Below are 112,866 nucleotides of genomic sequence, written 5' to 3'. Positions count from 1 at the left end.
CCTAGAAGAGTGGTAAAAATCCTCATCTTTTTGTGATTTTCGGAAAGTATTTCTTCAACATTGTAATTGATCCGCTAAAAATCCGTTAGCTCGAAACCATAAGTTAAACAAAAGTCTTTTATTAATCTATTATGTAGAGTTGCTAAAGCTTACCCAAAATCTTTAATGTTTTTTCAGCTAAAAGACAGAAATTGATTTTCATTTCATTGTGGTTTAGGTGGGTGTACAAATCTATGATCTTTATGAAAAACTCATGATCCGGAACACCGACGGATTTTCTATGACAACGCTAACGCCAAGGTGCAGCTGCTTACGCCGTTTGTTCGTTTCAACAGCGAGAAGCGCCTGCAATGACAAACGAACCTGGCGTGACCTACGATACTATTTTGAAAATGGAATCAAACTCTCAACACACCAATACCGTTGGTGTTGACGAACAAACTGATTCGGAAACGGAAGAAATTAAAACCGAAAGTCATGCGGCCGAAGTTTCTGAAAACTTGGTCGATGACACGATTGACACCCAATCGCAAGAATCAGAGGCTGAAATACCTAGAGAGTAAATATATCCTACAGAGTGTTTACTGTAAAACCATTGTTTAAAAAGTCAATTTGTTGTGGGTCTTTAGGACCTATATGGGTATTACATTGGAGGAATCCTGTTTTTAAGGCCCTCTGCTCTAATGCATCTAGTGACTGTTCCGCTTGTTTCCCAATGACTATTGATGGGTCTTGTGACTTACATAGGGACCTAAAATTCTTCAAAGTTTGAAAAAAAAATTGGACAGAGCAAGGAATTATTGAGCCTCCTGGAAGATCATTTGACCAACAGGGGGGTATAAACAGCCCTCGGGGGAGGGCTTTGCCAGCACCAAAACTTATTTTCATAGAAATACCAATATGCATCCTTTATAAGGTTTGCCAATATTGTGCATCACAAAACTTGTAATGCATGCTTTATATTTTGTGCGTTAAAATTGAATAGCAACATTTGTTATCAGACAAATAAATTATCGTGCAGACACAAGACTCGTGTTCCATCAGCATTAACAGTGGAAAATGTCAAAAAGTATGAGGAAGAGACAGATCCAGTTGATGTCACAGAATTAATGGCTAAAGCGCCACCCGGTAAATGTTTTGCAGACATTTCAACATTTTAAGTCTTAACTGGCCATTGTTTCTTTTGAAATGCACTCAAATTTTACATGTTGTTTTTTTGCAGGAAGCAGCACAGCTAATTCAGAAATTCATCCAGACAGCTTGAACAAAAACATATTGGGAACCAAACCCTTACCACCAATCCCTGTTGGTATGTTGCTAAAATTAATCTTCAAGAACAATTAATGGGAATTGCTCTTATGGCACTTAAGTTTCGAATTACTATGTCTGGCAGCAAAATTAGCAGTATATTCAAGAACAATACTTAACTTTTTGTTTTTTGACAGGTTCTAATCCTGACCAGAAACCAGATATAAGTAAAATGTGAGTATATATACACCCTTGTACATGTAAGCAAGTATTTCAAATTTTGCATTGCTGTTTTGTTCAAATAAATGTACAAGTATATATTTATATATATTGTTTCAGTTATGAGTCTCCTGCTGTAAAAGAAATTACCAAAGGTCTAAAGTTTACAGGAGAAGAGTATACTGCTATATCCATTGATGTACAGACAGAGGAAAGTTGGATATACCAATATGGATCCTGGCAAAAGGAAGGTAAAGATTGCATACTTTGAGGCATTATATCATTCATTTTACACAGTGAATGTACTTTCTTTGGATTTACATGCATACTTACATTAAATATAGGTGACCACCCTTTACACCTATTTCCAAGTCGTCCATCTGTGGCCCTTGCCGCATCTCAATCCTCGGCCACAAACAGTACTCCAATGCACAGAAGAAAGAAACTACATGTTACATCAGATCTTTCGACATCGGAAATTTTGGACTCAGAAGGCTGTCCGTCAAGTGTTTTACACCTTCACAGGTAATCCATGTGTTATAGGAACACATAAACAAAGGTTTCATAGGCAGACTATTTGAAGCACATATTGGTTTCAGTTCGTTCAAATGTGTCCTGCTAATAGACCGTTACACATGTTTTTGACAGTGAAATGGGGGAAATGCAAGAATCAATAACTACCAAACAGACGATTGAATCAAACCTTGATGATGAAGAAGAAAACCCAGTAACTGAGGTACACCAGATACATCAGATGTAATGTTTAATCGATGTAGTTATTTTTTATTGTTATTTTAAGATGGTGGTTGAATTAAAAGATAAAGAAACAGATTCTGAAAGTCGCACAACAGTAACTTCCATAACAAGTGTTGGTCCACCGAGAATCTTGCAATACAAAGCAGAATCTAAGTCCGCTCCAATTGACTACAGCGATATTGAGGTGATGATGTGGATGCTTTTGGCAGTAAAAAAAAATTCTGTTGCAAATTTTTTTTCAGAAAACACTTCCCATAGATCGCAGTTGGGAGGATTTAAGTCCAGAAGAGCAAGAACGCTACAGTAAACTTCTTGAAGAGCTTGCCTTGCAAAGAAAGCAAAAAGAAGAGTTGAACAATGTTGCAGAAGCAATTGACATAGAACCACATGCTGCATATGGCACACAACAGGTGTGAGCATCTGTCTGTTTTGTTCCCTTTGGTTTTGTGTTTATATCTAGCAAGTGTTTTAATAACCCACAGGAAAAGAAAATTGCAAAGGAGGAAGCAGCGGAAAGGATGAGAGCACATGAGGCAGAAAGACAAAAGCAAACTGTTGCAACTAATCAAACAAACTTCTATGCTTGTATGAAATAATAATCTTGTTTTTGGGTCAGGTCCTAAACCAAAATTTTTCTGCTTTTAGTTGCACGTCAACTGAAAACAGTTAACTACTCATTGTCATCGGACAAGTGTATGGAGGAAGGTTGGACAATTCGTCCCATTACTCCACCAACACCCCCTGAACCTGCCAAAGATTTTTTCATTCAAGATGTTGGCAGTGACATCATTAGTGGAAAGGTCTCACCATAAATTTGTAACTTTAGCTTGTGTAAAATTACATTTTTAAACGATTGTATTGTAACAATGAATGGCATATACGGCAACAAAGTTTTAATACTTGCATTTAGCGTTACCATCGAACGTTTGTCTACAAGCAATACGATAATGGACATAATTTCCTGTCTGTTTTTGCTGATGGGACAGGCACAGTGTGGTACATGTCAGGAAATGTTGCCATAACCATTCTTTCAAGCAACAAGCCAGGAAAACTCATCTATATCTTGCATGAGGTTGGTATAAAGATATTTCACTTTTTTACAACAAACTAATCTGTCTTGTGTCAGGATAAAGACTCTGATGAGTTGCCTAGTATTCAAGCTGTGTTTCAACCCAATGGTAACTGCACATGTTATTATCCCTCTGGAAGGATTCATTTAATTTTATCTCCTTTTGGTGGTGAATACTTCAGGTAAGGCATTGACGTTTGCAAATCTTCCATTTTTATTTAAATTTTGATTATTGTTAAAAGTGAGTATGGTGAAAGAACAAAAAAATGGAAATGGAAAGATACAGAAACCCATGTTCATGCTCCACCATTCCAACCAATTACGATAGGACTGAGTCGACATGCTGGGCTAAGAGTTTTATCTCAGGAAAATATTTTTTTAACATTCACTGATGGTCGAAGAAGTGTTAGATTCAATGTTGGAACAAAATTACGGGTACGTCCAGAGTGGTGTGTTACAGCAGTGTTCTGGTAGTAATCTGTTGCCATTTGTTTCCGAAACAAATTATTTTCATTGTATTGCTATATAGTTATTTGTAGTTACTCAGTTATATGATGTACAGTATGTTTATATTTTTAACTTAAAATTGATGCAAAGTGATAATTGGGTTAGACTATACACACTTCCTATGATTACTGTTTACTACTCTAACTTGAATGGTTTTACAGCTTAAACAAGCTCTTCCAAAACTGGACCCTATTGATATAGACACCGTTATTCTCCATGAGAAAGTTGCTTATATACAGTGAGTATATACAATAAACTTAATCTGTATATTCTATCTAATAGCAATAAATATTATTAGTAAATTTGCTTGCAATTGTGTGATGTAGGTCCATCATAGAAAGAATTCAATACACATTTAAGTTTCCAAATTCTCCTCGTCTGGCTAAAATGAAATTGCCAAACTATCTTAATTCAAAACTTGAAAGAGCAGCAATTATGAGGGCTGCTTATGAAGAGCAGCTTCCTGGTGAAAAGAAGCGTAAGAATAAAAACAAGTCAAAAAGCATTGATCATGTTTCTGGCAATTCTGCCATGGTTGTTCAGGTTAGTATTTTTAATTTTTAGTTTAAAATGTAACTTTTACTAAACTCCATAACCCAGTTAGCACATCTTGCAAAAGAAATAGTATTACACATCAATGGTTGGTTCAACATGGCTTCACAAAATGTGAAATTGCATAATGGATGTAGCTATTAAACACAATCAATAACGAATCCAATAACCCAACACACTTTTTGGATTTTTTTTAGGCCAAAGTAAAGCAACGGAGACCACTACCTACAGCAAATAAGGAAGCTGATTTAAATATTGCAGTAACTGTCAATTAGTTTTATTTATCTCAGGTTACACAGAAAAGCATCTTGTAAACATTTCCTAAAAATTTACTGTTCCTGCTGCAATTTTTCTTGTGCTTACAATGTGCCTATTGTAATAACTGCCAATGCATTGCATATGACCTAATTACCCTACCTAAGCACTTCAATATAAGAAGCACTTCATCCTGTAAGCATTTTCAGTGTCAGTGTATATACCCAAGTGTTGAGAAGATTTTTTTAATTTATTCTGGTATATGTTTGTTAAATACACAAGCTGTTGGGAAATAGTTTTGCATTGGGACTGATTGTATCTCCAGGGCTGCAGACAGGGCCACTGTTTTAACATTATAGGTCTTATCAGTGCAGCTTTTGTGTGACTTACAATAATGTTATTGGCTCCATTGCTTATTTACCCAATTCATTTCCTTTTAAAGTTACCAAGAAGCATTCTCCCAAAGCAACAGTTGTACACAAAATATAAACTAGTTTGGCTCAGTTCGAACTAAGGTCTCTATAATATATTTTCTAAATATCAACCAACTGACTTTTACTTCTAATCAATACCACCATCAATTTGCTGTGTAAAGCTTTACTATTCGGCAACATTAGCACCATTATAGGGATACAAATAAACAAAAACAAAGCAATAAAATTATTGCACTTAATAAACATCTCCAAATATCCGCTTCACATTTTCATCACTGTAGACATCATCAAACCAACCTGAAATTCAAACACGTATGTAAATTTTTTTTATGTAAACACCAAAGATTGATTATGTAAACACCAAAGACCACAAGATTGTTCAATAAAGTTTTTTCGCCTTTTATTCAACCAAGACACACAAAAATCAAAATCACTCAGAACAAGCATTAGGAAGATGGCAGTTTTTCACAACTTGGTTGAAATTTAGGAATTCTGCTAAAGTTTGTTGTTGTTTTGTATTTGGAGGAACAGGGTCATTGTGTATGGATGAATGTGAAACCCGATTCATGTGGGGGGTGGATAAGTTTTGACTGGACGCCCCATATCTGCTGTCTGAAATATCCGCAGTACTTCTTATTCCATCAGTGCTGGATTTTGCCAAAACTTTGCGATGTCTACGCTTATTGCAGGGTTTGCATAACTGCCTTTTTAGTTCTCTGTTGGTGTAGGAATACACTATTGGATTTATTGCTGAATTGCAATAACCCAACAGTAAGAGATAGGTTCCAACAGTCTCATGAAGGTGGCATGAGTTTCCACAAATCAACTGCGATGTTGTAAATAATGTTGTTACAAAATGGCCTATAGACTTTCTTGAAGTTAGCAAAAGTTACAATACTATACCTGCACACAAGATGTGATAAGAAACGGGCTCCACATTATCAAGAAAAACCCAATGACCATTACAATTGTGCGAAGAGCTTTTAAACTGCTTTTTGTGCTTTTGCTTGGATGAGTTGCATTATGAATGCGAGTTCTAATCTAAATACAAAAATAATTTGATGTTTTGCTTCACAAGAAACAACACAAGCATCTGGTTAATACCTGAGAAGCCAAAGAATGCATAGATATGCCACTGCTGTATGACATACTTCTTTTTAAAGTGGGAGTTTTTTCAAGTGGCAACTTTGTAGAAATGTGCGGTTTGGGTGAAGTGTTATGTACAGAAAGAACTTGAAGGTGATATCTTGTCCTGTCATCAACTTGCAAATTCCTTGTTTTGCTTTTACAAGTGAGCTTGTTGGCATTACTGAACAAAGATATGGCAGGCATGCTTTGTTTTCTCGTACGGTTTAAAGTTTCATCTGTGTCCAGCCCTAAGCTAAACCGCACAGTTCTTGGAGGGAAAAATACAGAGGGAACATCTTGGTATTCAGTGTGAATTCTTGGCATCACTGGTGACACAGGGCATGATTGTGTGGTCAAAATCTCCCGACTGTCAAATTTTCGGTGAACATTCACATCGAAGGAGAGGTTTTTAGGAATTTCATGCAACCTTTTGACTTTTGTTCTTGCCATTTGTTTGCTGTGCTTCCGCGACACTACAAGTTACAAATCGTAAAAGTACATTAGGGTATGTGTTAATTTACATAATGTCAAACTTTGCTTAATGTGCGTGGCCTTACCCTTCAAATATTTGAATATTTCAAGATGGCCTACCACATGTTTACATTTGGTTTAATGCTAAATTTAAGATTATACTCAATTAAAAGGAAGTGTTATATTCATAGGACTTAAAATAAAGACACACATTTCAACTTTATGTTTACCTTTAAAAATTTTGCTGTATATATATATCATCAACACTACTTGTGGGAGAAAAATTCCAGTAAACAAGAAGATGGCATAAGATGCTGGCAGGATTAACAAGAAGGAGCAAGTATGTGGATGATGATACGAATGAAAGTCATAATTTCTCCATCCCATAAGAGGAGCGAATCCAAGTAAGATGGATAATGTCCAAATCAGACAAACAACAAGCAAGACCTGTGACATGGCAAAATAAGTTATAACAGTTATTTGTATTTTTTTATTGTGTTACCTTCCACTTTTTAACTGTGTAATCATATCTCAGTGGATGCATGATTGAAAAATAACGATCAATACTGATTGTTGTTATGGAAAATACAGAAGCTGAGCATGATGTAACAGTACAACAGATACCAAACAAACAACTTTGATACGTTTGAACTAAATTCACATTCACTGCATACACTGCAAAGATGGTCAGAGAAGACAATCCTACCTGTAATTATAATTTTTATGCAAATATATATTTTGTCATGAATTTCTGTGCTTACCAGTAAGTCAGCACATGCCAAGTTAAGAATCAGATAGAAGCTGTTGACCTGATGATTTGTGAGACAAGCATTTTTCTTCATCACAAAGAACAACACACTGAAGATAACCATAAGGTTGGTGATTATAATTATTGTGGATACAATTACAATGAAAATGTCAAAGACAGGGTCGTTTTCTTCACTTTCCCATCCTTCATCTGTTGCTGTTTCATTCGTCAATATGTAAGATTGTGCTGTCCACAATACAATGTCGCCTGTCATCAAGTTTACGGAACAAATACTCTGGCTCAAACCAACTGTTTTCTGAATAGCCCGCAATGGGAATATGTAATGCTTCTAGTTTTGGTCCTCACCAAATTTCCAATACCGCGTTCAGCAAACAAGCTCAAGCAAATAAACTGAAGATATCAATATTTCCTCACATCATACAACTGGCTCATCGCTATAGCAACACGATTGATACAGGTGCGATTAATCAGTACGCCATTAAAAAAGATCCCAAAAAGCTTTAAGAACCACTGCAACAATCTACGAACATTTTTACCGGACACAGCCAAAGTGTCTTTTCATATGTTGTGCAATAAAAACGGCTACGAAAGATTACACACAAGGAAACCGGAATGATTTCTCCCACAATGTTTGCCTGTTACAGTAAATGTTTACCCTCATATTTACGGAAAATAAAATACCATATGGCAACTGCTGTGGACGAATTGTTTTACTGTACGTTTCGTAGTAAAGGTAGCTCTGTGCATACAACATATTTACATAGTCTACAATAACCAGTATGAAGAAGAACAAAGATTTACGCAATCGAATGTTTTACCATAAAAAAACTTTTTTATGGGACCAGGCTTAATACTCAATCAATACATATGATAAAAAATTGGCAAATTTATTCCAACAAGTTTTTAAAAAGAATAGAAACGAGTTTAAAAATATTTCTATCTTGATTAACAATTAAAAAACAAAAAAGGCATACTTGGTCAGATGATGGTGCGGCCACTATTGCCCGGTCTTCTTCTGTGTAGTTTTCTAGCAGAGTCATGTGAAGTTCTTGGAAGGCATGTTGAACATTAAGCTGCAAAAAAGAATATGTGAATGTGGGATAATCGGAGTTTAAAGAACTTAACTAAAGTTTCACTTAATCAATGTAAAAATTACTTAACCCAGCAAAATTTTGAAACCCGAGTATTTAGTGACCAAAGAAGACATGACAAAAATACCTTTACAGGTTTAAACAAAATGTTTTCTGTTTCTTTGTTTGCCAAATACAGAGCCATACTGGAGACAGTCTTCTTTACTCTTAATTTTAGATCTCTGTACACCTGAGCCACCAGCTCATTAAGAACTTCTGAAAATGGAAAATGTTGTTACTTTTTTCTGAAAAAAACTTTTTTTGGAAACATGAAACGTAGACCTGGAGTGGCAAATGCTTGCTGCCTTAGTGAGCTTCTGCTTGGCCCTTCTTCTCTGCTTATATTAAGAAATTTGTTTGCCTAAAAAAATTTATTTAAATTCAAGTTGTTTAACAGGGAAGAAAATAAATAAACGCGTACTTTGTATAAAAAATCAGAAAGTGGTTCACAGAAGAGAGAAGTCTGGTGTTGAATGAACTCTTCACAAACTTGTTTTAGTTGCCTATTTAACGACACAAACCATATATTTTAAACCAGGTTCATACATTTTACTGTAAAAATTCCAAAACTTCATCTCATTTTATTTACCTGTCTACATCCTTTTTGCTATCAATATAAAATTCTTTCACTTCTGGTGCTCCATCCAACATGAATTGCAGTAATGAATTGCTGGAATTAACTTTTAAGATGTTTGACAGAAAACTTGGTTCCCACACAAATTTGAAAGCTGCATCTAAATACAGCAAAAACAAAAAAAATGAAACGGTTTAGGGGTATAGTTTAAGGCAAAAAAAAAATAACTTGCAAGAATGCACTTTTTTGAAGAGAAAACACAACAAAACTAGGAATATGAATTCTTATTGCAAAACTTACAAAACATAAATAGCAGTGTTTTACTACAAAAAATTACAACCAGTGTAACATGAACGACAGTTAACTTATTTAAACACTGTCATTATATTGGAATGTAGGCATTTACCAACAAACTGCAAACAGTGCCGTAATGTCAGCAACCAAACCTTTTGTTCTGCTGAAATCAAGTTGTGTTTCTTTGATTGCAAACTCAGCATGGAATGGAGCAATTTGTTCTCTCAATATAAGTAAGTGCTTTATAAGGAATAACTGCCCATCAATATGCTATAAAACATAAAATCATACAAAATTTAAACACTGTGTCAGTGCAATCAAATTATGAATAATTTTTAGTGCCTGTAAAATTGTTAGCTAAACATGTATGAAATTTCAAACAGCACAATGTTATCACCTTGTTTTCAACAACTTTTGATGATGTAGTTTTGTTTTTTGAGGCAGTGCCAGATTTAATAGCATTGCAGGCACTAACAAGGGACTGTACACAAGCTTCTAAAGCTTCCTGTGAAAGACCCTGAAATATGGTTTTCTACCAACAAAACAATAGTTATAATACAAGTAACATTACATTCCATATGGACAAAAAATTGACAAGACACAACTTGAATAATTTTCCAGTTATTCCAGTGTTGGAAATAATTTTGATATTCTGTTATTTGTTTAGTTAAAAATTAAACCTAAACAAGATTTAAATAAAATAAATCATAAGATATCAAAATATCTTCATCAACTTGATGTTAGCTCACAATAAAAATAACCCATATACTTACATCCACACATCTGTAGAGTTTTGACAAACAAACCAAAACACGACGTACAGTTGGAAACCACATACCATGCATGTCGGCAGGTGAGGTTTGAAATTTTTGAACCAATGGCTTTTTAGCCATGCCATCACCTGGGAAACACAGTTTTCAAAAACTCGCTACATAACATGCCAAGAAAATAACTTGCCATCATGAGAATCACTCATTGCTTTTGCTTCACCAGGTTCTGTGTCATCTTTTAATTTTATTTCAGTAAATGAGCCATCTGGCTGCTTTTTGGGTTGTTTAAGGCTTTTGGCTATTTCCTGAAAAAATTAAACCGAATAAATAAAGTACTAAGAGCAAGTTTGCTATACAATCTTTAACTTTTTAGTTATATTGACAAATTTCCATTGGGAATTTGGATAAGATACACTAACTAGTTGTTAGTTGTGTACCATAGAGTGAAACAACTTAACTCCTAATAAAAACAAATTAAAGATATGAACCTCCATCATTTGCAATTTTTGAGGGTAGGCAAGATCCCCAGGAGAGGGCTTGTAGCCAAGAATTTCATCACGGATGTAAATATTTGCCCGATACACCAACCTTTCCTGCACATCCTCCAGCATTTGAAGAGTAATAGAATGAAAGGCTTGAAGTTGTTCAGCTACAAATATTAGAGTAGCAAAAGTCAGTAACGTTGCTTTGAAAGTTTAGGTAGATCCAATACCTGCATGGCTATATTATACCAGTATTTAGGCCACTAGACAGTATTTAGGCCACATAATACAAAGTAAAGGCCACTAGATAAAAATTTTTTTTCCTATCCTATATCTTTCAGTAAAATGACTTGCAGAACACTAACATAAATGATATTATCTTATACAACCATTTGTACCCAAAAGATACTAAACAATTATTACTTCAGTTTTGGTTCTTACGGTTATTTTGTACATGATCATCAATCATTTCTGTCTTTAATATGGTGCACAGTTCAGCAAGTGTTTCCAAATGATAAACATGGATGATTAAGGGACGTAAAAGGTCATACAAGTTTCCACACAGTCGAAGCAACATCTCACTTAAAGTAAAAATCATTAGATATATTTGTGATGAATTCTAAAAATTATAAATCTAAATCATTTGAATTTTTGGTAACACTGCTGAATGCATGTTAAATGGTTTTCCATTTTATTCAAACGTTTGCTTACTGAAGCTTGAGCGACTGAGCTGAGAAAAAATGTCCATAAAGTTGATACTCATCCTCACACACATGGACCATAAATGCACAACCACTCCTTACCAAAGCACAATGATCCTACAAAGACACAAAACAAAGTTAAGCAAAACCACTAACAGAAATTACTATTGCAAATAGTTGACATAAAACATGGCATTAAATACACCAAAGTACATTAAAATAAAAATTTATGAGTGAAGTATGTAAAAATGTAAAAAAACATCTGAAACAATTACAATTCTCAGTCATAATGACATTAAATTGCAAATAAATAACCTGTTTATTTAGATTTACTAATTCTGTCATAGCTGATGTGACGGAAGGACCAAGTAATGTTTCACGCTGGGTAAAGTAACAACTGTGTACCTCTGACAGCATATATTGATATCTGCAGAACAACATAATTGAATTAGCATGCAAATTTGGTGACATATTTAATTTGGTCAAATAAACTTTCTAATTTTTTTACTGTGTTATGATTTGTTGGTGTTAAAGGGATCTATTTTTGAAACAATTCAAGCACCAAATACAAATAAAAAAGACAAGGCAATCGATATTGTATGTGAAAATGTCGGGTAAAATGTTTAAATCTGTTAATACAAAAAGTCTAGGTGTGTAGGCTTGGCAGCCCATTGCATGAAATATTACAAAAAGTCTATTCATGATTTGAGATTAGCATGATTAAATTTATAAAGTTGACAGTTACTGTTCATCCTTCGCAGCACGCTGTTCAACTTGCTCCATTAGTCCTTTAATTCTAGGGGCGTTAGTTCTAAACTTCCCATAATACAAAGTGAAGGCATCATCAGAAGTTGAAGTTGAAGAAACAGCTTCATTCTAATGTTGTGGATAAATTGATTATTGACAAAACATTGTCTTTTTTATTTGGTAAAATCAAATTGTTTTCTACAGCAATGAAAACTATACTACTAAATGTACCTTTCTATTTAATATGGACCGAGTTGTGCCTTCCAGTGACTTCACAACATAAGTTTTAATCATTCCCAAAGCAGAGAGCAACGAAGCTTTGTATTTTTCCATATATGAAGTGCTTTCTTTGTACATAGGCTGAACAATTGTTTTAAAAAAAAGATACATTATAATGACCAAGTTGGTTGGCAGAAACAATGCATGCTCTTGCATGAAAAGACAGGATTGTCCCATTCTGTAGGCCTTTAGTTCAGTAAAGGCCACATTGAATATATATATATATGAGTTATATACTCAGCAATCTCAAAGAAGAGTAAAAGAAGATTACTGTAAATAATCTTAAATGAAAACAGAAATAGCAATTTCGCCTATTGACATTATGATATTCAAATAGAATATACACTAATGCTAATCCCCTGTTACTCTTTTTTGAGTTTATTGAAGTTGCTGATACTTAAAAGACAGATCCATCATTCAACATGGACCAGCACAGGCTGATTCCTATAGGCAATTCATGACATCTTGTCTGGCTTATAAAAGCATTTATTGTAATAGACCAAAATTTAAACGTACATGTGCTTTCATAAATTCTATGCACTCATCCATTCTGGAAAGCATGGCTTGAAAAGATTCTCCAGTCACTTGCAAGTTTGGCGAGTCTAGTTTCTGCAGAAAATTTTGATCTATCAGTAGTTATATAGAAGACAACGTACAGTGCACAAAAGTACTTACAGTTTTAAATCGTTTCAGCTCACTAAAATACTCAAGGTTCTCATGTATCGACTCTGCTGTGTTAATAAGAGCAGTTTGGTCTGCAAGTAGATGCTCACAGGCCTCATGCAGTGCATTGGTTTTGGTTGAAACAAACACATACTGCAAATTCAAAGGTATAGTTTAATCACACATTACAACTTAACAACGAAACTTAGTAGTATTTAAATATACAAGAGTTTTTTTTTAAATTACCTCTTTCTCAAGTTTGTCTAAAAAATCTAAGGCCTTGTCCACATCTTCAGTAATATGATTACAAAATTCCTTGTGTTCCTTTAGCTCTTTCAAATGTTTTACATAACCCTCTGCCTCCATTTTAGCCATCTCTTCTTCCACTTTTGAAAACCAGTTGTAAAACTAAAACAGACACAAACGAACAGAGTCAGACCCATGATGAGGACCACATGTGTGGCATTTTAATTTGTTTCATATTTAATTATAGTTATTGTCATATACAGTAGTTCTTTTCTTCAGTGGTTTAATTCATTTACTCACTTTTTAAACCCAGAAAAATGTACATCACAGGCCACTTACTTGTTGAGCATTTTCTATTCTGTCTCCAGCCATTCCAAGCATTCCAAAACCTTGTGCAAGAACATCTTCTGTAGACCCTGGAACAATCACTCCTTTTACAGACACCTTGTGTGCAATATTAACAGGTTCTTCAAGTGGTACCTGACACCAAAATACATAAAACACACTATCAATTCCTATTTCAAGTTAGCATTAACATTGGCAAACCTCAATTGGAAGTGGTCTGTGTGATGCTATTGTAGCCAATTCCAAAAAACTGTCCTGCTGCTTGGTCCCAAGTGGAGCCAGACATTCACCTTCTGGCTGACGATCCCACTTATTTAACTTATTCATTGACAAAATTTCAGGCGGCGCAAACACATCAGGTTCCATAGCTTCGGTTCCTATAACTCAACATAAAATACAAGTAGTTGTTTTAAGCATTGATACCCCAGTTGTTAACAGTGTATATCTTATAGTCGTATAACACATATAGCTAAAGCGGTTCATGATAACAAATCACGCAAGTGTCTCCATTGATTGTTTATTGCCGGCATTAATTTCAACGCCAGTCGACACTCGTAGCATATCACAGGTTGCATGCATGATTGATTTTACGGACATGCTTCCAAACAATTTTACATACGACGCGGCAATCGTGGCAACATAGATAATTATTTCCTGTTTCCAGTTGTAAAGTTGCAGAAAATGAGCTTAACCAATCATTTTTACTTTCAAAATGGTCGGTTAACTGTCGAACAGATTTATTTCAAATTCCGATTACTTTTACCCCAACATGAATTTTAGAATGTGAAAGTTTATTTGACGATATTTCGCGCTAAACATTCATATTTTCGGGAAATATGATGTTTGAAATTTATCTTAGACCTAAAAATCTTGACAGCACATATCGTTTTCTGATATGCAGGACACTTTACAAATCTTGTTCTCTAATATGCTTGCTCAGAATTCGGCTTATAGCTTCATGTCCGGTGCACAGACTTTCTGACGCCTTCCCTGGTAACTTTCCTTGCATCGCGTCTTCTAACTTGCGTTACCTTCTTGTCACAGCACCTTGATGTCACTCAACAATTTGAGACTCTTTCCACAAATCCTACTGTTGGTCTCAAAACAGATGAGACCAGAAGGCCAAGGTCTTCGAAACTTGCCCGTCTTGACGTTGGGTTCGCAGAGATGCAAGACGTCAAACTCTCCGCACCCCTTTATGCTTTTCTGCGTACCTCATTGGAGAATCTTCAGCAACGACTTGTTCGAGACTTACTAAACAGGTAGTGGTTTCCAAATGTAGCGTGAGACGCATAGGAGCGTCGTTTTAATATTGTTATGGTGTCCCAGGCTTATTTCCATACAACTTTTAAAGACAATAATTCCTCGTTTTTCAATGAAGCTTATTTGTGGATTTACTTTCGGTTTGACTCTGGCATATTATACCACGAGGCTTGTAGTTTTGCTGTTTGCAGTGACGCGAGCAAATTATACGATATATAAAAAAACACGTATAGAAATACGTCATAAAATTTTGTGAAGAATGATTGCGTCATGGGTTTATCACATGTAAGCACTGCTTGAAGACAAGCACGGATTTTTCACTCATCGGTTCTTTTGCAAAACACAGACGTAGAGTTAATAGCAGATCTGCTTCTAGATGAAGAGTTCACCTAGACTTTTTAAGCTTGTCGAACAAATCAGCCGTTGCTATACTAGTGCAGCCCTGTAGCTACTGGAGTCAAATAATTTGAACCAGTTATGATAGGAGCATCGTTTGATTTCTGAACAGTGTGGCTCCGGCCAATTCGATTTGCTCCATATGTATATGGCGTAGCCATCGGTATTTGATTAATTCTCAGCCTATAGAGACACTTTTCGTACAGTCGTTGCGTCAGCTCCCATTTACATGTGGCCATAACACCCTATAATGTACATTAATGGATCTCTGATTGCTTCATTACATGTTCTTTACAAACATAAAGAAACACAAGAAGTTCTTTAAGTGACAGATAATGAATACAATGTGTTTTAGAACAGCTACCAGTTATTTGAGCAACTTCAAAATTGAAACGGAATCAACTTTAAAAAAAGCAAAGCAATTTATACCTTATTAAAAACAAAAATACCAGTATTAGACAAACATGTAGTTTTATTAGTTTAGTGATGCAAATGTGGAGACAGACGCATTACACAACCATACCACTAATCACATCATACTTTGCACTGCTGAAAATCATATGCAAAGACTATTGGTTTCTTTATACAAAATGAATTAGCACAATTAAAACTGTTTGTCAATGGGCTAATGCAATCTTGTTTTAAACTATGTTGTGGATTGGAAATCCAAACGTATCAAGTTGTATGGGCACATTTTTCACAATTAAAGCATGCAGCAATTTAAACGTGGTTTAGCTGGCTGCTGCTTTTCTGTTCTTAACATCCCAATTATATAATCGAGCCATTGTAACTTCTGTTGTGGTTATTTGGTCACGCAAGTAATCCAAATCATTATTGATGGAAGTGAGATTTTTGGCTGCAGACTTATTATTTTGCGACAGCAATTCAAGAGCTTCACCTGTGCTGTATGAAAGCATAACATTTGCCCCAAGCCACAAAAATACTTCTTCTGTTGGTGGTATTTCTGCTTTGGCATGAAGAGATGCAGAAAGCAGGAAAGTGGATTTTTCTGGTGAAGATTTTTTGTTGTTAAGATGCTTAACTATATCTAGTGTTGATTTTAACTCGGGAATCTGGTGCTGTAATCTTTGCTTTTTGCGCAACAAGTTAATTTCCATCATCTTGTACTTTTGATAGCTTTCCTCCAACTTGCGAAGTAAAGATTCTGTGCTTGTTGCACCCATTTCTTTCATAAATGCATCCACATCTGTTACAAAAGTTGCCTCTGGAATGCCCAAATGCTTTTTCGTAGCTTCCTCTGTCATTGTTATTATTGGTATATATAGACTGCAACAAAACAAATCATTGTTATATGTCAGATTAAGTTTCACATATGTACTTCACGGCATTTTTTTCAATCAATGTTGGTTGTAACTATTGTTCAAGTAGCAAAATATGTTGTTGTTGTAAAGCATTTGACCTGTGGGTACAAATTGTAACTAAAATTTTCAGAAATAAGATTAATTTGAATTTACATTTCTTCAATGTAGAATATCAAATAAGTATTTTAACAACAAAAGTCATACAGTTTCGGAGCACAACTCACACTTTTACTACCAAACTTTCTGAATGAAACATCTTGTATCATGCAAAACCAGCAAAACCAGCACAACAGCAACAATTAACGCTGTTTCGTAAAGCCCCAACCATGTTGCTTGCAACTTAACATGCGAGTTAGGGCAAGAGACTATTGTCATTCTGGCGAAAAAAATAGAAAAATCGTTCCGCATGATTTTCCACAAATTTCACATTATATTTTGAGTCGTTAATTTTGGTTTAGAGTAATTTGGTCCTTTTTGGCAAGCAAATTGGCAAAACGTCTATCTGGCAGAAGTGAAAGTCATTTTAAATGCTATGTAAAACCAAACGCTTCTTTATGTAACATGAATATATACTTCACAGCGTGTCCGAGAGTTCACACAAAATCATGGTAGTTGTAAGTACGTAATAAACACTTTCCGGGACTGATATTTTTCTAAAAATCGCTCTATAGTTAGAGTACAGCATAAGCCAAGCGCTCATATCGAAATAAAATGGTAGACAAGCGCCGTTTTCCATCGAAATGACTTTTATTGTCAACAATTGCAACCAGAATGAGGTATGCGACGAAATTCAATTGGCGTTTTAAAGACTTCCCGGGACTAATATTATTCTAAAAATCGCTCTATAAGTGGAGTACAGCATTAGCTAAACGCTCATATCGAAATATAATCGTGGACAAGCGCCGTTTTCCATCGAAATGACCTTTATCGTCAACAATTGCAACCAGAATGAGGTATGCGACGAAATTCTATTGGCGTTGTAAACACTTTCCGGGACTAATATTTTTCTGCAAATCGCTATTTAGTTACAATACAGCATAAGCCAAGCGCTCCTATCGAAATAAAATGGTAGACAAGCGGCGTTTTCCAACGAAATGAATTTTAACGTAACAAAACAAATTTTGGCTTGCAAGGATAACACAGAGACTGCGGCAATTAGAAAATTCAGCGGCAACTAGCCAACAATCAGCCGACCTTCATTGAGACTCATTGCGCTAGCATCATCGAGACAATTTGTCAGGGAAGCCAAGTGTTCTGCACAAACCAGATTTTTACTAAAATAAGGTTGATGTGAGTTAATGAACAAAAACACGTCCATCCCACCAAGGTGTAACCAGTAAACGAATAAAAGAAAAAACTAATTTCAAACAAAACCGAAGCCTGATCTCCTGTCACGTAATAATGATAACTATACAAATAGACTGAAGCAGCCAACACATAAAACAGACATTGGGATATATTGCAGGCTACTAATATATATTTGGCACCAGCTTCTTTCAATGCGTGCCAGTGAAGAAAATTGCTTGATATATTTATGACGTAACAGTCAACAGAGCAGCTGTGCTGGACTTTATTTTGATGAAAGGTTTCTGTAAGCTTATAATTGCTTTCCACCGCTTCACTAAAAGACAGCGCTAATCTACTATTTTAATTTGAAATGTGCGTTTGTAAAGCTTGCACTTATGACATAACAGTCTCTGTATCAGCTATATGTGGCAGAAAAGTCATTTCGATGGAAAACGGCGCTTGTCTACCATTTTATTTTGATATGAGCGTTTAGCTTATGTTGTATTCTAACTAAATAGCGATTTTTGGAAAAATATTAGTTCCGGAAAGGGTATAAAACGCCAATAGAATTTCGTCGCATACCTCATTCTGGTTGCAATTGTTGACGACAAAAGTCATTTCGATGGAAAACGGCGCTTGTTTACCATTTTATTTCGCTTGTGTTGTATTCTACCAATACAGCGATTTTTAGAAAAATATTAGTCCCGGAAAATGTTTGAAACGCCAATAGAATTTCGTCGCATACCTCATTCTGGTCGCAATTGTTGACGATAAAAGTCATTTCAAAGAAAAACGACGCTTGTCTACCATTTTATTTTGATATGAGCGTTTAGCTAATGCAAAACTCTACTTATAGAGCGATTTTTAGAAAAATATCAGTCCCGGAAAGTGTTTATTTCGTACTTACAACTACCATCACTTTGTGTGAACTCTCGGACACGCTGTGAAGTATATATTCATGTTATTTCAAGAAACGTTTGGTTTTACATAGCATTTAAAATGATTTCCACTTCTGCCAGATAGATGTTTTGCCAATTTGCTTGCCGAAAAGGACCAAATTACTCTAAACCAAAATTAACGACTCAAAACATAATTTGAAATTTGTGGCAAATCATGCGAAACGATTTTTCTAAAAAAATTTTTATTTCGCCAGAATGACAATAGTGGCAAGAGGCAAGCAGGCAACCAAAAAAAACCGTTACTTAACCAGAAACTGCAAGTGAGTACAGGGTTGAAGAATTTACCCTCACAAAACTACAAGCAGAGAAACTGTTTCTGACCCGTTTCAAAGTATAGTAAAGCGTCCAAACTAAACCCAACCCAAATCTATCCTACCGTTTTTACACAAAATGATAGAATTGTTAGAATAGAGAACGTTAACCGACTAGCGTAGACTACATTTTTTTTTGAATGATATGTAGTTGTATTGCAATCATGCGTTGGAGACTGGTAAGCGATTCCAAGGTAAATTTGAACTATTAGTTGACAATTAAAAAATTAAATTGAAAAGATCAATAATTTTGTAAGAATTAAAAAGGTGTACTCCGCAAAAGTCTACTCGTTCCACACGAGTAATTACAAGTTTACAGTGGTATGTTATCGTGTTGAACGAAAATCGAAAGAAAAAAAAGAAATGTTTTATTTGTCCAATTTTGATTTTGAGTAGCTGATGCTAAAGTGCGACTTCGTACAAAAAAAACATGGAAAATGGAAAATTTGATTTTAGTACCAGATTAAATTACTGTATATATGTAGTTTGATTGAAGTCGCGTATAGGTATGCTTTTCTGGGGTTTCTGCATTCCACCCTTAGGCACTTTCTTTCTATGAGATTTTAACAACAAAATCTCGGACCTGTCAGGAAAATTGTTGAACAAAGATGTCAATTAAGGACTTTTCTGTTGTGATTGAATTTACAAAAAGAAATGTTTTGAAGCGCAAAAGAATGAGTTAAAAAAAAATATAATTACAAAACATGTTTTGAAATTATAAAAATCAAATGCTATTGCTAGGTGGCGCCTTATAGAATAAAAATGCGTGTTGTCGCGAGCTGCGGTCAGTGCCGATTTATTTCGGAGGAGTAGGTAGGGTAATATTTTGCAGCTATGACAAGCTTTTGTTCGTATAATTGTATTTGTTATAATGTATGAAACTGTTTCTTTGTAATTTTTTCCAAAACAAAAGATGAAATAATTTGCTTCAATAACGTGTCTTTACATTTTACCATTAAATCGTTTTTCAGAAAATGGCCAAGTCATCCAATTCAAATCAAGTTGCAAAGCTTTACCAAACTGTAATAGAGGATGTGATTACTAACATTAGAGAAGCATTTTTAGATGATGGTGTTGATGAGCAGGTTTTGCAAGAACTTAAGCAGACATGGGAAACAAAAGTTGTTCAGTCCAAAGCGGTTCAAACACAAGCAGATGACCCTCGACATGGACAAGGGGCTGCAATGCCAATGTACGTTTATGCAAACACATCTGGTGGAGGTGATGCCTTACCACGTCAAGTTATGTATCGAACAATACCCAGTGGCCAAACTATTCAAATGACTGGGGCGGGACAGCAAGCTGCAATGGCCCTACCTGGAAACATAGTCTACCAACAACAACCACTTGCTTCCACCTCTGCAGGTCAGGGTCAGCTGTATGCATCATACCAACCCACATCTCTTCAGAATTCAAGCCAGTCTAAAGTAGTTCTTACCACCCACAATCCTGTATCATCATCTAAGGCCAATAAACCTGCTCAGCAGCCTGTGACACAACTGGATGGAGCTTTTGACAGTCAGTCATGCTCAAGTTCACTTTCTACAAAAAAAGGCACATTGTCACTGATTTTAAGAAAAAAGAAGGGCAAGAAAACAAAGTTTATTGCTCAGGTTGACGGCAATGTAGGATCATCATCAGAAGATGATGATGAGGATGATGATGAGGATGATGAAGATGATGCTGAAGAGGATGATGAGGATGAAAAAGCAGAGAAAGAAGCAGCTGTTGATGTGGAACCCTTATGCTCTGATGATGATGGATCTGATGACGACCCTGTGGAATTATTTGACACTGACAATGTCATTGTGTGTCAGTATGATAAAATCCACCGCACTAAGACCAGATGGAAGTTTCATCTAAAAGTAGGAATTATGAATCTTGATGGGAAAGACTTTGTTTTTCAAAGAGCAACGGGTGAAGCTGAGTGGTGATTGCAGTATATTGTTAAGTGTGTGATTCACTTGAAACAAACAATTTACAGACAGTGCCACAATCATGTTTGGTTCCTCTGTTACCATATACTTGTTAATAATTGTGTGTAAGTAATATTGTGCTTACAAGTGAAAATGTTGAGTTGCAACACACACAGTTTATAACCTCATGCATGTTATCAATACTTTTCAACTTATATTTCTATTGGACATATGCTGTTAGTTTTGAAGAAAAATAACAACTTTTAGGCAAAAATTGCCTGAAATTGTGATTAGTGAAATTTTGATAGTTCATCTGGATCAATGCCACTGATAATACTTTTCATTTTTTATTACTAGTTATAGTTTTCTACAAAAATAGATTCAGTATGGCTGCCATGAATACATCTGCTAACAAATCGGAAGCGATGTCTGGCAGTTTAGCACAATCACCGATGCCAAAAGATGCAAATACTATTGTAGCTATGCTGAAGGACATGGGTGTTACAGATTACGAGCCTAAAGTAATTCATCAACTCCTGGAATTAACTTACAGTATGTTCACCAAAATTTAATTTTTGATTTATTATAATTCCCTATCCATGTTTAGGATATGTATCAGATGTGTTGGATGATGCAAAAATGTTAGCAAACCATGCTGGACGATCAACTGTATCTTTGGAAGACACTAAGCTGGCTATTAAGTCCCAACTAGATCATTCTTTTACTAACCCACCACCTCGTGAAGTAAGTGTGACACATATAGGAGTGTTTTATTTTGACCATTGACTTAAAAAAAAAATGGGTTAGTTTTTAGTTGATGTTGCTCGTCAAAAAAACACATCTGCTCTCCCATCTCTGAAGAACTTCTCTGGTGCAAGATTGCCTCCTGACCGATACTGTCTTTCCTCTGTAAACTATCAACTCAAATCGATTTCAGACAAAAAGGTAGTTTTTTAAATTGGGCATGTGACATACTGGCCATATGATTAAGTAAAACTTCTATACAGAAAAAGTTGGCTACTCCCAGCAGTCGTAACCTCACCTCACAAGCCAACATGCCAGTGAAACCTCAATTCGTGAATCCACAGGTAGGCCAAGTTAGTCAACATGTAACTAACTGTAATTTTTGCATGTGCAGCAAAGGTACTCAATAGCCTTTCATGAACATTTTGAAGCAACAAAAACAAGTTTTGCATGTAAATCGCGAAACATGTGATATTATATCCACAACAAACTTTTAGATTATCATGCCAACGGGAAATGCAGCCAAGCGAAAATGGCATGATGATGATAACTATGATGATTGAGGGAACAATATTATTGCATTGTGTTATAATCTCATCGAATTGCACTAGTTCATGTGAAAAGTTTGACAGTGCTTTTGTTTTTGTATTCTTCAGTAGACAAACTTGAAGATATTGTATATTATTGAATCTATTATCTTATTGCCTTTTTGTATGAAATAAAGAAATTAGTTCTGCACAACTTTTGTTTTCCTGAAGTTATGGAGCGAAAAAAGATTGGATCTTGAAGCGTAAATTTTATTAGTCTGTTGACTAATGTTCGTTCCGGCGCTGGATGGTGCTAATGAGAAGACGAGTTCTCACCGATTGCTACATTCTAGGCCAAAAACGTTATCTTTTAAGTAGCAAGTTGTTAATAACGGTAATGAATGTATTCCATCTTGTTCTACAACTGGTTATTTTATTGACCCTGCAATACATACCAAGGACATTGTAAAAATGTAAGCCTAGTTAGAAAACTATATTCCAGCCTGTGTTAGTTTTATAACACAGTTTTGTATACGAGGACCTCGGCTGCTTCGGATTTAGTTGCTGCAGAAATTGGGCGATTTCGGACGAAATGGGATATATTCAAATGACTTTTTTTCTTGAGAAAACGCTTTAGATAATCCGGGATTTACGCCAATTCCAGATAAATGTTGCTCTTTTTACATCTCACAATACGGATTTGTTATTTCCTGCTTCAACCGTGCATTCGAACGCAAAACCACGATTCGAACGCAAAACCACGTGTTGATCTCGAAAACATTATAAATATCGTCAATTCTCGACGAACCACATCACGCCGTACTGCTGCACGTATAGGACTTTCTATTTGTTACCCAATGCTTACAAGGTAATCAGATAGGATGAAGATTAGAATAGAAACATGTTCTGTAATGCTTTGATTCGAGAGTTTACTAAATGTCTTTAACCATAGCTATTTTTGCCCATATCTTAAAAATTTTTTATAATATTTTTGTTTTACGTAATCACAGTACATGAATACGAGAAAGGAAGCAAAGCAAAAAAGACATGACAAAATTACATGCTGGGATACGCCGGACAGTACACGACCATTTAGTTTTATAGAGTACAATGTTTCTTTTTTTTGCTATGTAGGCCTTATATAACTCACAATTACGTACATTCTTAAAAAAATCAACAGATTTTGAATAAGTCGAATTCTTTTCCGCGTATGCTCATGTAAATAACAAATTTGACACATAACAACGCATAATTAAAGAAAGAAACGTTTACCATGTAGGGGGAGACCGGAGATAGCTCGGACGGTTTTTGGAAAATTGCTCATATTTTTTTTTAATTATGAACTACATTCTTAAATTTTATTTAGTTGTAACCAGTTAAGCATTACTGAAAAAACAAAAAGTTTTTCGTTCGTTTTAGCTCACTAAAAATGCTCATTCAGCCCATTTTTAAACAGCCCCCGGTGCCGGGGTAACATACCAGACGTGACTGGGGATATCTCGGACAGCAACTTTTAACAGACGTTTTTTTTGGTTTATTTAACAAATAACTGAAACTAAACTTGGCGCAATATTAGCATTGGGACATTAGCGCATAAAATATCACTCAAGCTTTCCATAATCGGGGCGTGGCCACTTACCGTTTCGACCCTTCCGCACGTTCATGCTTTGTGTAACTCGTGTACTACATTTTACGGAGCACGCATAGATTTTCGGGTTAACAAACCATTTTTTATCTTTGGGGCTTTTTCTTACTGCCGAAATTGGATCATTTTATCCAGCCTCTGTTTATTCTCTTCTATGACTTGATAATTTTTCATAAAACTCAAAAAGTGTTGTCTTCTCGCGATTTCTTGCCATGATGTCCAAAGTACACCTATATTTTAATGAATTCCAAATAATTTATCAGAATGTAACAAATTTATGAGAGCTGCAGACAGGGTGTATACACGCACGTGCTGTTTCGACCTGTAAGGTCTCATCAGTGCAGCTGTTGATGTGGCACTGTGCTAGCTGGTAGACTAGCAGGCACACAGATTGCCACTTTGTGGTGAGACCTTACAGGTAGAAACAGTGCGTGTATACACCCTGTCTGCAGCTCTCATTGATTATTATGGCTCCTTTGCGCATGTAACAAATTTAGACTTCGTATTTTTGCCCCTAACAATGAAATCTTCCCAGTGTAACAATGAGACAAGAACAAGAAAATGATAAACACTCTAATCCTTCTTTTGAAAAAAAACACACATGTTAGCCTACTATTTAATTTCTGGAAGGAATGTAATTGCTCGTTGGTTGTCACGGCATTAAGATTTAGTTTGATTTGGGAGCTTCTTAGTTTGTTTTTTCGGTTGCTGTGTGCACAATAAACAAAGAGCCATGACATTTCTTCTGTTAATCTTTATTTTATTTTAATATTGACACTGGAATTGTGCCGTAGAACGCACTCCATTTCCCACTCGAGGGAAAATTTCGAGACAAGGTTTATTAATGTTTCAGGACGCTTAGTTTGTAAAATAGTACAGTTAAATGTTGCATTTTGTGGGACTTCTTGCAATCCAAAAAATAAAGTCGTGCGGCCTCCAGTTTGAAAAGCCTGAATTTAAAAACTGTCTTCGGTTGTTCCGGAGCTCACGCAAAGCAGGGTGCATTTGTCGGACAAAGTCCGGATTAATCGAGGTTCGCATGTACCTACCAACAAAAAACATTTTTGCTGGTTCCGAAATGCACTTTATTGCTTGCATAATGAATATTATGTCGGTATATCTTACCGACGAATAAAAAGTACTTCGATAGAACCTTCACCACACAGCGTACAAAACGCAATCTTCTATTTTCCTGCATGACGGCATCACACAACAGGCAGCAAAAATTTTGGAGTAAAATCAATGCATCAGACTTTATGACCTAGATTATTTGTATAAAATCACGCTATAACTTAACGTTACACAAGAAACAGTTACGTTTAAAAAATATAGCAGCGAAAAATAATGCGCGAGTTGAGAGATGTCGGATACTGACATCACGTCACTGAAGCCAGAAAAACAGCTTGGCTTACCACAAAAAAACTTAAGTTGAAACAAAAGTTACATTTTTTGGAGTAAAACTGCAGTCTGCAGTGGTATATAGTGAAGAAGTACAAAAATATCTTTAGTAGATGAGTAGAAGTTGCACTATGAAGCTACTGCAACATGTCAAAGGTCAACAAAGAACCCCATGTATCATGCTACAATAGCTTAACAAACTACGAAGAAATAGAAGAAAATCAAACCAACCTTGCTTTTAAAAAGTGTGACAACATATTCAACTTGAGCCAAATTGAATCAATCAAGCTAAACATATGTACATCCCTGAGCGAACAGTACACCATAACAACATCACTTACAAACACAAAATTTTACAATTGAAAATTTCTCCCAGCCTTTTATATCAACCATAGGCCTAGAATATTATTTTGAAACAACATCATAACTGTTTAATCCCCAAAACAAGCAAACAATATTCTCTGTCACATTAATCTGGTTTAGCTTGAAGAAGAACTTGTTCAATGTTTCACGTCAAAGAAGCAAGCTTGCCAAAAAAGCTTTGTCAACAACATGCCAAATGCAATGGTTGGCATCCTAATGAAATCAACATTTTACAAATGTTTGTTGAATCAAAAACAACATAGACAAAAACGTTTGGAACTGACTTCTTCCACTCCTTCAAAATAACTATTAAAGAGAATGGCATTACACACTGTCACCAATCATGTAGAAGGGCAAGTGGTAACTCTCTTCGATTGCTCATGAAAGTGTTCAACTACCTTTCTATCAAACTTGTTAAGTATCATAAACAACATCTAACTGTGTTGAGTCACAAGACTCATTGTCTGACTCAATGCCAGTGTTGCTACTTCCCGGCGTAACCGACAACATTCCACTGTGAACATCGGATGAAGACCTTGATAATGAATTAAATCCCCCAGCCAAACCACTTGATCCACTGCTAGCTTGACTTCCATCTGTCACCATGGCAACCTCTTGATCATTTGGATCAGAGTTGGGAAGCAAAAAGCTTGTATTTGAGGAATCTTCTTCAACTTTAATGTACGTTTCACCAAAATTGTCTTGTGTTGTTGTGGCCTCACACTCTTCGGCGATATTAAGCAACTCGCTTCTGAAATATTGAACAACATTTATCATTTAATTCTAAATGAAAACACAGGTATTTTTTTCAATAAAACGTTACATTTCATCATTAAACATAAAAACAAATACATTCTATACTATGGATAATTGTATCAAATAAATCTCTTACGATGGCAAAATCCTTGGTGCATCTTGAAGAGTGTAGCGCATATTTGGTGATCCAATGGTAACTGCATCTTTATGAAAACCTGCCATTTCTGCAACATTGGAAGTCAAAACTGTAGTTTTTATTAGTATGCAAATCACTTAAATCATTTTCCTGATGTTTGCACAAATAAAATGAAAGATTGTGGTAAATACCTTGAAGATATGGTTTCAATGCAGGTGGAAGCAGTGTTTGTGCTGTTTTTAAGTTTTCTTCAGAGCAATTGCCAGACTCCAAGCCATAAGCCATCCCCATGCGCTTGAGAACTTCAATATCATCATGAATTTCAAATGTGTTATCAAAGTTAAACATGTACTCATATCTGAAATTGAAGGCATAAAAAATTAACATTATTGGCATGAAATTAATGTATCTAGAATTTACTGGAAGTTCTACATACAAAAAAAACAAACAAAAGCACACTGTTTAAAAAGTTCTTCTCTATTATTTGACAATCCACATATATCTGTCAATAAGTAGGGTGACCCAGCTTTGTGGTGCAAGAGCATGTATTGTTTCTGTATCACAAAAATCTACCAACATTTTTTAGTACTGATGTATTACAGTTTTACTGATTGCATCAATGATTATACATGTTCTGGTTCACAAAAAAAAACATCAAAAGAAAACAATACCCAGTAAGTTTCAAGTTATGCCATGCTTACAGTACACTTACTTATCATTAGATATGCTGCAATCTATGACAGTTTTTTTGCTCGTGTTTACAATAATAAACGGCAACTGAATGGACGAATTGTCCTGTGGTGGTCCTTGTGTTTGCTGGAGTCGTTTGTTGCGCTGGAGGAGGTTTTTGAACGCAATTTGCTGCAAAAAAATGTGAGGTATGCAAATATTGGATTTTACACATACGAAAACACAACCAAACACTTCAGTGAAATTTTGATCAACCCACTCTAAAGTACCTGTAAGATGAGTTCGTGCAGCTGCAGCGTTTTTTGTTGTATTCTCTGTTCCCGCTTTCTCTTTTCGTTCTGCAACGCCAAGAGAAAAAAACTGACAAAGCACGCCAAAAATGTAAAACGCCCAGCGCGTGGGCCGCTTTGCCATCACACATTGCTTCGTGCGTTCGTCGCGGTTAACGTAATCTGAAGTTCAAGCCCCGTACCATTACGTCAGCGTGGTTGCGTGGGAGGTAATGTGACAGCATTTACCTGCAAGGCGAGAACTTCTTGTGCGGAGTTAGTGGGAAGACCGACCCAGTGAATGTCCTTTTTGTCCTTGTATATTATATCCATGGCCATGAGCACGTTGAGGGCGTCGTACACCCTCCGGCGAATGTTCTTCTGGTCATACTGAAACAACAAGGGCGATATGATAAAAACGCGTGAAAAAAACATGCGTACATAATTCCAACAGTTTCAATATTAAAAGCACATTTCCAATGAAAAACTAAAAAGGACTCCTGTCCTGACAACAGCAAACATGTATCGAAACCCCACCCTGGTTAATATTTTGCAGTAAAGCATACCGAAACTCAAGCAACCCGTGTCAGGAAGCATTGGGATCGTAAAACTACATTTGAGATTTCTGGACTGGCACACAGTTACTACGGTAATAAAAATTGGAGGAATTTACGGCAAGTTTTTCGTTGTGGTTTAATCAGTCTAGCATTGCCGTCTGTTGGTTGACGCATTGTCTTTAGGATATTCCGCAACTGAAAACTACATAAGCCGGAAGGACGCCTACTTAGATAAATGGCGCATCCTTAGAGAGGACCGACATGAATCGCTTCCACGGGGGGATAGGTGATGTTTTCGGACACCTAACTAAAAGACACTTTGAATAGTCAATAACCGAGGGAAGAGGTAAAAGCCAGCAAAGCCGATTGGCAGTAACGCGACGGGCGAAGCACAAAGCAACGGGAAACAAAGCAGTCGGCGAGTGGAAAGGTGGAGCGCGCATACTTGAGCCAGTGCCGCGCCTCTCACCGCCTTTCATTCCCCTGGCGATCAAATGTTTGTGAACGTTTGAGTTTAGGGGCCGACGAGGCGCGTTTGGTTTGACGCTACGACTGGAAGAGGCGGCTATCGAAAACCAAAATACTCGAAAACACCCTGACGATGCTCACATCCTTTGCGCAGTGTCACGCACGTGTCGCCGCTAATAGGCACGTCCTTCCCATTCCTCTCGTTGTTACATACTCGTTCTGAGAACGTTAATCAATAGTTCCCAAGGAGGCCGAGGCGGTAGCCGCTTCTCAGCAGTAATATACGGAAGTTGGTGATGTGATTGCAAACCCCCTTTGCTTCAATGTATATGTTCCTCTATAGCATTGCTTTATTAAGTGGCAACACGTAATTGATAGGGGATGTGGTTGACAGTAGCACCTACAGTAGAAAGACTGATGGCAATTAGCCCACAGAAAACCCAGCAATATTCACAGGCCTTTTCTGGTAGTGGTATTTAGAGAAAAGCATTTTATACATTGCTAGGAATTATCACCATGATAGACGCTTGTTATTTTCCAAATGTCAACCAGCTTCTTGTGACGTGAACGCCCTATCGCATTAAAGCCAACAAACATGCTCTCTGAATTGTTGCGAAATCAACCGAGGCAAAATACATTAACTCCAAACGAAAAACATACATGAAAAGTGGAGTTGTTTCCTGACGAAACCTCGAACATACACCAACCTTGTATGTGTACAGCTAATGTTTCTATGCATAGTTTCAAAGTTACGCCTTTGCAATTTACAACCACGCCACATTTGGTTTATCATTACAATACTCTCCCTGTAGACCAAGACAACAGATGGCTGTAAGTTTTCCTCTTCTACCCACGGGACAATGGCTGGTTTTGGTTTCAGGTGTGAAGAACAAAACAATATCATGGGACAAAACCAGTTCGTAATCATAAATCTGCACACTTCAATAAAGAGTGCTCTACACACTTGTTCTTTACAGCGCAAGATGTTTTCTACTCACTTGGTCAGTGACAAGCTTCTGGGCATCGGCGTATTCAGCCACCAGTTCGTCCGCCACCTCGTTGTATGTGGTCGTTACCTTTTTCTTTACCTTCTCACACACAAGCATGGCAAAATGTCGTAGGCCTTTGCTTCCTTTCTCGCTTGAGGTGAGGTGCCTTCTGCGTTTCGAGCTGTGAGAAAAATACATATAGTTTGAATTACTAATTGGCACAACTTCACCATTCACAAACTTGAAAATTATTCAGATAAACATGGCCAAGAGCTCAAATCTTGGCATCAAATTTTCAATTTATAATTTTAAACATTTGAAAAGAATATTGTAATTTTTTGTACATACAAATGATAACAAATCATGGTAAAAACAAAGTTCAAAAAATACCTACCTGTCAGTCGAAGGTAATGCATCAGAAAAAACAGCCGATCGTTTGTAATGTGGACTGCCAAAAAAACAATGGTATAATTGTCTGCACTTAAATTGAATAGCTAATTGCAAAAATTCAAACCTTTGTGACCACGATGGGGAAATAGTTGTGAGTTTGGCAGGAGATATTTGTGGTACAAAGGAATTTGGCTGAACAACTGCAGTCATGCCAGTAAGAGGTGGACTAATAAATGGCGATGCTGGAGCTGATGAAACTACTGTGACCAGTTTTGTGGGGGTTGAAGGAATCTGTCAACAATATGGTAATGTGCAAACTTTTGTGCAAACAACAATTGCTTGTAGAAATTTGCTTTCTCTTAAAATATGTACCAAGGTTTATATAAAACATTATCTTGCACATACCACAGAACCAGCTGTTGTTCGTGCAGCGGAATTATTAGTGTTAACTGTAGGCTTCTGAATAGTAATTGTGTCACCCACTTTAAGTTTGGGACCAGGGCGGGCAACAACTCGAGAGCCTGATGGAATGTTGATGACACCTAAATAACATAGTTAGAAAGAGTTAAATTTCAATTTGTGTGTATAAGTTACACACACACTTAGCCGCAAAAAGTAACTTAACATAGTGACTTTATCATTTTGTATGCATAATAGGTTTTACCTGGGTTTTTGTTAATTTATGTTACAAGAAAACCTGATTAACTTAAAAAAAATTCTAGCTGTCAAACTTGTTATGCAGTAATTGGATAAAGCGCCATAAAGCAACAATTAAAAACCTCAAGAGACCTTATTAAAGAATTGATGACATGTTTAAAGCACAGGTTTTCAAAATGTGAAAACCCTTCATGATTATAATAATAAACACACTGCATTATAACTTTATCTTTAACAAAGAACACAATGAAGTTTTCAACAAATATTAACAATTACGCCAGTTTATAAACCTATTTAGTTCATGTTTTAATTGTTTATTAATGTGTTAAATATGCACATGTAAGTAGTTGTCTTGTATGTACTAGAGGCCTGATAAATATTTGTGCATATATTCTATGAAGCATGTTACAAACTATTTGCTTGCTCTAATGGCACAAAATGAGCTGAGAAAACACAAATTTTGGAACAGCTGGAGCAACAACCATGTGTTTTTCTTTTTGTATTCGTTCCACACAAAGACACTGTATACATCAGGAAATTCTTGTCAAGTGTGTCACTAACATCAAACTCAGCACACCCATTATTAATGCCCTACTTGCAGGCCATATCTAGTAACAATACTGAGCAAGTAATAAAACTCATGCTAAACTTGCCAAAAGAAAGTAAATACAAGTCCCATTTGCTAAAAACCTCTCAAGACTCTACAATTCTTAACATTTTAAATGAGTGATTATAGAATAAAAAAAAAAATGGATCAATTTATAAACCTAAGGCCCCTGGCAGGCTGTCGATCACACACCTTATCGACATGATTATATGTTAAATTCCACAAAGCGATATGTGGACAGCTCAGATGGTGGATGTTTATTGAGAAAAATATATTTCGCCTAAAATATCAGTTTCTCCAACTGATTCAAATATAATCTTTCTAAATGAGTTGATTTTTAGTGAGTTTATTGTTTAAGGGGATTTTAAAAATACTTCAGATCCTGGTTTGCAAAAAATTATATATAAAAATGCAGTATTGTTTAAGTAAATAATGTCACCCACCTTTAGTGGGGCTGTGAAAAGTTTTTATGACGTTCACTCCATGTAATGTTCCCTAAAAAGAAAGGTTTTAGGCAAGACAGATTAAATGCTCAAATGTTATTACTGCATCTCCAGGAGTCTTTATGATGCGAAAAATTGGTGCTTGCAGGCTGTTGGACACACTGCTCATAGGGAGGGCCTGTATGATCTTTGCTTGTGACATATGTTGGAAAACAGGCTTTGCTTTCTGTTCACCGCTTCCAACTAGATCAACTGATGACAAGTTGGCAACAACTGCGGGATTCGAATTTAGAGTAGATATGCTCACAATACTCGAGTGTGGTACCACAGTGGACAAACTAGAAATCTCTACATTCTCTTGAACAGCCATGCCCAGAAGTGTCTAACCTGGAAAAAGCAACACAATGTTGAAAAGTTAGTGCCAGAATGCTTCACTATGTTATACAAAAACCATTTAAAAATATTACAAAATTCTAACTGTATTTACTGTTTATAGCATTTAAAAAAGAAATGATTTGTAAGTTAACACATAAAAACAAAGCTATATTACAAAAAAAGTGTAAAGGTTAAACAAAAAGACATTTTACATTTTTATAAATGCATTATTGACATCTATTATAATACAATGGATTTTTTTGGTTAATGTTGATTGCACAGACAAATTGTGTTTTTTGTATGTTAATGCATTAAGTAATTTTTTTTGCGCAGATTGCCCATTAAGTTGTGAAAATGTGCATGGATAATAATTACTATGTGCACATCACTCCCACCAATCCAGGTTGAAAATTGCTAAAGGATTTTTTTTCAGCGAGTGTTAATTGTGCGGACTAACCAACATTTTTCTTATATTAATGTACGTATTACTTTTTTTTTGCACATAACATTGTTTCCACACTGGCACCGATAAACCAAACAATGACTGTTTAAAAAGCTTACCTACAACAAAGTAGTTAAGCAGTATTACCTTTAATGTAATACAACATTTTGCATACAAAGTATATTTTTAACCACGTGCACAAATACAGATTTGTATGGTAGAAAAGGGTTTGCATGCAGCAAAAACTTATTTTAGTTTATTGCATGACTTTCTGAAAGGAAAAACACACTGCAACTAAAATTTCCGCATTTTATTCTTTAGATAATTCGAGTGTGACTAAGTATGTTATTCGTTGTCTTTTTTCAAAGAAAAAAACAAAACAATACGCTCACAAAATATTTTTACCACGCCAGCGGGGCAGGTGCTGTCCGACAAAGATTTTTCAGATTCGCGGATTTTCGTCACGCTTTGTGAAAATGATCACGTGGTTTGTATTGTTTCCATGGGTCGCTTCCGACTTTCTGACTGGCATCATATTTATGTTAGGTTTTCAAAACAAACAAACAAAAAGCCTCCAATGAATTAAAATTATTTTATTATTAAGAATTGTATACAACAGTAAAACTATACAAAAATCCAACAGTGTTACCAAAACTTGTATTCCCTCTCAAAAATCCGAGAATGGAATGCAAAAGACCCTATGAAGACGCAGTTGATGAATGATTATCCCCAGAAAGACCATGTATAGTGAATAAAATAAAGCACAATAAAAGTAGCCATAAATTATAACAACATTTAAAACAACGCTTTATTGATAATTTTGGGTGCTATAATGTGTAGAAGTTTTTGATGTTAAGGAAGGTTTCGTGTTTTAAGTTATAACTTGAGACACAAAGATTTAAGTTGATGCAAATCCTCAATAATTAGTCAAACTCAATTAACTGGGCAGAAACAAGTACAAAATAATAAAACTTTATTTATAATGTTCATACACACAGTAAAACAGAATATGTAAAAGTGCTTTATAGTGTCTTTGCAAATCATTGTGTGGACGAAGTTTCTAGGCTACACTGGCAATCAATCTAAATTTACCGGTTTACATTGCTCAGTAGGCTATATAATAGATTTTCCGTTCTCAAAATTACATTTCTGTGCACAGTTAATGCAAAACATAATTAAGAGAACAAAAATGTGCCGGTGCGAAGACTTGTATGTAATAGAGATCACATGAAGTTATAAAAGGAACGCAGTCCTTATGATAGAAATTCCTTAGTTTTAAAACAGAACACGGTGTTCGGAGAACCCCATTTGCTAATCACGGGCCTTTTAGGCGGACAGGGGCCCTGATGCACCGCACCGACTGGTCGGGATCGACTGTAGTTATTATTTCCACGTTTTGAGGTAAATCACTGCAACATAACAGTGTGAACTATTTTGGGACAACCAAAGTTGACGTAAATTTAAATCAATTTTACCCTTTTCTTGACGATTATATAGGCCTAACACAAAAAGGAAAAGCTATTGGTTTGTTACATATGTTCTTGGCGAACAGTCGATGTATTTAGTGACAAGCGATCGCGAAACGAGGAATATATAGACTTATGTATTTTATTGTAATTCCTTGCAAATCACAATAATGTCCAAAGAACTGTAGTCTTTTATCTCAATAAAGGGGTTCCGCTTATATTCTTTCAAGGTTAAAGCTTTTCTCGAAAAAAAAACATCCAGAAACCTACAAGCAGTGGTGGGATTCAGTCGGTTCGCACCGGTTCTATGGAACCGTTTCATCAAATTTTATGAGATCAGCGAACCGGTTAGCATCATTGGTTACTGTCAATATGACTTTTTGTAACAGAACCCGTCGATTCATATGACTTTTGTGATAGAACCGGCTGACAAAACATTTGAATCCCACCACTGCCCACAAGGCATGGGCGCCACCCCAATGCCTGCGGGTGAAGAGGAGCTTTCCTATTATCAGCAAAACATTATTTGTCTGTGGTCTAAATGCATGAACTTTCCTTCGGTAACTTATAACCCTACTCCTTTTCCATGAAAATCGTGGAGGTATCTGCAAATCTGTTGATGTTTGATGTGCAGAAAATTATAACAACTAAAAGATCATATGGCGTTTTCAGAATGGACGTTTTCATGGCTTCATTATGTGGCAGCATTTTTCAAATGAAATCATTAATTTTGGACAGTCTTTCATAAAATTCGATTTGCCCACAAAATCATACGTACCGGATATTGAAGAGCTTGACATATTCACTTTGACATGATCAAACTTTAACATGTAATTGTAGACGAAGCATTTGGATAATGTTGTATTCAAAATACTGATACGAATTAGGTAAATAGTTTGAGCAAGCTTAGCAACCGCCTACAAAACTTGACTGCTTTTTGTAGAAAGCGCCCGACCCATATACCAAAATTTACACAACGCGATAACCTTCAACCTTTAAACACGTCGCGCTAAACTTCATGCAGTAAAATCATTTACAATTCTCCAATGGCCTAGCCGTAAAACATGCTGCACTTAACACGAAAATATATGGCTTAGGAATCGCTTCAGTTTACAGAATATCCCATGCTAGATTTATTCGTTTTTTTGTATGCGACTTCAAGTACAACACTTCACACCTAACTGGGATAATCAATTAGCGCAGTCCCCAAAACACGTTGATACAGATGTCGTCCCATTTGGGATTTCTAATATAGTATAATCAATGTTTGTGCTATTTTTTTACAATTTAAGTTACGTAATACAATATACCAAACATACTGACTACAGAGAAAACTTTCCATGATGTTACGGGAATGTCACAGCTGCTACAAAATAACATGGAACTCGAGACCTTTAGCACAAGCATACTGGTACGGTTTATTTGCGTCACTGTCGGCGTAAGAGAGCAGTCGTAATTGTTGATATTTTATTTAGTGATAGACAGATTCACATTGAAATACAAATACCTAACTCACCACGTTCGCGTTTTACTACGTCGAGTTTTCAACACACGCGACGCATCACGCCAGGGTTCGCTCACACAAGCAGGCCATGACCAGTAACAAAACGGTATGTACAATATTGAGAAGATTCTTTGCGATGGCCTCGTGTCGCGAGATAATCGATGTAATAGCGATGACAACAGTTAAAAAGACTGACACCAAAGTACTCAACAAAAAAAAGACGAAACACGTTCTTTGGGGGAGGGGAAGTGATTTGCATGGTGGGTCAGATAGTTAGCAAACAACACCAAGGTAAGTGTCAAAACAGGGGCTTAGGGATGAGAGTTCACTACATGGTTTGACCGCAAGCTTTTCAAGGAGAGCAAAAGCCGATGTGCCACAGTGTGAGTGTTCTTCTCGGCCGCGAAGCAGGCGGCAACCGGGCGGAAAAGCAATTTTATTCCGTAGTGAATTTTCCATACCGCACCAAATCAAATCGTCCCAAACGATGATATTACTTTCGTGTCCGCAGAGGGATCGCACTGAATGAGACCGGTGTCTGGCTTAGAGGCGGTTTGTTAGTAGTTATTAGGTCACACTGCCGACATGCCGCGCGGCTTTGCGGAACACTTGGGAAAGATTAGCACACTTACAAAAAACAAACAAAGGAAAAGCGGTAAGCAACATAATAGGAGGGCAAAAAAAGTAAGAACTGTTTCCGGATGCGGCTCAAACATGATTCGCAAAATTGATTAACGGTGTGACGCCCGGTAACCGACGGCTGCAGGCGCCAACTGTCGGTATAGTATACAAGGATAAAACAACAGATAAATAATAGCTAATTTACTTCTCAAAACGGCACATACGGAATTACCACACGTATAACAACTGCTGATTCTCGTCACAACGGGCCAATCTCAATGCAGCAAAGATAACAAGAAGAGACTTATGAATGCTTCATGTCGCCGAGTGTGCGGGTGGAACGGCTGTTATGCGATGCAGTAGTTGTTTGACCGAACCACATACGTGCCGTATGCACTTCCCCTTACAAGTGATTATCGAAAGCGCAAGGTAATATGTGGACGAAGCGGATCATCGTGGTTTTAAGAGCGCCCTGTTTCTGCCAACGATTTGAATGTAAGCTACCGGCAAAATCCGTAATCTTTAATTGAGAGCACGTAACGGTACAGCGATAGTCGTGAAAAAAAGACGAACAGAAGGTCGATTCATCACCGCGAGCGATTGCAAATCGATTTGCCATCATTCCGTTGGTCTTTTATTAAAACGTCTTTAAGGGCGAGTGGGTTTCAACGTAATCCGGGGCGTCTCGGTTCGAGTGGAGAAATAAAACGTAGCAAACGTAAACTTTGCAACCACCGCCTGTTAGAATGGTGAAAAATTTTCCTTCTTTAAGAAACGCAAAACTGGTTGGTTACAGGTTACTAAATTACCCGTGGTTTACCGGCGCGCGCACAAGCGATCTCTGTGTAACATGCGGTTAGATACGAGCATATAAACATAGATATTCACAAACTCCATGCGATACAATAGCAGAAGACGAAGCATTCAGGAAGTAGGAGGGTCGGAGGGATAGAGATTGAAGGATGTCGGGTTTTTGGGTGCGCATGATTTGCTCTTGAGGGCAAACATAATCGCCCATTGACCAGTGGGCGCGCAAAACACAATTTGCCGGCAAGAGCCTGCGTGCGTCCTCTGCTATCAGCAAATGAACATTGCAATTTCACTTACGCATGCATACAGATAACACACGGCATACAGAAGGAGATTGGGAGAGCTCTGCGCGCGATTTCGATTTAAGAATTTGGTGCAGTTTATCTGTGCTTTGGTATACAGGAGAGATATTCATTGACCAAAGGAAAATTATTGCACATCGTGGACGTAACGTTGGGACAAGATACGTGTTGCGGTGTGGGTTTGACATTACGTGTGTCTTCGTGCCCCCTGCGTCCCCGGTTATTACGAAGCAGCTTTAATTGTTGTACAATATCAGAGCGTATTACAGGCCGCCATTTCTTGGTAACCTTAAGCGTGAGGGGGAAGCGTTGTGCCAACACACACAGCAAACAAGGTCGTATGTTTATGTATGGCGCGAATTAAACGTGGTTGAAAATAAGCGTTGTGGTGAGCCATTATGACAATGGTTCGGTGAGTGCCACCTTCGAATGGACATTTTGGGAGCGCGACCGGTTGAACACTTTGTCACAACATCTGGAGTTCTCAGTGAGTCAATAACAACAACGAACATATAAATACCTAGGGAACGAAAACATTGTCTAGATGTTCGGGGATTTCTGAAGTTGCGAGCTTCAGGCACGCGACGCACAAAAAGCAAATTAAAAACTTATTCAATTCCATGATTTTGTTAAGCTACCGACACGGAGCTGGGTAACAACTTATAAGTCATATCTCCGGGGTGGTGCATAAAAATTGATTGACGGATACAAGCCATGGGTGAATTATTGTCAGACAAAAAGACACACACACAAATCAGACACGTTTCAGGTTTTGACTCCGTCTGCATGATCCACTGCAAGAGAAAACAAGAGCAAGTTAGCTTACAAAACAGGTTCTTGCGTCGTTCTGTTTCCAGAGCACAGCTGGCAACTCAGTTCATGGTTTGTCACTCTGAGAGTTTTTGTTTTAATGATGTTGTCCAGTTGCGTCACCGGCGGCCGTGCAATGGAGTGTCAGACAGTGAACAGCCACTGTCATTGCGTTAATTCCACACTTTCAGGAAGGAATCCCAAGATCCGGTGGCGACCGCCATTCCGTCCACGGTAATTCCAAGGCAGCTTACGCGGTTGTCATGGCCAGCCAGTACTCCTGCGAACAAAAATAGGTCAGTTACCGTATCACCCAAATAGGTATTTATCAACACATAATTTTTAAGATAAACCTTCTGCCATTTGTAATGTTGCGATTAACTACGAAAAAGCATCATTAGCCTGGGCTGGGGTCACACAGCACCAAGCAAGTCATTCAGGTCAAAAGAAGTGCTTACAGCCATCCTGTAAAGCTGCTGCTACTGCCACCATTGTGGCAACCACACACGCTTAACAGGAAGCGTGCAGTCCACTTAGTCATATGCCTAATATTATGATCAATCAACTTAACACAGTCAGTTCCAGCTATAAACTATGCTGCATTTGTGACAGCAGCAATAAATACGCAAAATTAATGCATGAACTGAGTTGAAACATTTTCTCGGCACAGTTGTCTGCCCCTGTTTAATTACTGAAGCAACTAACCTGCTCTGTCACCCTTCATTGCATCCCAGATATTGCAGTTAAAATCGTCATATCCGGCAAAGTAGAGACGTCCACTCTTGCTAAAAGCAACGCTTGTGATGCCACATGCAATGTTGTCATTGCTATACACCATTAGTTCTTGGTCAGAACGAATGTCAAACAGTCGGCAAGTAGCATCATCAGATCCTGTTCCAAATGCCATGTTGTTGGGGAACATCTAAAAAGGGCACACCAGAATTTTTCTCAGCACATTTCATACAGTGAAAAAAGTTTTAAAGGTGATTGACAAATTATATCACAAATTGGTGTACTGAAACTAGATCAAACAGACTTACAGAAACAGCGTTGATATCAGACTCATGGCCGCTAAAAGTCTGACGACACATTCCATCTCTAAGATCCCATAATTTGGCTGTGGCATCACATGCACCACTGATGAATGTGTTTTTGTCATCGGTTAATGAAAGCGACATTACATCTCCAGTATGTCCAGTAAAGGCTGTAGTCTGCATGCCGGTTTCTATGTCCCAAAGTGCACTAAAAAGCAAGAGCAAAATCAAACAATGAAATGCAGCCAGCAAACCATGCTTCTAATTTAAGAGCAAAAACAGACAGTCAAGGTCAATTAGTAGTCTTCAAAAGAAACATACAGCTGCAGAACGACCTTTGGTGTTACATGATTAGACAATTACTTAATTGGTACTTTGTCATGAGTAAATTTAAGTGTAACAAATTTGAATAATTTGTTTTATTTTACTTGAACAGTTCAGAAATAAACCAACAGCTACTGCACTAACAGTACTGTGTGATCAATATGCTACAAGCACAGAACTCATAAATTATTAACATATTAGACAGCAGTCACAGAGGGGTGCACAGCAGTTGTGCTATTAAGTGAATGTATGTTCAGGTGGTACAAGCAGTTCTGTGAAACAACCACCAAATTAAACTAATTGAATGTGACCTATGGGTGGTGGGCTGCAGAACATTACTCGGGATAACATAAACCATAACACAATTTTTTTCTTTTCTTATTTTAGGCAAAGAAAATAAAAAATAATACACACTAACCAGGTCATATCACCAGAGCTTGTTACTATCCTGGCATCATCCAAGAAACGGCAACATGATAAATAGCCTAAAAATACAAAGAATATGAAGGTTTGCCAACAAACAAGCTGCATTCTGTTAAATTTCACTTACCAGTGTGGCCATTTAGTTCCCTGGAAACTCTTACATTGCCTTCTCGTGTTTTAAGGCTGTAGATAGAGCAAATGTTGTCTAGACCTCCACATGCAACAAAACTTGCTGTAGGGGCATAAGCACACGTCATCACCCAACTTGACCGTAAAGGTATGGCATGTACCTATCACAAACAGAAAACTTGGTGAACGCTGCTTAAAACATTAACCATCCAACACAAAATGCATAACTGAATGTTTGGTACCTTGTTTGTTGTGTATGAGTCCCATAGAATAAGTTTTCCATCTTGTGAAGCACTGACTATGTGCCTAAATAGTAAGCAACAATGTTACAAGCCAAAATATTGACTATATGACATGATGAATTTTATAGCTTAGAAAAGTAATGTGTAATTTTTCTGTACATTTTTACACAGGGCACATTCTACAACCTTGAGTCTACTCCCCAATGCATTGCATAAATTTTTGCCAAATGTCCTCTCAAAGTTCTCCTGTTTCTCATTTGAACTCTTCCGATGGAATCAACATTTGAAGCAACCTATTTTGTTAAGTACACATATTTAATTTTGCTGTATGAACTTAAAATGAACAGCATTGTTAGCAACTTACATCTAAAAGTGTGGTGTCTCGTAGAGCATTTCGCTTATCCTAGAAACAATTTAAATAGAAAAAATTATTTTTTTTTATGACAGACAAAACATATCAATGGCAAAAAAACATATGAAGTTACAAATCATTTTTACATATTAAAGTTTGCAACCTCAAGTATATGTTGTCGCAGTGGTGAGAAAATAAGGAAAACTTGGCAACAAAGTAGCAATATTATTTTCTCATCACTTGCAGGCCACAAATTTTGTGATTAAATGTTGTTATTAAAATGTTATTACCATATTGTTTCATAACAAATAGCTTTTAAACATGTTTGTAACAATCTTTCGATCTATCTATCATCTATGTCATTGTACCATAATTTTAGTTGTTTTTTTACTGGTAAACTTTTTAAAAATTTTGCAAGTTGCAGTTGAATTCAACTATTTTTGGTGGCAAACAACATTTTTTCAAGAGTCCGCTTGGCTGGCAATATACCAGGAGCCGATGATATATTGCTGCCATGTCATATTAAAAAGATTCGAGATGTTAGCATTAAGCAAGAACAGATGAAGATAAAAAATGGACCTGACATAAAACAAACCTATCCCCTTAGTTGTACCCAGGACCACACAACAAACTCCTAGTTACGTTAATTTCAGATTATCTCATGAACAATATGTGTTCAAGGACAAAGTAGAAACAAAGATTGGTTGTACACCATGGAAATCTTCACCAGTAAGTTATAACATGTGCCCAAGCATATTTGACAACAAAGCTACCAAAATTAAGTGGCTAAACCTTGTTCAAACAAACCAACACTTAGTTGGCATGAAATATTGTTTTGAAAACTCACATATTATCAATGAAGATTGGACATACCAAAATCAATTATAGATTTATTTGTACCAAAATGGAAAACAAAAAATAGCACTGATAAATATATTTATAATACTTCAATAAACCGGTTACAACTATTCTAATAATAAGCTGCAGTGAAAGGAACTATGGATTGTTAGATTGTTTAGCCAATTCATTTTACAATAGCAAGTTATTTAAAAAAAAAAAAAAAACATGTACCCTAATTTCCCGCTTGATGTTTTCAGCTTCAGTTTTTAAATCTTCCACACATGACTGTTGATTTGGATATGCCATCCTGTGGCCAGGTAAAATGCTCAGTTCGGTGCCTCCAAACAGACGCACAAGAGCTCAGAGCAGCAAATACAGTGTCTGTTACTGAGCTTTGATATACTCAACAACAAGCTCTTTCAACAAGCCTTAATTTAGTTAAGCGACCAATTAAATTCCATAGAAACTCTTTAAATCTGTGCAAAACAACAGCAAATTGTGAGTGAGTATAGGAAGTTAAATAATGGTACCATAAAATAGTTTATGGTCAATTGGATAATTGCAATCCAGTGCCATTAATTATTTTCTGTCCACAACAATGGTAATTGTCACTTCATTCCCGTATTTTCGTACTACACAATTTTCTAAGTTGAATTTACCAATCAACACAAGTTTGTTTAAAATCCTTCTATTTCAGAGTGGGTGTACTCATTACAATCCATATTTGGTAGCATATGACCATCTCTAATAGCACACACAGCTTGCCAGACGTGGATTAGGTTACAAAAAACAAAATATGTATATGATATAAATGTTATATACATAATTTTATGTAAAATCATATATTTGACGATTTAGCTTGTTGTGGCATCATCAAGTTATGCTACAAACGATGTGTATGTTCATGTGTAAGTAAACAGCAACATGAAATACTTGCTGAACAAGAATTGATGACACTTCCAAAACTATATTTAAAGCACACAGTTAAAGTCTATGACAAGAGAATGGTTGATGGTGTACCACAATGGCATGCTATAAACAAGTACAAAACAAAATTTTGCAACTATCATACCTGATTTTATGTTTGTGTCACATGCAATATCAACTTTATTTTAATATATGTTCCAACTGGTAAGGTTGACCATTTACAAAAATTTGAATTCAATGACTAGTATGTATATATAAAGAGACAAAGAACCAACACTTGCATGGAATAGTAACTTCCCTAGAACACTCATATAATAATTGGGTTTCCACTTTTTTATTCCATTTTGAGAATAAAAAGACTGGCCCATACTGTTGTTAACATTGTCATTCATTGTCATGTTAATAGTGTTCCTTATTCCATTCTTTTTTTACATTTTTTTTGCAAAATATTAAATTAAGCCACTTTTAAATGTATTTGCATCAAACTGTTTGTCAGGACATTTTTGTGAGGATCAAAAAAGAACTGACCAACTACTATTAGTTTGTATTGTAATATTGTGTCTGATTCATTCCCACTAGAACAGATAAACAAAAAATATTGGTGCAGCATCTCATTCTAAAATTTCATTTATGTAATTGTCATGCCCAAATTGTACAAGAACTAAACAGTAAATGATCAAATCAGTGGCATGCAGTTGGATGTCAAATAAAAACATATGCTATTATAACATATGTTTAAAGCATACCCCACATAATATTGTATGACAGACAATCTTTACACATTTAGTGAACAAAGATCACAGGTAAAATAACAATTATTATTAATAATGACTCTGGTACATGTAAAATAGCCGTTAAACTAACTTACAGTGTAGCTTTATTCCATACAATCGTCAAAACAAAGCGAAACGGTTCTATATATCGCACTGTGGTCTCTTCATTTTCAAGCGCGTATTGTCGTTTAATTGATACCGAAATACCTCAACCTGTATGCATTGGGCTGTCACTTGGCTGCAGTTGCTTGTACACTTCATTTACAAATCCCTGATTTGTCACAAGTCGTTATTTTTTGCTGCACGCTTTTGCAATATCTCATTATATTTCTATCTGTCGGTATTTTGCTTAGCCAAAGGAAACGCCCCGAAGCTCCAAGACACCCGGATGTGCAACATAGTATTGAGTCGATATCGACTAAAGCGGGTTACGCTTCAATGCACACAGTCTGATCACGTCATTTGATGTGTAAAAAAGCATTTTCAATTGATTGAAAACATTTTTTTTGTTGCAACTGGCTTTTCAATTTTTCACAAAACTCATTTGCTTGAGATTTTAAATATTTCTATTGCATTTTTTTCATCTGTTTTTGCGTAAAGAAGAGTTGTGTCTGCATAAACGATTTGTTTTGTTGAGGCTCCAGAAAATTTTCGTGTAGTTTTCGTGAATATTTTTTATAGAACAAGCATTACAGTAGTGGTTTTTATATTGTTTATTTCAAGCAGATGCCTATAAATACTTGTGTTATTTGTGGTTTGGTTGGTACCCAAAACACCTTTTGTCCCATAATTTTCCTATTGTTAGCAACAGAAATAGACAAAATTTTTATGACCCTAATCTTCAAGTGACATACAGACAATGGCATAACCAGGTTTGGTAATTTCCTACTCTGTTCCAGTTATAGGCTGGGTTTGGTCAAACCTAAAACTTTAAATCCCAGAAATATTTGCCCCACATCAAAAGTTTTGGCTGGTTTGCTCCGATAATGGGTAGCTAAGTCCCAAGTTTGAATAATGGTATGGGAATGGACAGAGTAACACAAGTTTGAAAAAAAAGCATCATAGTACTACATATGTGAAGTTATTGGGAGTTTATATAATGTAATTTTTCTTAACTTTACTAATATGTCCAAAAGACTCTACACAACACTCCTAGCTTTTGTTGTAACACCAGTTTGTTGTACGATGATAATCACACACAGAGAGGCCCAAAAAACAAATTATAACTATGGAAGGAACATATTTTTGCAACATATGCCAGCGGCAGATGCACTCCAGGCAAATTGTTAATTTTAATGCACATTTTCCAAAGCTTTGTTATTTAGAAAAAAACTTTATACAACTCCTTTTATCCCCAATGGGTTTAATTGAACCAAATTAGGAGCCACAGACATGATTTGCCAAATAAGCACAACCATAAATAAGCTGAACAACAATAGATGGGAACCAGTCCCTATTCCATTGTGCAATATTTTGTTTTGCAAAGTAACAAAAAACAAACATACTTGTTTACTAAATGTCATAATATCAAGCTAAACAAAATTCACATTTTTATACAGCCTAAATAACTTTTGTTAGCATTAGAAACTAAATTTAACATAGAAGCCTTGGATATTTTTCATTATGCTTGGCAGTACTATACTTAAACAGCTTCAACTTGCTACTGTGAAAAGTTCCTGACAACTGTTTTGTACAACATACAGGGCATCCATACAAAAAAACACATGCTCTACATATAACTTGCTTTACCATACCCACAAGATGACATAAACAACATTCGAATTAATTCAACTAAAGGTTTTGGTTTGGTTAATTTTTGCATTGAAAAAAAAAAAATGGATAAAAGCTAGCTAGGATACAAAGCTCCAGTTATGTTCTTCCCAATTTATCACATGCATAACATCAGGTACCAACACATGTTTTCAAGGTACTTTCTGAATCATTTACTTCAAAAAAATATTGTTTTATCAAACTTAAATGCTAAAAGTTTAATTTTATGCGAATGTTACAAAATTGTTTATTTGATGTTGTTAATACTATAAATTCCTTTTATGCAACTCTTTTTATAGTATTAACAAAGATACTATACAAAAGATAAAAGATACAATAGGAATTTATAGTATTAACAAAGATACTAAATGCTTGCTTGATGGTGAATATATTAAACATTTACTTGTATGCAGTATGTTTTTTTTAAGCTGTGCAGATTGTTGCATTGTACCACTTGACCGTTACGCACACCATACTATTAGTATTCTATCTATCACATGTTATATCATTTGTGTAATATTTTCTATGGGTGATGTCTTAAATTAAAACATATTTGCAAAGAAGCTTGATTTTAAATTGTAGGATCTAAACAACATACAATTATGGACAAAACATATAAAAGTGAACATAAGTATCAGACAAAGAAACCTTTTTTCTGTATTGTTTTCGCCAGTGTAAGTGTAGTGTATATTAAACATGCCAAAGCAAGAGTCATATCATTAATTCTAAATGACTAATTATGTATTATATAGATATTGCATATTTCACCAACAATTACTTTTGCAAAGTTATCTTGGTGTATCTATGCATAAAAATACTTGTTTACTCGCACAGTAAAAGTCTTACTTCAACATCGTTAGCGCCAAAACTAAACTTTTAAATTGGAAAGTGTTTCAGTGCCACAAAGATACAAAAAAAAGTGTTCAGGTGTCACTAAGTAAAAGAAAAGTGGCAAAACATGTCAAAATAAAAATAACTGAAGTGATCCTTTTTTATTTTTAAAACTATGTTGCTGGTATAATTAGGTTTTCAGTCTTCGCAGCCCAGGCATTGCAGCCTAGCTGGATAAGCCACTTTTTCCTGACAAGTTGGACCAAGATTTAAAAAATTAAGCTCCCGGTAAGGTTTAAACTCATGACCCTTGGCTAACCAGGCCCAATGCTCTACCAACTGAGCTACAAGAGCTCAGTAGTTTCCAGGGGGGTCGAACAACTTGACAGGCAACCTTCACAAATAAGTAGGGGATCTCGCCCTTAATTGCATAAAATATTACTGCGTTGCTGGTATTAATAATAAAAATTTTACACAAACTAGTAATTATGAAATTTTACACCTTGATAAAATGTGTTATATTAAAAGTAAAATTAGTTATACATTATTTTCTGTTAAATAACAGGTCATTAATGTATACCTTATAGTACATGCAATTAAACGAGATATGTAACATTTGATGCACATGGTGGTTGACTCCAAAACGAAGTCATAAATGGTGATCTAATAGCCGTAAGTTACATATATGTCAAACATAACCGATATTTTGCAACAAAAATGTGTTGCAAAAAAATGCGCGCAGTACGTACTCTCCATCTGACAGAAGACTATACAAATATGTTTCACTTCACACCAAAATATGGACGTTAATCGTTTTTAACATATTAGTATAGTATTCATGATATGAAAACTTTATCACACGCCGCTGACGCCTAAGCAATCATACGAAATTTGCTGAAATTACACGAACGCAGTACACAGTGTCTTACAAACTCCGACAAAAACTCTTGCGCTAAGCCCAACAACAATCAGGCCATAAACACTAAAGCAGACAGAAACAAAAAAATTCCGAGATCAGCAACATACTGCACGGTTTGCCTTTAGCAAATAAAAGATGAGCTCAATGCACTGAAAAGGCGATCTTCGTTATTGCAGTGTTTCCCCACCGCCATAGACACTTACACGTTTTACCTAATTGCTGCCAACAGGAGTTTATTTTTTTACAGCTCAGGTTCCAATACCAAAAATTTACTTAGTCGATTTAATTTGTTTCAAAAATAGTTATAAAAGAAATTGTTTTTGGGAAACTGTTGATTTTTCTCAGCGTTTTAAAACATTTTCGGAAACACTGAAAGGCTCGAGAACCAATTGTTTCTTTTTTCTCCACAAGCGAAATGACGTCATAGCCCCACCTAAAAACAATTTCCTGGCTGCAGGTTAGCGCCAGAGAGTTCGGGTCTTTATTTTTTGCAAAGTCATTTTTTGTCTGCTTGCTCCCCAGTTGGTTCAAAATATGATAATGGTATTGTGACAGGTGGTCGGAAAAGTGCACACTCATTTGATGGCAAACGCTTTCAAATTTCAAGATGCAAGGATATTGTCCCAAGCAAAAACTTAACACAATGCTTCATTTTTAAGTTCTTTAATAAGTTTTTATTTAAACACACTGGTTTATGTTGTGTTTGTCTTTGTGCCTAAATCAACAAAAAAGAGTCAAAATTCCCCACACTATTGCCGATCGCAGCATAACTTCGAATGGTAAATAAAGTTTTCGCAACTGTCGTTATATCCTTATAATGAAAAATTTAAATTTAAGGAGTCAAACCAATATAAGCTAGCTATGCTAAATGTAACTTTCCCCGGTTGAATTAGGAAAACCAATTTTTATACTTTATTTTTTACTTTTCGTAGGTGCGCCAACCTTGTTTCAGACGTAAAAATTACGTTTGAAAGCATTAGCTAGCTTTTTAGTGTGGCTATAGTCTCTGTAACAAGAACACGCAGAGTATTGTATCACCGCAAAAATTAGCGTACAAAAACTTCAAAGAGGCCAGAAAAGCTCTTGAACCTTTCAGGACAAAAAGTTAATGACTCGTCGCGAAGTTGTATTGTTTTTTGTTGCTTTGTCCTTCCTTTCGTTACAGTTTGGAAAAGTACGCCAAGAAAGAGAGTAGCCTACTTAACGCATTTCGTGTACCAAAGTCCGCGGTGTAATACTTATTACCATGCAGTGTGGCAAAATGTCACTGAAAAGTATCAATGTTACGATTTTCAAGTGGGTTGTGCGTCTGCGGTGATGGATTTACAGTCTCAATACAAACAAAATATGAGCAAACTTTAAAGGCCAATAATCAGAAACGAAAGGGTTTAAATGATCAAACAACGCTACCTTGTTGTTTTGTGCGAGAGATTATTTTACTCGCAATCAAAAGAAATGCGATACCGGTGTTCGTGTATACGAAGTGTGACCTACCATCGTTTCTGACCTTTTACAGCTATTTTCGGTGAACCAGCAACGCTTGAGAATTGTGAAGTTAGTTCTAGCTTACGTAAAAGTTTTTAAAAATGACGCTACTGAATCAATTTTTTTAGGATTCAGGACATATACTTGTAGGCAAACATAAATCTGTCAGATATTAGTTACGGCGAGGCAAAATCATTCATGCGCCGTCAGCCTCTTGGGCCCCATCACTGTACAAACAACTTGACGTATTGTAAAAATAGAGACTCTGCTGGCGTTCGACAGGGCAAGTAGGCGAACCTATTGTATGTTGGCTGAACAAGCAACATTGCGCTTTATTACTTGTTGCCACGGTGAAAGTATCAAACTTTTACTACTCTCGTTTGGTGATGCAGTGAGAAGTAACAGTCAGGTTTTGACCATTTTTTAGCAGTTTTTAAGCTATTGAACATTTGGAGTAAATTTTGTGTGAAAAAAAGGTATCCGCAGGGGACAGCTTGCACAACAAAATGGAAGCAGACAACTTTAGTATAATCGACACAGCACCTGATAAGACAACGCTATCTCCAGCGGAACAAAAGAAACTCGAAAAGGCAGAAAAGTCCCTTCAAAAAAAGAAAGACAAATGGAAGGTTTTTGTTGATTTTTTGTTGCGACACATGAGTATCGTAACCACAAAGTATGTTGCTTGGGAAAAGGATGAATTCGAGCAGTTTAAGGTATGATATAGCCTGGGCATGCTTGCTTTATTTTTCCACATTTTTCAATGACTTTTTATGACGAATATAGACTATGTTTCCTTGCCAACACATATTCCAGGGGTTGTTTTTATAGCTGAAGTAGCTTCCTAAGTTACGAGATTTGTCAGTGAACAAGTCTTTTGTTCGATTCTCGCTAGGAAACTCACAAGCACGCACAGGATACTTGTTAAACATCAACTACACTCAAGTTAACGACCACAGACGTTATTTGTGGCGTTTGTTCGATAAAATCTATACCGAACTATATATGTAGAAAAACAGTTGCATTGCAACATCAGAAACTTTTTGATATTTTGTTGTGTGTGAAATTGGAAGGTTTATTTCCACTTATATTACACGAACCATAAATTACAAATGTTTTTTGTCTGTTAGAATCATTTATTTTAATTGTTAATGTATATACATAGTAGAATCAAGTCATTTGTGCCCTTTGGAGCCAAGGCAATTGTTATGTGGGTAACGGTCTTATACCACCTATACCACCCATACCACCTATATACACAACTTGTATTTTATTTTTCAGCAAGCTTTAGAGAAAGCTCAGCGCCTTGACGACAAAGAATCTACAACCGCAGCCAAAACGTACAAAAAGTTAAAAGAAAGGTCGGAAATTCTTGCCACTCGGCGCTACTTCGGCGAATGTAACAAAATTCGCAAATACATCGATTTGGTTGCGCGACTGAGGGGCCTCAGTTTGATAGCAAGGGACTTTTACAAGTCAATTAAGAAAGGGAAAGTCGAAAATGTGGAAACTATATTCAATTATCTTCAGTACTGGAAAGGGTTCACGGGGTCATCGTTTGACATTGGAGAATTAAATCCAAAAGGAGTAGACCCGAACCACCCTGGTAGGTTTACAAATGCAGTAAAATTATCCTATTTTGCTTAACTGAGTTTGTATTGCTTTGTAGGCTGTATATTTTCATGCATATTTAATTTATACGTCACACGATTCATTAATATACTTAGGTGTGATATTCTTTTTAAATTTCTGATGTTGATCTCAGTGCAATTATTAATGTAATCTGCTACACTTTGTAGGAATGAAGTACGTCATGTGGCTCTGTTTGGTTCGCACGCTGCTAAATCTGGGCCAGAAGTTTTTGAAGGATGCATCTGAATTGACAGAAATACCACTGGTAGCCTCTTCAATATACGTGCGTTTTAATCTAACTGAAGAGCAGGCTGCTGTGTGCAACAGACTGGAAGATATACTAGCCACCCACGTCACTAAAGGTATATGCACGTTACATATACTGGACATGCTACTGTAACTTAAACAAAATTTCCACAGCCACAGGAATCCAAACCACTGGGTATGGAAGTGAAAAGAGTTTAAACTATAGTGGACTTGCCTCAGGACTTGAAGTAAAAAAGCGAAACGGAGTGACGAGTAATGCTCAACTGCCGGGCGAAAACGACCACCTGACTTTTGAGCTTCCGCCAGAGCCACCAAAAGATAAGAAAAAAAAGAAAGGCAAAAAGGGCAAGAAAGGTAGCGGGAAGAAAAAGAAACGGAAGTAATTTTTACGAACGTATACAGAAAATGTTGTGCAATAGTACCACCGCCACGAGATACTCAAATTTGTGCCGTATATAAAAAAAATGCACGCATGTGTATGTGAGTATGAACTCGATTCCGTAATTGCGAGTATACTATGACATATTTTTCGTGACTTACGCTTCTGTGCGACTCTTTGCAACGTTTGCTTCAAACCTTGTTTGTTTACCACTTGTGACTGTGTTTAGGTAATACCCGTGCACTTACTAAAATTTCTTGTTAACGTTGACAAAAAAAAACAGGAAATCGTCGGTATAGAATAAAAAAATTGAAAAGACGCATATGCTGTCCGACTTCTCCAGAGAATGTTTATTGATCACACTTTTTTTTGGTATCTTCATTCATTTCTATTGCAAAATGCTTTAACTTTGTTTAAACACGAATTGTTTTGTTGTATCGATTGTAATCACCAGCTTTTACAGGCGATTAGTGTACTTTTGTTCATGGGTACCTTACCTTGATAGAAATAACTACACATAATTGGTTGTTATAAAGCCTTACAAATATAAAAAAACTTTTTATTTTAATTGTTTCATGCAATTAATTGTCTTTTCTTGCAATCCTAATTCCTTGCTGAAAGAATTATCTATATTTTCTATCCAATGTTTTTAAAATTTGTGTCAAAATCGTATTTAAAAAAAGGAAACACTATACGTTGGCTCGTACATGGAATAAATGCGACAGACGTTCATTTCAAACTTTATTTTAAATAATACGATGTATAAGTTTTTTGAGCGTGCAGCACAGACGCTAAAGAAACATGAAGATCTAACAAAATCGCACCTGTTCGAAATGAAACTGACGGCACGAAATTGTGGTGTGCGCAGTAACCAAGCAAGGCAATATTGCAAAAATAACAGTTGCTAAAACAGAAAAATGTTGTTTGCAAACTAGCTGTTGAATTACAAAATTACAGCAAAAATGAAGCTATCATAGCCGAGTGACGGCTAAGACTATGCTAATGCGGCTTCTAATGCTTTGCATCAACAGTGAAACCATGTCCAGGGAGCAATCAACTTCAGTAAATGCGTCCATTCGCAGATATTTTACAGTTTACAGGTTCAGTTTAATGTTAAACAGCAAACAATTATTTATAATTATTTATCTTCAAAAAATGAACTAATTGCAAAGGGAGAATGGGCAAGTTGATTAGATTAAGAGTTACGAGCAGCAGATCTATTTCACATTTGTCGTTGGTGTCCGACAGAAATATCTACCATACCAACGTCAAACGTTTTTAACATTTTGCGGCCAAAATAATGTTTTCGCGTTGTGTGTTACAGGAGTAAAATATCGAGACCCTTTGCATTATTCCTACTTAGTTTAGATTGGCGATTCGATCACCATAAAACATAAAATAACGTAAAACCACATATACTGCACATGATATGTCGCATGGTGAAACGTAACGCACAACATTCACCAGCTTGTCCACGAGAAAGTGCCAGTGGGAAATCCCCAAATATTGCGAAATATCAGAGTTTGGTATAACGTGTAACTTACGTTTTATACATTTTATAGCAGAAAAATTTTTCTGACCCAACAAGGCCACAGATATAATGCAATGGTTTGGTCGTTTGGTTAAAATATCACGGAAAGAATTAGGACATAAAAGTGATGCCATGGATAAATCTGACGAGATAAGAAAAATTACAGAAACGTCAGTGACAGCGTTTTGCACAAGGTTTTACTGAACACAATATTTGTTTCCGGCACATTTAGGATCGGCTGAACTGTGGTTGACCTTCTAGGATAAAACAACCGAAACTGGCAAATCGCTGATAGGTAACACCGTTTAACATTTCTGCTGTGTTTGGGGAAAAGTGAAGCGCAATTGCAATTTCCACATGTGAAAAATGATCACACGGCAGCACCTGTAGTCAGCGACCGAACAAGTTTGTTGTGCAAAGGCTAGCGATTGGTTCAGCGTGTCCACCAATACTTCATCACAACTAAGGCAACTATATTCTATCGGCAACAGGGTCAGTCTTTAACAATGGAAAAAACGTAGTGCATACGTTGTGTTTGGGGTTACAGTGTTCAGTTTGCTTTTTGTGGCTACATTTCTCGCCTTCGAGCTTCCTTCTTGTCAGGTTGCGCCAGGGCTTGCTGATGTCGACTATCAGGGTCGCTTTCGAAGTCATCTTCCTTGCTGTCACCGTATCCATTGTTATCGTCGTTTTCTTCAGCGTATTCGTCATCCTCTTCTTCGCCGTTGTCATTTTCTCCGTTGTAACCTTGCTGTTGAATGACGAAGAGCAAAAGCAACATATTATTTTCTATAGCAGTGACACAAGCACAAAAATATCGAAATCTTAAACGGGCATAACAATATATATATATATTTCTATATATATATATAGTATGCGGTGATATTTAAAAAAAACACCTACATCCATTTTTTAGAATTATTTCACTCCACAGCCTTGCTTTGTCAGTGAGATACCTTAACGACAACTATGGTCAAAACAGCTGACAAGTGTTTTTTCTGTTACAAGAAAACACGATGAAGTTATCTTACTTCATCTTCTTCACCACGATTGTGGTCATTCTCGTTGCCAACAGGAGCATGACCAACAAATTGAGGATCTTCCTTGTGTGGTCGTTCTGCAGGTGGTACATCCACTTGTGCGTTGTCTTCATCTGTGTGTGTATTAATCAGTGGGGATATTGTAGAGGCTTATGTGGAAGAAATTTACTAGCTACATATATATTTTGTGATAAAATATGCATTCCCAGCAAACATCAATAACTTGCTCCCTAAAACTTACAGTCCTATGTACATTGCATTGTTACAAAATTTTACTAAAAATGTTATTTATGCTTTGTTTCTTAGCAAAAGCGTTTACATTTAATTAAAATTTACAGGACAAAAATATGCACAAGTAACCACACAAGCTTTCAAAATTGTTCCTTGTCTGAGATTAGTTGTCTGCAATATAAAGAACATACCATATTGTTCGGCATCTTCATCATTATCAGATTGTTGTTGTTTGTTGTTAACCATCCCAAGATTTTTGGCTTCTTCTTCAAAAATTTGCCCATGAACTTGGCCTGATAGGAAGTTGAATTTATCATCTATGAAGCTTAAAAATATCTGCCAGTACCTTTATGCAGATCTGCCTGCTTCTGCTTAACGAGCTCCTCAATTTGTGCAGCTTGAACATTCAAAATTTGTTTGTTTTGCTCTTGCAACTCCTTGAGCATTTCAATGGGATTTCCTTTTGATTCGCTTTTATCATTGTTTTCATCCTTAAAATCAGACCAAAATTTAACACATGGACAAAAAAACCAATGCTTTATTTTGTGGCACACATTGGATGTTATAGTTTTTGTCACTTATATCCACAACTACTGTTTATTCATGATTGAGAAATAAACATAGGGACAAAAACAGTTTTAACAAACATGCCCTGTTGATCTATAATATAGAGCTCTTGCAGAAAATGGTTCCATTCATTGCATACCAAATACAGTAAACTCAAGCCCAACAATAAGGCAGAGGTTTCACTAGCTGTGTCCTAATCCAACCAGTCAAGCATAAACGTGGTCAGCATTAATGAGAATGGGACAGTATAATTTTATGCTAGTGTGATAGTTCCCAATGCCAGTAACGTGACATTTTAACTATAACTGTGGTGGTATGATTTAAAGAAAACCATTTTTTAATTCCTTAAATAAAGATGCTGACATATTTTACTGCACAGGTTTATTAAAACTTAAGTGTAAGTTGTCTTGACGAACACTACCAAATATATATAAATTTCCTTAATGCACTGTGTCAGTCTCTGGTCTATAACTATAGCACTTGCTGGTGCATTGTTTTGATAAGAGACTGACTATAAAACATTTATATTAGCTTAAGTTTGATCTCACTTCCACAGGTGCTCACGTCACAGCATGTCACTTGCAGCACCTGAGAAAGTGAGATCAAGCTCTCAGAAGCTCATGCTAATATAAATGTTTTACTGTCAGCCTCTTATCAAAACAGTGCACCGGGAAGTACTATCAAATATATAAGCATGAAGTCAACAATATCATTTCTGTGAGCTGCATACAGATGGCAACTGTCTCGACCAATGTGCAGCAACCTCATAGGTGAAAACGATGGCCATCTGCATGCAGCTCACAGCACTACCATCAAAATGAAGTAATTGTTTGGCGATTTAACCTCAACAAAATTAAGTTACTTTCTGGTCATTTTGTTGGTCAAGTTCCTGTCTTGCAAGCTGTTCAGCCTCCTTGGCTTTTCTTTCCTCCATCTCAATTTGCTTCAATTCTTCACTTTTTTCACCTCCATTCTCTCCATGATCAACTCTGTCCTCCTGCGACAATAAACAAATGCATTAGGTTTGCTTGTTCATGATTCCAATACAATATCACAGCAGATTGTGTCACAAACCGAAAGATTGTTTTCTTGTTGAATGCTGTCAACATCTTCAACTTGGTCATTGTTTTCTTCAGATGGAGCCTTTTCTTTGTCTTCTCGCTCAATGTCTGTCTCATGCTCGGCACCAACATCTGAAAGTGTTCAATTGAATTAATTCAAAAGGCCATATCCATTTATAATTGAAGATATTTCAAGATATTTTTCTGAGCTGTGTTTAAACTACAATTTATTGAACAAAACTATCGATTGAATAAATAAGTTTTGCTCACCACATTTTAAATTCCTAAATGATAACAACACATGCATTTTTGTAATGAATTTGTACAATACAGTTTCACATACATGGCAACATATGTATACGTATAGAAACATCTACTAATAATTTTAAACTGTTGATTAATTATCAATATGAATGCACTAGAAAAACGTGCCTGTACATATAAGGTTATAAATGACTGGCAATTGGAGCACAGCACAACAATGCCAATCACAATAAACTTTTATGGTATTTTTGATACAAAACATAACACCAATGTAAAAAGTGGCAAAATGTAACAACCTAAAACTTCATTACCTTAACAATCAAGTTCTTGTTTTATATATAATGCAGCTGCCGGATCTTGAATTGCATTTGTAGTGTGATACAATTAACAAGCAATGGCATATAGTTCAATACACTTGAATAAAATTAGAGCATCATTGACAAATGTAGATACATACACCAGGTTAAAAATCAATACATTACAGCTTTTGTTTTGACAAATAAAAGTTGGTAGCATACCTTGAATATCCTGGCTTTCATTATTTTCAGGCTGATCTTGGTCCTTATGGTACTCCTGAGCTCTAACAGGGTCTTCATTATTCTTATTATGATCTGCTTGTTCATGGGGATCTGCATCTTCCTGCTGATCATTAAGTTGATGATTATCCACAGGATGATCTGGGAGGTGTGATTTTTCAGTTGAAACTGATTGTGGATCACTCACACCTTTATAAACAAAAAAATGTTGAAACAATGTGGGATTGCCACAAACCTGCAGTAAATTTTGCTGCCACAATTCATGGCGAATTTTGGACTTTTTCAAGTAAACACCAAATAAAAAAGTCAAAAAAAGGAAGTCAGTAGTAAGCTTCAAAATGAACAGGTTGTTTAAAAAACGTGGTAAAACTCTTTCGCTAACTTAAAGTATACCTAACATAAACAGATGTGTGCATTGTTGCAGAACTTACCATGGCATTTTTCTTCACATTCTCTGTAAGACGCAAAATTGTTATTATTTCCCCCACAACCAGTGAAAATAAAAACCAAGCAACGGTTAACTTGTGTGTCATAATAATATCTATGCATTGATGCTGTGCATGTTCCGACTTCTTTTGGCAATAGACATATGTCTAGAAGCACAACATTACATCAGTCATTAAGGCGGCAATTTGAAACAGGGACCAATTTCTCACTGTTTTCTTGTGGTGCTTGCTTTTTCTCTGGATCAAGGGGTTGCATTTCGTTTTGTTGTTGCGCATTGTTTCTGGCAGCCAGCATATTGTCCCGTTGCTGCTTTTCCAGGCGCTGTTTTTCCAGCAACATTGATCTGCTTTCTTGCTGTTGCAGCAATTTTTCACGATTGTTTTCCATTAACTGTGCATTTTTGGGATCCCCTCCAAAATGAGCTGTGATAAAAAGTCACATAAAGTATGAAAGGAAAAAAAAAAACACTGACAGTTAAAATAATGTCATAGTTGTTCAACATCGGAATTTTTTTTATACCTATATACCCAAGTATATCTAACCCATGTCCAGGAATCACTGTATGTTAGTTAGCTGTGTTATGACCTACCAAAAACCATGGCCCTGTCATCAGGACGCAATTTGCCTAAATTTGGGTGGTCAAGTTTAAGAATATCAGCTCCAAGGCCAGATAACAAGGAGTGCAACTTTAGGTATTTGCCAACTTCTTTCTGTAAAACAACCATAGGTTTACACATTTACAGAAGCATGGTACCAATATGCATTTACGCAAAAAGTTTATAAAGGAAAAAATGAATTAATTGTACCTGATTAACCACATGATCTACTTTCAGTTGATTGTGGTTCTGCTGGAGTTTGTCATGTTCATTTTGCAACTGAGTGAATTTGCCTAAAATATCAATTGAAGTAAAAACCTTGGTTTAAATTCTTACATATAAAAGTACTTTGAAGATCATTGACATTGGATTGAAGACCAGATTTCTCTTGCAGTTGTTGTTGCAACTGGTTTAATTGCTCCTCATACTGTTGGGCAGAATTTTTGTTTTTTGCCTTGATCTCATCGATTCTCTTATTTGCATCTTTTAACTGCTCCTGTTAAATAAAACTAAACATTAGTGACCACTGTATATGTGCAAAAAATAGCATTATATATTACTCAAATATTAAAATACAGCTAAATCTTTATGAGCCTCCAATGAATTTTGATCATAATTGACAACAACAAAGCAACTGTTTCAGGCCTCCACATATATGCTACTTGCCAAGTATTTTCATCACAATCAAAACCAACCATACCAAAACTAACTAGTACAAAGTTAAAATAACCTGAGAATTGAGGTGTTTGCTGTTTAGCTCCTCAAATTTAAGTTGGTGTTCTTTGTCCAGCTTTTCAAGCGCAACCTGATGTGACTGAAGATGTTGTTCCAATTCTGCAAGTGATATTTATATTTTATATAACAACATCAAATTACTGTTTAAAACAATAAGGGCTATAAGTTAAAACAATATTTTAGGATGTCTCCCTTAGCATATGTACCTATGCATTACTACATCTGTTTACATTATCTAATCATGACCAATTATTCGTTGGTCATAATCAGACTCTCACAAAGTAGAGACCCAGACAGCCCAATGATCACAATAATTTTATATGTAAACAATGCTCATGGAATTTGTTTGTGTGATGGACATGAGTTTACATTTTCACTAGGTCTAAGTCTTGCAGTATATACAAATATATATTCAGAACAAATATCCAAATTTCCAGGTTTTATATCTACATGTGGATATAAAACAACAACACCAGTGTATGCTGTGATTAGTTTATTTGAAGGCAACAAAGTAAACCAGGTGTTACCATCTTTTGTGCTTTGATGATCTGTTTTTTCTTTTTGCAAAAAACCTTCTAACTTGGATCTGTCTTCATACACAACTATAAAAGAAAACATAAAAACACACATATAATAAGTATATAACAAAAACTGTTTACCTTGAAGTTGGGATGATAACGATTGGTGTTGTGACTGAAATCTCTGAGATTTTATGTCCATATGCTGCATTTTTCCTTGGAGTAAATTGTACAGATACACCCCATAGCCAAGTGCAACAATCAAAATTAAAATGATTGTGGTTTGAATCCATCCCCGGTGCCGTCGATTAAACATCATAGAGTTCTTGGAGTTGATGTGGACTGATTTTAAAAATAAAAACAATTACAAACTCATTGCACAAAACACTTAATAATCTTATCCGTTCAAGTGCACACTAACACATAGTACACAAAAATTTGTATAACACAATCGAAAAGGCAAACACTTTTGTAGGGCCTGCACTCATTTGTCACAAAAATTCTCATGAACTGTGTGAGGTTTTAACCTATGTTGCCATAACTATTACAATTGTAAGGTAAACTTATAATTTGTTTATGCTGTAGTAGTAAATTTATGGCACAGTATTTAAATTTATAGGCCAATATATGGCGCAACCTGTTTTAGAAGACTTTTGGGTAATTTCAGTGTCCTAAGATGTATTTTTAAGAATATAACACATGTCTTCCAAAGGAGAATGTATGGTAGGTCTACTCACACCCACTTTATCATCACATAACACCGCAAAAACGCTCTAAATAATTTTACACAATGTTGAGTTGCACAGTTTGCTGAAAGAACTTACTCATAGATGCTTCGTGCTGATTCTTCAGGTTAAAAATCTCTTTTACATCAAAGTGCAGGTATCAAGCCTTTCCTGCAGAAACAAATGAGCTTTTTGGCAGCTGCAGCTTTAAAACACGAAACAAATGGTTTATCCGGAGGCAAATTATCCTCTGGGAATGGTTGTCGCAAAGTTGCTCGAGCGTAACGAAGCAAAGAGCAAACGTCACTGCTCTTCCTCGGAGAAGGTCCTGTCACTACATTAGTTATTACAAAGTTTTGTTTTATGGTAGTTTCCAAATATTTTGGTTGAAGTGTACTACTTTCTTCAAACCACTCCCCAAATGACGCTTTTGAAAAAACATGTGAATTACTCCCAGGAGTCAAGATGTCATGGATACTTCGGACAAGGCACTTTACGTCACAATGAGGTATTACTAAAACACTTCAACAAAAGATTTATGTTTCCAGGAAGTTTACAATCAAATCATGTCGACTTAGAAAATTATAATCAAAAGTCAATTTATTAGTGAAACCAAGATTTTCAATTTGTATGTGTAAAGTGCAGCGCACATAAGTGTTGTAAAGCGCCTTGGATTACATACATTCTCTGTTTCACGTTTTCCTCGTATTTCGTATCGCTGCAAAAAAAGCATTTTAAGACAATTTGTAAACACTTGCTGGTGTCCATCATGCGTGACCAGTTTCAGCGAATTACCGTATTTTACGGACCATAAGGCGCAACTTAAATCCTTTTTTTTCCTCATAAATTGATCGTGCGCCTTATAAGCCGGTGCGCCTAATGTATGGATCAAGTAGTGCTTTATTGCCTACACTCAAAACCAGTACCGATACTATTATAAATAAACCACCGTCTTACACAATAAACTACGGTAAAAGCAACTAGCAACTGTGATATTCATACTATTGTGATTTGCTTACATTTATTACGTAACAAGTTTTTGTTTAATGAGCTTTATACGGTAACCCATACTCCTTAAAATACGTTGCGTTCTATAGCCCGGTGCGCCTTATGTATGAACAAAACACTAATCAAAGCAATTTATTGACAGTGCGCCTTATAATCGGGTGCGCTTTATGGTCCGTAAAATACGGTACGTCCTTTGACCTCGCACAAGATCGACTGTATCTCTTTCTCCAACTCCTTCTCCTCTATTCCATTTTATTCTGATACTTTATTGGATGCTGCTTTCTGAAACAAAGCATTACCAATCAAAATAAAGATTGTTGCCAAGCTTCGGGTTATTTGTTTAATTACAATACTCAGAGTTATAACTGTTGTCCATGTTGTTCTGGAAAGCTAAGCAAGGTTTGAAGAACTTGCTCAAAACAGACAGTCGCCTTACCTAGGGGCAGTCAATTTTAAGCCTGAGACAGCAATCGCCAAAATAAAGTAGCCTAATTGTTGGTTTATTGCATATTCGACTAGTTTTCTTTTTTTTTAAATTGGACTGTAACGATTCCCCTATTGGCATGTATTTGTCAAGGTGGTAAAGTGGTTTGAGATTTGGTGCCAGTATAAGTCGTTTACTTTCAAACGCACAAAATTTTTTGGGAAAAAAATTGTATTTCGAGACTCTGCAGCTTTTACTGAGCGGTTGCGTAGTGTTAAAAACTTAATGGCATCATATCTTTTGCGATCCCCACCCAAAATAAATTTGCCTGTTTAGATGGCCAAATAAACGCATACTGCAATAAATTTTTGGACAAAATCCATGCAAAAACTTTCAGCACTCACTTTAAATTTTTTAACGTTCAGTGATTAAGCGCGTTAAACCTACAACCAAGGCGTCGATTTTTTATTGCGTGTCGAACATCTTGAGAAAAATTGTCGTACGTATCGAAAAGAAAAATGTCGTATTTGGTAACTAACGCACGAGAATGACCATATTTCGATTACATGATTCTTGTACTTACATAAGTTTAGAATACACATTGAAATAACGACCAAACAAATAAAAACCTTGCATGTTGTAGAGGCCGCTAAGTCTCTTTTCGATTGAACAAAAATTACTACTTGTTTTGTAACAATGCCACGTGTTCGGTAACAATGCTTCAAACAGTCAAATTTATCTTGGGTGGGGATCCCAAACGACGATGCCAAGTTTTCAACACTACGTAACCGTTCAGTTAAATGGTTTTATTTGATAGAGACTCGAAATACAAATTTCTCCCAAAATATTTGTTTGCGGTTTAAAATTAAACGACTTATACTGGTATCAACGTCTTTGAGTCGCTTTTGCCACTAGCATCTACGGCAAAAAATTAACAACTACATGTTAATTAGAAAATCGTTGGCGTCGAATCTCCGATAAAAGAAAACTAGTAAGATCGATGTGAATGTTGCAAGTTTGGCGTGATCGATATGTTAGGCCTTAATAAAGTTATTGTAGTAATTCAATTTATGGACATTTGTAGATAACAACAGCGTTTGTCTGTTAGTACTGCTGCATACCGGTAACTTAACATTTAATCACGCCGTCTGTGTCGAACATCGGCGTTGCGTATCGAACACTTAGAATGCTGGCGAAAAAGGCATAAATCGATACCCTACCTACAACTAACCATTGTTTCCAAACATGGAGCATTGTTACGAAACAAGTACCATTTTTCGTTCGATCGGACCTAAAAAAAGAGACATACCAGCCAACAACGAGCAAGGTTTTTAATTGTTTTGTCGTTATTTTAACGTGTATTCTTAACTTATATATGATGTCAAGAAGACAACACTTTTCGGCAAAATTGTCAGGTCATAGAAGAGAATAAACTAAGACTGGATAAAATCATCTAAATTTTGCAGTGGCCCGAAACGAGCTCCGAAAATTAAATTGTTGAGCCGCAAATTCAAGATAATCCTGCTGCCGTGAAAAGAACACGATCTACCTTCAAAGCGTTAGAAAGTCCCATACTTGCGTTTGGAGGGATCCAAACAGCAAGTGGCCCAGCACGCCCCGATTTCAGAAATGTTGAATGATAGGTTATTTCATGCGGCAAAGTCCAAGTGCTGATATAGTCCCGACTTGTTTATTTGACAAATAAACAGAAAAAAATGTCTGTTCAAACTTACTGTCCGGGTTATCCCCTATACCCAAATTCATGTACGGGCCGATACAGACGTCTTCTCTAGAAGGGAGGGGGTACTAATCCAAAAACTCATGACGCAATATTGCCGATCGCCCCCATTCGCCAACTCCGAATACAAACCTAGGGCCGGTTCCCAAAAGTTTCATTCGACCTCGCCGTTAACCAACCTAAATTTGAAAAAGTCAAATTTATTTAAGTTGGCAAAAATTTTCCTTCGTCTCTTTATTTCCTATAAATACAGCATTGTCCACTTTTATCTTTAGTCGGGGGATATCCCTTTCATCTTTAAAAGGGAGACGTCACTAAAAAGGGCATTACGACCGGCCCTGTTCAAGTCCGTTCAGGGAGCGTTAAAGTTGTAGTGAATTCAACCTTTAATATTTTGGGTAAGCTGCATGCAGATAGCCATTGTTTCGACCTATAAGATCTCACCAGTGCAGCTTGTGTGACTTTCAGACGTCTTTGCTGACCAAACGGCCAAGCAAAGACTTCCACTTTGTGGTGACTATATACAATCACCGTCATCCGTTGGGCACCAAACTTTACGGAGAAAATAAGGTGGAAACACTATGGCCAAACCATCTGAGTCCTTCTAAGTTTTGAGTCGTTCGGTAAAACTAATGATGACTTTTCTGAAGGCTTCTGGGAAATCAATTTCACGAATAAATTCACACGATGCAATAAGTATTAGACCCCTATATAGCCAGAGTTGCCATACCGTGCTTTACTGCCTGGAATTAAAGGTTTTTTCGTATCTCGATGCGAGTTGTCACTAATTTCGCAGTAGCTTCATTACTGTTGCTTTGAATAAAATGCGTTGAATATATTTGTAACCAAAAACGGGATTAATTGTGCTATTACCATAGACAACTTGTTAAGTTGTCTATGATGCTGTTACGTAGTCAAGAAAACATACAAATAAAAACTATTTTGCATGCGGTGGCCCGCTATTCCTCTTTGTACATTTGAGTCCAACTTCAAAACGTAGAATACATGCGTAAAATTGCAACGTGTTTACCAACGAAACTACATCACTTTAAGCACAGCTGAGCGAAACTGCATCCCATTGCAATAACGTAACCACTGGAAAAAAGTTATTTCGTCCTTAGATGAACGAAAAATGACACTTTGTTCAATAACTATGTCACGTGTTCGGTAATAATGCTCCATGTTTGGAATGTGCAGTTTAGGCACGATGTTGTTTTTAGGTGAATGTTAAGAAAGTTTCTGTTTTCCACGGGGATTTCGACAAAAGAAATACAGTGGTGTTTATTTAGCTATCAAAACATACAAAAGTATTTCACAAAAGATTTTCCGCCCCCCTGGATATGCCTATGTCTTTCAGCATAGAAAAGCAGCTTAAATTTCTTACCGGAACGATGCACCGGCGATCCCAAAAAACTACCAAGTCAGTAAAATTGTATTGGTACTGGCACTGCAAATATCTGCTTTGTGGGATCAAATGCGTTGTTATTTGGCAGCAAATCCCCAAAGAACAGCCACTAATGAGCACCCATTTAACGATGTATCATATCACACGACAATCAGTAATGAATAGCAGGTAAATGCCCTTGTGGTAAGTGCTAGGTGGTATTAAAAATTGTTTGCCTCCCTCTTGTTGGGCCAAATGTGGGTTTTGATTTCCTATCAATAAAACCAGTCCAGTAATCACAGATCAGTTTTCTCACATTATTGGTGTCACTTTATGATTCAGATTAGCATAATGTGGAGTCTATACTAGCCATCATAACACTTTTTTGCTGGATGACAATGCTAATGTAAAACATTATTATTTTAAAACGGTGTTGGTTCACTGTTTGTGTTCTAAAAATAATAGTGATTGTCAACCAGTTTAAATACTAACACTCATTCATTGTTAATTGCAAAATTAAATAAAAAATGTTTGTTGTGCTTATGTTCATCCATTGCACTTGCAGTTGTTGCAGTGGTGACTTTTCCTGATTGCGATGAATGTAAAAACCTTCCTGAATTTGAAGTTGTGGTTGCTGAGCTTGTAAAGGCAAATTCCTTCTGCTGCTTCATTGCATCTAAAATAAAATGTATTATTCTCTGACATTACAAGAAAAAACAAAGGGTAAATAAAAGTAAGGTTCACAGGCTTCACAGCCAAGGAAATAAAAGTATATATCTTTTACTTGCAGTAGCTTTTTACTACAGGATCAGCCTGGCTTTTGATCAGGAATATATATTTTGCCGTATGGGCATCTTCAGTCTCTACAGTAAACATAATAAATGATGTCTGAAAAACAACAACAGTAAATCACATATACGGTGATCGCTAGGTCTGCATCTGCAGTTTTAGTTAGATCTTAATATTTCAATTTTTGAAGACAGTATGTTTTACATTTTACTGACTATACCTTGATTGATCAAGGTTACTAGGTAAAATGAAAATTTATAATTTTATGATATTGCTGTATTAACAACCTTTATCCCATTTGTTTTCATTTTCCTGAATTTTCTTGCGGTAGTCACCAAATGTCTGGTGCATTAGTTGCCTTTTCTTTACTAGTGGGGCCTTGGTTGATGCTAGAACTTTGATGATTTTTTCAGTTTCTTGAGCTAGGTACAAACAATACTTGGATCACACCATCCATTGACATTCTAAAGCTAGGGTATACTTTCCAAGAACAAGAACTACAGCGAAACAAAAACACATGATACAAGTTGTGCCTCAGCTATTAGTTTAAACCAAAAACCTTGTTTTGCTGTTGCTTTTTGAGTAAAAATTCCCATTCTTAGTTGTTCAATGCACCAGTTAATTTCTTTTTGCAATTGTGCATCACCAGAGGGAGTGATTTCAGTTTCTAAAAATGTATGAAAAATTTCTTTTGTAGAAAATACATGGGTAGTAGTAGTATCTAGTATGCATTGCTGCAGCTTACTTGGTGATGTTTCAGCTCCATTCACTTTTCTTTTGTTCAAGTTCACATTCCTAAATACAACAGTAACATTGACTTAGGTGGTTTGCAAATTTTTAGAAACAATGAAGACGAATCCAAAAAATTGTTGTTGGTTACAGGACCTTACTAAAAACATTTTTCAACGCATTGGTCTAAAAAATTCGATTAAAACAGTAAAGCCGTTTATCAAATAGAATAAATGCTTGCAACACAGCAACATAATACCTTTTTCCAGATACTTTTTGTGACTGAGGCATTTTGTGCTTCTTCACATAGTAAAAATTTTGGAAAGAGGCATGTACATAACGCAGAATAATAGTTTACACAAAAATAATTCCGAGTTAAGCACCAGCCTTGCAGCTGCAGAGGCATGTATTAAAACGGGAAATACCCGCAGTGAGCACCTTCGTATCCGAATAATATGTTATCTGTTTATGAAATCACTGAGTTTTTTTAAATGGTTATTGAGTGCCTTTCGCTTTTTTTCGCTTCGTCGGCGAAAGTTTGTACACAATACGTATTGTATGTGCAATGAAAATCATTGGTGTGCGTTTATGTTACTATTAGGTAGAAATCTTATTCTAAAAAGCACGATGCAAAATGTTTTTCAAATGGCAATTTTAAACGATTCTTACAAAAGTAGGTTTAAAGTCGTACGATTTTCTTTAATAAAACCAACAAGCTTCTTAAAAATGAACACCTGTTTAAAACGTTTACAAGATAGTAAAGGGATCTAATTTTACAACGTAAACCCGGCCACATGTGATATGATTAGTAAAAAAAATTATTTAAATGCAATTTAGTCCGGAATGGTGATTTGATAATTCAAAAGAATTTCAGAACGCGTGTTTACAATTTTAATTGCTATGTTTTCAAAAAGCAAGTGTATATAAAAGTATGGGCCTAAAAGCGAAAAATGTACCGGTGCGAGTACCTTTAATTCAGATTCCGCATGACATTGTCGGAGAAACCCAGCCTTTTGGGATAAAAATCCCTTAATTTACTGACCCCTATTTGCCGTTCATGGGTCCTCTTATCAGACAGGGGTCCCTGGTGCGCCACACCGGCTGCACCTCACTCTGGTGGGGCCCGATATCGGCTATAAGGGCCATTCTTTGAGTTTGTGAATAATGGAAGTAGGCTAAATACTTTGAATAGCACGCAAGTCATACAACAAATTAATGTCCTTATTTACGTTTTCTAAAATGAACATGAGCGATTTTTGCACCATTGCATAGCAAAAAAAAAGATTATGAATGGCGGAAATCATTTTAACAAGCATAGGATTATATTTTGTCTCACGCAACTCTCAAAAAAATTCTTTGTATGCCAATTCTTGTTACACATTTGACTAATTTATATAAACTTCCTATGTTGCTTAGGTACATTGTTCTTAAAGTTGAGGCCAGCTCCATTGGAAAGCGTTTTCAATTTCGAAGGGGCCTTAAGGAATGTCGAACGACAAGTTTGTTACACAGTTACAACAGAAAAAATAACTAGAAACAGATAGAGATTACACCTGGTTCGAACCGTCGGAAATGTTTTCCGTTTTCTCTTTTTCCACAAAATTTTACATTCTTTATCATTAAACCGCTTTCAAACATAAAAAGACGTGAAAAAATTGAAATCCAAAGGACTTAGGTTTATTGAAGAACAGGTTATATTGAGGTGTTATATAAATTGTCAGTGATTAGGCCTATTTACACATATCCCACTTTCTGACACATTTTTGTTATTTGGAGTTTATAGTACGCCTGTTGGTTAAGGCAACAAAAAAAATTGCATTTGTTGTTATGAGCGGTATACATGATTTAATTCAAGAACTTGCAAAAAGAAATAACAAAAATGCCCAATCATTTGTGATTTCATGTTAGGTCCATCTCTCCTACGCAAAACGGCTTAAAACTTCGTTGCTGCCAAACTGGTGTAATCAGTTGCTCTTTAGAAAATGAAAAAAGTTTGGTCATGATGTGGCTGTCATGATACAAGATTGTGTTCTGCTAGACAATGTTTCAAAAGTTAGATTCCCCATCGGTTTTAAACGCGTGTTTTGGTTTAGATTCTCCTTCAGTTTCCAACACATTCAGAGGATGACTTTCCTGGTTTTCTGAGTTGCCTTCGTTGCGAATCATGTGATGGGAAGCAGCCGACCAACTCGAAGATCTCTCCAACGCCGAGTTTTCCTCCTCGCCAAAAAACAAGGGACACAACAGGTTACGGGCAGGAGGATTTTTTTTGCTGCAACCTGTAAAGTGAAAACACTTGTTTATATGTGTGTTACACAGTTTAACATCGTCGTAAAAGAAACACGTTATATTGAAATTAAAAACATGTCCGTGTTCGACCGGCGCTTATTTCCGTAGACACACACTGAGCTTATATACATCACCTGTAGCGAGGCTTACGATACTTCCCACAATCAAGCAAGTTAAACATCCAAGAAGGGCAATGTAAATATACGACAATGCGTAAAAGTCAGCTATCGGTGGTCTGTAACAATATGACGTTAATTTTTGAAAACATCAGAGTGCAAATAAAAACAAGTTACCTTTCCACCGTTGCTGTGTTGTTTGCAGGTGTAATACTTGGAGCATTGAAAGGACACGAATCTGTCGAACGTGGCAACACACGAAGAAATTCGGGCGGTATTGGATAGATTAACGAACCAATGAAAACCCATAGAGTTGATGCTAAACCGCTTATAACGCCTGTAGTCGCACCCTAAAAAATATATTTTGACACAGTGGATAAATTTAATCTATCGTCTTGTTTTTTAGCTTCAAAAATACTCGATTCGTCTAAACAGTGGGTAGAAAAAGTACTTACCCAATGGTTGGTAAAAGGCATCATAATTCCCATTGTGAAAACGCCAACAATCGGCCCACCTATAATCCCTAGAATGCTATAAGCCATCTGTAATGCAAAATATGTGTAATATCGCCTTTGGGTAATTGACGATAACAGCCTACTTACACGAATTAGTCCGCCTACTACTGAAGCCATGTATGCCAAAAGAATGTACATTATTCCAAACACTATGACTAAAATCTTAGAAGTCATTAGGTATTTGTGGGGATTCCAGTTGGTATTTGGTTTAATGATGTCTTCCAGGGCTACACAAGCCATTGCATTCATTCCAGAAGATATAGTGCTAGAAATAATTAACTTAAAAATAAATATGTTGCTGCCGAAATACGGCCAGCTTGAGATATCCGGTTAACTGCAATGTATAAGTACCTCAGTGAGCTGCTGTAAACCCCAGCTACGAACAAACCCGGAACGCCTGGCAAGTATCCTAAAGTATCCATGACAATATAAGGAAACAACTGAAGTAAAGAATAAAAAATCTCATTTAGGCTTTTCGATAGTAAACAACAATTATTTACCTGATCAGATTTGTTCACTGCGTGTGTGTCCAGTGGATCACAAAATCGGTAAGTGGCGTAAATAGTTAAGCCGGTCATTCCGGCCAAAACCAGTATAACGATCAGACCAAACCCATCCAAAAGTATGGCTCTTGAAAATGTATGCATGTGAGTTTAGCAAAAAAGTTCGCAGGCTTTCCCAAACAAAACCTTTGCAGAAAATAACAGTCGAAACACCACGTACTTACATTTGTGCGTGGGCTTTTGTTTTGCAACATACGTATCTTTGAACTTGCGCTTGGTTCACCCCATTGATGCTCAACCAAAAAATTGTTCCACCAAAAATTATCGACCAAAACGTGTGGCGTATGCGAGGATCGGCTTCAAAACTGGATGCCAAAGATTAGGTATAAAGTAAACTGAACCCACTAGAAGGTCATTGACCCGTTAAAGTCGGTCAAGAACCACTACAAAATTGGGTTGAGGGAGAAATGGTAAAAGAGAGAGAAAGCTCAACCGTTCCACTTAACTGCACAAAGTCAATGCGCCCGCCTTCCACTGCTGCGTCCCAAATATTTCCAAATCCGCCGTGGTTAATGCTGCCCTGTATTACCACTGCAATAAATCCTGACATCATGATTATAGTCTGCAAGACATCGGTCCATATCACAGCTTTCAGTCCGCCCTAAAGAACAAAAGGACATAATTTTTGTAAAAGAAACGTCAATTATAGTTTTGAAGGAATACCAGTGCTGTGTAGAAGATGCACACTACACCGGTAGAGAGAATAGCAGCCCACATATCAAAACCAGTGACTTCGCTAAGAGCCAGTGCTGGACCATAGACCACCACACCACCGTACAGCAGCTTAAGAAATCGATAAAAGTTATTGAAAAGTAAACATGCTTGCTTTGCGCAGTGCAAACACACACCGAAAGTAGGAAGTACATACAGGTTACGACTAGCCTGGTAACTCGATGAAACCTCAACTCCAGGTACTATAAAAGTAATGAAGTCATTACAGTTTGCTTGGAAGTAAATTGTCAGTGCTTTACCTCGTAAGTACTGTGGATACCCAGATCATAAAACACTGGCATGTATATCCAGCCTATGACAAAGCAAATTGTGCCGTACACAATTGCATAATACGAAAACATGGTTCCGTAAATGTAGTACTCCGCCGGTACGCCGAGGATAGTAACGGAGGACATGAAACTGGCAATTAGACTCATTGCAACAGGTCCTGCAAAATGCCGCATCATAAAATAGCACACTGGCTGCAAAATTGCAATCGAAATTCGTGTTTAGAAGGCTCACCGAAGGTCATTCGACGATTTGCCATCAAGTATTCGGTTGTGTCGTTGCCAAACTTTCTTTGTCTATCGCGAATTGCAAAAAACAAACCAATTGCAGCAGAAATGAGCAACATTATTGCAAAAATAACGTAGTCCACAGTCTGAAACATGTTTTTCTCCAGTGTTGGTGATGATCCTTGTAATATTGGAACACATTTTTTGTTGTTTTCTTTTCGTACAAACGGGACTAAACCCCTTTGGCATGAAAGAAATTTATTCAAGTTAACTTACCCGTGACGTAGGGCTCGGCGGTGGATGCTAACGTATCAGCCATTTTCAAAGTTTATATTCTGATACCACCTATATAAAACATACAAAAACTTTTGTCAGCAGTTTTACTTAAAAGCTACTTTGCCCATCCTTAAATTTAATTAAGTCAAAACTTTGCTTTCTGCGCGAACTCTGTGTCAACATGGCAAAAGTAGACGAGTTGATCATTAAACTCTTATAAAAAATGTCTGCACTCCATTTCATCGGTTGAACAATTTTGCGAAACCAAGTTACAAAAGCTGGTTCTTCACCAGCATTTTGCAAACCCAATTTACAATTGTGTGATAACAGCTTATATGTTGCAAAAAGGTATTATTAAAAACTACTTTAATGTATTTCGTCGGAAATTTCTCGGCTTTATATAACTTTTTCTACATACTGATCTGCTGAAATAAAAAATACGCTAGTCAAGTGGTACTTAACTGCATTATTTAGCAAGACGCAATTATTTTTTGCGCAATACAGGATAGAAAACATAAAACTAAATCCAGAGATTTCCTCAACTGATGAACAGTAAATCTGACTACTATGAATTGCTGTGACAAAAACTTCAAATGCCGAGGAATGCTTTGGGTTTGCTTAATTACCTATACTGCCTTATCATTAAATCTAATCAGCACATAATTATCCAGAAACTGAAGTAGATCCAGAAATCATGACAATGTGCCCTAAGCATTAACATACAGAGCTAAGTATAAGATATAACAGTGCATTGCTTTCTTGTTCGCGCCGCAGACAAACTTCTCGCTTGACAGCACAAATTTACCTTCGTGAAGTAACACTTGCGTGCCAAGAAGAATATCTCATGAGCAACCAGTGCAAACCTATAATCAGTTGCAGATATACGCAGCCTTTCTATTTTGCCATGTATATCGTAAAACGCATCTCCATTTAGATTAGTTGCAAAATGGGTTATTTATACAGAGCTAAAATCACGACGACGGCTTGCGGCTGCAACACATGTAAAGGATCAATCTTGGCTAGTAAGGGTGACATGTGCGACAACATGGCAAACATATATTTCTTCCGATTTGTGCATGTCATATATAAGACTTCATGTCTAGACAGAGGTGCTGTTTGGGAACATAAAGCCGCCAAACTGGATGTGATACGTGCTAAACATTTATTATTTAACATTTTTTCAAGATTTTAATCTCTCAATATCTATATTTGGTTTATCTGGATGCGCATCCACATATAATTAGTAACCAGCGATCTGCCAAATGCAAGCAGAGGTTGGTTGATGTGTAAAAGAAAATGCAAGAAAAAAGTGAGCGGCAAAACAGTTGAAATTTAACCTGAGTGAATTTAGAGAGAATAGCACTTCTGCGTTCCGCACTTGGCTCCTGCGGTTAAACTAAACCACACATAATGCCGACGTAAATTCGGCTGTAGTGCCGCCGAAAGTACCTGAGTGTCAGATAATGTTAAACTTACCACAAACGAAAGATATGACATAAGACACAACTTCCAGGCAGTTCGAGTAAGTGCAATTAAAATTCTAATTGTTAAAGCTAGACTATATACCAGGGGTATGGGCAAAGTTGGTTTTTAATGCAAGAGCCATCTGCATCTGAAAGTGGTAAAACAAATTCCACAATATATAGCGGTCTAAAAATAAATATATGTGGTCTGAAAAACGTAGAGATAAACCACTGACATCAAGGGTGCCTGACAGTTCATGGAAACAGCTTTATGCAAGTAGTTCAATGTACATCGATAGATCGTTTCGAAATTTCCAACAACACGGCTGCTTATAATTGGATCGCTGTATCGAACTTTCGTTCTTCAACCGAAGTGTATTGTTTTTTGTAGCGTTTCTCTCATAGGCCTACATGTTGTGCCTGCATCACAAAATACGCATGACTTGACGATTGTATTTGTGCAAGTTTAGATCAATGTGTTCGTCCTTCCAAAACATCAACAAAATGTGCATGGTTCAACAATATCGAGCAGATTTAAATCACCGCTATTAAATCACCCTCGGAGCACTTGTCAAAGAGGACATCTCGTGCACTCGGTTGGTATTTTCGTAATCCGTCATAAGAAACACAGCACCATACAAGAAGTGTAAATTTTGGGGTAACCATAGCCAAAAATAAAAGCTTTAAAGTGCATGCGTGACACGGAAATATAAAACATGTTAATAATTAAACTAAGAGATGTTCATAACTTTAAAACATTTTTTGCGAAAAAAGTAGTTTGATACGGCGACTGGTTTCTGAGATACAGCTAATCAAAATCGCATTTTTACCGCTGCGAACGAAACCGTGCGAAACAAGATTATTGTTCCGTGACGTCATAGAAGGCGCTTTAGCCTTGCGAGTGCTGGCAGCAAGCCTTATGCGTAGGAATGGAAAACATTGTAAAACTAGTTTAGTATAGTTTTGCATTAAACAGGTCACAGCAAGTGAACAAGTGCAACAATCGGATTTTGATGTTAATTTGAGCTAGACAGATTTCGACCTATTATGTCTCATTTAGTTGTGTAATAATAAAACAGTTACTAGGACAGGTTGTTCTTGTTGTTACAGCATTTATGATCGCTAACGTGATACATGAACTTTTGAAAACATAAAAGAGACAAACCGTCAGTTTGGCATTGTCGTTTTGTTCACTCACAGCAAAAGATAGAAGTAGGCGTAGGCGTAGGTTAATTGAATTTTGAGGCTGGCAAAGACCGCCGAGAAAGGCCGACCAAATTAGCTGATTGTGCAACACATAAATGATTTATTTAATTCGCCAACCAACCACTAATGTATTTTTCCCAATATACTTTGTAACTAGAAATGTTGGCATTATCAAATTAAAGTCAACACAAAAGTAAGGTTAAAGTTATGACATCACACCCCAAAAAACGTCATGTAATGTCACAGAGCAAAGAAACGTAGCATCCCCGTCTTATCGAAGTACAGAGTAATGTCGTTGCTGCTGTATACCCTTTGGTCTTGCGATAATTGGGGACAAATAATCCTTTGGTTTGTGATATCACAGTGACATATTTTTGTGTGATATAAAACCTTATCCTGCCCTTGAGGTAACGTAATCTGTGAACTCTTCTATGTTTGAAAACATTTGATATCTGCAATATAAGGCGCCTTCTCCTATCCAAACAATCCGTTTTTTCGACGCAAGCGCCTTGTGTGATGTCATTTTCGCCACGCAGCGCAAAAAATTTTCGAATTTTGGTCGCCGCAACTTTTTGTGCAGTTTTCTACATGTTTTATCCGACGTAGAACCGAAAAACTATGGATATATGTTTGTTGTGGATACCTTTAGTTTTACGCAAAGTTGCCATGGCCGTGTCATATGCACTTTAACCGTTTCCAGTAAGGATTATTTGTAAAAATAAATGAATAACCTATATCCTTTTACAAAATTACAAAGCACAAAATTACAATTTGTATTGCTGCTAGCTGTGAAAAATAATGACTTTGTACTGATTTACGCGATAGAATTTTAAAAGACATGAACTTATGTGGCAAATAATACACCAAGAAATCAAGTCATGTTATCTTAACGGAGTAAAGTCTTGCTGCATCACGCGTTTTCGTGACAAAAGTGCGGGTTGCCGAAAAATGATTGAATATTTTACAGGTAAGGTAACAATATAGAGTAGCCAGTATATATGTTAAGTTGCCCAAGTTTATCTGCAAGTATCCAGCGGTTGCAGATATACACAATATTTGCTTTTTCCCAATGTTAACTATGATAGTAAAAGTGTTGTTTTGTTGGTGCTTCTTTTCCGCAACAGAGTTAATAGTTGACTGAAAGATTATTCACGCAGTGGGGATTGTTCCTCGAACTTTTCTTTAGTCATTTTGTGTTGGAACATTTTGATGTTATCCAACTTTTTCCTCTCCTTGCGAGGACGAACCAATGGTACCAGCAAGTTTGGATCAGGTGGGTTTTTCTTGGTAAAACCTACGGACAAAAATATGAGCCGAAAACTCATTTATTAATGTTTTTCCCTGCAACTGTGGTGCGTCACGCACTAATGCGTCCTTTTACTATTGTTGGTGCGCAAGCTTACTGATGAAGGATTTGGACGAATTTTATTTCCATGACAATAAACTACGTATAGCTAGAACCGAATTATAGTAAGCGAATTTTCTAAAAAAGGTCAACGTTACAAAGTTCTCCAAAAAAAGGTCACAATTTTTCGGGTGCGTGGCTGTAACATTTTGTCAGAATAAGTGCGTCACCGTTTTATAAAAATTAGGAACCACTGTTCTAAAATATGTATAAGTATTAATATAATTTCCGTTTACCTGTGCATGCACTCACACCCACGGCCACCAAAATAGAGACAAGAAATCCAAATAGCGAAACGTTGATGTACGACAACGCGTATAAATTGGCAATGGGTGGCCTTTCAAAGAGTAAAAGTTAAACCTTAATAAATTGCAAAAATGTTGTTGCGCCAAACCTGATTTCCCCCGAGGATTGTGGACCTGAGGAAAAGTAGTTGCTGACTGTGCTTGTCGTGTTGGTAAATTGTTCTACGTCTGTATAATTTTCAATCGCAACGCAGCCAGCTGTTGATCTTGGCAAAGCTCGCACAAAATCGTTGGTTGGAGGGTACGTGGAAGACCCGGCTACAATCCATGCAACTGAAGATAAACTAACCACAGTGCCACTTAAGGCACCCTGAGTCAAAGTAGAATTATAGTTACAAGATTGATAATAAATCAGAAATGATGAGAACTTTTACCCAGGAGTTTACGAAAGGCAGCAGCATTCCCATGGTAAATACAGCTACGGTCGGCCCACTAAAAATCCCATTCAGGCTGTATGCCATCTGCGAATAAAAGTGTTCTCTGAAATATTAAAAATTTAAACTTTGCGTTTTTGGGATGTTATTATTGTGTCTTTAGTACGATACAAAAGATTCTTTTCTGCTGCAACCGAGTTCGTAGTGAATATAAGCATGCCTGATGTAAACAAATATCACAACTTCTATTTTAGATTCGATTACAATAACTTACCCGATATATGCCACCAATGACTGAAGCAAGGTAGGCGAGAAAAATGTAAGTTACTCCGAAACCGACAACCAGGATTTTAGAAGTAAGCAGATACGCTCGGGGACTCCATTTAGTACATGGCTTTACAATATCCTCAAGAGCCATGCAGGCCAATGCATTCATACCCGACGATATGGTACTAAAATAAAACATCACAAGTACACACAGTCGTTATTTGTGAGGCCGTAGAAAAGATTTACATAATTTGTATTACCTCAGTGAACTGCTGTACACTCCCGCCACGAAGAGGCCAGGAATTCCAGGAAGGTAACTTAGGGTATCCATGACAATATATGGAAACAGCTGAAAATGTAGGAAGTTATGCGAATTTAAATAAACTATAACAATTACACATTGTAGCTTGCCTGGTCGGAGATTCTTACAGCTTTGCTGTAAACTGGGTCGCAATGTCGATATGTGGCGTATATTGTGAGACCAGTCAAACCAGCCAACACAAGAATGACGATAAGACCAACAGCTGCCCAAACAACTGCCCTGCAATAAAAGTTAATTTAATATCATTCCACAAATATTAATTTGCGTGCGGTTATACTTTTTAGCGTCTTGCATGCTTTTAATGCATAAATATCTTTGAACTTGTGCATGATTTACTGAATTGACGCCACACCAAAACACGGTTCCTCCAAATATAATCGACCAAAACGTATGACGTATGCGAGGATCAGCTTCAAAACTGCAAACAACATTGTGCAGGTGGAGAAATTTAAATAGTTGGTTTGGTTCAAATAAGTTTTAAGCACTATTTTTAATCTTAATTATATTTCAGATTAAGTTTCAAAGATACAGTTTTCAACACATGCAGTAGTGAAATGCACATTAATACAAATATGGGTTTTTTTTTTTGTTGCCATTCTCCCTTTGTATAAGGAATATTTTTAAAGTGGATCAAGTCGCTATGTAAAACTTAAAACAGAGAAAGGGAGGTTAACGATATATAATAGACCACGCAATTTCTGCCAAATTGTATCTGGGACATGTAAATAAATAGGTTGCGAATCGCTTCTATTTGAAGGGTTACACATTTCTCTAGGCACCATATGAGGAATGTATAAAAGGGGGTGAAAGAACCACACAATGAATACAAAACCATTGGTTGCCGACCTATATACTTTTTAGGGTTATACTTACTGAACAAAGTCTATCCTTCCGCCTTCCTCGGCGGCTTTCCAAATGTTACTGAATCCTCCATGATTAATTGAACCTTGAATAATTACCGCAATAAATCCAGTAATCATCATTATCGATTGAATTACATCAGTCCATATGACAGCTTTTAATCCACCCTAAAGAGATAAAAGGATAAAGTTATTTTGTCCAATACAACTCGTAATGTTTAAAGCAAGAGAATTAGAGCGTACCATGCCTGTGTAGAATATGCAAACCAATCCGGTTGCCAAGATGGAAAACCACATGTCGATGCCGGTCACTTCACTCAGGGCAAGTGCTGGCCCGTACACCACAATTCCGCCGTAAAACAACTAAAAGCAAAACTCTCAAAAGTTACTTTTGACAGACTGCTGTTTTAAAAGCGATTCTTCTTAAACTTACGGACATAATGTAATACATGATTGATAGTAAAATTTTTGTCGCTCGGTTAAATCTCCTTTCCACGTACTGAAATGAACAATGTTGTAAAATATAACTTGCATTTGCAAAGAGCAACTTATCTTGCCTCATATGTGCTGGTTATTTGGAGTTCGTAGAATATTGGCATGTAAACCCATCCAGTTAGTACGGCCACAAAAACGTATGTCAAACTATACCACGTGAACATAGTGCCGTAAACGTAATATTCCACCGGAACACCCAGAATGGTCACCGATGACATGAAGGTGGCTATGATGCTCAACGTAACAGGTCCTTAAAATGCATTCAAACCTCGCTTAGTTTATTGTGTTGAAAACGAAATAAACGACGAAAAAAAATAGTCAACAGCCAAAATGTTTAAACTAAGGTTAGGCCATCAAAACGCAAGACTTGTGGGATTATAAACGGTATATTGTGGAAAATTCACGTAACTGTACACTCCTGTATGTAGTCTACATAGCCTACCGTACGACATTTTGCGTCCTGCCATCAAATAATCTTGTGTGTCGACATGTTTTCTCCTTCGATCCCGAACAGCAAAAAATATTCCGATTGCTGCCGAAACTCCCAGGAGAAGAGCAAATATTGCATAATCCGCAGCTTGAAATGTGTTCTTTTTGATTTGGACATTTTCTAAATAAAACTTGTGATTTGATTGTTGTAACTCCACAAATATACGCAATGAACCAATCATATTATAAGGCCAAAAAGTTCATTTATTATGCCAATAGATCAGTCTGTCGTTACCGCTTGTCGGTGGTTGTTTTTTTTTACATAGAAAAGACAAATTAACTATAATTTATAATAATATAACTCGCCTTAAAGCAAGATTACACTATATTAGAAACTTTTTTTGAAGAGACTCGCAAACGCAACTAAGCAGGCAATGAGGAGAAAACGCGCTTCAGGGTAATTACGGAGTTTTTGTTTGATTGGTGAAACTCGCAGTGAAGATTATATTGCAGTGCGTGGAAATTTGTGTTAGCAGATGTTTTTAGGCGGCTTTTGGGTGCGGAATAGTTTAGGCATCATTATCTGTTCGAGGACATCAAGCGCCAGCCGCCAGGGGCTAATCAACGACAAAACTAGAGTTGTACACATCATCAAATTTTAAGTTTTGAAAGCAAAATCTCTGGCAACAACGTTTTTGAATTTACAAAGAGTTTTCATTCATTTGCCTCAAGCTTGGGCGCCACTAATCCTACAAAGAACCTCAAAACTGAGCCGAAACTCGATCGTGAACCGGTTGAGTAATTTGTGGTCTACATCCATTGGTTTTCCAACAAAAGTATTCGTGGTAAAAATGGCTTTATGTATGTTGAAGATTGCGGAAAGAAATCTGTGTACGTTTATCAGCGAGTATTTAGGTTACGTCAACGACAACAATTGAATATTCGCAAATGAAACGATAGTTGCCTCCTCGTTAATACAATCTCATGAAATGGTTATTAAAACTTGTTTAAAAAAATGCTCTTGTTATTTTTGATCTTCATGAATTTAGATGAACTAATAAGTTAGTCGGGCATATCAAGGTATGTCGTAAAATAGGCAACTTTCTTGCAGTAAAGCTAAACACACGATGCCTGAAATATTGTTTTAAACAGTCAAAACACGCAATTAACAGTCTGAAAAATAAACCTGCATATTTGGAATTAATCGTGATTAAACGTTACACAAAGATACAAAAAAACGTACCTTTATCCATGCTTGCCACAGTGGATGCCACATCCATTGTATCACTTAAAGTGACAAAGAAGCGTACCTCACCGAATTTGGAGCTTACTGCAGGCAAAACAACAGCTACGCTCACAAAATTCTAGAAAAAACGCAACGACTGCAGTCATGCACAAAGGTCAGAGTGATGAGGTGCAAACAAGTTCCAAGCACGAAAGAACAATCATCAGACGTGCCACCGAAGCAATCCTAGCTTTTACAGGAAACCACTCAACAAATTGGGGTTACGTTGATCTATATTATGTTATAAAATCGCCAGGTGAATTTGCCATCTCGACCACAGTCCCTGGACGCGAGAAGAAACTTGTTTAATTTTTAGCATGGTAGTTGGGCCTTGTGTGTGCTGTGTGATTTGTCACGTCTAATTTTTGCTAATTTAAAACTACTTCTGTACAACCCGCCTACAAACACGTACACAGAGAATTGTGGTGTGATGTATTGCTTGTGCTCTTACAATCCAACAAAATTGTTCGTCTTGAAATGAAAGAGTTTACACAAAAACTAACATAACTTTTGAAGCGGTGACAAAAATGTACGAACGAAAATGTTTGGAACTTGATAAAGTGGAAAAATCATCCGAAAACATTGTTTGTGAAACCAAAACCACCGCTCAGTCAACCGAAACTTTCTCTTGGTTTAAAGCTGAAACCACATGAGGTGAGGTTCGTTGTTTGCTTGCGTCAAGGGGTCATAAACATTTTGGCGAAATCCTTGTTGGACAAAGCTTTGGTCTTTACTTCGTTTTGGTTTGCATCACGTGCAATTTTTGCATCGTCATTCTGCGCTAGATTACGTTGCAAACTCCGCGGCAAAAGATTCACTTGCGTTCGACCGCGACCGCGCCTGAAAGATAGATTGACAAAGGTTGGTCGTCAATCAATCGTCACAAACAAAACTTCACCGCACGCGTTTTACTCATGTAGTCGCAAGGTAAAATAATCTTATCGTAATACTTAACCCAAAATGAAGAATGTAAGTTGTTTTATGTTATTTACTTACTTTACGGTTAGTATGTACAATACATAAAACAAGACTTATTGAAGTTGGTGTAAACGATGACCAAATACAATCTTAAAACTTAGTGATGAGTGAATATCACAGTCCACGTTATTTGGAACTTTAGATAACTGTTCATTTGTTCCACTCTTGTTACACCCGTTCTGATTAGCTTAATACCGACATCCCGATCAAACAGTTTGAAAGTTGTTCAAATAACATCTTTCCAATTAATCACAATTCATTATCGTTCAAATAATATTTGAAAATTTTATACATTTATTTCAGACCACTCACGTTCCGCTTTTCAAGTAAGTCCCTTGTTTTGCAAAATCTTCTTTCGCTCTATTTCGCGTCGGTGGGTTACTAATAGCAACCTGTGATATATGACACTATTGCACAGTGTTGTTACGACTCATGCAAGTGAGACAACATACCGTAATAGTGAAACCATCAATTACAGTTTGATCCGTTTTCATGACAGCCTGGGCTGCATCCGCTTGATTTTGGTATTCAACATACGCCAGACCCTAAATGTGCATCAAGTTGTTTAGTGGAAGAAGAGTCTCAGTGAATTTTTAATTAAATAAACATTTTTTGCACAAGGTCTACATGTTTGTGAAACGCATGATTTTGTTGTACTTATTGTTGGCCACAAATTGAAAAAGTGTCTTGGATTACAAAAAAATGTTCAATTATTGATCTGATTAAGCTTTTGCAGCGCAAAAGAGCTTTGCTAAATTCAATTTTAAAATCTTTGATTGCAATGGGTTTGCAAATGGCGATTATTTTGAAGAATAAAATGTGTTTTCGTAGTTGGTTATGTTTAATTGTCCTAATAAATAATGTTACTTCGTATAGTTCTGATGGACTGCTTATAATTTTTGACCTCCCTGTCATCGCAACATCGCTTTCTTGGGTTATTAAGGCGATTCGAGAGCAAAAAAAGCATAGCACTGACTTGCAAGTAACAAAGTTAACTACTTGGTTGGTAAAAACCCATCCGTTTAAATTAAAAGAAGTCGAGTTTAACATCATTTTATAATCTTACTTTAGGTTTTCCACTTCGCGCAGTTACAATCCGCAGTGACTTTATTTGACCATGAGGCGAAAATATTTCTCTCAAATTTTCTTCAGTAGTTGCAAACGACAATCCGGACACGAATAATTTATGTCTTTCCATGCCGGTGTCATATTTGAAAACCTGAATAAATCAAGTGTCAAAACGTGGCACAAATTTACACGAAAAAAACTCCATATTTCTTGCCTTAAAGTCGGGTTGTTTGCTTTTGTCGATATTGGGTGACACGAACATGGGACGACCTTCCAGAGCCTGAAGACAAAATCATATGAAAACGAAATGTAACAATAACGGTAAATCTGGACTGGTTAAGGCAAGCAGAACAACTTTACAAGGAATTTATGAAAATATGCAACGATTTGGTTCACCAGCAATCTTGTATTGGACAAAGTAAAATAATGGTTACATTGGATAGGGGCTTTGTATTCATTCTAGAAAAACTGTTTCCATTGCTATGAACGAACGAAAGATACTGTTTGTTTCATATTGCTGGTTTATCTTTTAAAAACCTCTCGATCAAGTTGAAGCGCTTTTTCGATGCTTGACTTGTGGCTGAATTGAATGTAGGCGAAACCCCGAATCTTTCCCTTGTTACTCTTCGCCAAACGAATCGACTCCACGTCTCCACAGACCGAAAATATCTGCAAAGAAATTTTGCTCATCCAACATAGGCGATGTATGTGTGTTGGGGGGGGGATAGTCGGTTTACGAAGTATCGAACCAACCAAACCGTAAAAACAATGTACATCGAAATACTTTACCCACCTTCCGCAATTTCTTCTCAAGTTCCTCGACCATATATCCCAGGTTACTGACGAAGACAGTACGCTCATCCGATTCGGCTGTGCGTTCGAATTTTCCATCTGGTGCTGTTTAACAAAAACTATTGAAAAACATTTTGCCGGAAAAATATTATATATTTGCTTACCCGGGTCGGATTTTGTTGGTTCCACTTTTTTCTTTTCACCGCCTAGGGAGAAAAATGTTCAAGTCTAACACAATCATGGCATAAAGTCGTGGATCGAAAACAATACTTTAAAAAACAAGCTTGATCTAACAAACTAACGCAATCTTAACAAACGATTTAATAAACTTGAAAAACATCAACGCGACATAGGGAAAGATATTTGGGTGGACTTTCTTGTTGGTTTCCAGTAGAAAGTGCAACCATTTTTTACAGGTTCACTTTATATAAAAAAAATTAATAATAAAAAACTAGAAACAACCCAGTTAACCTGGTATAGGCCCAGAAGTTTTATCGTTTGTTGCAACTTTTCGTTCTTCACTACGACTTGTTTCAGGAGCCTTCGGACCAGGTTTCACAAATCTTACAGGAGGCGCTGAGCACATAAGGATGAAATAAGCAAACAGAATTCCGTAAACAATAATTAATGCAGGGTTTCTTGCCTGATGGAATTTTGAAAGCGTCTTTTTCTTCATTGCTTTTCTCGGGACCTCGTTCAAATTTCTTCTGACGCTTCACGGGAATGGCATCAGGTGAAGGCGCTAAAAGTCACAGATGATAACTGCACCATGTAACAATGCTGTATCTTTGACAACAGCTCAAAGAAACATCAACAAGCTACGGGTGAAGATGAAAACGTTTTTTTTACCAGAATGTCGCTTTTTTGCTTCCCCTGATGACTTGGGAGATGATTTTTCCCGTTTGGTTCCTTGTTGAGCCGATTGTCGTCGTTTTGTTTTGTTTTCAAAATGAGCTGCCACCTGAAATTTATAAGGTCTTGTTGATTTGTGAAGTCGAATGCAAACAAACATTTCGGTGGTTGGTTGAAAGTTTAGCAACAGTTTTGGTTCATCCAACACAAAATATTTATTCAATTTGTTTCGAGTTATATTTCATGTAAGGACGAATCTTTCGGATACATTATCGATTTAAGGTTTTAATTTTTTTCACAGGCATTGATAGAGATGAATTGAGATGCTCTTACGTCACAAAAAACATTTTGTTGTAACTACGTGCGGTGTGTAAAACCTTGTTGTAACATGACAACTGACAAGTTTACATTTGAAGGCATACAATGTATATTTTTGTTGCACCAAACTGGTTCTTAAACAGAACGCCACACAATTTGTGAGCTACATCTCCCAAAAAAATTAACACAATCTTTTACTGTCAGATCAGATGTAACATCAGTACCATAACATATGATCAATTTGACAACAATTCCGGACTCGCCTTTTCTTTTCTTTTGGTGACTTTAGCAAGTCGTCCCTCCACCTTACGAGTCGCATCCTCGAGATCTTCCAAATTCCCCAACTCGCGTTCAAACTGTATCAGGCGGGCGGCAGCAGATTCGGCTGAACCGTCGTCGGCAGCTGTACTTTGCAACGCCTTTTTTAAAACTGTTCTGGCTTTTTTCACATCCCCGCATTCCCTGTTTCGGTAAGTAAAACGCGTTCAACTAATTTTGTTAAGGTGACATACTGTGTTACGTGTTTGTAATAATACTTTTTTAATTTAACTTAGGAATCCTCACATTTCGAGATGAAAATAATCGAGCCATATGTTCCACTTTCTTCGCGCCTCAACATCGCTCAAAACGTCGTCAAATATTTCACGAGCTCTCTGGATGTCTTGGAGAAGCCTCGCCTCGCATCGGGCCCAGTAACACCACAATGTATAGTCAGGGTCCCCAGTTTCACCGAAGGCTGACGTAATAAAAATTAAGATCACGTGGTTATACGAGGAGTCGGTGCATGACCGTTTCACTTAAAAAACAGCATTTCTTTCTTAAAACCTAAAAAAATAAGTTCACCTATGAGGACAGTCTGAAGCAAGTGAGTCGTCGCGGCAGAAAATACGTCACGAAGCGACTTTCCGGCGGAGGTTTTCTCCCCATCAGTACAACCTTTAACGAGACATATAGCAATAACAAAACGACAAAAACAACAACACTTTTTAAACAGGAAATAGGGGTACAGGAAACGAATGATGAGTTTGATCATAAAGTCAACACAACGGTTTAGTTACGTCGTGGCTTGCTAAGCAGCAGTGCCTTTTTTGATATTACCATGGGCAATACTTTTGCAAGGGCCAGAGAATGGTTTGATATGTTTGGAATGTGGTTCCCAAGTCGTGAACAGGAACCCACAGTAAGTGCATCGAGTGAATGCAAGCCGAACGAAAATGGAGAAGAATCAGAAAAGGGAAAAAATTCTAAGGAAAACTCTCCAAGCAACTGGGAGCGTTTGAAAAGGCCACCGTTTACACCAGTTATGCGTTAATGGCAATGTACATTATGTTCACTTTTAAATGTTAAGGGTCAGCAACAATTTTCAAGGCAGTATTCCAGGTTACAAGTTAGGTCCAAATGTCAATAAATATGAGTGCCAACATTTTTGTGTGTAGCACACTATTACACTATAAACACATACAATGTAGTTCTTATTGCAATATTCAGTTTTGAAATAGGTTTTTTATGTGCGAGGAGTTGCCGAACCCTGCTCCGTTGTATTTAATTTTTAAGACTGCAACAAGAATTTTATTTATACTGAAATAACCATTTGCTTCTTTGATGTGTTGTGTAACATATTTGTTCTTCTTCTATAATTTGCAAAACGATTAAAATTTTGTTGTTGTTATACTTATACTTACTAGTAAACTGTCGCCTTTCTTGGTCACAACAAGTCTGCCACAGCAGTGCATAATCGCCGGCGGAAGAAAACCCTGCAGCCATTGCTTCATTCCTAACTTTTTCCATCTACAAAAAAGATTCATCCCTGTTATTCGCCTTGGGAGTATAATCAAACTGTCAGCAAGAAACGATTTGAGTTTTGTTCGGTATATATGTTAAATCTATTGCAATAATGTACAAAGACATATTGTAGCCTCATATACATAGGGATCGATTTTTTCTACAATTAAAAAAAAATCAGGGCGGCGGTTTGTTACCAATCATAACAATAGGCATCTCCGGCCGTCTTATTCTTGTCCAAGTCTGAAGTCACGTTGAATTCAGCCAGTGACGCAACTAAGGGGGGGATTTGTCGGCAGGCCATAGGACCATTTATCACATTGACATAACACGAGTAAAAACTTTGCCTAGGCTTCTCTTGTTTTATATTACACGTCAAAGCGTTGGTACACAGCATTAAAGCAATTTAACTCGAGTTTCACCAGTGGTCAGGCAATTTTATTTACAAAATCATTTGTGAGAATAAGAAACTTCGTTCAGTGTTCCTGGAAAAAGTCGTCTAAAAGATTTCGCATAATGTTTTTGAACACGTAGCATTGTTCCTTAATGTAAGGACGAATTTTTTCCCTTGGGGTGAGAAATAGTATATTTTTGTTGCAATAGGCAACACAAACACAAGAGTTGGGATGACCTTTATAACATTGACTTAAAACATGTTACTATTGGCGCATACCAAAGGTACAAATGCGCAAACCTAATGAGAAACAAGTTTTGTTCAAACACGCAAATGGGTATTTTATCAAACCAGTTTTGATTCTAGTTGGTCGTGCATATGCTACTGTTACAGCAATGGATGGTGCAATACACACTTTTTGGGTACACACATCCTGTAACCTTCACACGCAAAGCGATTGTCTCCACGGTCAAATGCAGCGCAGCATTCGTTGTTTTAGCAGTGCAGTGTTGCAAAAATAAAAAAAACTTGCCTTGGCGTATGTCGAAAAGCTGACGTTTAATCAGTTCTAAAAAAGGGGGGCAAGGGGGCGGGAATCGACGCCTATGGCATCATAGGTGTATCCACGAAAGGTCCAAGGGACTCGTTTTCGTGATTACTCAAACCCACATTTAATCACTTTTTGGTCACAAAAAAATGTCATTTCAATGGCATTTAATCACTTTTTTCTTTTTTTCTTAGATTCAAGCCTTTCTTTCAAAGTAATGGTAATATTAGCTTCTAAAAAACTTAGTAGTGTCTAAAAAAACTTACTAATACATAATAAGAGTGTCACAAACATGTGGATATAAATACCATTTAACACAATGTTTCACCTTTTCAGTAGCGCATTTGTTTTTTTCCAAACATATCAGATACTTTTCCCATAGTATCGCAGTCCAAGGACAATTTCGTATGGCTCTTTCATGTACGGACAAAACAACTGGTCCACTTCTGATCGTCTCATTCTGTGGAAACAAGAACATTGAACATTAATGTCCCTTGTTGACATATAGTGATTATGAAAAAAAGCATTTTAGCCAACACATTTTGTACCAAATATTTGATATATTGCAGCCACAAGTCTGAGTTGAGACAATTGTCATTGATTGCTCGCTCATAAATACACTGAATCCGTGCTGGATCATTGGACTCTTTTTCCAATTGAATGTATTGCTGATAAACTTCAAATTTGGGCATTTCTGTTTCTTCCTGTAATTAAGTGAAAACACAAATTGTTATTAACCAATATCAAACAAATAGCAAGAGGGGAATGTAATTACCAAATTATTTTCTATTTTTGAAAGTTTTTCCAAATTACGCAGGTTTTCTTGGTATTTTTGTGTAACTTCTGGAGGCAAATCGCCATCTTCAACACCTTTCCTCCATTCTAAGTATTCAGACATTGTGTTCTCCATATCTGTATTTGTTGTAAAAAACATATCAAAAAACATGCCAAAGTTGCCGAAAACAACCCTGCATCATTAACGAACTAACAAAAGCAGCAACCAATTTGTTCATGCACCTGAACAAACTGAAATACTGATCCTGAAACACAAACCACAGCTAGCTTAACAAGAAACAAACTAAAAAATATTTTTTACCAAGGAGTGGGATAGCAAGTTGGCGAAGAAAAAGGGAACCAACTCGTTCTGTTTGTTCTGACAACTGGTTGATTTGTTCAGCCGTACTTATGCTGCCTGGTGGAGGCTGTAGAAACGAAACAGAAATTACCCTAAAAGAACAACTGATGCAATGTATATGATATGTCACACTTGCTTGCATTGTCATTAAAATGGCGTTTTCAATTTCCCGGTATGCTTCCCATACTGAAGATCCCTTTGAAACATGAAGACCAACTTCTGATAGCGCTCGTTCCATTCTTGAACGTAACTGTAAATAGTTTTGAGTAAATTTACTGTTGTACATTTACAGATTTTCTGTTGCTCCTAATTTAAATGGCCCATTCAAGCTTTATTGTTATAATCATAACAAGGCAATTATACTGCATGTAACCTTACTTTTGTGATGCCTCCTTCACTGCCGATTAAACGAATAGAATATTGTGCATACTCCAGCCAAATTTCTGGACCTGCAAACAAACAGTTACAGATATGCATAAAATGGCAAGTTTGTAATTTGGTTTTAGATATTATTTTCAATATCCACCATACTTAGGTAGTCTTTTGTTGAAAGTTCAAACAGTTCTTCCAGATTTTTATGATCTTCCTCAGTTTCAGCAAACTTTTGTTCATCCTCCAGCCATTGTAGCCACAAATCCTGCATAGATACAAGTTGTTTCAATGCGTTTTACTGAAGAAAAGTCTACACAAGCTATTAAATTATTTCAGGTTTACCTTTGTTAAAGGAAAGATTGTACTCATTTCTTTTCGAGCCTTTCTTAGTCTTTCAAACTCTCCACTTTTTCTGAGCAAACCGATTCGATCAACATGATTTTGATAATTGTATGGTGATGCCACTACCTACATTTTCATGGACATCAGTTATATGAAAAGACAACTATGCATAACTAACCATACTTTTTCATCAAGCTCTTCCATTTCCTTTAACATCACAGTTTCATCTTCCTCCATATTTTCTTCATCAGAGGAAATGTCATTTTCGTTTTCTTCTTGTTTTTCATCCATATTATCTTACGGTCAGATACTAAAAGATTTATAATGATTTGATCTACAATACACTGTAAAATCCGATGTAATTTGTCACACACAACTGCTTCATACATTACACAAAAACTTTATGTAGTTTAAGTTACAGTACCATTAAGCCTGCACAACTCTGCAAAAAAACAAAAGTAAGCACAATATTGAAAGGAATGATCTTGCTTGTTTATTATTTTTTTGGGGTAAACTGCTGATAAAATAGCAAATTTGTGTGGAACTAGTTTATCTTTCTTTCAATCAAGGACCTTAACCGTCCACTTATCCCGCGGAATTTTTGTTTGTTTAATCGCGCGCGTAAGCGCTGGTGCGCGGGCGCACGGGTGCACGATCAGAGTGTGGTAGAAATATTCCGTCAATGCTCAAATCGACGATGTTCTTTATGAAAATTGAACGTATGTTTCAAAAGTTCTTTATATTTGTGGTTCCGACCTCGCGTCAACAATGGGTTTGACGTCAAATTGCTACAGGTAAAGATCTTTTGCTAACACGTAAAATTTTCCCCAAAAACGAATAATTGCGGTCCACGCCTTATATTGAAGATTTCTTATGTAAACCAATGCATTTTCAGCCAATCGTCATCCGGAGCATAGATCAGTGCACCAGACCTATTAATAGCGCGAAGTCGGAACTATAAATTACGTCAAGGTTTTATGTGTCTCCAGGAAAGTGGTGGGCCTACGCACACCCTTAATATATGAGGGGATCGATGATATTCTTTGTCAATTTGAGAAAAGTGTCCAGAACGGTTTGTCATAATTCAAATTGTTTAGCTAAAACAGGAGTGTGTTCTCCAGGAAGAACTCGTTTTTTTGCGAAAACAGGCATAGAAGTTGTATGATTTTGAAGCGTCGTGACTTGTTTGTTTTTACAGTATAGGCCCCTAGTTAACAAAACTTTTTCAGTTTAATTAAGACATCTTTCTTCAGTTCCAGCATTATTTTTCATGAAAATGGTTACACATAATTTTTCTTCAAAAGAATGCCAGGCTGCTAACAGATCTGCAAGATAATGCCACCTGGCGAACAGAGAATTTCGAAACACGTTTCCTTTCTTTTAAACGTGATATGTAATAAAATCACTTTTAATCCCACATGTTTTTCGATGACTGCGACTAAACAAAGAGTACAAACATTTAAGAAATGACTGGTTATTGTCATTCGTGCCACTAGTAGGATGCAGTTCATCCCGACCAGTGAAAGGCCGAAGCTCTTTCAGGTATGCCGCCAAGCATTACCATGCGTATAGATCAGTGGAAAAGTTCGCAATTTCAGTGAACGCATGTTGTTTATAACACAATATGCTAGTGGTGGGTAAAGTAACTATAATAAAAACAAATCTCACATTGGTAAAAGATATTGGAATTTGAAAGTGGTCTGCAAAATAAGTGCCATTAAAAGGTGGACGCTAGCTGAAAAAGGTTGTGATCCACTGATCCTGTGCATACACCGCAAATTCGAGTCGGTGAATAAAGGCAGTGGTACCACAACGCGGGAAATCTGGACTGCATTCAATTTTATATTTACAAACATGTAGTATACTTATATTAGGCTTGATTGCTTCATATAACTGGCAAAAGTGGGTCTCTGTTGTATGATAAACATATTCGGTGCAACTATTCAACGAAGCCGTGTTATTGTGAAACATGAAAGATACGATTTGGGAAAATGTCTTCTAAATGCTAATTTACATGCATCACCCATTTACACAGTGAAGGCGTCTCATGCATTTGCTGGTGTAGTCTTTTTGGTTGTCGCACAGAACACACTTGTTCGTGGTAATTACGTTTAAAGTTTAAAACACCGTTCTAATTTGCTAATTTGCTTGAACCGAACCTGAACCGGATAATAAAAAACTTTCAATATCCCGAACCGGAACCGAATCCGTATAACAAGCGGTTCGACTCCCTGATTGATATTATTCAAGTACACCCGTGGCTTCTTAGTGCGCTTCGAGGTTTTTGTGTTTGAAAAAAACTAGAGCTGAATTTATCTTGTTCTATCATGGTACGTTTTAGTATATGTAAGCGAATGATTGAAAATATGTACGCGCATGCTTTTATCCCAAGTCAATTCATTTTAATCAGTAGGTTAACCTGTTGCGACATTGTACAGTAATTTTTGCGCAACTATATGAGATACATTTTGGTAGGTCCAAGACCCAAACGAATACCAACGTATAATAACGCTGCCGAATTTCTCTCATTGATGCTATGCTATAAAGGTTCATATTTAGACAAGTACAAACCGCACTGACAAACATCAAGTACATGTGCTATATTATCGCATATATACAACATAATGCGGCTGAAGAAACATATTTTGGAAACACTTTGAGGTTAACTGTTATTTACAACTCAATTAAGAGAAAGACATTGTAAGATAGCAGATGTGTTTATCTGCGGTGGAAAGGACAAAGTGAAATATTTCATCTTCTGTTTGCCAAAGCTGGCACTTTACTGTTGCTCCCAACGGCGCTTCTCCAACAATAATATAGCCAACCTTTTTTATCATTAATTCATTGAACTTTCCAGTAGTATTTACAGGAAAGCCTTGTGCTTCAGCTACTCCGACGGTTTCCAAACATATGAGTATGAACATGGAATGGTTTGCATGCAAATTGTAATCACATTCACTGATACCCACTTTTCGTTGTAATAAAAACACCTGTTCGTCTGCAGGAACGGTTTTCAAAGGTGGCTTCATCCATTCCCGTGGAGCGGTTTTCTGCTTGTTGATCACTGTTTTTAGAGAATCCGAAAATGGCTTTGGTCGTCTTGTAGTTTTGTCTACTAAAACGAACAGCATGGTTCCTTTCACAAGCAACTGATTGTTTGTTAAATCGAAGGCATCCGTATGAAAAACAATGGAAGTATTTTTAATTGACGCGGCGGTAAAAGTAAACCGCACGGGGTTGTAGATGCCTGCTCTTGTCGACTTCATGTAATCAATAATTGCTGGACTGAACTCAATATCTTCTTTAAGACTAAATAAAAGGTCATTTTTGCCAACAAATGAATATTCTCCGGTCTGATTTAAACAGATGCCCTCGAAGGTTGCATTCCAACACATTTCGATGCCTTTTATCCATGAACGAAGGTTGCACATGTCTGTTAAATATGAATTATCTCTTTATTGTCAAACAATTAACAGTTTTGTTTAAATTATAGCTTATTCAACTCACTTACTATGTTTGAGTAGATGACTGTAACCCACATTGCAATCCAAATAGGCTTTATTTGTGCCAATAAACGTGGGGTTCATTTTCTTTCTATTATAACATTCCTTAGCACCGTTTCACGTTAGTTTCTCAAAGATGTAATTCGCCCAAAACAAGAAGTTTCCGTTATAGTGAGTTGATTCATTTCCTAAAAATAAATTTAAGATTTTGCAGCGTCTAATACGCGCTTGGATTCCGGTCCGTGAGTTTCCTATCTAAATCACTTTGGAACTCAAATCACGGATTTACGCATACTCATAATTCTGCAGTGGAAACCTATGACATTTCAAAATTTTCACAACACACAGTTTAAGAATATCTGACCAAGACTGCGGCTGTAGTTTGCTTCATTACATCTGCACGAAAGTGCACGTGACACGTAAATATAAAACGAGTTCATAATTAAACTAAGAGATGTTCATAACTTTAAAAACAATTTTGCAAAAGTAGCTTGGTTCTGAGATACAGCTGATCAAAGTCGCATTTTTTCCCCTGCAAACGAAATCGTACGAAACTGAGATTATTGTGTAGGGAATTCGGCTTGTCATGATTCGAAACACTTTAATATTTTGTTTAAACTTGGTCTTCTAAAACTGCTTTCTACTCTTTTACATTTACACCCGTCTTTCTGACGCCATCGCTGGTTATCTCGCTTGCGTTACGTCTTTCAACTTGCGCTACTTCTTCTAAGTCCCCTTTGTCGCGTAATCGCAGCAATTATCTCTTCAATTATTGTTTCTCTCTCGTCTTTGATGTATCCCTATATATTTGCGACTGTTTCCACAAATAAACAGATCTTGGTTCTCGGTCTAACAGATCATAATGTGATCTCTCCTAGATCATAGTCTTCGATCTCTCAGATCATGGCTTTTGGTCTCATTTTTATCTGACAGGACCTGCAGGCAGCATGTTGTCTCACCGGGACTTTCTGCACAGGTTTGATGTTGGGTTCGCGGTGATGCCATTCCTTCAAAATCTTTCGACATACCAACTGCGACCCTTCAATTGTTACGTGACGTCTAGAAGGCGCTTTGGTGGTGCGAGTGCTGGCAGCAAGCCTTATGTGTAGGAATGGAAACTATTGTGAAACTGGTTTAGCATAGTTTTGCATTAAACAGGGGACAACAAGTGAACAAGTGCAACAAACGGATTTTAATGTTAATTTGAGCTGCAGAGAGATGGCGTTGTTTCGACCTATAATGTCTTATTTAGTTGCGCAATAATAAAACAGTTACTACTGGGACAGGTTGTTCTTTTGTTACAGCATTTATAATCGCTAACGTGATACATGAACTTTTGAAAACACGACAGAGACAAACCGTCAGTTTAGCATTGTCGTTTTGTCCACTCACAGCAAAAGATAGAAGTGGGTTAATTAAATTTTGAAGCTGGCAAAGACCGCCGAGAAAGGCTCACTAAATTAGCTGATTATGCAACACAACACTGTTATTCTGTCATAGTACAACTTTTTGTCCGACAGTGTCGTTGCCTACGAGTTCGCGTCATGAATGATTTATTTAATTCGCCACAATCAACCACTAATGTATTCTTTGCAATATAGTTCTAGATATGTTGGAATCATCCAATTAAAGTCAACACAAAAGTAGGGTTAAAGTTATGACATCACACTCAAAATGACGTCATGTAACGTCACGCAGCAAAAATACGCACTATCCCCGTCTTATCGAAGTATACAGAATAGTGTCGTTGCTGCTGTAGTATTTGGTCTTCCGATAATTAGGGACAAATAACTCTTTGGTTTGTGACGTCACATTGACATATTTTTGTGTGATGTAAAACCTTGTCCTGACCTTTGAGGTAACGTAATCTGTTGATTCTCCTATGTTTAAAACTATTCTATCTAAACAATGCATTTTTTACGACGCGAGCGCCTTTTGTGTGATGTCATTTTCGCCACAGCGCAAAAGGTTTACGTGTGATGTCATTGTCGCCGCTACTATACGTGCAGTTTTCTACATTTTTTAGGTGACGTAGAACCGAAAAACTTTGGATATCTGTTTGTTGTAGATGTACTTTAGTTTTGCGCTAAGTTGTCATGGCCGTGTCATATGCACTTTAAGTTGCTTGTTTCGGCACACCCATTTGTTATTTGATAATTGTACAAGCTCCAGGTATAGAAGTTCGTAGACATGTTAATTTTAAAATTGGCGTGACGAAAGAAAGGTTAAAAAATCACTCAAATATACCATAAGACTTCAGCGGTCACTGGTACTGTAGCCGATGACTGCTCTTAAAACACTCCTAGCAACACCTCACCACTTTATTCAGTGCGCTCCGGTCGATCTTATGCATGAGCGCGACACACATGACTTTACACACAAAAACACAAAATAGCTACAACACAAACCAACATAATGTTACGTCATCACAAGGCAAATAAATGGCGGGAAACAAATAATCACAGGTAAAAACTTACCGGTATTCTAGCTGTTGTACTAAATAAATGTATCTCCAATCACCAACACCACATTCAACCAACTATGTCGCGAATATTCATTTAAACATTTAATCAGAACTTTTATTCTCATTTATAGCTGGTTATAAAAAACACATTCGGAACTTTTTCATGAAAGTTGCACAATGTAAGTTACATAACACTGCATTTTCCCTCGTTGCAGCACCTTTCAACAATAAACAAGTTCTTTAGGAATTTCAAAAGTTGAAGTTGCACCTTTCAACATATGCGTGACAACAAAACACCAAGGTATATTCGGATAAATTCTTTTTTTGCATGCACGTCATCAGGAGTTTGCGCTGTTGTTATTTCCCAGGTGTCAATATATTGCAGGAACTTTAAATCGGAAAACATTCCCAACATTATTCGATTAAACCGATACAAATACCATTCGCTCGGTAGAAATGTTGATGGTCGTTTGAATCTGACTCCAAGTCGTAAGAAGACTTTAACAGTTTGACTTCTTTGTTTCAAACGAATGAGAGCCTTTTTAATGGCTGCGACGCGTTGGATGAAAACAGAAGGATGGTATAGAGCAAAATGCGCGCCAAGATTAAACACAACTGTAACTTCTAAATCCGTAATACTGTCCAGGGTGTCAACAATAAATGGTCGGCTACTAGGAGGTCCAGGATTGTGCAGCGGTATACCATGAGCTCTATAGTAAACCGTAACGTTGTGCTCTTTATTTCTTCCAGTGCGTGAATGTGACCAGGCGATGGAGTTGTTCGGTCCGGTGTCGTTGAGCTCCATGCTATTTACAAGAAATTTGTACCACTGTCTCGAGGTCGAATCGCCAATCAAATACAAGGGTTTGTTTCTTAAACATATGTTGGCCCGTGTCTTGTTGTACTGAGTGTTCCCACCACATGAAGTCTTCCACACACCATCGTGTAAATATCCGCTTGGAAGTGATGATTTTGCCATTTCAACCTGCCCACACTGAACATTATCAACAAATGAAAGAGATTTGCTTTCGACAGACTTAATTACGCTGTGGTTTTCGATTAGTACATCGCGGTTTACAGTTTTGTCGTATAGTTCTTTTCGTTCAGGAAATTTAGATTGCCTTCCAATTCTTTTCGACCAAGCCAACTCCTTCGGACAAGTCTCATTGTTAGGGCGGTGACACTGCCAGGTTGAACCAGCATTTAGATTTGAAAAGTCGCAAGTCTCCGTGGGGCTACTTCTGAAACAAAAAATGTGGATTCATTGCCGATATAAACTCACAAGTCTTTACGTATCCCATGTTGACTGCTTGCTGCTTGTTTACCCTCAATGGGTCGTTCTTGAATACTTTTGTTTAGCGTTACTGTAAAATTTTATACAGGACGAGCTGTTTGATAAATTTTAAACCACTTCACACTACAAATAACTTACAAAAATTTCAAATAACTTACCCGATATTTACATTGCACCCAACTCTTGCACCTGACGGGTAAATTCCCTCAAATGCGATTGAGTGAGGTACAGTCGTATTGGTTTTCAAAATTAAATCAAGCACAGCTTCGCTGGGATGCACAAGCTCCAAGTCTAGTTCACTTTGTCCAGACCAGGGTAATATTGTGCGCCAGGTGTAAGTACCGTTGGCGTGATCTGTGATGATTACTGCAACACTGTCACTTGTTTTCTTTGCGTTTTCATCAAGTCGTACAAGTCTGTGGTTTATAAGGTAAATCAGTACAAAAAAGAGCTATAGTAAGCTATCAACCTGTAAGTCATTTCTGTCTTACTTGGCTCTGAAGTAATCTCCCCCGTACGCTTTGTCGACCCCGTAATAGTCTTTTGCTTGAATTTGTCCAAAAACTTGCTCTCCTTGCACGAAACTCGTGGATTGGCACCACACCAAAACGTGCATTGGGTCAGTCGAGTTTTTAATACTTCGTGTTGTATCAATCGCATCAGGGTTTGCTTTGATAAGAAAGGTTGCAATTTCTGGCATAAAATGTTGCCATTCCTGATAATCGAAATTTCGTTTCGCTTTCACTAGTCTTTTGTCATGTGGTAGAAATGTTGTCCTCGGCTTATAGTTATATTTTACCTGGTTGTAAAGTCGATGGTATATCGTGAGTACTGAGAGTGAACAAACAAGCACCAATACATAATAACAAAATTTGATTTTCAACATCACTACCAGGGTATTTTTCAAAACCTATATGTAAAAAAACAGGGCTAGATTTGCTTCCATCAAACGTTAAAACAGAAAACTTCACTTGGTTAAGTTATCCATACAAAAGTAAAATGCAATGGTATGTTATACAAAGTACAAAACATCAAAAAAGCAAATTTAAACAAATACTACGAATAAAACTACAGTTGAACAGCAAAAAGTATTGCTATGTTGTCAATATGCATGAAATGACACCAAGGCACTGAAACGCAAACTTGATATGACTATATAAGCCCCTGGCTTAAGAACTCCATTAACTGTCCAAACAAAATCGCACTGCAACGATAATATTTCAGTGGTAAAAATAATGATGTCAACACATATTGACGACTTTTCCCATTAAACCTATTTTTACTGATCACCGACATAACACTGGCACAACTCCTCTTTGGGAACATCTGTTTTTTTTCTTAAGGGAAAGTGGTATGATTGCTTATCTGTGTACACGCATTTACCTTCTTTCGTGTGTTTCTCTCGTGTTGTGTAAAAGTATTCTGTTGTATGATTTCTTTACACAGAAAAAGGACAAATGGAGCATTGAAAAAATTTATGATATTGCTGTCACCGGTAAGAAGGTTCCACAATTTAGTAAGTATATCACGGTGAAAACCAAGTGTCAGTTTTCGACTGACAGATTATTTTGGTATGACTATTTTATCCCCTGTCTTGCAAACTGTGCAAAAAAAACTGTGTCAAATTTCTGTGAAAAAAAGCAACATCTAGTTATTCTACTCTCATTCAATAATTTCTGAGAGTAAGGCGAGAAAACAACTATTAAAGAACATACACCACTTCCTATCAAATTCTAATCATGTCCTCAACCTTTTTTTTACCAGACCTTGTTGGTCCTATTCTGCAAAAGCAATTATGGTGCCGGCGGTATAGGACTAGCTAACAGGTTCGAATTTATTTACAGGAGAAATAGAATCCTAACTCAGAAAAAGGTATGACATTCTATAATTCCGTTTATGTCGAAAACCTACTGCGAATAGACATCTAGGAACCACAATGCAGAAAAACATAAGTCAGCCATCACGTTACTGTTGCGGGGATTTCTCGCAATATAAAGTTGTGCTTGTGCACCTCCCATTGTGGGAGGCTTTTCCACTGTGCGGCAAGCGTCATTTACTTTTTTCCTGACTCCAAAATCCGCCTACTTGTTTCTGTTGTTCATTCTGATTGCACCAGAACACGTCTGTTTCCCAACCTAATTCTTCATACTGTAACATACGTCACAGAAACCACCACATAAAATGTTTTCCTATGCTTATGTCACATCAAACACATGTTCTTGTATTATATTACTTCAAGCGCCTCAAGATATCACGTGACATTATTGACTTTAAAGCCCATAGTGTGTACCTGTAAATTCATTCTATTTGATTCCATTCGATTCTACTTGTTCTATCGTATTAATGTTACACTGCTATTATTACTGAGACTCTACAAGCTATTCGCCGGTTTGGGATTTATTCCCACAGCCTGATAATATACTGTTTATTCGGATACAACGGTTTGCTGGTGAGGTTCAAACCTTACAATACAAGGCTAATTCGTATGAAGATAATATCGAAAGTTGTTCACGACTTACTGCGCCTAATTAGGCGATCTCAACAAAATCAAACGTTAACTGTTGATTGTTAAAGAGTACGCTGAGTACATATGGTACGCTGCAATGCCATAAATCACACTTTGGAATATCTGGTTGTGGTCGTGAGTTCAAATTCAAACTAATGTGATTTTTTTTCTCGTCCCGCGACTACTATCTTTGTTTTGCGTCTCGCCCCACACTCTCAACAATACAGTTGTTGCGCTGCCCTTGGCAGTCAGACGGGCGTGACTGGTTGCGCCCGGACAGTGCAACAGACCGGTTTTCCTCAATGGTTCTTGACGCACACGCTTCTTCTTCAAAAGGAACGTTTCAAATTTATTCAAAGACGCTGCGGTTTCTACACAACACGCGTTGAATTAGCGACCAAAAACATTGAAATTAAATGCACAATTTCTTACCGAACTATTTTGGAACCAGTTACAAAAATATCGGCTTCTTCCCAATCAATAACACAGCAGGAAACAACGTTAGCAGATTCAACTTGCACTTAAATTGCCTTAATTTATCTTATTCAAATAGAACATAATATTAGTTTCATACAGCAGAAAACTAACCAGGACAAAACTCAGTCAACAACAGTGCAGGCAGGCACTGGGGTTCTACGGGAACAACGGTATTTGTGACGTAACAACGGTACATTGTGCTGACGTCAATTATCAATACATCACATAAAACAGTGGCGATGTAACAACAGTGATCCTTTTGTATCTTTCCTTGATTATCTTTAATGCGACACCTCTGTAAACCAAATTGTCAATATTTATCACAGATACAATTATCACAGATAATCTATTCCAGAAGTTAAAACTAGTTATATTTTTTTGACTTGCTCTGCAGCATAAAGCGATCGTGATAAACAACTATAAGCGTATCTGTTGTATGTTCCTCAGTTGTGGAAGTTTTTTTGGTAGTTTTACCATGAGGGGTTCCAGAAATAGTAACTGGTTAAAAATGTCGAGGGAGAAACAAATTTGAGTTCGAACTGCACTGTACCGTATTAAACTCTTCAATAGAAATCAGTTCGTTCACATCAGATATTGCAGAAGGAGTTGTGTGCGTTGAAGTTATTGGCTTGAAAAACGTTTTACGTTTGTGTGTGTCGGACTGATAGTTAAATACTACATTTATATTATACATAGCCTACTTGTGAATGTACTTGACAGTGTTTAGGTTAGTCATGGGTGTGTTTTTTTTTTTTTTAGTTACTCAAGAAGGTATACTTAATGGTTATTTGAGCTATTCTGTTTAATAGTTTTTTTTGCTTGTTAACATTGAAGTGTCTGTCTTGTACCAATTACAGCTGTTTGTCGTGAATGATGACATAAAAATCAATTTAGTATAAGCTTCTGTAGGCTCTACACACTTTTTGCTTGAATTGTATGTTGTTTTACTTGCTATACATTGTTTAAATTCATGTTTAATACAATTCGGAGTCATAATTTGTAATTTACAGTCTAATGTACAATTGTATGTAATTATATTCTAGAAAGGTTAAACATACCCCATATTCTGTCACCACAAGTTACTATATCATACCAAAAATCCAGTCTTCTTAGTATTGCAGCTGCAAGCGCAAGTTGTTTTTCAACTTTCTTTGTTTGCATGGCAATTTTTGTCTACTGCATGCAGATTTTTTTGGCACATAATTATGAAAACATAAAAGAGTTAATGGAAACCACCAAAGATGCTTTATTGTTTGTGTTTCACATGGGCTTAACGGTCATGCAAAAAAATCGGGCCGAAAATTACGTCAACGTAATACAATACAATTGAGTGAATTTAGGCACATACTCAGTCTTATTGCCTCTTCTCATGTAAGAGCTGTTGACACTGTACATTACAACAGCCCTTACAAAGCAATGTTTAACACAAACTGAGCAGAAACCAAACTGTTCTAGGGTTAGAGGTTAGGAATAAACCTGAAATTAGTTTAAATTTTTTTGTACACATCAACTTTATGTGTAACTTAGCCTGTGATATCTCAGTAATTTGTTGTGTTGAGTCACAGCTTATCACATGTATATATTGTGTCATCAGGCTGCTGCCACAATATTTGCCGGTCATACACACAACTGATTGGAAAAAAGTTGTGTGTGGTAGATATATATTTTCTGAAGATGTAAGGTAGATATATATAAGACCTGTCTGTAACACAAAACATTGGTTAAAGATAGTTTATGTTATTTACATATGAGACAAACTGTCAGTTTATAAAATTGTTTGCCAACGTCACAAATGTCTAAACACCTACTAATTCTGAGTATAAAGAGACTGGCCCATATTGTTATTAACATTGTCATGTTTAAAGGAAATTTTCGGCAAAAACTTATGCCATCATCAGTGTGAATGACGCGGTTGGTGTAGCTCTTTTAATTGTTTTATGAAGCAAACCGCTAGCCAGAAAATGGCTTCAATCTAAAACTTTTATTTTTAGCTTATAACAGATATAGCTGTAGAAAGTTCTGGTTAAGTGTTGTGTTCTAGTGTTTAACACAATTGAATGCTCAATAAAAGTTTCAGTTAGAGTTGATCATGAGTCACAACGGGGACAGGTATAATTATTAGATATAATTTTGCAACTCAAACCATAATTAACTATTATGGTAAATAGTATACATATTTTTTTGCAAACTACATATGCTAGAGAGAGAACCTATTTCAATTTTTTGTTTATTGTATAAATATATTTATTATGCTTTTATACCTCAAGGGACAGATACCAGTCTCCGGAGCAACGACGTTATTCTCCTGATGAGAATGAAAGAAGAAGGGAATATGAGTGGAATCAGTATGTGGCACAAGGAAGCCCTCCTCACACTGCTGAAATGGATGTGAGTCAAGACTAAACTAATATTGTAATGCTGTCACTCATCCAATAGGGCAGAATCAAGTTTTGTTTCCAGTGTTTAGCCTTGTATGTTATGGCGAAGTAAAACTCACTTATGTAGTTAACCAACAAAATATATAAAACACCACTGTTAAAGAGCAATTGTTAACACAATTTTTCTTTAACATTAGCTCATAGTGTATATCATTTACACAATTGATTTTCCCTAAATGTTAGACTGGCAAGTATTTCAATGGCAATACTGCCTAAATACAAAAAAACGTATGGTTATGTTTTTCATGCTTTTTAATCAGTTGCAATGTAAGAACTCCCAAGTCATTTGTCAAAGACTAGGTCTTCCCATTGTGAAATATCTGTAACACTGAAACAACACAGTATAAAACCTTAGGGTAGTTTGATTTCTTTGAATCACCTGCATAGTCTCTATGGCTGACAGAGACTCAGTAACGGATTAGTACAAAATATAATAAATAATCCTAAGTCGTCAGTCTGTTTAAAGTTTCTGCGACATACATATTTTGCCTGTCTGTGCAGGCATCATCGGTATCGCTAAAAAAACAACACAACAATGCAGTTACCCAACAGTACTTGGATTATTTAACATATTTCATAAAACCTTAGTTAATACTTTGCTTGGGGTTCTTGTACATAGCAATGAAATACTCTATACGTCTTTCTTGGCTCTAAAGCTGATGTAAAATTCTGTTTTATACAACTTTCATCATGTTTATTGATTTTGAATTGTTTGCAGTACCCACGACAGGATATAGATCGAAGGAGAGGATCTGATGACAGCAGAGGGCGCTACAGGGATCGCTCACCCATTCGTGATCGAAGTGGTGACAGACGTTACAGGGATTCTCCACACAGAGATGTAGAAGACTACAAAAGGTGAATATGACATAAAACAGTTTGTGACTTTATTCAACATATAGGTTTTCAACTGCGGTGGTTATAATGTACTAAGTAATAAATCAATGCAAGCATTTCATGTTTCGCGGGTTTTGATTACATATATGTACCAGAAACACTTTGGTGACAAGTTTTACAAGCAACATATAATGCATAAGCCGTTTGTTGCAGACTTATTGTGTTACCAATGCAACAATAAATGTGTCAAACTTTTCACTTCAAAGTGCCAAACATTCTTTGCCACATTCAAAATGCATGTGCTTTTACTGTCAACGCAGTTTTGCAGTTGTTTTCAAATCCATTTTTAGAGATCGATTCGACCGCGATCGAAGAGACGACCGTCGGCGCAGTCCACAAGGAAGCGGAAGAGATGGCATGTGGTCACGTGATGCCTGTCCGACCGTTGTGGTTAAACGCGTGCCGCCCTCGATTGGAGAAGATGAGGTACCAGTTAAAACAATTGAATTGATGCTGATAACCTTATTATAGTCTCTGTTACATGCAACGAACTGTAGACCTACATTTTACGTAACAGTTCCCTGTCAATGCATTTCGCTTTTTGTATTGCTTTGTGTGGATTATGTATTACTATGGAGTTTCGCCCGCGGCAGTGTTTGTGCATAACAAAACTGAATGGCTTTGTCCGGTTGCATCATAGCTGTCTAGACCCATTTTATTTGTAATTGTAACTATAGTCCCAAACTTTAATCTTTACAAAATATGTTTGTTTCAGATCCGTGAAGAAGTCGAACGGTTTGGAGCACCTTCTCTGAGTGTTAGGATTGAATATGACCAAGGTAGATCATTCCGAACCACTTTTTTTGCAGGATATTAGTGTCTCTTTTCCGGTATATGTCGGTAACCAAATACTTTTACACGTTGATCCGGTAGGGAATGCAAACAATAGTTAAAAGAAACTCAAAACAATTGCTAGGAATGTAAAGCCGCGTTTTGTACTTTGTAATTCTCCAAATCAAGGTGAGCCTTTGCTATTTCTTCTTGACGCGGTAAGTAGTACGTCACATGTTTCGTCATCGAGACCAAATGACGATACACCATTCGTCAAACTTTTAAGCTGCAGTCGCCGAAAAAAAAACATAGTATCGGCACGTGGAAAAAGATACAAACCCAAAACTGTGACAGAACGCTGTTTAAACCCCGGAGGAGTGTCAAACCCAGCCTACGGAACGCCTTTAGTGCCGTCGTGCGGCCGCCAAATTATGCACACACACACGCTACCCTTTCATTGCTTGTCAAAACTACCATTCTGACACTATCGACTGTTGGCCACGCAGGTCCCACTGATACCAACGAGCGAATATGCATCATCGAATTCGAGGGCACTCGGGACGCCATCTCGTGGATGACTCAACATCAGGTTTCATATTAAAGTTCACTGCTAGATGGCAGTCGCATCGGCGACTGCTCTCCCTGCTGTTTGGGCGCAGGATGTGTTTTTCGTTGTTTTTTGATATTTTGGCCTAATTCTTTTTGGTGGTAAAGTGTTGCAATAGCAAAAACCACCAGCGTGATGTTGAAAGTCTTATTTCAAGAGCAGAGAAGATTATGGGATCCGGCAAATTAATGCACAATTTTTTTTATGTTTAAATTTGTATTTTTACTTCCGTTTACTAGTGCAGCTTACTTCTACTTTAGCCCTCAGCAGAAATTTGTGAAAAGTTGAGTAATTTCCGAAAATATGCCCGAATCCCTTGGAAGCAGCTTACCGTATATTTCGTAGCGAGTTAGCAAACAAAGTATTAGATCACAAGGTTCAGAAAAGAAGGCACAGCCCGCCACTTGTTGTCAACGTTATTGCTTTGTTCACGGAATTGGGTCTCGGAATCCGCTGCTTTGTCGCAAAGGCTTTTTTTTATTTATATCCATTCACTCATTCTAACGCGCTTTTGTGCTTTTTGGTCAACAGGGGGCGCTGCACATTGGCCGGGAAAGACTTGTGATGAATTATTTCGACCCCACGTTCTCGCGTGAAGATCGCTACCGAAACCGCAGGGGCAGCCGTGTAAGTGTATTTAACAAACAACACTGACTAACTGTAAAAAAACGGTAAAGTGTTTCGTAGATCTATACGAACAATTTTAAACTAAATATACTGCGATTTTTTGGTCGTTTAATGGGTATTGTGCCTTTGTTAGGAGAGGGACAATTACGGGGACAGAGACTTTCGGGGTCACGATGACCACAGAAGACATTACAACGGCCCACCTACTGACAGTAAGCTCGTTGTTTATTTAGCTGACGTCTTACTTAACTTTAAACTAAAATATTGTTGAAATATTAAGCAGTAAGGTCATATAGAATATGTTTTGCAAAAAAAACGTTTTCCATCAGTGAATATTTGCTTTCAGCAATGATAGTGAAGGGATTGGACAAAGACACAACCGAGTCTTCGGTTCGCAGTTCATTCGAATACATTACACACTTCCAAATCGTCGATATTCGTTTGGTTCGCGACAAATTTGGGATGTCCAGAGGATTTTGTTTTGTCCAATGGAAAAATGTGGAGGTATGAAGAGGATAATGTATTTTGATAAAAACAAAAGCAAACTAGTTATTTAACAGAAGGATTCGTAAAATGTATGCTAATCTCGCATCATATGGTTCGATCAGAATTAAGCAAAATAATTATTTTTGTGACAATTTTACTGCGTCTCCAGTAACAGTTTCCGCCATGTTTCAAACATAAATGTGTCATTTATACAGGAATGCAAGCAGGTTCTAGAGTATTTGGCAACTGCCACTCCTCGTTTTCACATTGACGGAAAGCATGTTGCACTCGAGTACAGTACACCACAAGGTGGCAGTCGTAAGCAACGCGGTTCAGCTCATTCTTCGTCAAACGCTTCGATTTCAGCTGCAGTGCAAGCAGCCGAGGCTGCCATACAAGCTGCACAGTGGTCACAGGTTCGGCTGATTTAGAAGTGTTGTTTTTTTTTCGTCGGTACGATTTGTTGGGTAAATGTGTCATCATTCAAAACAACACAGACGAACATTTGAGGTGGCAGACAAATTTAAAAGAATGCTAGCCTTGATTCCTGTTTAATCATGCCATCATTTTGTTTCAGAATAAAAAGTCCGAAAACAATAAATCAGGTACGTTTGGTAATCTTGTTTTGTTGAGTTTGTTTTCAGTCTTCTATTGAGAAAATTTACTTCCGCAGAAGCAGGAAAGGCACCAGTAGTTTCCAAAGCACCAGATAAACCTCAGGTAATTTATACATGTCACATCTCTAAAAATATACCCGATTCCATGATTGGCGTTATTTTAAAGACCCCCGATTAATCTTGTGTATTCAACTAACTTTGTCTTGCAGCCAGCAGCAATGAAGGCTCCTGCACCCGCACCTGCACCAGCACCCGCACCAGCACAACCAGCAAAGGCTAAAGAAACTGCACCCGCACCACCAGCTCTTCAACCGGGTCAGTACCCGCCACCCATCATGGCCAACTTTACATTGGACCAAAGTTCAGGATATTATTACGATTCAAGCACCGGATTATATTACGACGCCAACACTAGGGTGAGTGTTGCCGTCGATGCTGTTTGTCGTCATGTAGCACGTACTTATGACTAATAAACCAATAAATTGTCCCTTGACTTAACGGTAAAAACTACATTATTTCGTGTTAAAAATTGGGCCATTTAATGAAGTGGAAGATGAAAGGTGGCAATGAAATGTCTGTAGTCTATATTTGCGTATGTCATTTTCTGCGGATTGAATTTGCAATTGTTGCATCACCGCTTTTGTTTGCAGTATTTCTACAACAGCTACACTGCCCAGTATCTCTACTACGATCAGAACAAGAAGATTTATGTCCCCGTGGCTAACGACGCGCTAAACAAGGATAAGGATAAGAAGGACAAGGAGCAACAAAAAGAACAGAAAAAGATTAGCGCTAAAAAGGTATAAGTTGGTCAGGACTCATCTATCTATGAGAAACCCTTGACTGAATAAACTTACCATACATATGTTTTTTTGCCAATGTGCAGATTGCGAAGGATATGGAACGATGGGCTAAAGCGCAAAATAAGAAAAAAGAAGAGTTTAAAAAACTGATGGATGACAACACGGGATCGAGCAACCAAGCAGGCGGTAGAAAGGAATCCTCGACAGGTATTGCTCAGCGCCTTTTTCAAACATAATCCCAATATCAAATTAAGAATGTCACTATAGCGGTAGGCGATGGTATAAGAAACCTCATAAGGAAGTGCGAGCAAAAATTTTCGGAAACACTGCTGTAATGAGACATTTTCTTGTGAGGTTCAATGAAATATTTGATTGTAGCGGACACGGTGTTCATGTTGTTGGAAAAGCAGTCGAGTGAGGCTGATCGACAGGCGGCTGTTTCTGCAGTGTACAAAGACGATTTCTTCAAAACTCCCGATAAACCATCTACGGTAAGTGCATGACATAAAACAGTGAGTGGAAAGACATCATTGGGGATTTACCCAATTAAAACGTAAATTTTCGCTAGCCATAAGGTTTGCTACAACCTACGTTACATATTTTTTGACTTGCTAAATCATTTTTTTTGTACCAATTTTTGTTCAATGCACGGGTGTAGTACCTTTAAATCATAGGTTGAAATGTGCTTTAAAGGTACTACACCCGTGCATTGAAACAAAAATGGTACGAATAACTTTTAAACAATAGAAAGAAATTTAAAAAGTCTTTGAAGAAAGCGATTTTAAGACAAAGTCTGTTGTTTTTCGCCCGACAACAGCGTGGAGGTGGTAACGAGCAGTCTGGTCTCGTATCTTACGTCAACAATAGTGACGACAGCGACGGAGACGATCACGCCGACGAAGAGGAAAAACTGATCGATTGGAATAAGTTAGCTTGCATGTTGTGCAGGTAACACGTAGATATCATGGCTACAATTTTTTGCTTAGAACTTACATTATTTAAAATCCACAGACGCGGATTCGCTTCAAGGGAAATGTTGACAAAACACATCGACATGTCGGATCTGCACAAGCAGAACATAGAGCAAAGGTGAGATTGCGTAAAAATGCTGAAGATGTTACCCGCGTGTTCAACTGCTTGCTGCTGAACTAATGTTTCTGCGAAGTGTGCATTCCGGACCACTATCATATCAGGAAAGTACAATTTTGAGCTGACTGTGTACAATTTCGACAGACGAAAAAACAGAGTCGGAACTTTGACAAAAAAATCTGCTCCTGTTGAGATTGGAGGGACGCAAATCAAGTACAGAGATCGGGCGGCTGAGAGAAGGAAGAACTTTGGCATCACAGAACCACCGATAAGAAATCGCAATCGTGGAATGGGGGCTCCTGTGTAAGAGACTGTGGTCCGATTGTACCCTAAGTGTGAATATGGGACGCAATAGGGTTTGCCTGTTCATGCTCATGCTGAGTTGTAAAATCATTTTCCGTTTCTTGTACTTTGTTGATTTTAAATAAGAGCGAGTTTTGTTGATTCTTTTAATTTCTGCAGACCTTATGAGCAGCCAACCAAAGATGGATTGGATGACACCAACGTCGGGAACCGAATGCTTCAACGTATGGGTTGGAAGGCTGGCTCAGGACTAGGGAAGTCTCAGTCCGGAATTACTGCACCGATTCAGGTACAGAACATCGTGAGAAAATTTCGAAAAAAATGCTTGAATTCTCCTCACATGTATGTTATAACCATTGCAGGTCCAACAACGATCGCGTGGCGCTGGTCTAGGATTGCGTGGAGCAACGTACGGACTGGATGGGAGCGAGGGAGATTACAGAACCGCAGCTAAAAAGGTCACCATGATGAGATATATGGAAACCGATTGAAACACTTGCATATATGTAAATTTGGGACTCAAAAACTGCTGTTTAATGACCAAGAGTGCTTCACCACACATTAAGAACTGGAAAGAGACTATTTGTGTGAAAACATTACGCGAAAAACGTTTTATTGCACTGTAAAGTCGACTTGTGCCATTTCAAATGACGTTTCACGAGTGTGATAGAAACTATCATATGCTGTAGCAGTGGTCGAGGTGAATAAACGATTCGTTACGTTTGTGTCGCAAGTTTAATATCATAGTGGTCAAGCCAGTAGTTTTGAAGCAAACCAATTACGGTACTGGTTTGTAATTCACTTTTCAAACGAAAATATCCCAATCGTTTGGACGTTGGTGGAAGCTTAGTAAGCTATGAACTCTCATTTCGATTGTGTAAGATGGGTAATTTGACCAGAGTCTCTCTTTTTCATTACCTGTCTACCTTTTTCACATTTTGTACGCTCGCTTTGCGGTGCTACAGAACTGGCCTACATTTCACTGGAATAATACGGGGTTTGTCCTTATTTTAATGCTAATTCAATTAGCTTCAAAGTAAGCTTTTTCGTCTTTTTTGTTGACATCCCTGTCTCGGAAAACATCACAAGAGTTTGTTTTGAATAAAAACATGCATGTGACTCCAAGATGATTACCTCCTGTGGTACATGGGTGACTGCCATAAATAATCTATTCCATTTCACAAGCGACTAAATTAACTAAAAATTCGATATTAAGGCCAATTCAGCCACTTTCAATGCCCTCATGAAATTTATAACAACCAAAGAGTTTACTGCACTGCATCATAAAATTATTCATGCGGAACAGGTAAGCACTTTTTCTTGGGCTCACTTGAATGTTCTAACTGCTTCGCGGTGGTAAAAGTTGCTACACATTGTTTTGCAATCCGTATGCATGAGGAAAAACAACAAATACAATGGTTGGTTTAATTGTGTTATGTGTGTAACTTTTGTGCAGCTGATGGTTTGGGTTATGTTTTCAGAGATTTCGCTTTTGTGGGGACCTGGACTGTCCAGACTGGGTGTTGGCGGAGATCAATATTTTAGCCAGATTGGTATCATATTTTGTTATTTGCATATTTTATAGGAGTTTTACATACCAATGCCACAGTTCCCTAGGAATACTAGCTTCTCTATGAACGTGGTTAGCTTTAACATACAAGTGTAATTCTAGTTACAACGGCCTTGCCTTTATACACGCTTGGCTTGTGTTTGTCATGACTTGCAATATTAGAAGGTTGCTGAAATTTTGTAATGGAATAAAAGTTGCTATTTTTTTACATTGCAATGTAAGGTCAAACACACTTGAGTATTGTTTTTTTTTTTAGACATCAGTCAAAATGAAGCTACTTGTCACTCAAGTTATAAAGGGACTTTTAGAAGAAGGAATTGATGTAAGACATGGTCACAATCTAATTATACCTCTTAACAAAATGATTTATTTATACAACTGTGACTGATGTAATTTCATGTTGTTTTACAGTTCATGAAAATAGAAAAACTTACACAAGATGCAAAATATGGTATTTTGGTCACATTGCTATATTCAGTTATATGAAAGTATTCGATTATTAAATTTTTATATTTTGTTTCCAGATGTTGGAGACATAAAGGCAAGTGTTGCTGGGCTTGAGTTCATAATTTCCAGTTCAGCTAAACATGAAGTTGATGCTGAAACTTTATCAAATGAATTGCAACAGCTTGGGTTACCTAAAGGTATATCATAGAAAAAAATTTGTAATTAGTGGTAGTCCCAAGTAATTATGACATAATCTCCAATGAGTTGTAATGCAGAACACTCCACTGCCTTGTGCAAAACATACGAGTCCAAAGCTGAAGCACTACATCAAAAACTCTTATTAAAAAGCTTTCGTAGAACAGCATGCCTTTTTGATGTTGACTGGAAAATAAACCCGATACTTCCAGGCCAGAAAGAACGAACTGTTGATTTAAGACTTATGGTTGGTATTAAAATCAGTTATGTAAGACCATAGCGATTCATTTAATGTTATTTGGAACAGATGGAAGATCGCCACACAAAAAAGAAGGAAATTATTGAATTTGTTACTAACGAAAGGAAATTGTTAGTGTTATTGCACGGTAAGCAGTTAAGGTCCTAACAAAAAGAAATATTTAATGCTGATTTTTTTTTATTTGCAGAAATGAAAGTAGTTCAAAATCAAATGCAGCAGATTGAGATTTAATGGAAACTTTGTTTGGTTAAAATCCAAACTCCTAACATTAGGATGATTATCATAGTGATGTTTTCATGCCATTGAATTAAGTGTATTTTATCATCAGTCAAGTGCAATAAATTTTTTTCCCCAAATGTGCAGTTGCATGTTGAAAACAACAGGTTTCCGTTACAACTGGATGGGGTGGGCTGCAAAATTTCATCTCAAAATCCCTTTGATGAAAAAGGGTTGCGTTTCCTGGAAGAAAAGCCACATTTACTGGACTGTGTCGAAAAGTACCACCAGCACATAAAATAGAATGTTACCGCAGAGCAAGAACTTTGCGCAAAGATGGCCATTTGTGCTTTCGCACCTTCCTTGGCGTGGACGCCGTAACGATGATGGCACTGGTTAAAAGGATAGGACCTCCAAGAGCTTTGATCAGTGTATCCACTGTCTCAACGTTGCGGCTTGTTCCTAAACGCAATAAAACATACAACAAAACGCCAACAAAAGTACCATTGCTAACAACAAAAGTACCATTGCTAGGTAATACGACTAGTTTTATCAATATTTTTACACTTTTTTCAAAAAAACATCTTACATTTTGGCCAATTGTTGATTACCTATGGTTTCATTGCACGATATAGGCTATTCCGATATGCGCCTGATTCATTAGCTGTAGTCAATCACACATTGTTGCCAAATTCGAACGGCTTTACCATGCAGACACATTTTTGTTGAAATTCGTATACGTATACTAATGCGATCCTGATTATTTGGGATGGCACCGCAACGTATAAGGACACGTTAATTTGTATTAATGCACTTTTACTTTTTCCTCTAGATGTCACTGTTATAGCGTGCATGTCAAGCGACCGTCTGTGTATGCTGCTATGTAAAAAAAGTATATGCTGCAATGTACATTCACGTTTGAATCTATGGTATCGCTGTGACAAGGAACTGTTATTCCTCCAGAGACTCGCCAAGTTATTTACCGCTTTGGGATATATTTCCATAAGCCAGAATTAATAAATTGCAAGGTGATAGCGAACTACATTTCATAACAGTTATTCAAATGTCACTTGTTTTCTTGCTTTGCCTATCAACTTTGATCAATTAATAATAGCAATGTATGTGTACAGCTGGCAATTACTTGATTAAACACATCTTTTAGCCGTTTGAAAAACGGGTCCAATTTTTTGGGAATTTGGAATTTCGAATGGCGTAGCGTATATTGTGTCCGGCCAATGTCAGGTCAAGCAGTTTGCTGTTATCAAGTATATCAAACTCTAGTAATGAACCTTCGACGTGAGATGGCGTTTTTTTGTGGGAAGATTTTTTCGAGCCTGAACGGTTGGGTGATGTTGGGACTTGTGACGGGTAAAGTAGATTACTCTGTCTGGTAGACACGACGAAGTTGTGCAGGAGCTTTCGTGCCGCATTTTGCCTTTTCCTTTGCGTGTGCAAATTTTTTACTGATTTTACGAACTCCTTGTAATCAATCAAACCAGATGTGTCCTTGTTAGCCAATCTAAAAAGCCAAAATTAACTTTTGTTGGTGCAGCATTAGTGCCTGAAAGAATAATCAAACAAGTTTTTGGTGAGTTAATTGGCACCTAGCGTTAAATTAAACGATATCATTTGACAATTTTTAAAAGATAGGCAGACGGCATATCACTTTTAAAAGTAACAGTATACTACAATAAAAACAATTAACCTTCTAAACTGTAGATTGTAGATACCTTAGGCTTGTAAGTATAAAGTAATAGTCAAGCCACTGATTTTTAAGAAAAGTTTGACACTTATACACAAGGGCGCCATGTCGTGCTTAATAACTTTCTAAAACGAGTTGTGCTTATTTTTGAAGGCAGTGCATTAGAAAAACTTCGCCAATGTGGCTTATAAAACAAATTATTGTTGTAGACGCCACCAAGAAAATGTCACCATTCTAATGCAAAGGTGAATGAAATAATCTTAGATTTGATTAATTTCGTCATCAAAAAGCAACGTGCTTATTTTGGTCCAGGCCGAGGGAATAGACCCTGCTTGTACACCAACACCAAACTCTTACCTAATCATTTCATTTATATCTTTAAGCGACAATTCGTCACTGTGTGTTGTCAACATTCGTATTAGATCCTCCGCCACAATTAAACCGTCGCCATTGTGATCAAGGCAACGAAAAGCTTCTCTGTAGACATTGGTGGTAAAGGTTCGTCGTAAAAGACATTATGGCTCATTGGTATATTTAATTATATGCACAAATTAAAAACAAAATAAAATTAAACTTACACTGCAATGCCGAACAACTTTGTATCTAAAGCCTTTGGAAATATTTTACAGATATTATAAAGCTGGATAATTATCATATAATTTACCGAAGTTCACCATAATCTCCACGTTCCTCTTTGATGTGTTCGATAAGCATGCAGAACTCGCTAAAGTCAAACGTAGTGTCACCGTCAACGTCCATCAACTTTGTGACATCTTTAATTTCTTGTGCTGTTGGATTAAACCCGAGGGCACGCAAAGCAACCTCCAGATCTCTACAAATGATACATCGGTCGATAAGTGACAGACAAGAGCTTTTGAGTATGCGTCTATGCGTCTGTGTAATTTCTGTAGTTACTTGATTAATCAAATCAAAGCGCTTGGTTCTTAAAAGTTTCGCATTAAATACTCATGAATATTACGTTTGTGCAATGATGAAACAAAAAACTTAAAAATTAACGAGTTTTCATATTCAGGTACATCAAGTCTTCACAAAGCACGCCAAACGAGGCATGAACTGCAGTTTTTGTATAAATATGAACAGGTGGAATTTTTATTTAAGTACGATGACAAATCATAAACTCACCCGATATCCATAGTTTTAGTATTGTCAATATCGTAAAATTCAAATATTTGTCGAAAGTCTTCAATGTCCTCTGGCGAGATCCCCGAAATTCTGTTGCTTTCGTAATGTTGTTGGCGTTGGTTTCCGCCGTAATACGACCTTACGTTTTGTTTTCCATTACCAAACGTGCTGCTTTTCCATCGAATTTCGCGACCAGAAACATCGCTAAAAGTGAAGGTCAAAAACATAATTAAACTTATCCCACTTGTAGCTGTGTTGCTTCCTCGGCTGCACACTATATACCAAGATATATTGGAAGGACAGATACGGAAATACATTGATATATTCATAACCAAGTCGCAAGATTATAGCATATAACTTACTAGAATAACTTGTAATGACTAATGTGTTTGCTGGTGTTCTTAACCAAACCTGCTACTATTTAACTCTGCTATAGTTACGACAGGGAGTTATTAATTTTTCTGGTTATTCTCACTGAAACTAAATCCAAGGCGGACGTATCATTTATATGCAGTTCGCATGCTTAATAACAACATGACTTTATTCAGTTTTCTTACCCGGTCATCCACTGAATAAATTCGATAAGTTGTACATTTTGTGAATGCGGTCTAGCAACCATGGCTTTGCACAGGTTGATAGAATTTGCTTTGGACCAAGCAAATTAGGGTAAGACAATGACACCACTGCGCTATTCCACTAATGCCAGGCAACTTCTTTTTGGTACAGTCGTAAAATCGATAAGCTTGTCTGTGAAGATTTTGTGAGGATTGATTTTAACTTGTAATCCCATGTGTTGTTCTTTACCTAACTATTGATGTGGATCAATCCATAGGGTGGTGATTAGGAGTTCTACAATGACCTTGAATCAAATTTCTCGCAACGAATGTAACAACGAAATCGTAAAGTTTTAACGAGAAATCATTGATGCGTACAAGCGTTTTCACAATATTTTAGTGTAATATATATTCATCTAATAAAAGCTTTCGTCGCAGTTATAAAAGCATTAGCAGCGGACAACAGAGTACTCTGTCACAATCTCTGTCCAATAATCAGGATGATCCCTAATGAAGCGTCGCGACCAAGCTTGGTACATCGTCGGGTCGCCTCAAGCTTACTTCCTTACAACAAAATAATCCTTTATAATTGGCTTACGAACGTTTGATATATCAGACGGCGAGGCAATAGCTTTGCAGCTGTTGAAATGATAAAAACGCAAGTGTGTACTATACACGATATCGTCGATATATATTTTGAAGTGCAAAATACGCCAATTCGCAAATTTAGTCATATTCGTTTCCAAGGGGATTTAGTACGTTACCACATTATGAAAGTTGAGAACCACTGGACTGATCTGACCAGGGACTACATCACATGAACTTACTTTAAAAGATCAGCTATTATCACGTACATGCGTCTGGACTTCACATACTTTAAATCCTACACCACAAAGCTATACCGTAATGCTGAGAATTAAAATTAGTAAAAAATACGTTTTCATGTTGAAATTTCAGATGAGAATATATAAATATAGACTCCTATATATGACTATATTTTCTACATTTTTTAAAGCACCAAAAATTAACTCAACCTTTGAATAAAATAGACGAACCAAAAATGTATTTGTAAAATACATTTCAAAAACATAATATATACTCATAATACATTTTTTCATAACAAATACATTGCGTGCATACAGGTTCCTGCAATAAAACGTTTCAAATTTACTTACGGTGAATCTTTGTATGCAGCATTGACACGCCCTTT

The 112,866-nt window shown here is 36.9% G+C and overlaps 16 protein-coding genes and 1 pseudogene across 18 annotated transcripts; 6 read left to right on the top strand and 11 right to left on the bottom strand.

The window, feature by feature from the left end:
- The first annotated feature begins 306 nt into the window (after positions 1–306).
- LOC145902446 (glutamate-rich protein 6-like) lies at positions 307–4,901 on the top strand. Its single transcript, XM_082990417.1, has 17 exons — positions 307–559; positions 1,022–1,128; positions 1,223–1,309; positions 1,446–1,482; positions 1,588–1,718; positions 1,812–1,992; positions 2,116–2,203; positions 2,267–2,407; positions 2,466–2,633; positions 2,706–2,808; positions 2,869–3,023; positions 3,134–3,295; positions 3,350–3,474; positions 3,535–3,727; positions 3,961–4,037; positions 4,126–4,342; positions 4,549–4,901. Exons 1-17 carry the CDS (start codon positions 351–353, stop codon positions 4,624–4,626), a joined length of 2,259 nt encoding a protein of 752 aa, XP_082846543.1. The 5' UTR covers positions 307–350; the 3' UTR covers positions 4,627–4,901.
- Positions 4,902–5,212: 311 nt separating this feature from the next.
- LOC145901442 (conserved oligomeric Golgi complex subunit 3-like) lies at positions 5,213–14,017 on the bottom strand. Of its 2 annotated transcripts, XM_082989121.1 has the most exons (24): positions 13,841–14,017; positions 13,634–13,774; positions 13,295–13,456; positions 13,061–13,201; positions 12,902–12,994; positions 12,338–12,466; positions 12,105–12,235; positions 11,675–11,786; positions 11,370–11,476; positions 11,100–11,239; positions 10,665–10,825; positions 10,364–10,481; positions 10,180–10,307; positions 9,804–9,938; positions 9,559–9,676; positions 9,128–9,272; positions 8,960–9,041; positions 8,821–8,899; positions 8,627–8,754; positions 8,383–8,481; positions 6,870–7,086; positions 6,145–6,641; positions 5,944–6,081; positions 5,362–5,866 (listed from the first exon to the last, which is right to left on the bottom strand). In XM_082989121.1, exons 1-24 carry the CDS (start codon positions 14,003–14,005, stop codon positions 5,471–5,473), a joined length of 3,762 nt encoding a protein of 1,253 aa, XP_082845247.1. In that variant the 5' UTR covers positions 14,006–14,017; the 3' UTR covers positions 5,362–5,470. The 2 variants fall into 2 exon arrangements, with proteins under 2 accessions (XP_082845248.1, XP_082845247.1); XM_082989122.1 differs by lacking the exons at positions 5,362–5,866; positions 5,944–6,081; positions 6,145–6,641; positions 6,870–7,086 and adding an exon at positions 5,213–5,337.
- A 1,645-nt stretch (positions 14,018–15,662) lies between these two features.
- On the bottom strand, positions 15,663–16,948 carry LOC145902467 (prefoldin subunit 3-like). The gene has a single exon (XM_082990445.1). It carries the CDS (start codon positions 16,561–16,563, stop codon positions 16,030–16,032), a length of 534 nt encoding a protein of 177 aa, XP_082846571.1. The 5' UTR covers positions 16,564–16,948; the 3' UTR covers positions 15,663–16,029.
- Positions 16,949–20,012: 3,064 nt separating this feature from the next.
- On the top strand, positions 20,013–21,450 carry LOC145902030 (transcription initiation factor IIA subunit 1-like). The gene has a single exon (XM_082989867.1). It carries the CDS (start codon positions 20,152–20,154, stop codon positions 21,109–21,111), a length of 960 nt encoding a protein of 319 aa, XP_082845993.1. The 5' UTR covers positions 20,013–20,151; the 3' UTR covers positions 21,112–21,450.
- LOC145902031 (transcription initiation factor TFIID subunit 9-like) lies at positions 21,450–22,569 on the top strand. 2 transcript variants are annotated; one of them, XM_082989868.1, is made up of 5 exons: positions 21,450–21,645; positions 21,701–21,837; positions 21,901–22,038; positions 22,101–22,181; positions 22,335–22,569. In XM_082989868.1, exons 1-5 carry the CDS (start codon positions 21,480–21,482, stop codon positions 22,398–22,400), a joined length of 588 nt encoding a protein of 195 aa, XP_082845994.1. In that variant the 5' UTR covers positions 21,450–21,479; the 3' UTR covers positions 22,401–22,569. The 2 variants fall into 2 exon arrangements, with proteins under 2 accessions (XP_082845994.1, XP_082845995.1); XM_082989869.1 differs by having other exon boundaries at positions 21,901–22,041.
- A 2,591-nt stretch (positions 22,570–25,160) lies between these two features.
- On the bottom strand, positions 25,161–32,821 carry LOC145901583 (uncharacterized). The gene is made up of 13 exons (XM_082989318.1): positions 32,697–32,821; positions 31,836–32,119; positions 31,733–31,784; positions 30,431–30,567; positions 30,150–30,316; positions 30,030–30,083; positions 29,645–29,816; positions 27,871–28,011; positions 27,622–27,690; positions 27,375–27,523; positions 26,854–27,020; positions 26,663–26,750; positions 25,161–26,521 (listed from the first exon to the last, which is right to left on the bottom strand). The coding sequence occupies exons 2-13, from the start codon at positions 32,100–32,102 to the stop codon at positions 26,185–26,187; spliced, it is 1,800 nt and encodes a 599-aa protein (XP_082845444.1). The 5' UTR covers positions 32,103–32,119; positions 32,697–32,821; the 3' UTR covers positions 25,161–26,184.
- A 2,647-nt stretch (positions 32,822–35,468) lies between these two features.
- On the bottom strand, positions 35,469–41,878 carry LOC145901392 (guanine nucleotide-binding protein subunit beta-1-like). The gene is made up of 9 exons (XM_082989051.1): positions 41,638–41,878; positions 40,579–40,617; positions 40,401–40,507; positions 40,215–40,278; positions 39,971–40,133; positions 39,839–39,905; positions 39,103–39,304; positions 38,768–38,984; positions 35,469–38,342 (listed from the first exon to the last, which is right to left on the bottom strand). The coding sequence occupies exons 1-9, from the start codon at positions 41,710–41,712 to the stop codon at positions 38,236–38,238; spliced, it is 1,041 nt and encodes a 346-aa protein (XP_082845177.1). The 5' UTR covers positions 41,713–41,878; the 3' UTR covers positions 35,469–38,235.
- Positions 41,879–48,490: 6,612 nt separating this feature from the next.
- On the top strand, positions 48,491–51,043 carry LOC145903170 (uncharacterized). Its single transcript, XM_082991243.1, has 4 exons — positions 48,491–48,827; positions 49,393–49,717; positions 49,911–50,105; positions 50,164–51,043. The coding sequence occupies exons 1-4, from the start codon at positions 48,618–48,620 to the stop codon at positions 50,391–50,393; spliced, it is 960 nt and encodes a 319-aa protein (XP_082847369.1). The 5' UTR covers positions 48,491–48,617; the 3' UTR covers positions 50,394–51,043.
- A 79-nt stretch (positions 51,044–51,122) lies between these two features.
- LOC145902143 (uncharacterized) lies at positions 51,123–58,912 on the bottom strand. The gene is made up of 16 exons (XM_082990015.1): positions 58,740–58,912; positions 58,057–58,257; positions 57,925–57,999; positions 57,393–57,496; positions 57,011–57,158; positions 56,873–56,955; positions 56,656–56,776; positions 56,276–56,488; positions 56,051–56,212; positions 55,602–55,808; positions 54,833–54,951; positions 54,621–54,755; positions 53,538–53,682; positions 53,383–53,484; positions 52,952–53,073; positions 51,123–52,671 (listed from the first exon to the last, which is right to left on the bottom strand). The coding sequence occupies exons 1-16, from the start codon at positions 58,741–58,743 to the stop codon at positions 52,489–52,491; spliced, it is 2,124 nt and encodes a 707-aa protein (XP_082846141.1). The 5' UTR covers positions 58,744–58,912; the 3' UTR covers positions 51,123–52,488.
- Positions 58,913–62,980: 4,068 nt separating this feature from the next.
- LOC145903453 (uncharacterized) lies at positions 62,981–65,165 on the bottom strand. The gene is made up of 5 exons (XM_082991533.1): positions 64,972–65,165; positions 64,729–64,778; positions 64,543–64,650; positions 64,271–64,405; positions 62,981–63,870 (listed from the first exon to the last, which is right to left on the bottom strand). The coding sequence occupies exons 1-5, from the start codon at positions 65,001–65,003 to the stop codon at positions 63,689–63,691; spliced, it is 507 nt and encodes a 168-aa protein (XP_082847659.1). The 5' UTR covers positions 65,004–65,165; the 3' UTR covers positions 62,981–63,688.
- Positions 65,166–66,404: 1,239 nt separating this feature from the next.
- LOC145902389 (sodium-coupled monocarboxylate transporter 1-like) lies at positions 66,405–70,593 on the bottom strand. The gene is made up of 15 exons (XM_082990336.1): positions 70,503–70,593; positions 69,698–69,766; positions 69,429–69,602; positions 69,167–69,354; positions 69,044–69,109; positions 68,859–68,978; positions 68,642–68,796; positions 68,360–68,500; positions 68,133–68,262; positions 67,984–68,072; positions 67,720–67,897; positions 67,573–67,659; positions 67,295–67,467; positions 67,136–67,236; positions 66,405–66,991 (listed from the first exon to the last, which is right to left on the bottom strand). The coding sequence occupies exons 2-15, from the start codon at positions 69,738–69,740 to the stop codon at positions 66,759–66,761; spliced, it is 1,878 nt and encodes a 625-aa protein (XP_082846462.1). The 5' UTR covers positions 69,741–69,766; positions 70,503–70,593; the 3' UTR covers positions 66,405–66,758.
- A 2,499-nt stretch (positions 70,594–73,092) lies between these two features.
- On the bottom strand, positions 73,093–78,198 carry LOC145902388 (sodium-coupled monocarboxylate transporter 1-like). The gene is made up of 14 exons (XM_082990335.1): positions 78,067–78,198; positions 76,837–77,004; positions 76,457–76,644; positions 76,333–76,398; positions 76,143–76,262; positions 75,913–76,067; positions 75,317–75,457; positions 75,129–75,258; positions 74,978–75,066; positions 74,725–74,902; positions 74,451–74,537; positions 74,166–74,386; positions 74,008–74,108; positions 73,093–73,660 (listed from the first exon to the last, which is right to left on the bottom strand). Exons 1-14 carry the CDS (start codon positions 78,101–78,103, stop codon positions 73,512–73,514), a joined length of 1,830 nt encoding a protein of 609 aa, XP_082846461.1. The 5' UTR covers positions 78,104–78,198; the 3' UTR covers positions 73,093–73,511.
- Positions 78,199–78,526: 328 nt separating this feature from the next.
- LOC145901819 (spliceosome associated factor 3, U4/U6 recycling protein-like) lies at positions 78,527–87,028 on the bottom strand. Its single transcript, XM_082989624.1, has 24 exons — positions 86,872–87,028; positions 86,689–86,814; positions 86,506–86,611; positions 86,353–86,423; positions 86,111–86,224; positions 85,936–86,041; positions 85,615–85,751; positions 85,388–85,543; positions 85,168–85,299; positions 83,799–83,904; positions 82,960–83,052; positions 82,681–82,852; positions 82,380–82,578; positions 81,796–81,907; positions 81,590–81,688; positions 81,418–81,522; positions 81,111–81,152; positions 80,948–81,051; positions 80,692–80,823; positions 80,369–80,434; positions 80,153–80,305; positions 79,539–79,631; positions 79,399–79,478; positions 78,527–78,948 (listed from the first exon to the last, which is right to left on the bottom strand). Exons 1-24 carry the CDS (start codon positions 86,977–86,979, stop codon positions 78,786–78,788), a joined length of 2,775 nt encoding a protein of 924 aa, XP_082845750.1. The 5' UTR covers positions 86,980–87,028; the 3' UTR covers positions 78,527–78,785.
- Positions 87,029–92,684: 5,656 nt separating this feature from the next.
- Positions 92,685–94,818, bottom strand: LOC145903363 (NXPE family member 3-like). The gene is made up of 3 exons (XM_082991441.1): positions 94,441–94,818; positions 94,108–94,365; positions 92,685–93,896 (listed from the first exon to the last, which is right to left on the bottom strand). The coding sequence occupies exons 1-3, from the start codon at positions 94,647–94,649 to the stop codon at positions 92,927–92,929; spliced, it is 1,437 nt and encodes a 478-aa protein (XP_082847567.1). The 5' UTR covers positions 94,650–94,818; the 3' UTR covers positions 92,685–92,926.
- Positions 94,819–98,921: 4,103 nt separating this feature from the next.
- Positions 98,922–106,295, top strand: LOC145901671 (RNA-binding protein 5-like). Its single transcript, XM_082989429.1, has 21 exons — positions 98,922–99,041; positions 99,200–99,320; positions 100,089–100,228; positions 100,558–100,693; positions 100,983–101,046; positions 101,545–101,627; positions 102,177–102,272; positions 102,406–102,484; positions 102,619–102,776; positions 102,974–103,174; positions 103,336–103,363; positions 103,432–103,478; positions 103,585–103,791; positions 104,026–104,175; positions 104,262–104,385; positions 104,557–104,669; positions 104,996–105,126; positions 105,190–105,267; positions 105,412–105,570; positions 105,730–105,859; positions 105,933–106,295. The coding sequence occupies exons 1-21, from the start codon at positions 99,022–99,024 to the stop codon at positions 106,059–106,061; spliced, it is 2,394 nt and encodes a 797-aa protein (XP_082845555.1). The 5' UTR covers positions 98,922–99,021; the 3' UTR covers positions 106,062–106,295.
- Positions 106,296–106,920: 625 nt separating this feature from the next.
- LOC145902501 (COMM domain-containing protein 4-like) lies at positions 106,921–108,390 on the top strand. The gene is made up of 8 exons (XM_082990495.1): positions 106,921–106,988; positions 107,052–107,123; positions 107,397–107,462; positions 107,552–107,591; positions 107,665–107,784; positions 107,863–108,029; positions 108,090–108,168; positions 108,229–108,390. Exons 1-8 carry the CDS (start codon positions 106,986–106,988, stop codon positions 108,270–108,272), a joined length of 591 nt encoding a protein of 196 aa, XP_082846621.1. The 5' UTR covers positions 106,921–106,985; the 3' UTR covers positions 108,273–108,390.
- A 34-nt stretch (positions 108,391–108,424) lies between these two features.
- LOC145902892 (uncharacterized) lies at positions 108,425–111,721 on the bottom strand (annotated as a pseudogene).
- Positions 111,722–112,866: the final 1,145 nt, after the last annotated feature.

This window comes from Ascidia mentula, chromosome 5 (assembly GCF_947561715.1).
Source record: "Ascidia mentula chromosome 5, kaAscMent1.1, whole genome shotgun sequence".
Lineage (NCBI taxonomy): Eukaryota > Metazoa > Chordata > Ascidiacea > Phlebobranchia > Ascidiidae > Ascidia > Ascidia mentula.
This window is presented reverse-complemented; position numbering and strand designations above follow the sequence as displayed.

Excerpts from the sequence above, each read along its gene's own strand:
- LOC145902446 (XM_082990417.1), top strand. The coding sequence starts at position 351 with ATGACAAACGAACCTGGCGTGACCTACGATACTATTTTGAAAATGGAA. Across the intron at positions 1,129-1,222 it reads AATGGCTAAAGCGCCACCCG|GAAGCAGCACAGCTAATTCA; the intron begins GTAAATGTTTTG and ends GTTTTTTTGCAG. Across the intron at positions 1,310-1,445 it reads CTTACCACCAATCCCTGTTG|GTTCTAATCCTGACCAGAAA; the intron begins GTATGTTGCTAA and ends GTTTTTTGACAG.
- LOC145901442 (XM_082989121.1), bottom strand. The coding sequence starts at position 14,005 with ATGGAACCTGATGTGTTTGCGCCGCCTGAAATTTTGTCAATGAATAAG. Across the intron at positions 9,042-9,127 it reads AGCAAAAAGGATGTAGACAG|GCAACTAAAACAAGTTTGTG; the intron begins GTAAATAAAATG and ends GTCGTTAAATAG. Across the intron at positions 8,482-8,626 it reads TTTTGTTTAAACCTGTAAAG|CTTAATGTTCAACATGCCTT; the intron begins GTATTTTTGTCA and ends TCTTTTTTGCAG.
- LOC145902467 (XM_082990445.1), bottom strand. The coding sequence starts at position 16,563 with ATGACAGAGGAAGCTACGAAAAAGCATTTGGGCATTCCAGAGGCAACT.
- LOC145902030 (XM_082989867.1), top strand. The coding sequence starts at position 20,152 with ATGGCCAAGTCATCCAATTCAAATCAAGTTGCAAAGCTTTACCAAACT.
- LOC145902031 (XM_082989869.1), top strand. The coding sequence starts at position 21,480 with ATGGCTGCCATGAATACATCTGCTAACAAATCGGAAGCGATGTCTGGC. Across the intron at positions 21,646-21,700 it reads ACTCCTGGAATTAACTTACA|GATATGTATCAGATGTGTTG; the intron begins GTATGTTCACCA and ends ATCCATGTTTAG. Across the intron at positions 22,182-22,334 it reads CTCAATTCGTGAATCCACAG|ATTATCATGCCAACGGGAAA; the intron begins GTAGGCCAAGTT and ends ACAAACTTTTAG.
- LOC145901583 (XM_082989318.1), bottom strand. The coding sequence starts at position 32,102 with ATGGCTGTTCAAGAGAATGTAGAGATTTCTAGTTTGTCCACTGTGGTA. Across the intron at positions 29,817-30,029 it reads GCATTACCTTCGACTGACAG|CTCGAAACGCAGAAGGCACC; the intron begins GTAGGTATTTTT and ends TTTTTCTCACAG. Across the intron at positions 26,522-26,662 it reads GCACCAAGGATTTTGCCATC|AAGCGAGTTGCTTAATATCG; the intron begins GTAAGAGATTTA and ends TCAATATTTCAG.
- LOC145901392 (XM_082989051.1), bottom strand. The coding sequence starts at position 41,712 with ATGGCATATCCAAATCAACAGTCATGTGTGGAAGATTTAAAAACTGAA. Across the intron at positions 40,279-40,400 it reads CATTGGGGAGTAGACTCAAG|GCACATAGTCAGTGCTTCAC; the intron begins GTTGTAGAATGT and ends CTTACTATTTAG. Across the intron at positions 38,343-38,767 it reads AATGAAGGGTGACAGAGCAG|GAGTACTGGCTGGCCATGAC; the intron begins GTTAGTTGCTTC and ends TTTTGTTCGCAG.
- LOC145903170 (XM_082991243.1), top strand. The coding sequence starts at position 48,618 with ATGGAAGCAGACAACTTTAGTATAATCGACACAGCACCTGATAAGACA. Across the intron at positions 48,828-49,392 it reads ATGAATTCGAGCAGTTTAAG|CAAGCTTTAGAGAAAGCTCA; the intron begins GTATGATATAGC and ends TTTATTTTTCAG. Across the intron at positions 49,718-49,910 it reads AGTAGACCCGAACCACCCTG|GAATGAAGTACGTCATGTGG; the intron begins GTAGGTTTACAA and ends TACACTTTGTAG.
- LOC145902143 (XM_082990015.1), bottom strand. Across the intron at positions 55,809-56,050 it reads ATGTGAAGAAAAATGCCATG|GTGTGAGTGATCCACAATCA; the intron begins GTAAGTTCTGCA and ends TTGTTTATAAAG. Across the intron at positions 53,485-53,537 it reads GCAGGCAGATCTGCATAAAG|GCCAAGTTCATGGGCAAATT; the intron begins GTACTGGCAGAT and ends ACTTCCTATCAG.
- LOC145903453 (XM_082991533.1), bottom strand. The coding sequence starts at position 65,003 with ATGCCTCAGTCACAAAAAGTATCTGGAAAAAG. Across the intron at positions 64,651-64,728 it reads TGGAGCTGAAACATCACCAA|AAACTGAAATCACTCCCTCT; the intron begins GTAAGCTGCAGC and ends ATACATTTTTAG. Across the intron at positions 64,406-64,542 it reads AAAAGCAACAGCAAAACAAG|CTCAAGAAACTGAAAAAATC; the intron begins GTTTTTGGTTTA and ends GTTTGTACCTAG.
- LOC145902389 (XM_082990336.1), bottom strand. The coding sequence starts at position 69,740 with ATGGCTGATACGTTAGCATCCACCGCCGAGCCCTACGTCACGG. Across the intron at positions 68,797-68,858 it reads GCATCTTCTACACAGCACTG|GGCGGACTGAAAGCTGTGAT; the intron begins GTATTCCTTCAA and ends TTTGTTCTTTAG. Across the intron at positions 67,237-67,294 it reads AACACAGCAACGGTGGAAAG|ACCACCGATAGCTGACTTTT; the intron begins GTAACTTGTTTT and ends ATATTGTTACAG.
- LOC145902388 (XM_082990335.1), bottom strand. The coding sequence starts at position 78,103 with ATGGATGTGGCATCCACTGTGGCAAGCATGGATAAAG. Across the intron at positions 76,399-76,456 it reads AAATAACCAGCACATATGAG|TACGTGGAAAGGAGATTTAA; the intron begins GCAAGATAAGTT and ends TGTTCATTTCAG. Across the intron at positions 75,067-75,128 it reads CTGTAAGAATCTCCGACCAG|CTGTTTCCATATATTGTCAT; the intron begins GCAAGCTACAAT and ends CTACATTTTCAG.
- LOC145901819 (XM_082989624.1), bottom strand. The coding sequence starts at position 86,979 with ATGGATGAAAAACAAGAAGAAAACGAAAATGACATTTCCTCTGATGAA. Across the intron at positions 85,300-85,387 it reads TGCAATATATCAAATATTTG|AATGAGACGATCAGAAGTGG; the intron begins GTACAAAATGTG and ends TTGTTTCCACAG. Across the intron at positions 81,689-81,795 it reads AGCAAAAAAGCGACATTCTG|CGCCTTCACCTGATGCCATT; the intron begins GTAAAAAAAACG and ends TGTGACTTTTAG.
- LOC145903363 (XM_082991441.1), bottom strand. The coding sequence starts at position 94,649 with ATGCCAGAAATTGCAACCTTTCTTATCAAAGCAAACCCTGATGCGATT. Across the intron at positions 94,366-94,440 it reads GGAGATTACTTCAGAGCCAA|ACTTGTACGACTTGATGAAA; the intron begins GTAAGACAGAAA and ends TATAAACCACAG. Across the intron at positions 93,897-94,107 it reads GGGTGCAATGTAAATATCGG|AAGTAGCCCCACGGAGACTT; the intron begins GTAAGTTATTTG and ends TTTTTGTTTCAG.
- LOC145901671 (XM_082989429.1), top strand. The coding sequence starts at position 99,022 with ATGAGTCACAACGGGGACAG. Across the intron at positions 102,485-102,618 it reads CAACGGCCCACCTACTGACA|CAATGATAGTGAAGGGATTG; the intron begins GTAAGCTCGTTG and ends ATTTGCTTTCAG. Across the intron at positions 105,571-105,729 it reads CGTGGAATGGGGGCTCCTGT|ACCTTATGAGCAGCCAACCA; the intron begins GTAAGAGACTGT and ends TAATTTCTGCAG.
- LOC145902501 (XM_082990495.1), top strand. Across the intron at positions 108,030-108,089 it reads CTGTTGATTTAAGACTTATG|ATGGAAGATCGCCACACAAA; the intron begins GTTGGTATTAAA and ends TATTTGGAACAG. Across the intron at positions 108,169-108,228 it reads ATTGTTAGTGTTATTGCACG|AAATGAAAGTAGTTCAAAAT; the intron begins GTAAGCAGTTAA and ends TTTTATTTGCAG.